Source organism: Amphiura filiformis, chromosome 19 (genome assembly GCF_039555335.1).
Source record: "Amphiura filiformis chromosome 19, Afil_fr2py, whole genome shotgun sequence".
NCBI lineage: Eukaryota > Metazoa > Echinodermata > Ophiuroidea > Amphilepidida > Amphiuridae > Amphiura > Amphiura filiformis.
This window is the reverse complement of record NC_092646.1, coordinates 55,879,901-56,024,079: the sequence shown is the minus strand read 5'-3', so window position 1 is coordinate 56,024,079 and position 144,179 is coordinate 55,879,901. Positions and strand designations below refer to the sequence as shown.

The 144,179-nt window shown below is 35.6% G+C and overlaps 2 protein-coding genes across 14 annotated transcripts; one reads left to right on the top strand and one right to left on the bottom strand.

Annotated features, from left to right (window-relative positions):
- Nucleotides 1–34,208: 34,208 nt before the first annotated feature.
- On the bottom strand, nt 34,209–43,076 carry LOC140141527 (L-arginine-binding protein-like). Of its 3 annotated transcripts, none has more exons than XM_072163430.1 (9): nt 43,049–43,076; nt 42,043–42,249; nt 41,479–41,551; nt 40,686–40,738; nt 40,155–40,283; nt 38,359–38,555; nt 37,182–37,259; nt 35,888–36,098; nt 34,209–35,347 (listed from the first exon to the last, which is right to left on the bottom strand). In XM_072163430.1, exons 2-9 carry the CDS (start codon nt 42,230–42,232, stop codon nt 35,298–35,300), a joined length of 981 nt encoding a protein of 326 aa, XP_072019531.1. In that variant the 5' UTR covers nt 42,233–42,249; nt 43,049–43,076; the 3' UTR covers nt 34,209–35,297. The 3 variants fall into 3 exon arrangements, with proteins under 3 accessions (XP_072019531.1, XP_072019532.1, XP_072019533.1); XM_072163431.1 differs by having other exon boundaries at nt 42,043–42,241; XM_072163432.1 differs by lacking the exon at nt 43,049–43,076 and having other exon boundaries at nt 42,043–42,600.
- Nucleotides 43,077–55,490: 12,414 nt separating this feature from the next.
- LOC140141524 (uncharacterized) lies at nt 55,491–142,627 on the top strand. 11 transcript variants are annotated; one of them, XM_072163425.1, is made up of 8 exons: nt 55,491–55,732; nt 56,086–56,155; nt 57,586–57,638; nt 57,943–58,071; nt 58,662–58,858; nt 59,316–59,393; nt 61,045–61,258; nt 141,331–142,627. In XM_072163425.1, the coding sequence occupies exons 1-8, from the start codon at nt 55,540–55,542 to the stop codon at nt 141,375–141,377; spliced, it is 981 nt and encodes a 326-aa protein (XP_072019526.1). In that variant the 5' UTR covers nt 55,491–55,539; the 3' UTR covers nt 141,378–142,627. The 11 variants fall into 11 exon arrangements, with proteins under 11 accessions (XP_072019526.1, XP_072019525.1, XP_072019523.1 ...); XM_072163424.1 differs by lacking the exons at nt 55,491–55,732; nt 56,086–56,155; nt 57,586–57,638; ... (2 more) ...; nt 59,316–59,393; nt 61,045–61,258 and adding exons at nt 67,666–68,092; nt 68,337–68,406; nt 99,965–100,017; ... (2 more) ...; nt 107,396–107,473; nt 108,481–108,694 and having other exon boundaries at nt 141,331–142,626; XM_072163422.1 differs by lacking the exons at nt 55,491–55,732; nt 56,086–56,155; nt 57,586–57,638; ... (3 more) ...; nt 61,045–61,258; nt 141,331–142,627 and adding exons at nt 67,690–68,092; nt 80,855–80,924; nt 81,471–81,523; ... (3 more) ...; nt 87,027–87,240; nt 92,022–94,022.
- The last annotated feature ends 1,552 nt before the right edge of the window (nt 142,628–144,179 follow it).

Sequence of the window (144,179 nt, the reverse complement as noted above, 5' to 3'; positions counted from 1 at the left end):
ACATGCTGTATTGATATACGTGTAATACTACTGCTCCTTTTCAAAATCGAGCACTCTTTTACAGCAGTTTGTGATAACTTTTTTCGTGTATTTATTTATTTATTTATTTATTTATTTATTTATTTATTTATTTATTTATTTATTTATTTATTTATTTATTTATTTATTTATTTATTTATTTATTTACACTTTGGCAGCAAAAACATTAACAGTTAGGGTTGCCAGTGTCCATCAAAAGTGATGGAAATCACTGACATGCTGAAAGAAAAAACAATTTAAATGTATTGGTCATTTTTTATAACAACATATTTATTTTTCAAAATGCAAAGGCAGTCTCATCAAATTAGATTTTCTTGTCATTTTGATGAAAATATCCAATTCATTTTGAAGAGAAATCTGTTCGCTTGTCAAATTTGGTAAGCTTCTATTAAAATGAATAGGTGTTTTAAACGTGTACTATAATCGTTACAACTTTTTCTCCTTGTCTCCTTTATTATTTGCGACGGCGAACCTGATGAAAATTAATGTTTATTTATATAATTCCCGTCGATCATGCTACTGTTTTTCCGTGTTATATTTCCTCACAGGGAGGATGGCAATTTATTTCTCGCATTTACGGCTCTAGCTACTATGGGCTATTTGCGGGGAGGAGATAAGTTTAAGTGACCGCTTATGGGTTCGAATTTCAACCAGCCTAATCATGAAGCTCCCGTGGCCAAGTGGTTAAGGCATAGTTCTCGTAAACATGAGGTCCTGGGTTCGATTCCCAGGCGGGATCACTTTTTCTCCTTGTCTCCTTTATTATTTGCGACGGCGAACCTGGTGAAAATTAATGTTTATTTATATAATTCCCGTCGATCATGCCACTGTTTTTCCGTGTTATAATCGTTACAATCTTGTGCAAGAAGTTGTTATTTTGTTTTGTCATACCGTTGTATATTCAATGAACAATGACTTTGCTGAAAGAACGCTTATGAATTGATGTGTACTGTTAAAAATGTTGTTGCCCGTAGCGGTATGTACTCTTTGCTACGCTACTGATATATCACCATTAATGTTTAAAATTACTTGGTTCAAAGTTATTAATAAATTTACATGTAGAATTATTGTTATACATGTACGTACCTAGTGTTGAGCTCAAAACACCATTTTCACCGTACACAAATTGGCCTTTACGCTCCACTAGAAGAATAAGTAAGAGTTCGAAAACAATGCAGGAGGTCTTCATTTTAAACACCATCGCTATACTGAAAATTGAGTGCGTAAGAAAGAAAATGGATTTTATACGAAATATAAATCTTTTTATACTACATGTAATATAGCATTAAATGAAACACAGACAGCGCTAGAAAATTGACATGAGTGAGAAGATAATTTAACATTCCTCAACCCAGACCAACCCATCAAACACACAAATAAAACATTAAACGTTATACACGTGTTTTGGTTGTGGTCAAAACGGTGCACTGAATAACATTAATTAGTTTTATTCATTTATTATTTTAAAATAAATACCAGAGAAAAGTCGAACCTGTCACAACTGGATCACACCATCAAAATAAAGGTGCTCAAGAAGTATTGTTACGTACACTTGAAAGAGTCGCCATGATTTAAAAACCTAAAGGGTATCGAGCAAATCAATGAAACATTGTAACAATCCATGCGTTTTAATTTAACAATCGAATCAACCGGGCACTTGGGATAGTCGACAGGGGCTGCTCCGGGCACCAAATATTATGCATGAATAGGCACTTTTGATAAAGCACCAAATTCCATATACTGGTACCAATCCTTGTCAATTTTTAGGTAGCAAATTCTGCGTCACATTTGAGCTAACAAGATGCTGCACAATGTGCTGCACAATGTGCAGTGTACATGACCGTGTCAATCAAATTGTTATCACTTGAGCAGGTTTAGATTTATGACAGGTTATGTAAGTGAGGAGTTTCTTTGTGTGTTTTCCTACCCTAAGGAAGTAGCAATTGGTCAAAAGGTTTGAAGAAAAGCTAAGGAAAAAAGTTTTGAGGAGTCTTTCGTGCAGAATTTTACCTTCATATCAACTGATTTTTTTCGGCATCTTGGTGCCGAGTTAGCTACACTTTTCGAGTAGCATCTGTACGATTACAGTGCTCTTTTATCCGATTTTTGCTGTTTTTGATACCCCAAACGAGTAGAAGAGACAGAATATGGAACCCCGTGAGACTAACGAGGCGGAGAAGGTTTGAAGATGTTTTTATACTTTCGAGGGTGCTGAATAAGAATGGTTGGGTCCAACCTCTGGGAAAGGTGGTGAACTTCCGCAAGAGGGCGATTTTCAAAATGGCCGCCAAAATACCATTAAATAGCATTTTAGAGACCTTGAATAGTATACTGATGAGATACATCGACTGCACTTTGTACTTTTGAGGATGCTGAATAACAAATTTTGGGTCCAACATCGGGGAAATGTGGGGCACTCTTGCTAGAGGGCGTTTTTCAAATGGCCGCCAAAATCATGTGGTGGTGGATGCGAATATCGCCATTTTTGACGTCGCCATTGGATTAACACATAATCATGAAATCTTCACAAGCAATTCTAAATTTGTTATGTGGTGTCATATCAAAATTATATCTTTCTCTAAAACCGTTGGGGTACGACAATGTGCCACACTGTAAGTATGTTTTTTGTTTCAATTTATAACTGCTAACCGAATACTTTGAATGGGGTAATTTAGAGCCATATAATAGTACTATTGATGGGATGTGTCGACTGAACTTTTGAGGATGCTGAATAATAAGAGTTGGGTCTAACCTTGGGAACATGTAGGGAACTCTCGCTAGAGGGCGTTTGTCAAATGACCACAAAAATCAGATGGTGGTGGATGCGAATATCGCCATTTTTGACGTCGCCATTGGATTAACACAAAATTATTGAAATCTTCACAAACAATTCTAAATTTGTTATGTGGTGTCAAATCAAAATTATATCTTACTCTAAAACCGTTGGGGTACGACAATGTACCACACTGTAAGTATGTTGTTTTTCAATTTATAACTGCTAACCGTATATTTTGAATGGTGCTGTACTTGTACTTTCGGCAGCCTCGAACGTCACGTGTCGCGTGACCTATACCGCATGGCCAAAATGCCATTAAATAAATGACATTCTAGAGCTCTAGAATAGTATACTGATGGAATACTGTATATCAACTAAACTTTGTATTTTTGAGGATGCTTTCAAATAATATTTGGGTCCAACCTCGGGGACATGTGGAAAAAATCACGCTAGAGGGCGTTTTTTTTTCTTCAAAATGATGGATGGATGGATATACTGACTAAACTTAAACTTTTCAGGATGCGGAATAATGAAATTTGGGTCCAGCCTCGGGGACATGTGGGGAACTCTCGCTAGAGGGCATTTTTTTTTTTAAATGGTTGTCAAAATACAATTAAATGGCATTTTAGAGCCCTATGCTAGTATACTGATGGGATATATCGACTGATTTTGTACTTTGGAGGGTGCTGATGCAGAATATTTATGGGATCGATCGACTGAACTTAGTATTCTCGAGGGTGCCGGATGACACTTTTCTTGTCCAAGCTCCCGTTAGAGAGCTGTTTTTGAAATGACCGCAAAGATGCCATTAAGTGGTATTCTATTGCGGCTTATTTATTTATTTATTAAAACCATATTTATACAGGGTTACCCTTCAGATAAATCTGCTATTACAGGGGCCCTGTGTAATATTCTGCTAATGGGATCATTTGAGTGAACTGTTATTTTCATAAACACTAATATTGCCTGTAACAGCATATCAAATTTCCTGTAAATACACAGTACTAATCAATTACTAGGGCCAGCATTAGACTATATTAATAACAGATCCAATGGCACCATTTTAAAACGATAAAATGGGGAAAATTGATGCTGCTTTGACAATTAAACACAAATGAGCCAGGTCATTATTCACAATAATTATTATGACATCAAATTTTCAAAATCAAGCTTCTATTGGCATTTTAAATAATTGAGAGCACCTCAGACCTATCGAATTGCATTCTGAATACGAAGCATGTCTTTCAGATATCAAATAATTTTAATTTTTTGAAAATCACAATATAATACTAATTTTATGACAAATTATAAAAATTTGATATTTTTCAAATTTTTGATATATAACAGTTCTCGAAGTAAATTATATAAATGTAATGACATATTCTTAAAGTGTATGTAGCAGGGAGGAAAAGCCGACGGTCAATTGAAAATTTTGACCTTTCATATTGAAGATATGGATTTTTTCCCAAAAAGACCTTTTTTTTTTTTTTTGGTGTTTTGGGAAAAAATCCATATCTTCAATACGAAAGGTCAACATTTTCAATTGATCGTCGGCTTTTCATCCCACCTACATACACTTTAAGTATAAGTCATCAGATTTATAAAGTTTACTTCAAGTACTGTTAAATATCAAAATATCAATTTTAATGATTTGCCATAAAATGTGTATTAAATTGCGAATTTCAAAAATCAAAATTATTTGATATCAGAATGACATTCTTCGTATTCAGAATGCAATTCGATATGTCTGATGTGCTCTTATGTCCCACAATAAATACTGTCCAAACGTTCATACCCCCGCCCTTAAGGGGAGTCCGTTGTTGGAACAAAGGTTCTAACGCTTTCTGCTCAGTGCAGTCACCTACCTGGACAACCGATTCTTTAGAAATGCTTAGTCGTGCTAAAAGTCGATCGATACATGTTAAAATCAGCACAATTCAGAGATACACCTTTTTGCTATGAAATTAATTTTCTCGGTCAAATATAAAGCAATATTTTTTTTCTTCAGTAATGTCAGTTAAAAAGTTGGTGCTTGGATATACATTTTTTTTTAATCCTGGTGTTAAAATTAAGCATCAAATTGTATCTTTTAGTGTGATATTTTTGATTTGTATAGGCCTTGAGTTCGCCTGCGAGCTTTTTACGGAATTGATTTTTAGCGTCTCAAACTAATATAGTTTGCTAAAGAAAGATATTTCCCACCTCTGTAAAGCACATCGTGTGGGTCTATATATTATAGTTTTGTCAGAATTTCCGTTTTTATTTTACCCTGTTTCCCTTCATGCTCTGAAAATGTCAAACTCGGTGCTTTTATCTCGTGCGCAACCAGCAGAAATAGTCGATATTTTCATTGTTGTCATCCAGGGCAATTTTCCATTGAAAAGCAAAGATCATGAAGATTGCCCGACTAGCGATTTGGTAGCCCAAATCCCCAATTGGTAAATGAGGTGAATTTTAAAAATTTGCTCCCGTGATAGCCTGCAATTTCAATTTATATGCATTCCATGATTATGAAAACCATTTTGTCTGTCTGTGTGTTTGTTTACCTAGGTTAGTCCGTATTAAGAGACGCACGCTTGAGGTTCATGAAAATCCACGGTCCAAACCTAGAAAAATTAGCGTGTTATTATAGGGGATTTTAATCTTCTGTCCCTCCTATCTCCATGTGAATTTTGTATGACCTACCCCCGCACCCCCCCATCGCGGGTTGCCATTTTCATTACACCCTTCAGACTTGTGTTCGGGTTTCTGTAGAGATTCATCAGTGTTCGGGTTTGTTTTTAATTTGACATATAGGCCTAACCATATTTGTCATAATTAAGCGCTATACCTAAATGTATAGCTATGCTATATATTATTATGTAATATCATGTACATGTAGGCCTATAGGGTGGGGTGGGTGCAGAGGTGTGTAAGGTGGGTAGTGGGGGGTGTATGTAGGGAAACTTTGGTGTGGTAATCAACACACTTTAACCATGACTTTCAATGCAAGGCTTATTGTTGCCACAAATGTGTTTTTTTTTTCTTACGGTTATTTAATAAGTTTTTATAAACTTCCATGTTTAACCTGGTATTGTTTTGGCTGCTTCATTAGGGCCTATGACTTTCGGTGGATTTCCAAAAGCAGTTTCAAACAAACACAAACAAAAGGCACCATACCCAGTCACCTTCATGACAATTGAAACACTACGTCAAGTATTAACATCCAAGTTATTCTGTTTTTAGGCAAGCAATTTTAAATAATTGCTTGAACAGGTTTTTGTTTAAAAACAAAAACCTGTTTAAGTTAACAATGAAAATGAATGGTTCTTATAAGGCACAATCTCTGATGAGGAACTCAAAGCGCGTAAAGCACGAAATTTACAAACAAACATAAAACAATCAATTTATAAAGATGTTTAAAAACAAAACCTGTTTAAGTTAACAATGATAATGAACGGTTCTTATAAGCCACAATCTCTGATGGTTCTTATAAGGACAATCTATTTCTGGCGTTTAAATAACGAAAGTCTGGGGTGTTACGCCGGGGCGTTACGAAGGTTATTTCTTTGGAAGTGTGTTCCAAACAGTTTGCTTGATCATAAAACATACAGCGTAATATAATGTTTTGTAAAAGAAAGTTTTGTTTAAAATATTGCCCAATTGCATGTAAGCCTTCGGGCAAAGTTGTTTTGAGGAGAAGCAAATTTCAACACATTGGTCCGAATCACTCACGTGATGATGAAATATCCTCATCGTGTTATAAACATGATCAGAATAGGAGCGCTATTAGGCCTGGGAATTTCGTTGCTATATTGAAGTTCTGGCAACACTGTATCATGCCGGTATTCCTATTAAACCCAGGGATATCGATCCACAATGCTAGTATTATTAGCCTTATATTTCACGCGTTGATTTTGAAAAAATTTCAGCCGGTGAAAAATGGTGAAATCAAAACGTAAATTCTGACAAAACTATGATATATCGCTCACGGTGATGTGCGTTAGAAAGTTGGGAAAAATCCTTCATTAGCGTACTATATTACTTTGAAAAGCTAAAAGGTTGATCCAAGAAAAGGCTCGCGGGCAGAGTTTAAGCCTATCAAAATCGAAAATCTTACACGAAATGACTGAATTTCACGCCTAAGTTTAACACTAGGATTTGAAAAAAAAATAAGTATCAAGCACTACAATTTGACCTGACATTTACTGAAAAATGAAAATGATTGCATTTCATTTGGCCGAGAAAATTAATTTTACATTGAAAAGGTGTAACTCAAAATTTAGCTCGTTTCAACACCAAATTCGATCGTTTGTATTGCCACATTAAATGACTGAGTGAGCCTTGCTAAACAAAAGAATCGGTTGTGCAGGCTGCTAACCAGTCACCTACCTGGACAACCGATTCTTTAGAAATGCTTAGTCGCGCTAAAAGTCGATCGATACATGTTAAAATCAGCACAATTCAGAGATACACCTTTTTGCTATGAAATTAATTTTCTCGGTCAAATATAAAGCAATATTTTTTTTTTCTTCAGTAATGTCAGTTAAAAAGTTGGTGCTTGGATATACATTTTTTTAAATCCTGGTGTTAAAATTAAGCATCAAATTGTATCTTTTAGTGTGATATTTTTGATTTGTATAGGCCTTGAGTTCGCCTGCGAGCTTTTTACGGAATTGATTTTTAGCGTCTCAAACTAATATAGTTTGCTAAAGAAAGATATTTCCCACCTCTGTAAAGCACATCGTGTGGGTCTATATATTATAGTTTTGTCAGAATTTCCGTTTTATTTTACCCTTTTTCCTTCATGCTCTGAAAATGTCAAACTCGGTGCTTTTATCTCGTGCGCAACCAGCAGAAATAGTCGATATTTTCATTGTTGTCATCCAGGGCAATTTTCCATTGAAAAGCAAAGATCATGAAGATTGCCCGACTAGCGATTTGGTAGCCCAAATCCCCAATTGGTAAATGAGGTGAATTTTAAAAATTTGCTCCCGTGATAGCCTGCAATTTCAATTTATATGCATTCCATGATTATGAAAACCATTTTGTCTGTCTGTGTGTTTGTTTACCTAGGTTAGTCCGTATTAAGAGACGCACGCTTGAGGTTCATGAAAATCCACGGTCCAAACCTAGAAAAATTAGCGTGTTATTATAGGGGATTTTAATCTTCTGTCCCTCCTATCTCCATGTGAATTTTGTATGACCTACCCCCCGCACCCCCCCCCCTTCGCGGGTTGCCATTTTCATTACACCCTTCAGACTTGTGTTCGGGTTTCTGTAGAGATTCATCAGTGTTCGGGTTTGTTTTTAATTTGACATATAGGCCTAACCATATTTGTCATAATTAAGCGCTATACCTAAATGTATAGCTATGCTATATATTATTATGTAATATCATGTACATGTAGGCCTATAGGGTGGGTGGGTGCAGAGGTGTGTAAGGTGGGTAGTGGGGGTGTATGTAGGGAAACTTTGGTGTGGTAATCAACACACTTTAACCATGACTTTCAATGCAAGGCTTATTGTTGCCACAAATGTGTTTTTTTTTCCTTACGGTTATTTAATAAGTTTTTATAAACTTCCATGTTTAACCTGGTATTGTTTTGGCTGCTTCATTAGGGCCTATGACTTTCGGTGGGTTTCCAAAAGCAGTTTCAAACAAACACAAACAAAAGGCACCATACCCAGTCACCTTCATGACAATTGAAACACTACGTCAAGTATTAACATCCAAGTTATTCTGTTTTTAGGCAAGCAATTTTAAATAATTGCTTGAACAGGTTTTTGTTTAAAACAAAAACCTGTTTAAGTTAACAATGAAAATGAATGGTTCTTATAAGGCACAATCTCTGATGAGGAACTCAAAGCGCGTAAAGCACGAAATTTACAAACAAACATAAAAACAATCAATTTATAAAGATGTTTAAAAACAAAAACCTGTTTAAGTTAACAATGATAATGAACGGTTCTTATAAGCCACAATCTCTGATGGTTCTTATAAGGACAATCTATTTCTGGCGTTTAAATAACGAAAGTCTGGGGCGTTACGCCGGGGCGTTACGAAGGTTATTTCTTTGGAAGTGTGTTCCAAACAGTTTGCTTGATCATAAAACATACAGCGTAATATAATGTTTTGTAAAAGAAAGTTTTGTTTAAAATATTGCCCAATTGCATGTAAGCCTTCGGGCAAAGTTGTTTTGAGGAGAAGCAAATTTCAACACATTGGTCCGAATCACTCACGTGATGATGAAATATCCTCATCGTGCTATAAACATGATCAGTATAGGAGCGCTATTAGGCCTGGGAATTTCGTTGCTATATTGAAGTTCTGGCAACACTGTATCATGCCGGTATTCCTATTAAACCCAGGGATATCGATCCACAATGCTAGTATTATTAGCCTTATATTTCACGCGTTGATTTTGAAAAAATTTCAGCCGGTGAAAAAATGGTGAAATCAAAACGTAAATTCTGACAAAACTATGATATATCGCTCACGGTGATGTGCGTTAGAAAGTTGGGAAAAATCCTTCATTAGCGTACTTTGAAAAGCTAAAAGGTTGATCCAAGAAAAGGCTCGCGGGCAGAGTTTAAGCCTATCAAAATCGAAAATCTTACACGAAATGACTGAATTTCACGCCTAAGTTTAACACTAGGATTTGAAAAAAATAAGTATCAAGCACTACAATTTGACCTGACATTTACTGAAAAAATGAAAATGATTGCATTTCATTTGGCCGAGAAAATTAATTTTACATTGAAAAGGTGTAACTCAAAATTTAGCTCGTTTCAACACCAAATTCGATCGTTTGTATTGCCACATTAAATGACTGAGTGAGCCTTGCTAAACAAAAGAATCGGTTGTGCAGGCTGCTAACTGAGTGTATGTCAGATATTGCCTTCATCTGCTGCCAATGAAGTGATATACTATATGCATATCAATTTGTAAGCGCTCTTTAGCAAAGTCATAGTTCATTGAATTTACAACCGTATAACAAAACAGTCGATACTATTCTAGGTGTCTAAAATGCTATTTAATGGTATTTTGGCGGCCATTTTGAAAAACGCCTTCTAGCGAGAGTTCCCCACATTCAGCATCCCCAAAAGTACAAAATTCAGTCGATATATCCAATCAGTATGCTATTCTATAGGCCTCTTGAATGCCATTTACTGATATTTTGGCGGCCATTTTGAAAATCGCCCTCTAGCTGGAGTTCTCAACCTTTCCCAGAGGTTGGACCCACAAAATTCTTATTCAGCACCCTCTAAAGTACAAAAAAAAATCTTTTCAAACCTTCTCCTCCTCGTTAGTCCCACGGGGATCCATATTATGCCTCTACTAGAGATACTGTCGCAACTGGCCGTGAAAAGATACGCAGGTGATACACGACTTGATATGGAAATGGCCCACACACTTCACACATACATGTTCTGACATTCATGGCGCAGTGCAGTCCATTCAATCAAATGTTGTCATCAACCTATAGAGGCCCTGCATGAAATTATCGATTGGCTCCAAACAAAGGATTTGAGCCAGTGCCTCATTTCAAATATATAGTTTTAGTTTTGGTTTTGGTTTTGGTCACGTGGTTTCCTATTGTCCTGCCTAACCACTTGAATCATAAGATATCGAACTCATTGTTTCTACCTTTTGTTTAAAACCGAACATTTGTGTCACTCAGTTTCGGTTTTGGTTTCAGTTTCTTATAAGTGGTGTGGATCGTAAAATTATTTGATTTGAAGTTACCTACTCTAAGTATACAAAAGAAATGTTTAAATTTCGCAGTGCAATATTCACGAGCAGAGAAGTCGAACAAAGCAGTCTACATTTGAAAGCATTGATTTAGTTTGAAAGCATTGACTTGAGACTACGAATTAGCCTACGCTGATTTCACTGTGAAAATATATAGACCATCGAAATATTTCCACAGACATTACAATAGGCACTTGACAGATTATGACTTCAGTGTTATAAACACTATTATACACAACTCTATTTATGTGCATGTCGCATGACGGAAGATCAATATCATAGAAAGCTGGTTTAAACTAACTTTTATTCAATTTATTTATTGGAGAATAGAGAGAGAGAGAGAGAGATAGAAGAGATCGCCAGGGAAAGAGGGTATGTGTGTGTGAGGGGGAGGGGGTAAGGGTAAGGGAGAAAGAGAAACAGAGGGGAGAGAGCATTGGAAGTGGGAAGGGAAGGAGGGGGAGAGGGGGGCTCAAGAGTGGATTGGAATAATAGGGAAGAGTCGATATCGAGTGTGGGGAGGGGGGGAGGGAGGAGGTTATATATAGGTGGCGGAGGGAACATAGGTAAGAGGTATGGGTTGTGCTTTCCGGGGAATAATCTAATTCATAATCAAATCATCTACATCATCATGCATCGTTTATATTTCAGACAAATAAACAAAACACCCCCACCCCCACCCCTCAATATATGCACATGATGTCTATGCATAACTTATCAAACGAATCTCGGAAATCGGGTGTAATTTTATGGTGTCATGGAAGTGTGCCACATACGGCAGAGAGCATCAAAAGTCGTCCGCGTTGATAGATATCGATAATGAAAATGTTAGCACAATAGGCTATTATATACGTATGGTTATAGGCCATTATACTTTTGATTATATATACTCTCTTGTGTCCTCCCAGCACAATAGTGTTATGATTGCATACCAGTTCATCTCCACATTTTAATCCCTTGATTTTTGGTTTCTGAACAATAGAGAAACCAAAACTATATATTTGAAATGAGGGAGTGTCCTTCACCGTAGTTATGGCGGAGTGCAGTCCATTCAATCAAATGTTGTCATCAACCTATTTGATCCGTAGTGCAGGGTTATGTGTGTGAGACGAACTGTCACTGTCGATTGCAATCATGCTTTTGTTGAATGCATTTGAGTAGTCCGCCATATTTACGGATGATACGTCACATACAAGGCCTCTATTTAATCGCAGTGCATTGTTATGTGTGTGAGACGAACTGTCGCGGTTGATTGCAATCAAACAAATATTTACGGATGATACGTCACATGCAAGGCCTCTATCAGGAATAATAGACAAAGGGATAGGCATCCTAGTCTGCTGCCCTCTTTCGAAATATGTATCCTAGGTCTCACAATAGGCGGATTAGCGGCCATTTTGTCTTCGACATCACGTGTCCTTATATTTTAGTACACAAATATATAAGTTAACAGGTTTACTATTTTAAAATTATATTTTGAGTATACAATATATTCTGTGAGTAAATAGATCAAATGACGATGATTGTTTAGGTATTATATGCTTGATAGAATTAAACTGTTTGACCAGCTAGTATTCTCCTCCGCCGTCAGTGTGATTCCAGTCACTCCACGTACCGTGTTGCGAAGGTGGAGGAGTCTAAAGCTGTATTGACGAACACGCATGCGTTAAAATATGTAGCCTAGGTCGAACAATAGCGTGACGTAGTTTCCGGCATTGTTCCTATGCACTTTCACCCTCCTGCCTCTATTTGATCGCAGTGCATTGTTATGTGTGTGAGACGAACTGTCGCGGTTGATTGCAATCAAACAAACGATGTCTTATGTATTACTTTATTCCGTGATGAAAATCGTGATGTTTTATTTCATCACTCACGAAAAATTGATTTTTTTTATGTATTACTTTGTTTCGTGATGAAAACCGTGATGTTTTATTTCATCATCACGCTCTAAAACAAACGATTTCTCATGCATTATATTTGTTTTGTGATGAAAATCGTGATGTTTTATTTCATCACGCTCTAAATAATAATTATAGTTGTTACATGCATTTTAAGAAAAAATTCTTATTAAAACAGTATGTTGTTTAGAACAAATGTAGAAAGTGATGATGATGATGATGATGATGATTTACCAATATTTTCGGTCAAATCTCCATTCAATTAACACGGGGAGTTGGCTAGCTATGCCTCGCCCTCACTCATATTTTACCAAAGTGCGAATATTTCTGAACATCTAACCTAGCTGTAATTTTAGGTCATGTTAGAGAAATATATTTGCTAGAAGTTTGGAGAATACTTTAAATATTGGCCGGTTATATTTCACACAGTGACGTTAACTACGCAATTGCCTATACTTTTAACATACACTATTTGTAAAGGTCACATCTCAATGGTGAGAGCACGGTGTATTGTGTATAGGAAAACGGACAGTAACTGCAGTATTGCCTATCTAATACCACGGAATAGGCCTGGAAGCGGCGCTAGAAATTAGCATGAAGCCGCATTCATATGTAAATAGCGTATTGTTATTTAAATTTGCGTCCAGACGTATTGAGGGCGACAGTCATGTTATCCAGACAGAGAATGTCTTGATGCGCCAGGCATGTCAAATTGCTGAGTGAATGTGTATAAATCCCCTTTCTGTATAGGTAATAAGCTAGTATATTTCGTGTTCCAGTTTGTTATAACCAAAAAATAAGTATTATATTAAATATATTAAGTGTATAAACTTTAAAATTGACGTGAATTTGAAATGCAGAGCTCCAAATCTAGCTAAATCGTGTAGTGTGAAATTATGCTGTGTGACCCCTCTGCGTGGTAGAATTATATTCATAAAACATTGAATTTAACATATAATATGGGCAGCCAACCACGATTTATCAGCATTTAAAAGATATATTAATTAATATTAATTAACAAAGATAAATAATCAATAGTACAAATGACAATTTAACTAGTAAACAAGTCTGAAATCTTAAAATGTTGCCACGTGATTTCCCGAACACGTGATATGTCTACATGTGACCATTATTCAGATTTACCGAAGTATTTAGAGTATGGTGCACGGCTTGCAGGCAACTGTGTATTTCTTTACCTCCGTATAAAATCAATAATTCATGCTGGGAGCCAAGTAACATTCTGTCTGCTTAGTGCAGTTTGGTATTTTATTTTACTTGAGAGCATATAGAAATACATAAAAACGAATAAGGCGCCATGATGGAAAGCTATGGAAGGTCAGGTCGGGTATCAAAGGTTATTTTAACTTCAAATACTACTTGTGTTTCACACCTTGCCTCTGTCACGTATTTCCTTCATATTATTGACCGCAAGTCCTAATTTTGACTTTGCTATTGCAAAATGTCATTTCATATCAAATTAGTAGACTTTCTTTGAAAAAAACATATCACTGGTGCCCGATGGGAATATCCGTCCGCCATTTCATTAAACTGGATCGTTTTCGCCTGGTTTGTGCCCAGATGTATTGGGGGCGCGCTATACTCTCATTGAACAGGCAAAGTTCGCAAAACTAACAACGTTGTTATTTGCCAATATCAATTAACATGATCCAAGGGGTCGAACATGAATTATTCATAACGGATCGATAACTGGCCTCACTTTCTAGATAGTAAACCAGCGGAATTTTTCATAGGTTTTGCGTTGCTAATAGAACAACCGTGAATTTAGTGTCACCCCCTTGCTAATACCGTAGAAATCCTCGGTTTGTAATTCTCACTTTTTACACGCTTTGTATGCGTATTTCTTGCACACTTCTTCGTTTGGGAAACAAACATATTAGCCTCGGTTCGAGGCTTCTGGGCTCTGGGATGGTGTTTTTTCTTCTTCTTCTTTTGTAGGGCCGCAAAAAAATAATTAGAAGGAGCCTACAATACACTGAGAACTTTACAGTGTTGTGAGTAAGACATGGTTCACTGGTTGGAATCAGCAATTTTCTCCCGTATAAATTATTTTCTCAGAACCATGACAACGAAGAAAGGTAGTAATCTGATATTATCATGTTCAGATCAGAGGTGGGTGGACTGGACAGGATATGAAAACACATGAATTAAAAAATAAATCGAGAAGCAAAAAAAATGAAAGAAAAAAAAATAGAAAAGAAGAAGAAAAAAAACACCATCCCAGAGCCCAGAAGCCTCGGAATGGATTTTATATTTGAGGATACTACTTGGTATACGAGTATTACAAACTTAATATTCTGTGTTGCCCCTTAACCACCCCCCCCACACACACACACACACACACACCACCCCCCACACCCCATTTGCAAATTAGGCCATTAAGATAAATATTGATAATTATTTTAATGGCCATTACTATTAGCCTTAGAGAATCTACTGCCTATACTATTTGAAGATATTAACCGTGGACGTCACCAGTTGCGCAAAATACAATTGCAATAAAAAGACCTTGAAAAACAAAAGAAGGGGTTGCGGGTATTAAAATATATGTGTTAATGGATGTTATCGTTTTATTACCCTATTACGGTATTATTAAAAAAATGTAATATTGCAGTTTGATCAGCTCGTAATTGGTGGGCCTTATACCATCGTTTTAATTATCCATTGTTTTTATTGTGTTTTGAGATTTCACCATAAGCATCAGAAGTTATTCATTTAAATTATAAACTTTGTCTCTTAACATCGGTCTACTATTCGGGGTAGTGGTAAAAGCCTAACAATTCCTGTCGATTACGAACTGACACACTTTGTGCGAATAATGGACATTTGCATGTGTTCAATTCTAGGTGTTATTTGCACAATAAGAGTCAATCAAATTTCGTGTAATGTAGAGCCCTCTTTTGGGAGTCAAAAAAGGAGAATGTTATTAAAGAATCAATCACTAGTGTGTCGAATATAGGTATGTGTCTAATGTCAAATGAGTCACCATTGATTTCTACAATATGCCAACCTATCCAGATACACGTACTGCGTCTAATTGATCATGTCACATGGTGAAGCGAGTGGAAAATAGAATGGAATGATGTTTAATGTAATAAAAATGAAATTTGTATCATGCGAGTGAACAAAAAGCTACATTCACTGCACATGATACACATTATATTGATGCAATAATGTTACATAATTGCCGGCATGATTGTGTGTGACCGAGAAAGCGTAAACGCTCACATTTTAATGCACTTAACAATAACGCTGACACTCGGATATATAATCTTTTATGGTTTGCACGACTTTTTTTGCTTCATCTTAAGCATCAGTCAACTTTGTGGTCAAACGGATCCCGATATACTAAAACTAAAATCAAGCAAAAAAATTACTTCGGCGCAATTGACCACTCTCAAGGTAGGGTTAGGGTTAGGATTAAGGGGGTACAACATGTACACCCCTGGTTAATTTTGTGTCTATTTTTGCATTTTTCTCAAAAATTATTGCGCATTGGTGACAGGGAATATATGTATATTATAGGGGTAAAGACTACAACTACTGAACTGAAAATTCAGCAACTCAAGGCAAGTAGTTATTGATATATTGATCAAATATTGGTTTTCCCTAATTTTTGACTGTAACTCCACAACTGTTGCCTGTGCTGAAATAAAATTTCCAGTGCAGTAGTTTACAGTCCTTGCCCCTATAATATACATATCGTACTTGTCACTAATGCGCTATAATTTTTGAGAAAACTGCAAAAATAGGCACAAAATTGGGCAGGGGTGTAGTACACCCTTAAGGTAAGAGATTAGGGTTTCGGGATATGATTAGAGTTTGGCTAGACTTAGTATTAGTAAATAAAGGGGAGTGATGGCTGCGTTTCTTTCGTTCTCACCTTTGTCTTCTTCTGCTTTCTTTAACTCTTCTCTTTTTTTTCTTTGTTTCGTTGTTTCTTTCTTTGTTTCGTTGTTTCTTCCCTTTTCTTTCTTTCTTTCTTTCTTTCTTTCTTTCTTTCTTTCTTGCTTTCTTTCTTTCTTTCTTTCTTTCTTTCTTTCTTTCTTTCTTTCTTTCTTTCTTTCTTTCTTTCTTTCTTTCTTTCTTTCTTTCTTTCTTTCTTTCTTTCTTTCTTTCTTTCTTTCTTTCTTTTTCTTGCTTGCTTGCTTGCTTGCTTTCTTTCTTTCTTTCTTTCTTGCTTTCTTTCTTTCTTTCTTTCTTTCTTTCTTTCTTTCTTTCTTTCTTTCTTTCTTTCTTGCTTGCTTGCTTGCTTTTTCTTTCTTTCTTTCTTTCTTTCTTTCTTTCTTTCTTTCTTTCTTTCTTTCTTTCTTTCTTTCTCCCTGATATGCCTTGGGACATCAAAAAACAACAATAACAACAACAACAACAACAACAACAAAAATAAAAAAAATTTTTATGAGAAGAATACATCGAAGGGTTTAACAAACACATTAATGTTAGTGAAATTTGCCAGATTTCGACTATATAGGCCACTTTTAAGGGTATTATTCATATTTTCGTCCTTATTTTAAGCATTGATGCATCTTGACGTGGATGTATGATGAACAGATTGTAAATAACCTTGCATACTTACAAAAATAGAAAACGTTGCTTATGTGTACAGTTATTTGATTTTAACTTTTGAACAAATTAATACGGCTTGAACCAACAAATGCTCACCCAATCGAAGTCAACAGCTCATGGAATAGGGTCAATGTGAAGGCTATTATAAATATAGTACAGTAGTTGATTTAAAACAACAGTCACAAGACTTACTATTTGCAGAGCTGTGGTAGATTATATATATGTATCAGCTTTGCTGTGCAGAAGACACGATAGCCAGTAAAAATATCTGGAAGCATTACATATTGATTAAATTATTTGAACAAAAATAATGTAATTCAATCATTTTCAAAAATAAATTTGTAATGATTTCTACATAGATGTGGGCAACTTTTAAATCAAAATTATCCTTTCTTTTATCAGGCCGATTTCGACGTACCAAATCTGCAATCACTTTAACCAACACATCTTTACAACTAAAAATCGAAATCACATTTTTGTTTTGAAGCCAAGATTTAAAAGTACAATAAATTTCAATTTTCTGGAACGTAAGATATATTTCAATAACTTATCAAAGACGATGAGCAGTTACTAGTATGTATTTAATGTAAACATATTTAAATTGCGGATTGTAGATAGAAATACTAATCAACACCAAAAACATTCCTTCACTTTACCAAATTGAATTCTATGATGAAATGGTATAGATGATAAGCAAATTATTTTTTTCTACTATTTACATATTATTTGAAAAATGATTAAAACATGTAGTTCTGCTGACAAGTTGTGTCAGAAACAATACAGTATTCTGTATACGTATGTATTTTTTCACCATAATGGCAGCCATAGTGTATTAAAAATCAATTCTTGACCACTATATCCACATAATAACTAATAATTATCTAAATGAAACCTATTTCAGCGTTTCATTGTATGTGCTCGTTAAAACGTGGAAAGTGACGAGGTAAAATTCCTTACCACCGATACTTTGGGAAAAGCCTGGTTATAGGGTTGAAAGTAATGAAAGAATTAGGGGTTCATTCATATATTTTCATGACTAAACGGTTATTTACCACCTAGGGCTTTAGCCCGAGGGCATAAACAACGTTTATTCATGAAAATATATGAATGAACCCAATTCATACGTACGTAGCATTCTGCGTGATATTATTTTCCTCCACAACTAAAAGTACCATCATTTTAGAGTAAAAACTACCAGTTCCTTATCCTTTATAAAAGTTTTTCCATCGCTAATTGTGAGAAAACATTTACTTGCTCAGTCCATGGTGTTTGGACGCGTGCGATCATTGCGTACATTACTCGCGCTTTGCGTAAATAGCTCGAGAAAACACGTGCTCATATCCTACTCGCGAGCGTCCATCGGTTCTATCGCGGCTTGTTTACGACCGGAAAGCCTATCGCCCAATCACGCATGCTGTTATATGGCGCGTATATATGAATAATGGTGTTATCAAGTTAAAGGCCCATTCAGTGATTGGCTCATCCGGATGATCCTAAAAATCATCATGTGCAAATGTAATAATATGCAAAATTTACACGTTTTCTATCATTATTGTACAGTTCCGATGAAATGTTCCCCAAATGCATCCACTGGACAACGAATTTACAACCCTGTACTTGCGCGTTCCTTCTAGGTCCGCCAGAAGAAGCGCTCATTATGGTTTTATTATTAGTGTTCATCGTATGTTGAAATGTTGGTCATTTGTAGCAAGGCTGTTCATTGGGGATTAATTTAAGATAATGTCTTTTTGGATAAGAGAGTTTCATGTATGAGAAAATAGTGCTTGAAACCTTTTTTATTATTTCTTTTTCATTTCAAATATGTGTAGCAGAGAATTGATGGTATTTAACCACAATGACTTAAAAATCAACTTAAGATGTTTGACATCTGCCTGTTTTCAGCCCATACTATTTTACAGCTTGAGCCCAGGGCAAAAATATTAAAATAATAAATAATAAACAAAAACCCACCTTTTGCACCATCAGTATCCGTAAAATTCATACAAGGCTATCCAGTTCAGCAACAGTTTACATTATGCAAAGCTAAATGTCACAGATACCTTTGGATGATTCTTCCGACAAGGTTTGTGCGAACTCACCATGCTTTTATACGTAAAATGTCAATTCATTTAGTTCAATTGATTTCGGCCAGAAAGATATAAAAACGTTCATAATAAACCTGCTGGTATAACGATGACAATAATAGGCTCTTATAAGCAAGATAATGCGGGTATTATATTTCTGTTATTACGATTATGACGTAAAGTAAGGCACGTGTGAGGGAATTCCAGTAGTTGAGAGTTTTTAATATTGAAATATTTTTATTTTTGTACGTTTCATATTTTTAATATCGTTAGTATTTTTAATATTTTTAATATTTTCAATAATTTAAACTATAAGGAATCGGATAGCAGCGTTTCCACAGTGTGTTTTTTAAGGACCTGAAAGCACATCAGACACACCAAATTGGATTCTGAATACGAGGAACGTCCTTTTGAGATCATTATGATTTTTTATTATAGAAGATTTTGCCCCAAAAGACCTATGATATTTAGGTATATTGGGGAAATATATATTATATATCTAAAAGTTTCAAATGATGGACGGCTTTTCCTCCTAGCTACATACACTTTTAGTAAGTTTACTTCGAGGACTGTTAAATGTCAAAATATCTGTTTTTCATAATTTGCCATTTGATATAAAACGGACATTCCTCGTATTCAAAATGCAATTAATGTACCTGATGTGCTCTCATGTCCCATAAAAATACTGTGCAAACGTTTTTAAAGTATTGTTAATTTTTTAGATATTTTTAATATTTTTAATATTTTTAATATTTTTAATATTTTTAATATTTTTAATATTTTTAATATTTTTAATATTTTTAATATTTTTAATATTTTTTAATATTTTTAATACCTTTAATATCTCTAATATCTTTAATATCTTTAATATTTTTAATATTTTTAATATTTTTAATATTTTTAATATTTTTAATATTTTTAATATTTTTAATATTTTTAATATTTTTAATATTTTTAATATTTTTAATATTTTTAATATGTGACCGTACACCACGAATGAGAAGGTCCGTAAATGTCCTCAATTGTATTCTGAGTTACAGTGTAAAATGGGCATGAAATCGTATTCATATGACCTCAATTTTGCACTGTAACTCATTTACAATTGAGATTTACGGCTCATTCGTGGTGACCTTCACATATTTTAATATTTTAATATTTTTAATATTTTTAATATTTTTGATATTTGATATTTTGTTTATATATTAAGATTTGAAATTGTTTGGTACTATTTAATAATTTGATTTATGTTATTGTAATTACGTTAAATGTCACCGCACACATACATGTATGTAGGTTACCTAACTATTCTACAACACACTATTTGAAAATGATAAACATTGGAAGTGATCAATTCGAAGCAGAATTTGCCATTGTCATTACGAGGTTAGCGGAGCTAATAATGCATATATGGGTCACCGAATATTGCAGAAGACCTTTTGAAAATATGAAATATAATGGTAATGAATTCGAGGTATTATTTCCACAATACATGTCAATTTAATGTAAGTGTAATTATAGAACGTTCTTTACAAGAGAGAAAGTGCAAAAGAACTAAAAGGATGCAATTAGTATTAGTGAGGGCACGGTGGCTCAGTGGTTACGGCCTTGGACTCATAATCCGAGAGCTTGCTCGACGTGCGTGGGTTCGATTCCCTGTCCCACCACCGTGTTGCGCCCTTGGGCAAGGCGCTTTGCCTCGCTTGCCTCACCCCACTCAGGTGCAATGGGAAGCTGTTAGGGGTAGTCACAGTCGTTGTACTGATGGACCCTGCGCCACTTGTAGGCTGCAGACGTGGTTCCGACATATTCTAATGACGGCGGAATAAATGTAAAGCGCTTTGAGGCTGTTTACGGCATAAAACGCTATATAAATATCTACATTTATTTTTTTTAAATTTAGTATGTCGAATATTATTTTATGTCTGATGTAAAAATAAATCACCACAATTTATTATTGCTTTCTACAATATTTCCATCAGGAACACATAATCGGTATTCTTCATGAGGTGACCGGAATTTAATGTGTCAATAATCATGATAATGCACTAAAAATACTTTTAGGCTAGAAATGCTTTTCATATGAGTGGACAATTAGTTTTTGCAGGGTACACAATTATCTTGAATGTTTTACGAACCATGCGTAATTGATGCAATTGCAATGTCATCATTGCTTGTGCGCTAGACAAGCACTGACGGTTTTAATACATTTAACTCAATATCATAATATCAAATTAGTTATTTTCCATCAAATATTGCATAATATTTTAAAAAATTTCACTGAAAACTTAAATTGATCATAGTTGGCCAGACGACACACCACTTTTCGCCAGACATACATTCTCCCAGCCATATTTCCCTAACATAATATGAAATTTAAAAAAGAAGGAAATTTAATTAGGCAGAGGCGGGGCTCGAACACACGCTGCACTGCGCCGCCATCACGTATACCATATGACCAGCGCCTTAGACCGCTCGACCACGAAGGACTTCATAGTGTCATTGTGAAAATTTAAAGATATAATATTAATAAATCGCAACTTCATTACTACATCATATTTTGGAATTTTATCTGCTTAAAACATTAATGTGTATTATAATAGTAAGCTACCATTATTTATATTGTTGAATTCTCAAGCGCCTACAGACAATTAATACGAGGGTCATATGAATAGGCCTACATACACAATACATAAAATCTCTTTTGATATCGGCCACGTGCTCTGCTGTGCATGTGGTTTCCCGCAGTGGCGGAAGTTGTATTACGAAGTGCATCCGAACTCCATTTTGAAGCAAATGCTTTTGATAAGGCATTGGATTGTTCGAGTTTGCATCCTAAATCCACATTAGGCCCCTAATTTTATTTACGAAATCAAAAGATTAGATTATCATAACAACAAAACGGCAATCTTTTGTCGGGTCTAATGTGAAAATTACATTAAAAAATTACAGTTTTTACAGAATTAATTTTCACTTAATTCCAAAAAAAAATGGCGTATATAAGATTGAAATAATTCTCTACCTTCTATACTAGATCAATTGTGACGCAAATTGTTATCAAAAATTGTTGTGATAGATGTACAGTTAATATTCATATAATTATTCCATTACCTATCTGATGGTGCAGTTTTTACACAGAAAATATTTATTTGAAAAATCTGCCACTCGGCTTTTTCCGGAAAGGTCACAGGGTCGCCGTGACCTGTGCAATAATTACAATTACATTTTTTCTTATTCTTAACAGCAAGCGTTTCTAAAATGCAGTATGGCGAAATGTGGTATACCAGACGACTGTAAAGTTCGTTTCAAGGGGTCAGTTTATATTGTGATTATTGTAACTGTAAGTGTCCATGTATGTACATGTATTACTACAACCACTGCTTGATACAACATCAGGAACAACAGGAACAACAAGGACAAAAAACGTGACAAACAAGGAAATCTGTTTATAGACGAACCCTTCGAGCCAAGTGGTGGTCAGAATTCAATCGGCCATTACTGGGTCCCATCTGCAACAAACTGGTGTTGTTACTACCCAATTGGGTGGATTAAATCCGCTTAAAAATCGATGTTGAATTGTATTGTGTTGTAAATTTCCATAATTATTTTGTCTACGTGTAACACGGGTGATGGAATGCAGTTTAATGGGATATACCTAAGGGGGGACCCAGCTATGGCTGCCATTGAGGTGTAGGATAACGTCAAATTGGATTCGTCTATAGAACCCCTTTATTGCCAAACATGTTTTTCCTTGTCATTCCTGATTGAGGATTTGTGATTTAATACCAATTATTTGAGGTAGCTAAAATGCATATTGGCTATGAAGAATAGGAAGAATCAATATGCCTTATATGAAACGGTTTCTTTCTGATTAATCGATCCTAAACTTACACAAAGGATGTAATCATAGTTCTGGCCATTCATGCTTCAACTTCCGTTGACCCAATTAACACTAATGCAATCCTCTTTAATAGCCTCTCATATCATGTAATCCTTTATGAGGAAGTGTCAGAAATTTTCCGAAATGGTGAATGTGTGTTCGGCACTAGCGTTTTTATGATTCTACTGAATCAGGATCCATCAAAGACAATGAAAAATGGAACTATATTATGACCTCCCAAGTAAATCAAGGAATAAAATCGGCACAATCAGGAATCTGGCTGTGCTAGTGAAAGAACCGACCCGACTTGCAGTAAGATTGGATTGATAACAAATATTGGGAGTATGAATGACAGGTTGTGTTATGGGCAAAGTCCCAGGGCAGAACACTGCTCAAAAGTGCACGATATATAATCAGAAGTGTTCAGGACGTGAGCCCTTATTATGTTTATGCCATGTTTAATCTTATATTAAGGGGGTACTACACCCATTGATTTTTTTTTTGCATTTTTTGTTTTTTGTGAAGAAATTACAAAAAAAATTGGACAAAGTGGTATGCAAAATGAAGGGGCCAATCTTCTCGTTTTATTGGTGGTATCGGTATCAATGTAGCTTACATGCTTTTACAGATAGAAGCCAAAAGGAGGTACATCACTGATGATTTAAATTCACTTCGTTTTGGAAAGCTTACTATCAACGGATTTCGTTAAAATTTGGGATATGTGTTGCTAACACATTAGGGAAATATGTAAAATGGGAATAAGTGGTTCCTGATTTCTTTTATGACTTCATGAACTTGGTGCTCCACAACTATCAAAAAAGGAACTGGTTAAAATGCTTCTATTTTCAATGTTGAGCTATATTTTGTATTTTTAACTTGCGACATTATTGCACTGAAACTTAATTAAGCCATAGGTAACAGGTTACCACAACCATACTACAGCAATGTTGAAAAAAATTGTATTTCTTGTCACCTATACCACCATATTGGGTAGTTTTCCGTAAGCTTACCTTTTGTGATTTTGGTAACTATTTTATATTTATTTGTGAAATCCGTCTCAACTAGGCATTCTAAATTGTACTCACCATTTACATCCCAAGGTATATTAGTATATCCACCATGCACTTCTCGATATATATCCAGTTAAAGACAGAATATCAAAATTATGCCTCATATGATATCACAGACTCTCACATGTGTATTCAAAATTGATGCTTAAATTTGACCTGAACCAATTGACCTATAACCTGACATACGGTGACCTAATAGCCTTTTCTTCTCCTAACAACTAATGACTATGCATCTATTGTATAAGTGTGTATTTAATTTATTCAGTGTTATATCATGGTAGGTATTTTGCATGCACCACTATAGATTTTCTATAGAGAGTATAACAAAGCATTTAATGTATTATATTCATGTACCCTACTTGAACATTTTGAAAAGAATAAATTATGGTTTGTTATGAAACACAGATCTGAGTTAATAGGTTACAGTAAACAAAAAATATATAGGGTTAAAATGACTTACTAAAATGGTTGAAAGTCACTTTATATGTAGATATATTTTATAAGTTAAGGACATGAGGTGATAAACATATATATGTACTTAATAAATTTGCAAGAAAAAAAAGAAGAGGGGTACTGATGAAAATCGGGGTATTATATCGCCTTAACCTTTTATATGACCATTTATTGAATACTTAACTTGTATCTGCACTGACCTTCTTCAACATATTTTCAATTTATCAAGAAACGACTATATGGCATAGTCTACATTTAACCACAAGTCCAGTAATATCAAAATTCATATCAGTGCAAATGTGCAATGCAGAAATTCCGTTAGAGAGTCAATAGTTTGTTCAGATTTAGTACTTATATTCAATATTGATTATATATTATTTTGGTGTTTCTTTACGCAGTTTTATAATCTGCAGAGTATAGTGATGTATACCTTTTATAATTCGCAGTGAAATCAGCCTGAAATGTTGTGGAGTCGAAGCATAAAGGATCGTTTATTAAAGTCACGATCCTTATTATCGATTCCGGCACATTTTCTAAATCAATCTATATAATTCTAATAAAAAAATAATTTTCCTCATTTATAGCTAAATAAAAGCTTAAAAAGCACCAATTAGACCAAATGGAGCCAACAAAGGTGAAGAAAGATAAACAATCCACATATTGACAAACAGGTAAGTTGCGAAAGCAGTGACCAGGGTGGATAAGGGGGATAAACTGCAAACACACACTACCGATTCAGAGCAAGGTTTTCAATGACATGTAAAACTGTGCCATTTTTAAAGTAAAATTTAACAATGATGCCGCTATTCCATCTTAAACCTTGTTTGCATCTTAACAAGGAGTAGACACTTGTATGATGATATTAGAACATCAAGAAAAGATTTACAAATGTGAAGGAAATTTCAAAAGGCTTTTGAACATGATTTGTAAAGAAATTCGTGTTATTTGGCTAATTAAAATCAAAATATATGTAAATAGCAGCCTCAATTTGCATACAGATGTCATTAGGAAACGAACTTGGAGAAAACCTTCTGTTAATAAAATACTATGCTGAGCCACCAGCCTGGGTGGCTCACGCTCCAGTAATTTCAGATGATTGAGCTCAGTAATACATCAAAGAATGTCCTCCAATTCATGAAAACAAATAGATAGAGGGAAGGTATTGCTGCTCAGCGAGTGTTTGTAATAGGTTTTCTCCAAATTCATTCTCTAATGTACACTTTAAAGAATAAAAAGTACCACAAAAATGAATAATTTGATAATAGATGCGAAAATCTATATTTTGTTTTTGGCTAAATATATGTGAATATTACATATAGTGTGATAGTTATTGGTATTGTCCAGGTCTATAATTAAACATTATATAATGGCTCTTTCAGCAAAGTAGCTCGGTGCCCTTCCAGAGATATGGGCCAGCGCTTCCGAAGGCCTACATGACCAAGGAACCATCAGTGTCTATAAACGTCTTGCAAAATCTGAATTTAGATTTTTTTTAAATATAATAATTTTTAACAAATATAAATATGAACGTGTGCTTATTAATTATTTAAAAACGCGAACGCCATTAAAATATACAGCTCTCCTCTGTGACCATTCCGATATGCCTTGTAATATTGAATATCATGAGGTTTTATCATGAACTATTATTTTTATACGCTATAGATAAATGATTTTTATTGTATTAGCCTTGCCATAGGGTTGGAAGTGATGCAGATAATTAATGTGTAATTCCCGTATAAAGTCTTCTTCTGATAGGAAATGGTGATGGAAAAGAGATAAAATCTTTTATGACTGTTGAAAGGGACAAAATAATATATTAAATGATGAGGGAGTATATAAAACGGGGACCCCGAAAACGGGGACCCCAAAAACGGGGACCCCTTAAAATCACCCCATAAAGCTACTGACAAATTTCTAGGGGGTCCCCGTTTTTCAACTTTAGGGTCCCCGTTTTACAGATTGACCCGGGGTGATCTGTAAAGCGGGGGGCCCAAAAACGGGGACCCCTATTTTTTCACTCTATTTTAGGACTGATGAGTCTCCAAATCTCGACAAAATATTCACCATGGATATACTAATATTACAAATGTAATTTATGAAAGTAGTCAGCACTTCTTATATAATTGTCCAATATACAAAATTTTGGGGTCCCCGTTTTTAGGGTCCCCGTTTTACAGATTGACGGGGACCCCAAAGTTGAAAAACGGGGACCCCCTAGAAATTTGTCAGTAGCTTTATGGGGTGATTTGGGGTCCCCGTTTTCGGGGTCCCCGTTTTATATACTCCCAAATGATGACATTATAGTACTTTATATCCTAAGAGTACGGACAAAAACAAAAACTTACCTTTTGCACCGTCATCATATGTAATTCCGTCTAAGCAAGGCCAGCTCAGCAACAGTTCACACAATGCAACGACACTGGTACCTTTGGATGATTCCTCCGACAAGTTCTCTGCAAACTCACTGTGCTTACGTAAAATTCCAATTCATTGAATTGATTTCGGCCAATTTGAATTGGAGTAAAAACGTCCCATGATTTGAGTCAAACCACAAGATACCGCCATGTTACATGTCCCATCATACACTTCTAATCGAGATATAATTTTGTAGAAAACGAAACACACCGTGCATTGTGTCCGTTTGCGTTTCCCTTGCCTTATTTAGAATACCTGTATTATGTCTTCAGATTTTATTCCACTGAAAAAGTGCATGCTGGGTAGGTGGAAGAGCGTAAACGAGTGCATACAATAAAGTGGACAATCGATAGTTGTAATCAAAAACTACATATAACCTTCTTTGTTTTAATTCAAAATTGAAACAAGTCCAAGGTACCAATTTTCCTAATGTAGCAAAACCACACCAAGCAGGTTGCTCTATGCGCAAAACTATGATTGAAATGCTTTCAATTTATTTACCAGCAGTAGAATTTCAAGGTGACATTAAAACTACGTTAGACTCCACCGCAAACATATGTCAGAAATATTTGTCATTGTTTAAGAAAATTGTTAAAATTTGGATTCAAGCGTGGTTTCAGCATAAGCGACAAAAACATTTACATCATCTGCTACATTTGAAGAAATTAAGAACAGTGCTCAAAAGGTAACACCCAAATAGATTGGTTCTGGTCGAAATATTTACTAATTATTGACTGTCGCCAGAAGTTAAATTAGGGTAAAACAATTTGTCTCTTTTCGTCAGCTATATTATTGGGTTATCTAGCAATGAATTGAAACCCACAAAGGAGATAAATGCTGACCTTTCAACGAAACCCTATTTTCTGACCATATTACAACTTCAAAGTTAAATTAATTGGAATGGTGTATAAATTTATTAACCTTAAGGCGAGTGGGATGGCTACAGCCATATTTTTCCACTGTTGGCCATTTAACTAAAACACTGCAGTATACTTCTGTAAAAATTTCTTTTAAGATTAGGCCAAGTAAAATAAAAAACATGTTTCACGTTCGGGGTTTTGAAAAAAAGGAGGAAGAGGGGGCTTTTTTATTTTTTATTTTTTATCGCAAAGTCGGTGTAAATATCCATAAAATAGAGCTGTTTTAGCGTATACAATAATACCTGGAAAAAGGAGGAGGCCTCTTTTTAATTGTTGTTCTAACTATAACAAAATCTTATAAAGTGTTTTTTTTTGCATATTAGCAAGGCTATAGAAAGCATCTCTACTTCCTAGACATATTTTTTTGAAAAGTTGTAACTGAATTTCAAAAAATAAAAATAAAATTGAATAAACCTCACAAATTGAAGCGGGAGGGGACGTCAAACATGTTAATTTTTTTTTATTTGGTCTTAATTAGGATTTTTAAAATATCTTAATTACTATTTCAATCGAGAGGTCTGGGTTCAAGTCCCCACACAGGCAGGTATTCTCGTTATACTCTTGTGTATCTGCGTGTGCATGTCATGTTTATATTTGTAAATTCCTGTATAGGCCTATATGTGCTAGTGTGCGATGCGCAATTCTTCTTTCCCCAGCTATACAGTAAGCCAAAAAATTAAGGTACCAGTTATGTTCACCCCTTGTATATCCTAATCAAATACAGATATGTCATAATTGGAACCAGCAGCCAATAGCTGCATCTTTTAGTTCGAATTTAAGACCTCATTTTGTTGCAATTGTTCAAGAAAAGCCCAAAGAAGATGCCAATTTAAAAGTTGCAGTTTGCTCCATTTACGTGCGCTATTGATTTGCACACAATGCGTTCACGAACAAGAGAACCACCGCCGTGCTTCCATTGATTAACACGTTAAAATTGGCGTCGTTCTTTCATTGATTAGAACACAAAAGAGCAACTTTTGATTTCGTTTCTTTATTAGATTTTAGACCACCGTATCTTTAATTCTCAACCAATGAGGTCTTAAATAAGAGCTAAAGAGTACAGGTATTAGCTGCTTGTTTTAATTTTGACACATGTTTCTTTATTTAGGATATACACCGGGGGGGGCACTCAACTTTGTAAGTGACGGGTATGTGCCTACCGGAGTCGCGAAGTATAGGGGCCTATCGGGTACAAAGCGTTGTTTTAAAAAGGGGTCATTGGGTACAAACAAAATAAAAAAGGGGTCATTGGGTACAATATTTTGAAAAAAGGGGGTCATCGAGTATAAGATTTTTAAAAAAGGGTCATCGGGTAGAAAATTTTGAAAAAATGGAGCAAAATTTTGAAAATTTCGGCATAAATTTGAAAACATTTGACAGTTTCGGCATTTTTTTGTTGCATTTTGATGATGCTATTCTAGAAAAAAGGGGGTCATTGGGTAGCCGCAACTAAAAAAAAGGGGGGTCACCGGGCATGGCTTTTAAAAAAAGGGGGTCATCGGGTATAGTCGACTTCAAAGAGGGGCCTATTGACAGGCACATGCCGTCACTTCCAAAGTTGAGTGCCCCCATTTCGGGGATATACAGGGTGAACACAACTGGTACCTTAATTTTTGGCTTACTGTATCTTGATATACATGTATTAAGATTAAGCATTATTCAGCATCGAAGTGGTTACGTAATTCTCTTGGTTACCGGATCACGCTATTTTGATATGCCTTCAAGTGCCATATACTTTGTGTGGTGATTGTTTCGATCGTGGTTCATAACTCAAGCGCGTGATCCCGTTGACATAGTAACATTACGTAACTTCGATACTGAATTGATTTGATCACGCGCGCTATAATGAAAGACAAAGATAAAGACACGAGCACGGTTTGTTTACAAGTGTCGTGATGATGACTTGCTGAACGCGGATTTATAACCGGGCGCCTTATTGTTGATTTTGCACCTTTCGACATGCAAACCATCTCAAAAGTTAGGGCTTTATAGTAAGAAACTTTCTTTGGTGAAGGCACCATGTCCACAATCCCTAGAAAAGCTGCTTTTTGCCTTGTAAAAGTACGAACTTTTTCGCCATTTGCTGATTTTCCTTTTCTCCGATCAGCACCAGATAGATCGGTCTTCCTTTTACGCGCTGATTAACCTATGTAAACCAATCAAGGATCGTAATTGACAGTGACATCAGACGCGATAAATTGCATTTATCTCTGTCTTTAATTATAGTTTATAATGTTTGGATGTTTCCATGTTCCAGTGTATGATCGGTAAGCTTCTTTCCTTGTTTATTAGGCTGGCGGGTAAGCATAGTTAATTGATATCGTACACCGGTATGTAATGTGCTGTTTGTTCTGTTTACCCTGACTGCTCATATCCATCAGTACCAGACTTTAATCCTGTTTATCAGGGACAGTCTGTGTACCTCAGTGGTTAGAGCGCTCGCCTGAAAATAATCCGGAGTAGTCCGGCTGCAAACACCATATTTTGGGGGTTAGATGGTTTTGCCAGTTAAAGTTTGTTTTTTTGCTGGTTATTGATCTTTGAGTGGTGTAGAAAAAGATTCCGTGGGATGTAAATTCGTCACCCTTGGGCAATCCGAGATATTCAAGATGGCCGCCACGTATCTCTGAAATAACATTCAAATGGTGTTTTAGTGACAAAAGGTATCATACCAAATAATTATAGTGTTTTGGGCAGTTAAAGTTTGTTTTTTGCTGATAAATGATCTTTGAGTGGTGTAGAATAAGATTCTAAGGGGTGTGAAATTATCACCCTTGGGCAATCCAAGATATTCAAGATGGCCGCCACGTATCTCTGAAACAGCATTCAAATGGTGTTTTATTGACAAAAGGTATCATACCAAATACTGTTCTGGGCAGTTAAAGTTTATTTTTCTGCTGATAAATGATCTTTAAGTGGTGTAGAATAAGATTCTAGGGGGTGTAAAATTGTCACCCTTGGGCAATCCGAGATATTCAAAATGGCTGATTCGTAACTCTAAAATAGCATTCAAATGGTGTTTTAGTGACAAATGGTATCATACCAAATACTTATAGTGTTTTGGGCAGTTAAAGTTAGTTTTTTTGCTGATAAATGATCTTTGAGTGGTGTAGGATAAGATTCTAAGGGGTGTGAAATTGTCACCCTTGGGCAATCCGAGATATTCAAAATGGCCGACACGTAACTCTTAAATAGCATTCAAATGATTTTTGTTGTAACAAAACAAATAATTATAGCGTATTTAGTGCGCATTAATGGTAGTGTGGGCTCAATATGTAATATATGCACGTAGATTATGAATTGACACGCTTCAGTGATCCCAAATTGCCATGATGGCGTCCCGGGAGTTGTGTAATGTATGCTCATAATAGGTAACTGTCTTTTCTTAACAATATTGAATGGTTTGCATAACATATCATACTCATACGTTACTTGTTATTTAATTTAGTATCATTCTTAACCATTTGCATAAAGTTTTACCTGTCTGTCTTTCAGACCATTTTAGCAATAGAATACACCAATTACATTGAATTAAAAATCATTACATGTGTATATATTGTCATCATGAAATATGTTCTTTAACACTACCTTGTAGCTATAATTGTATGACACTCTTTGAAAGTACACTGTGTGAAGATATAATGATTACTGTTCCAAGGGAGTAATTTGAGTAATAGCCCACATTTTTATGGACTAAGGTTGAGTTTTGAAAATGACAAACTGACCTATATTATACAGCGAGAAAACATTCCAACGTGCGCAGAAAAAAGACAGCATATTTTCTTCAGTCATTTAAAAAAAATTGAAACAGTATGAATTTGTTTCAATTTATCTTCACATACCGATACGGGAACGAATGTAATAATGCTCATCGTTGCTCTCGAACAATGGGCCATGAGTATGATTTGTATGTCAGCCTGAAAAATGATAAGTTTCTTAAGATTAACTATCATAAAAATTGTAAATACACACGCGAAACTAATATTGGCAATTATGTAGAAGATGGTTCTACCCAGTCTGCCAAACGACTACGTTGATCTCACCCCCCCCCCACTTTGACTTCCAGGAATACTAATGTGGGGAACTGTGTGAACTCCAAAAGATTCAAAGCATCCAGACAGATGGAAGCTTGCATATATGTACATATCTACACATGAACGTTATGCCAATATTTGAGTATCTGATAGCAAAATGCGCGATCGTGGTGATAGCTAGGCAAATGAAATCAGAGAACGTTTAGAAATCTCTGTGAGTGATCTTCATGCGATGGGAATTAGGCATCACAGAGATCCTGTGCCTCAAGGAAGAACAGATGATTGTGTTTTCAATTCAGTGAGTGTTCCAGGTTAAAGAAGAAATAAAACAAGCAAACAAACTGTATTATCTTACTGTTTTTAGTGACAAAAGCAATACACGATGTGATGTTGCAGCATCTGAAGAAGATGCAACTGATGAATTCATAAAACATGCTGTAGATGTCCTATCTGGTGATAAGAGTCGCATTTGGAATCCTGTTGAATTGTATCAGGAATGCTGCACACATTTGGAAATCACATTAACTCGTGCTGATCGTAGGTGACTTTATGAAGAACTCCAAACAAACTTTACCGGAGAGCTTCTAGTTCTTTCATCACAAAGTTATTCTAGTATTATCGTATTCCGTTGCAACTTTAACGCACGTGAAAGGTGAAGTTATAATGAAACTGTTATCATGGTTATAGGCAGTAGCATCCAAAGAGTAACCAAACAGGTAGAACGAGAGTGAAAGACATTCGCATTGTAAAGTCACACTACAATGTCCCTATCGACGAGGATTTGGCTGCATAATCAGTATCTGACATGCTGCAATTTCTTCGCCGAAGTAGAAGAAGTCCTTGTCAGCTTTACTGATAGGCAACAAAGTCCTGTGCAAAAGCAAGTAATGGATCTTAAAGTGGCATTGGGTGTCTTACTCAGAGATTCAAAGATGATTATAAACCATCTGTTCGACTACCGGGTTACATGTTGCTATAATGATCGGTCCTACACTTCAAGAATTTCGGCTGCAGTTGCAGGCGCTGTTGATATTAGTCGTCAAGGAATTGAAGGCGCTCAGCTCAGGAAGGATTGGTACAAGTTGGGCAGATAATTTCGATACAGATATCAGTTCAGATATCACCAAATGGAAAGCTGTTTACCCCGAGCTGTCACTCAATACACTCCCTGCAAAAAGTCTTCCAAAATGTGTTATATTTCTACCTTTCATTTCGGTGGTGGCCATCTTGGAATTTTTATGCGATTGTAAAGAAGTAAAATGTCAAACTGGATCTGCTTAATTCTAGGATGTACATTAATTATTGTAAGAAACAAAATCTGGCAAAAGTACTTTACCTTGAAACTACTGGTTTTTGCTTATGACATTTAACAGCGGCCATTTTGAATTGCGAGAGTATCATGTTTAAAACTGTATATAGTTTATATTTAAAGCATCCAAATGGAAAATAATTTACACAAAATACTTAAAGTTATCATTTATTATGGTACCGCTAGTGAATAACCTAGCTTAATTTTAGTATCCATAGCGGCCATCTTGAATATTTCTAATTGCCCAAGGGTTACCAGTTTACATCCTCCAAAATCTTATTTTGTACCACTGAAAGAGTAATAATCAGCAAAGAAAACTACTTTAACTGGCAAAACCATCTAACCTTGCTCTGCCACCGGATACTGTTCAAATGACAAATTGACATTTCCCCAAAATGAAACTGATCTAAATATCACAGTTGATAGCTATTTCATCGACAATCTATTTATTAAGTCTGTATTGCAACAGCTTTGGCATGACTTTAAGAATTCCATAAACATAGGCTGCATGAATTTGAAAAGATTGACAAATATACTACAAAATTGGATGTTTCAATATAATAGTTTAATTTTTATTTAAATTTCGATGTGACGGGCCAATACTGCTAGATCATGGCCCCTCCAACCTACCTTAAAATCTTAATTACACTATTCTAAATCGTAAAAAAATACTTAACACTGTGTACTATATAGTAAGCCAAAACATTAAGGTTACAGTTGTGTTCACCCCTGTATATCCTAATAAAGACAAATGTGTCAAAATTTAAAAAAACCAGCCGATGTCTGTACTCTTAAGCTCTGATTTAAGACCTTATTTGTTGAAATTGGTTGAGAATTAAAGAAACGGTGATCTAAAACCTGATGAAGATACGGAATAAAAAGTTGCACTTTTGTGTTATAATCAATGAAAGCATGGCGCTAGTTTTTCGTGCTAATCAATGAATACGGCGCTAGTTATTGTGTTCGCGAACGTTTTGTACAAATCAATAGGGGATGTAATGTGGCAAACTGCCAAAAGGAACAAACCAAAAGTACGATGCCTCTCTATCAACAAAAGTCTTTTAGTAAGGGAGAGGTAGTAAAGAAGTTCAATTACGTGAAAGAATAGTAGTCAAAACATCGGTCAAACCTGACCATGCCCAGCAAGCACAAAAACGTTTTTAATAAGTTATATTTTGGCTTTTGGTTTACATAAAAACGTTTTAATAACCTTAAAATGTCGGGTTATATAAAGGTCATGAAAACGTTTTAAAACGTTTTGTATGAAAACACGCTACAACAATATTTTTAAAATGTTTTCAAAAATGTTATTGTAAACTATTTTTGCAACATTTTTTGCCAAATATCTTGTCAACACTTAAATAACATTATGTTAAAATATTTGCATCCAGCAAACACAGAAATGTTCTTAAAATGTGATTTTTTTCTTTCAAAACGTTTTAATAACATTTAAATGTCGGGTTATATGAAGGTCATGAAAACATTTTCAAAACGTTATTGCAAATATTTTGGGCAAACATTTTTCGCCAAAATAACATTCTGTTTAGAATGTTTTGCATCAAGTTTTCAAAAATGTTTCTGGAATGTTATTAAAACGTTTTTATACCCTTTATATAACCCGACATTTAAACGTTTTCCGTAAAACATTTATGTTTGCTGAGCATAAGATTATCAAAATATGATTTTTAATGTTATGAAAACGTTTCATACCCTTAATATACCCTTTATATAACCCGACATTTAAAAGTTTTCTGACAACATTTTATAACATTTTGCGAATGATGTCGAAAACGTTTTGTGTTTGCTGGATGCTGACGTTTTGATCAGCTTCCTAACGAACGGGCTTTCGTTTATAAGACGTCATTTAACTTTTGATTTATTCCATAAGTCCATAGCTTGCCTACAGCTCTTACATTAAAGCATCAAGTCTAACTTGTGATGTCAGGTGTTTTAGGGGTTTTTTTTCGAGACGGGTTCTGAGGTAGCAAAACACTGACATTGCCGGAGCGGTGTCCTGTTGTTTCAACTCGATGTGGCCGATGTCATTTTACCGCGTTGTGCCGAAAAATGATAAAATCAAACATATGATTTGGTGGCATGTCGTTACTGTAGTCCAATGCACATGTCTTTTGGAGCTCGTCCTGGAAGGTGACCTGTAATTTCAGAAAAATGACCAATCAATTAAAATAAATCCTTTTTAGTTTTGTCATTATTCTTCAAGTATTTCACACTCCCTGTCAAATCACGCAAACTATTATTGCACAGATAGTATGCATAACATCAATATTATTTAATCAACAAAAGGAATAATTTACACTACTATACTAGTAACCTCTCTCCTCTTCGATAAATCAAAATCGGGTGATATAAATATCATAAAAGCATTGTTAAATCGTTTTAAATAAACAACACTACAACAACATTTCATTATGTTGGACTGTTTTGCAGCAGGTTTTCAAAAATATTTTCTGAAAGTTTCATACCCTTTGTATAACATAACATTTAAACGTTTTCTGTAAAACAGTTGGTGTTTGCAGGGTACACGTACACCACAGCAGTGTTGAGTTAGAAATAATGATTTTATCTTTCATTCATTGTTGACTGAGACTTGATTGATTGATGGTTTAATTGGTTACTTTTTAAATTGATTGCTTTAATTGATTGACTGATTGATTGTTGATATTTATCCATACCATGAACGTCGTTAATATCCTGGCAAATCTGTCGATATTCCGAGGTTTGCATAAGTCTTTCTAATGCTGGGTCCCACCAGTATGTGAGCTCATTATCCATACGCAACATAAGACCTGCTCCAGATCTATCCATGGAACAGTCAATGGTGACGTCATCTAGACAAGTCAAACCGTCTGGCAGGTTATGACAGACCGCTAAACCAGCATCAACCTAAATATATAAAATACAGACGCATTTTTTATTTAAATGTATTATGGTGCTTGTTTATTTATTGAATTATATAAGATGTAGAAGATCATCTTTTACCACATAACAATTGACACCTTATGCACACCGACATCGCCCGGTTAATAATTACATTATACAACAAGAGACACTGAAATGAATATACACGGGATCGATACACGTAAATGTGCTATGCACGATTGATATTCAGACGATAAATCTTTGGATACCTGTGTAGAAAATGATGAATATCTCCCGTAAATGATTCCGTATAAAGAAACCAGATCTGGTTCCTTGCACTTGAACATATATGTTCAACAGATATTATCGTCGTTAGTTTGCGTACTGAGAAACGCAAGCATGCGTCTTGATCTGAAAAAGTGACCAAAATTCAGATTTTAAATAGCGCAGCGTAGACCCTCGTGGAGGTAGTCTCGGGCCAGACTGTATGTGGCTATCACTAACATACAGGATCGACGAGTGTCAGACCGACTGACACAAACTGGCTGTGTAGGAGACTACCGTAGAGGCAGTCAAAGCAGATGACAATGGCGTATGTATGCTCGCTGACCGTACAGAGGTCAGTCACAGGCTAATGGCATTAGCCTTAGTCGGATGTCCTTCAGTCCATTACGCATTTAAAAACTATTAAACAGGTGGGAACACAATGGCCATACGTCGCTGTGGATTCAACCTACCATGGCATTTTCTGTCATGAAGATATCGGGGCGATGACACTGTGTAATGATTTCAATTTGTCGACAATATGGATGCGTGTTATAATTTCGTCAGTGTTGTGATATAAATCAAAACGATGATTAGTCTCAAGATGTGTGTGATCTTCTAACGGAGTAACGGATGAATTCAAGTTTTGATCTTGCTACCTTTAAATTACCAATATAATTATGCAAGCTTTTACAGGTAGAAAAGAAAACGACATTAAGACTGACGCAGCTGAACTAATTATTACCTAGCATTTGGACACACCTTAATACAATGAAGAGTCCCTCTATGCCATCTACAATTACTTAGAGAGTAATGGATATCGTTAAAATTAGAATTACATACCTCACCAGCAAGAATGCCTTGAAACAAGTCATCAGGTAGTTGGTAATGTGTTATCTGTGACGTTGACAACGTAGAACCCTGATATAGACATAAATGACATTAATGGTAATATTTATCAATATAATCATAATAATTGATAACTGTATCTGTTCCCACCACCCACGTGAAGTGAGCATATAAGTTTTTGTTATAACAATAATGTATAGATTCGTCGTGGGTGTGTTTTTTTCATAGTGTCGAGTCAGTTCTGAAGAAGACGTCACTTCTTTTGTCTAGAAGAAGTATTATCTATTCGTTATCTCCATGTTTGGAGTCATCTAATAGTAACTGAAATTGACAAAATCTGAATCATATTCGGGATTCACCAAAGATTTTCAGGAACCTAGAAGAAGGTTCATCCACGTGTAGATGGGCATTTAAGACAGAAACATCAACATATGCAAATTAGGGTCAAGGGTTAGGGGTTAGCGGTTAGGGTTAGGGGTTAGGGTCAGGGTTAGGGGTAGCTATGGGGTTGGGGTTAGGGTTAGGTTTAGAAGTCGTTTGTCTTAAATGCCACATTTACCCATCCACGGCGGACAGTATGAAACTAGCATCCCCAAGGCCGGAATTACCTTATGGGGGCCCGGGGACAGGCCAACATCAGGAGGCCCCAAACTTACCGTGAATAAGGCATGTGCACTCAAGTGGCCAAGTTTTGGTTCCCGTATAAGATCGACAGTGACGGCGGAAGCATTAACATTTAGATTCGATTCTAATAGGACAGTTGCACAATTCAAACTATTTTAGCTGAAAACTGAAAGTGAATTTTGCTGTTTGAAGGGTCAGTATGCGAGAAGCGCGCCAAAATGTACAATTGCACCTTTTTTTCCCAAAAATCATGCACTTAAAAGGAAGATCCACAGGACCAAATGGTAAATCCGGCCATGAGCATCACTGCATTGCATGTTGACCAAATCCCCATACAAGTGTCTACGCAGTCTGACGAAGAGCCAATTAACGTGTAACGTATCGTAATGTTTCTAATGTGTCGGTCGTCGTTGCGTCCAGAATAATGGACTCAGAATTTGTCAATCAAAACAGTATATTCAAATTATTGTTGCCACTGGCATTTGTCGTGGATTTTCCATTTTTTTTTTTTTTTTTTTTGCATTTTTTGCAAGAAGAGTCTACTTACCATGATAGATGTTTGACGAGCCAAGCAGAATTCATCATTGATAAACCCATCAACAAATCCCAATGTCTTGTTGGTTACATCATTTCTGTCGAATCCTTTTGGGTTCCCCGTCTTAATGATCAGATAGTAATTCACTGGTTTTGTCCAGCTTTTGCTAAATTCAAAAGTTCGAGCTCGGGTGTGGCTTTTGATCCATCCTACAAAAATTAACTTAACAATAATTATCTCAGTTTAGGATTTAAGCTAATAGGTGTCAAACTGTTTAGTGTAATGACCCACACCAATCGTTGCATGTGACAAATGAAATTTGTTTATAATATGACATTAGGGCTATACATGTATACACAAACATGATTTAAAAATACAAATGTATCATAACGTTACAAGTTCTTATCAATTACGTTCGACAGCTATATAGTTCCAAAAGGAGTTCTATATCTGTCCCAGATATGAGCAGTTCGTCGGCTGTATTCCATAGTGGCGTATAGTGATTTTTGGTTATTTTTTTTTTTAAATTGGCACATATGTTTTTAATGATGTTCTCTTTCATTTTTTTTAAGTCTCATCAGTCATAATTAGCTAATTAATTAGTAATTAATTAATTAAATGTGGCGTATAGTTATAAAGTGACATTTTTTGTATTCCATAGTGGCGTATGGACCATACGCCACTTTTTTATACTACATTTTATAATTATGAAATATCGGCAAAATGAAAAACATCGTATGTCATAGTGGCGTACACGTATCGGACCTATACGCCACTATGGATTACGCCATAGGGATTACACGGCGACCGAGGTGGCGTACGGTTAACGTTAGGTTAGGGTATTGCGTTTTGTTTGTTTTCCATAGTGACGTATAGTTTTATTTTCAGTTTGCCAGCAATAGTATGTATTTATTTCTTTTGAAAAATATATAACTATAAAATCTATAAAGTTGTGTTTCTTCTTTCATTAAACATTAAAAGAAACAAATTTACTCCATTTTCACTTTTCATTTTGGTGAAAATGGAGTAAATTTGTTTCTTTTAATGTTATGTAACAATAAAATCTATTTAGTTTACTACAGAAATTTCACATCATTTACAAAATATAATGAATGTCTGATTTACACAACTCGATCTTAAATTGGCATTTCATCAAACCCGATTTTCTCGAAAAGTTGTTTATTCGCGGCGCCCCACTATACGCCACTATGGAATACAGACGACGAGTTTACTAGTTTGTCATACAGTCAGGGACAGTATGTGACAATATCAGATGACATTGATACGTATAACTACTTTCGCCTATGACAAAATGTTTCATGCGAGAATAAAGACTTGTATGAATTCATTATATTTGAACATAGAAAAAACAATGGTTTATACTTGTTACTCCCATTTGGTACCAAATTCGTTCAATATTGACAACACCGCAGCAAACACAAAACGTTTACGACATTATTCGTAAAAGGTTAGGAAAAGAGTCCAGATGTTTTACAAAATTCCGAATGTTTATATAAAATCGGTAAAACATGTCCTTAACATTCAGAAACATTTTTTTGAAAACATACTGCAAAACATCTTATCTTAATGTTGACAAAGTATTTGGACAAAAATGTTTGCAATAATTATTTTACTATAACATTATGACAACATTTTTAAAATGTCGTTGCAATGTCTTTTCATACAAAGCATTTTAAAACGTTTTCATATATTTATACGTCGTGTATCATATAAACCTGTGTTTGGCTCCTATATTTAAAATAAATCAGGTTTGTTTCGATAACATTTATAAAATATAAAAAGTTTACCCGCACATGCGTCGTACCATCCACTCATTAGACCTACACCTCCTCTTGGTAATTGGCCCTTTTCTGAATCCCAACAGCGTTGCGAAATGTCATAAACTAATCGACAATTCTTGTTAGCTAATCGGCATACTAGAAAAAAATTTAAAAAAAGGAAATAAAAGGAAAGCATATTATATAGAAAAGGCATTACGTTTCACTATTCACTTCCTGAAGAGAATTGATCAAAAATGGAACCAGATCTCCAGGCTGTCATTCTAGCTAAAGGAACTATATGACACACATGGTATTTAGTTCCCAGGAAGTGAGTTTTGCCTAAGGCAATTTGTGGTTAAATATTGATCCCTCACTGTAAGAGTTATTACCATCGATTTGGTTGAAAAGGGAGGTGAGACATTGTCAATTCTGTTCAGGCATTGAAACCTATATGGGGAATTGTGATGACTTTTTACTTGAAGGAACAATGGAAATACCCTAGAGTGGACTAAAGATCAGCCAGGAGCAAGACTGCGTAACATAACGTCAGGTACTTACCTGCATTTATCATATCCACATGGAAACCTTTTAGCTGACCGGAAGGCCCATGTCTTGAAAGGAGTAAGTAAAATATAAATAAATAAATAAATAAATAAATAAATAAATAAATAAATAAATAAATAAATAAATAAATAAATAAATAAATAAATAAATAAATAAATAAATAAATAAATAAATAAATAAATAAATAAATAAATAAATAAATAAATAAATAAATAAATAAATAAATAAATAAATAAATAAATAAATAAATAAATAAATTAATAAATAAATAAATAAATAAATACACGGGAGAAATGTGATATGACGGACGTAGCGTAACTTTATTGTATTTACATTATCAAATTTCTCACAATAATAAATAAATAAATAAATAAATAAATAAATAAATAAATAAATAAATAAATAAATAAATAAATAAATAAATAAATAAATAAATAAACGAACAAAGAAAGAAAGAAAGAAGGAAAGAAAGAAAGAAAGAAAGAAAGAAAGAAAGAAAGAAAGAAAGAAAGAAAGAAAGAAAGAAAAGAAAGAAGCGAATAAATAAATAAATGAATACATAAATAGATTAATACATAAAGAAATAAGTGAATAAATAAATAAATTACATTTTAACAAACAAAAACAGTTACTAAATAATCCAACAATCAATTTAAAATAAACAAAGCATAACAAAGTAAATAAAGAGGTAATATTAGCATATTAGCGTTAATATTATTGTTGTTAAAAATGGTTGCTGCATTTCATGTTGATTTTAAGCGTAGATAATATTGTTCTTGTTTCTTACATATAAACAAGGCTGCTTGTATAATGCCCTATTGCAATGTTCCATATCCTTTCTTCGTCCGTAATCAATTGCTCTGCAAAAATGTGCATTAAATTACAAATAAATAAATAAAATAAATAAATCGAGAAACAAACTAATAAAACACCGTTGTATACAAGGTGTCTCAGTAAAAATAGGCCCTGTGGATTGGGATACATAACTTAAAATATGGAAAGTAAAATCAGAACACTCTAAAAGATTCAGAAATCATGAAGTGTTTTCTATAAAATAATATAAAAGTTATTCAAATCGGTTCACGCGTCATGGTGATAACCACCCCTCCCATACATATACTTATTGTACAGTCCTACTGTTGATTGCAGTGACATAATTATGTTTAATACATAGGGAAAATAACAAATTTGGTGTTATTCTACAGTGAAAAACTACTAACGCAAATGAAAACATGCAACGGTATGATTATCCTAATCACCAGGGCTACACGCATACGGGGTTCAAACATATTGGCATGGCTAACATAATGTACTAATTTGTTAAATAATTGGAATACTAGTATATACAAACCTTCTTTGCTCTGCCTGGCAACAGTAACATTGGTTCCACCTCCCCTCTGCTGCGTTAAGCTTATCAACGCAACTATCAGGGCAACTGTAGACAATAGTATGGCTATTATAACAAGCACTACCAGGAGTTTGCTTACGCTGGATTTCGATTCATCTGGCATAATTATTCCCCTTCTGTCCATTGAATCCATTTCCTATCTCTGCAGACCTCAAAAGAATAAAGGTACTGATTATTTTAACCCCATATAATCAAACAAACACCCAATAGCTGCGCGTATCTTTTAGCTCGATTTTAAGTTCTCTTTAAAAACTGCAAATGGTCCAGAAATAAAGACACGATGAACCAAAGTCCCAAGAAAGATGCAAAATTTAAAGTTGAAGTTTGCTCCATGGGATGCACTCATTGTTCTGCACACAATGAGCTACAATGCGATCTCGAACAAGAGAACTAAAGCACCGCGTACTTTTCCATTGATTATGACAATTAAAGTGTTCAGAAATACTTTTGTGGGGGACTGGAAAATATTTTTTTCATGTTGAAACATTTTCAGTTCACCCCCTTCTTCGTGAACTTTTGAACCACCTCTTAAAAAGTGAAATTGTACCCATGTTATTGATATGAAAGATGTGGAATTGTGGCAATGTTTTAATGTCTTGTAATGTAGCTCATATATTACTGAACATGTTTTTACAACCTAGTATTAAGGGATCGGAATGTTTCATTTTCCTTTCTGTATATCCGTAAAATAAAACATAAGATAATAAATAATAATGATGAAAGCGATATTTATATGTATGCATGCATGATGAACAAGGAAACGTAGTAGGCATAATAGCTCATTAAACATAGTTTGGAAGCTCGGGTTTGGAAGTGGTTGTATACGTAATATATTAAGGTGGTAGACCCCGGTAGACAGCTTATTATTAGCACTGCAGTTCCTACAAATTACATTACACAAACACATTACCTATATGTTAAAGAAAACTATTAAAGAAAACACACTTACCAATGAAAGACCTGGCTCTCTACTTGACCCCTTCACGATCACTGGCGGATTTAAAGGATTCTGCACCTGTCGACAAAACACGATCAGCCAAGTACTACTACTACTAAACACTTCGAAAAAAGAAAGTCCCCACATTTTGAGTTGCAATAACTTTGAGCACACTTAAAGCGTAAAATTAATTGGATAATAAATGGCATTGTTTTTAGCCGCTTTTGTACATCTATCGTCTTAGGGGTGGTGCAATAATTATGTGTACCCCTGGGGTGAATTCTCAAAATGGTCTGCCAAAAACGCTTTCCCCCCTTTGGCCATGCCAAAAATCTTTGCCCCCCTTCGACGTGCCAAAAACCTTTGCCCCCTTTTGACGTGCCAAAAGTTTTGCATATTTGAATGTGTTCCTAACGTTTTCCTATGCATTTTAGTACGTAATATAGAAACGGTACCCAAAATATCTGTGCCAAAAGTTGCTTGCCCCCCTTTCGACCTGCCAAAATCGCTTGACCCCCCTTCTGGTCTGACAAAAATCTTTGCCCCCCCTATAATTAACACCCCCGAAATACACATAATTATTGCACCACCCTTATATATAACACGGGCCACATCATTATTTTAAAGGCTATTTTAAGTACGCCATATTAATTCTCAAACATTTCAATTCAAATAAAAGTAGTAAGCATAAGTGTGTCGGATAATTTAATTTAATTAAAATCCGAGTCGGAATTTAATTAAATTAAATCCTACATTTTACAAGGGGTTAAAAATCGATCAGTCCAGTTGTTTCTATACGCTATCAATTGGTTCAAATAGCGCGTACGCGTTTCAACCGTTACGATTCAACCGTTACGTTACGTTACGTATGCCAGTTAGGTTTCAAACTGCAACTAACAAAATCTCCAAATATTCATTTCAATTACATTATTGTAGTTATGGCCACTCATAGTAGTGTGGACTTTCTTTTTTAATGTGTTTATAACAATAACTAACAGCGTGTACCGAGCAAAGTAGCTCAAAGTCAGGGGCAATTGGATTAACCAAATGTTAACCTGTGTGTATTAAACAGGTCGCTTGGATATGTAATATGGACCGGGCATGCGGAATGTGTGCCCGTAAGGTTTTATGGAAACTTTTGGGCCTCATAATTGCTAAATTGTTGGTCTAGACAGGGAAGTATATAAAAGTACTAGTATACATATTTAGAATGGCATTTTGGCCCAAATTTGACCTCCCAGATGAATTTATCAAGTCTTTGCCATTCTAAATATCTATACTTAAAAACCAACAATTAGCAATTATGAGGCCCGAAAGTTTTCATAATTCCAGGGTTATAAGACCAAACCAATATTACATTCTTCGTCGTGATAAAGTCTACATCGGATGCCCAATGCTGATACCGAACACACGTGATAATAAAATATGTCAATCCGCATTGCACACCCCCGCGTGAAAAACATTTTAAAGAAACTCAGTGTTGAGTCTCTTAGGGTTACTTTTTTTGCCTGGAGCGACCCGGGGGAGAACTGGAAGACAAATAATCCGGCAACCCTGAACAATTCAAGTTTTTCAAGTATTTACATGTATATCACGTGTTTTTATACAGATAGGGAGGTGCGTCCATTTGAATGGAGGTGAGATGTGTCAATGATATTGTTTTCTTTTTGGATCTGCTGTTTGGTTAAAGGTTCATCTTTGTGTTGTTTTTAAGAGATGCTATTTCATAACCGGGATAGCTCTTTTTCTTATGAAAATGCCATGCTATATTTTTAGTGGTGGCGCCGATTGAAATAACACTGAAATAATCGGGGTGAGCCGATTGAAATAATTGCTTTGGTTTATTCACGGTCCGGTCCGTAACCAGATCGTCAGCATCATCTCCCGAAGTATTTCTCATTGTTGATGAGTTTTTGGTATCATTTAATAAATCATATTTTTCCTTAGCAATTTGCAAAATTGCTAAGGTCTGTTTCTGTCAAGTTCTTTGTCTTCTTTACCTAGCCGGGACACCGGCTAGGTCTTGTGATGCTATCGGATCTTTCTTCCTTCTTTACCTAGCCGGGACACCGGCTAGGTCTTGTGATGCTATCGGATCTTTCTTCTTTCTTTCTTTCTGGCAACACGTGCGTGACTTGCCACGTTTCGCCCTAGCTCTGTTATGCTTTGACAGTTTTTGACCATACTTGGTCACAAACACCACTGACCATGTCCCCACATGTGACATGACATTGAACTCCATTTGACCTTTGACCTGCTCACAATGGCAAAATGTGATTTTTACTCTAAAATGCTTCTTCTTCCACAAATAACATGTGATGGTGACATGCTTAGGTCATGTGACTTGACTTTGGTCGGTGTCTATAATTTATTCACAGAATTTGGGTCAAAGGTCATTAAGGGGGTCATTTCCGGTCTGAGAGCTAAAAATATTCAAAAATCACTGGTTTTACAAATTACATAGCAGAGTGCTGTCATTAGCACACATGCATTGCTACTAACCAGGGTCTTTGGGGTGTCTACAGTTTTGGGGTCAAAGGTCATTAAGGGGTCGCTTCCGGTCAAAACCCAAAAATCATCAAATATGTTCATTTTTTTTTTTTTTTTTACGTAACCAGACCACAGTGACATAAACTTCATATATGCATTATTGTTACCCGATGTATGCACAGTATTTTTATTTTTTTGGTCAAAGGTCATTTAGACGTCATTTCCGGTTTTAAGCTAAATAATTTCAAGAATTTTTATCTCCATAACTAAACATAGTAGATTTTTTAAATTTAAACTGTAACAATGCATTTTCTCGATGTAAATGAGGTTTTTTTTATATTGGGGTCAAAGGTCATTAAGGAGGTCAAAACGTCAAATTTGCAAAAAAAAATGTTTAAAATTACGGAAAAGTATCTATATCTCAGCATATGGAAGACGGTTAAACCCCTACATGCTACAGTGATGCACCATTAATGGTGTGAGATGTCCATAATAGCCGGTCAAATGTCAAACTTTAAGTTAAGACTGGCATTTCCGGCCCCGGCTAGGTCCAGATCTGTAACCAGATCTAGTTCTTTCTTTCTTTCTGGCAACAAATTTCAAAATGCTTCTTCTCCTACATGTTACATCCTACAATGACGTCACTTGCACATATGCATCGGCTATATCCAGTGTCTATAGGATATTCACAAATTTGGGGTCAAAGGTCATTAAGGGTCATTTCCGGTATAAAACCAAATATCTTCAAAATGCTTCTTCTGCCACAGATAACATAGTACGATGATGTCACTTACACATATGCATCGGCTATATCCAGTGCCTATAAATTATTCACACAATTTGGGTCAAAGGTCATTAAGGGGGTCATTTCCGGTCTGAAAGCTAAAAATATTCAAAAAATCACTGTTTTTACAAATTACATAGCAGAGTGTTGTCATTAGCACACATGCATTGCTACTAACCAGGGTCTTTGGGGTGTCTACAGTTTTGGGGTCAAAGGTCATTAAGGGTCGCTTCCGGTCAAAAACCAAAATCCTCAAATATGTTCATTTTTAAAATCTCAAAACGTAACCAGACCAGAGTGACATAAACTTCATATATGCATTAGTGTTACCCGATGTATGCACGGTATTTTTATTTTTTTGTTCAAATGTCATTTAGACGTCATTTCCGGTTTTAAGGTAAATAACTTCAAGAATTTTTATCTCCATAACTAAGCATAGTAGATTTTTTAAATTTAAACTGTAACAATGCATTTTAGCGGTGTATATAAGGTTTTTTTTGTATTGGGGTCAAAGGTCATTAAGGAGGTCAAAACGTCAAATTTGCAAAAAAATGTTTGAAATTACGGAAAAGTAGCTGTATCTCAGCCTATGGAAGACGGATAAAGCCCCTACATGCTACAGTGATGCATCATTAATGGTGTGAGATGTCCATAATAGCCGGACAAAGGTCAAACTTTAAGTTAAGACTGGCATTTCCGGCCCCGGCTAGGTCCAGATCTGTAACCAGATCTAGTTCTTTCTTTCTTTCTTTCTTTCTTTCTGTCAATCTTATAATGAGCCACCATAGCCATATGCTTTGAGCCATGTTGACCAAAGTTGGTCATTAGGACCATTGGGTGGGGGGACAAATGAAACATGATCAACTTCAGGTCAAAGGTCATCCACTTCCGGTCAATGGCCAAAAACGAGAATTCACGAAAAATGCTACTCCTTCCACAAATTACACAGCACGATGATGGCACTTTGGTACATGCATCAGCTATACCCAGTGTCTAAAAGTTAATGTCCAGAATCGGGGTCAAAGGTCATTAAGGGATACTTCCGGTATATGACCAAATACCCTAAAATGCTGATGCTGTCGCAAATATATATAGTACAACAATGTTACTTGGTCATCAGGACCAATAGCTGGTGGCACAAATGTCACATGACCAACTCAAGGTCAAAGGTCATGGAAAGGTCATTATGGCCGAAAATGTTATTTCCTATTATTTTTACTAAAACTGCTACTCCTTACACGAATTACACAGCAAGATGACGTCACTTGACACATGCATTAGCCTTGAGGTCAAAGGTCATACGAAGGTCATTATGGCTGATGTGATTTTCTGTTCTGTTACTAAAAATTCTAAGTCATTCCACAAATTATAATATAGCATGACATTACTTGCATACATCCATTGGGGTCAAAGGTCATTGGGTCAAAGGTCATTGGGGTCAAAGGTCATGTAGGTATTACTTCCAGTATGTAGCAAAATACCTTAGGAAGTCGCACTATAATAGCGCATGACCAAAGTTGCACAGAAATATTTTATTACATGAATATTGAATAATTTTTGGTTAGGCCGAATAAAAAAATAATCATGTTTCGCGTCTTCTCCCGCTTCCTTTTTTGAGGTTTCTTCAATTTATATTTTTATTTTTTTGAAATTCAGTTATAACTTTAAAAAAATATGTCTAGGGAGTAAAGATGCTTTCTATAGCCTTGCTAATATACAAGAAACACTTTTGGAAGGTTTTGTGATAATTAGAGGAGGCCTATCTCGTTGAACAAGATATAAATAGAGGCCTCCTCCTTTTTCCGGGCATTATTGTGTGCGCTAAAACAGTTCAGTTCTAATTATGGGTATTTGCACCAATTTTACGATAAAAAATAAAAGCCCCTCTTCCTCCTTTTTGAAACATGTTTTTATTTTACTTGGCCTTATCAAAATGATTTCACATACTGTAATATTATGGAAAATAATCATGTAATATAATTTATGATTATAATAATAATACTACAAACATCTGTTCATACATGTATATGGTCATTTTCACGGTAAAGGGTGTAACTTTGGATTTTTAGGGTAAAAATTTCAAACCACTTAAATATGTTTCTGTTTATTGAAATCATGCATAGAAGCAACTTAAATTCCAGTAAAATAATGTTTCAAGGCTTAAACCTTTTGGTTTCTAATAAAAAATTTGACATTTCCATAACATTTTGGTTAAAATCTAAGAAAAAATGTATTTTACATATGCTCAGAAAATTATGACATGAAAGCTGGAATACATGTGAAATCCCATTCCAAAGTAAGTCAACAGATATAAGTTAAATTTTATACCATGTTGTGCTATGTTTGTAATTGCAGTTTTGAAAATTTTTAACATCAAGTGTCATTTACAATGGAAATTTCCCAACCTTAAACATATTTTTTAAGTTTTAATTGGGTTCCTAAAATAATTTGAATGTCTAACTTCATGTATAAATACTACTTGATGAAAGGAACCTACCAGCCAAGTTTCACAGAAATTGGAGATATTTTTAAGAATTGGCAATTCAAGCAATTTGTGTTTCGGAGGCTTCAGTTAACAACACAGGTGATCATAAAAGTAAAATATTTGGCTAACTACTACAAGTTGACATGAAAAAATAGATAAAAAATATCACAATTACCAATTTTCATGCTTTGCATCTAAGTATTGAATTTCAGTTGTGACAAAAATTAAATTATCACAGCAAGTCATTTTTTTTGTTTCGGAGGCTTCATGTTAACAATGGTTAAACATTGCAGAAGTAGTTTTTTTGAAAACAACACTGTTGGGACCACCTAAGCTGTTATTTTCTTGTGTGTATTGAATTAATGATTCTATGCAGCAGATATTGTAGATTAATCACACGTTAATTTTTTCACCCATTTGTTAAGTATGGTGTTAACTTGCATGTGAAGCCTCCGAAACAGGCTTTCTTGGGTATCAGTAAATTTTTCAAACATTAACCATAATATCAATTTTTTTTTAAATTTATGACATTCTGCACATATCAAGTAACAATTACAATGCAGATATCAATATCGAACACACCAATTTAGATGTGCAAAGATGATAATTAATCGTATTGTTGTTTCGGAGGCTTCATTTGTTTCGGAGGCTTCAAGTGTTAACGGAAAGTTTGTATTGGGTCCCATTTTCAAACGGTGATATATATCTCCACGATTTAAAAACAAGTGACTTGAGGATCTACTTTAATACATTTTGATAAATAGATTGTATGAGCTCTTTTATTTATATTTGCCCAAGCTAGCTGAACAGTTTGTTTCGGAGGCTTCAAAAAAGTTAACGGAAAAAGGGCTCTTTGAAGTCAACATTTTATAAAAATTTTAAAAGCTTGCAAATCGACTAATTTTAGTTACCCATTTCAAGTTGTTATGAATCAAGAAGAAGTGAATATATAACCAAGAATTATGAACCAAAGCTATACCCACAAAGTTTGTTAACAATTGTTAACGGAAAATGAAGCCTCCGAAACGACAAATATCGAAGTCCGGTTCTCAAAAATACAGGGCTGTTCACAATTAAATCTAATGTGGCAGTGTTTACTGAACATATGACCATACTTTCAGGATAAGAAAAATTATCCATGAACTAACTGAAGAAAACACAGGCTTTTACAAAAATGTTGCTGTTTTTTATAGTTTTTCAAAATGGCAATATTAAGTACATTTAAGCCTGCTAAAGATGATTATGCTACCCAAGGTAGCTGTTAACTAGATGACTTATGTGGCCAAAAATCATGGAATTCTGTGGCTTTATTAGAACACTACGGATCAAAATGTTAAAAATCCAAAGTTACACCCTTTACCGTGAAAATGACCATATTCCAATGAATTATACATATGCTGGACCTTTTGAACTTGCATATGCTATAGGTGAGCTAACAAATTAACCTTGGTCTCTAGCCAAATTCCAAAGTTATAGTGCATTTTAAAAAAAAAAGACCTCTCTCAGTAAAATCAGCAATATACTACTGCTTACATCTATCCATGCTATATAGTTGGGCTAATTAGCTATAGGCCTAGTTAATTAGCTATTGCTAAGGTCGCGTATATGTGTATGCGCAATTAGCTCTAGTTCTTATTACCATTGAAATTTAACGCTCGAATATATTTGATATTGCAGTATGTACGTTTGAAGACAATTCATATCCCAAACCAATAGTGTCCACCCTTTAAAGCTAACGATAAAATGTTTCTTTACATACCAAAATAAATTTGATCATCTTTTTAGAAATGGGAGAAAATGAGACTACATTGAGTGTTCCGTTTGTTTGTTTTTGAGAAATGGGAGAAAATGAGAGGGCAATGAGGGTTTTTGTTGATGTTTGGGGGGGTGGCACCCTGTACAAGCTTATTTTAAGAATTTCTTATGAGCTTCAAAAATCACCATACAAAATTATCAATCTGCGTACTTTCCTTATGCACAATCAATTTTGTACCTGTGATTAATATTTTGGGCAAAAACATGGCAGACCCTCCATCTTTTTGACAAAAGTGTGTCACCAGTTAATTACACCAAGTTATTATGTTTCCCTACTTATTTTCACACTTTGCTCATTGATATTAGTACAAAATACATTTCAATTTTTTTTCCAAACCACCGTGCTCGCAGAAATTCGAAATCAAGTTAATTAATCGGTAATTACAATTCATTTAAATTTCATTATATTTCACATTTGTGTCATTGATCACTTTGATTCATGTTAAAATAATAAGCTTTTTTATCAAGTTACATGGACTTTGGTGTTTATTTAAAATACTCATCTTTACGACATTCTTTGCATGTTTTGAAGAGTCTTGGCTCTGAATTTAAATAATTTTAGAATTATGCACTCTGGTCTTTTTATACACATTATATGTTTTAATTTTTACTTAGGAGTATATTTTTAAGCCCCATTATTATCTTATATAAAACAAAAATGTCATAAAAGGAATGGCAAAAGACGAAATAGCTTTCACAACTCAGGTGAGACGAATTTGAATGCTTGACGGATATAAATGACACAACCTTGGATGACATTTTTAATTAATATCAATAACCAAGTTTCTAAAACAAAAACAAAACAACAACAAAAAATCTATATTTATCATTAAATCATCATCATCATCATCGTCATCGTCGTCATCACCGCGTCATCATTATCATCATCACCATCATCAACGTAATGACCATCATTATCATTTTAGTAACATAGTCAAATCAGTTGACACCAGGTTTCCCCTTAGGCCTTACAATTTGATCTTTACATGGCACCTAATAACCCTATTGACTATTGTCGACGTCCAATTTATTAATGAAGAGCTTAATTGTTTCAAAACCCCTTACATCCACTTGCCCATTATGAGAACACATCAAAATATCATCAAAATAATCACTGATTATAAGGTGTTTTTCAACAAAAGCAGTTTTTGACAGGATGCTCATCCTACCCAAGCATTCCGCCAAAAGCTGCTTTTGTTGCAAACCCCCATTCATCAGTGATTTTTTTGATGATTTTTTGATGTGTTCTAAAAAATGGGCAAGTGGATGTAAGGGGTTTTGAAACAAAGCTCTTCGTTTATCTATTTATTTTGTCTTGAACCACTAAAATGTCCTTAAACTTGAAATTGTGGGTTGTTTTTCTGAACTCACGTTATCTACGGGTTAAAAACTCAAACTGACACTCACTGAAGTATTTGTCTGCTGATATGCTACACGCTAGACCCGCTACAAAAAGGCATTATTATACGCATAGAAATAAAAAATGCCATTATTTTGTGGGATGGAAGACACTTAAAGTTAGACACTATTTTAAACTGTTGCGATTTTGTTGTTCATAGCATCTTGCGAATGGTAGTGAGCTTTTGCAAAATTTGCATTGATAATTTCATAGCGAGTGTGTTGAAGAATTACTATATCACAGATATACTTTTATTGGTCCTCTGGTTCTTTCAAGTTATGTTGTAAAGAGGGTTGAAAGAATAACACTTTTGTAAAACGTACATAAAACAATGAATTCTTTCATTTTGGATGTAATTATATCCACGTTTTTTTAAAAACTTCAAAGACATTAACTTTGTGTGGCAAATATGATTTCAAATTTCCAAAATCATTATCCAAATAGATACAATGTTTTAGAAATGTTCCAAAAAGTACACTGTGTTATAACTCATTAACAGCACTAAACCAAGTAACTCATTAACAGCACTAAACCAAGTAACTCATTAACAGCACTAAACCAAGTAACTCATTAACAGCACTAAACCAAGTAACTCATTAACAGCACTAAACCAAGTAACTCATTAACAGCACTAAACCAAGTAACTCATTAACAGCACTAAACCAAGTAACTCATTAACAGCGGCTAAACCAAGTAACTCATTAACAGCGGCTAAACCAAGTAACTCATTAACAGCACTAAACCAAGTAACTCATTAACAGCACTAAACCAAGTAACTCATTAACAGCACTAAACCAAGTAACTCATTAACAGCACTAAACCAAGTAACTCATTAACAGCACTAAACCAAGTAACTCATTAACAGCACTAAACCAAGTAACTCATTAACAGCACTAAACCAAGTAACTCATTAACAGCACTAAACCAAGTAACTCATTAACAGCACTAAACCAAGTAACTCATTAACAGCACTAAACCAAGTAACTCATTAACAGCACTAAACCAAGTAACTCATTAACAGCACTAAACCAAGTAACTCATAACAGCACTAAACCAAGTAACTCATTAACAGCACTAAACCAAGTAACTCATTAACAGCACTAAACCAAGGAAGTTTTCAAAGTACATGTATATGATTTATAGAATGAACTTTTGCAAAACATCAAAGTGATATTTTTCAATAATATATTGATTTAGATTATGAATATCGATTTTTTGGCTGCTTCGACCAACAATACCGCGTCTACCCTTAATAGAAATGCAAAATGTAATTTTAAATTTTGAAACAGGACTATCTGTTGCTATCACATCCTCTAATTTAACACACACACAAAGAAGGGAAACAACATGATTAGTGAAATATCGTGGTTGTTAAACGCTTATGTAGCACTGGTTTCTGTGCTGTCGGTGCTCGCTCCGCTCGCTATTCGAGAGGCGTCGCGGTTTGTGGAACGGGGCTAGTTCTACGCTTATGCAGCTAAATGCCGATTGCTTACAAATCCCGAACAAGTGTGGCTAGTGGCTACAGTTTTGATCACAGAAAGTGTTTGGCATAATTGTGATATATTGTTAAGTGTGCAGCTAGTTTCATTATCATTGAGGTACATGGGACTTTTTATTTTTTCGGAGAAGAGCAGGTAGGGCCACTACTTGATTATATTTCTACATGTTCATACTAAATACTCTGACAATTTAAGAAAATTCGCACAGGTCCGTTTTTTTTAAATCACATTTTTGTTCCTAAAATGGGGGCTAGGGCTGTAAAGACCAGTTATAGACAAATGATCACAGAAAGTGTTTGGCCCTAAATCATTGCGCTTTTTTTCTTTTATTGTAATAGGTCTGAATTATGATCTATACAAACATCTCTATTTTTGAATGTAACGGTAACATTTTGAGAAAAAAAGGCTCGAAATCCAAGAATGTTCCTTTAAGTTCTATGTCATTTTATTACTTATGATGCATATGAAACGCACTCGTTTATTCAAATGAAAATGGATACTTTAGAGTCGGGTGATACTGGTAGAATTCTTGCACAGGAACGAGGTTCTCGTGAAAATAAGTTGCTTGGAATGCTGGTGGTAATTTCAATATTATTATCTTCTGTTGCTCTGGTTGTGGCGTTAGTAAGCTTGACGCGGAATGGGGGTGAATCCAGCGTTATTGTCACTGCACAAGAAGGTAGGTTTCTTTAAGGCAAGTGCACGGCGCAGGAGCTATATTTGCTAGATTAAGCCATTTAACGATAAAACTGCAGTGTACTTTTTAAATATTGATCTAATAAGAAATGGAATTTATATTTCTATAAGACTTGCGGCTCTTGAAATAATAAGGCCAATTATGTAAATAAAAACAAAAGTTTTGGTCCTTTCCACCATCCCAAGAAGAAGCATGCATAAGGCCATATAAAATTAATGTTTTGGTTCTCGGCCAGAAGATTTTCATGAATTGATGAGGGAGGTGTTTTTTTTTTTGTTTTTTTTTTCAATGTAAAATTAGCATTGTCAGTAGTTTTCGGTCTTCTCCAACAGTGCTCGAGGAAACGATGAGGCCCCTTTTTTTTTTTTCAAATGTGAGATTCTGAGGGATAAACCCCATAGAGTACCACAAAAGACTTGGAAGTGATGCTTGTTCTCTAATAAACTTGTTTATATGTATGAAGATTTCATAAATCATTCCAAAGTCTAAAAAAATTGAAAAATCTAAAAAATAAAAAAAAAATGACAAATCCCAGAAATTGAGGAGGGAGGGGACGAGAACCAAAATATTAATTTTACACGGCCTAATGGGTGAAAATTATACCCTAATGTCAAGCTTTCATGTTGGGATCGCTTAGTGCCATTACCATTCGAATTGTGTGTCAGCTTTATTTGTCTCAATATTGTAGTGCAAGCAGCGCTAAGTCGTTCTCCTTTCCGACCAGCCTTAACGTGTTCCTATTTCTTCTATAAACAGATAATTCGGAACATAACGTGGATCTTAGTCTGATAATGCAAGTTAACCATCAAAACTGCCACCCCTCCCAAAAAGTCAAATTGCACAAACCCTGTAAATGCATAAAGAATAATGCATTCTAACATGTTCTCATCATTCAGGGATAGTCCAAGGGGGATAGATGCCGGGCTTGACCTGAATATTTGAGATTTGCATGGCTTAAATTTGGTCGGGTTCGTTCTAACTGCCAGATCTTTACTCAGAGATTAGAAAAGGTAAGGTCAAGCTGCGATGGTACACTAACGTCTGTCATTACCTCCACTTTAATCACGAAGTTCAACTTCGATCAACATAACACATCCTCGCCTAAAATCATCGCTGTATAATAATACATAATTGTATCGAGTATTAACGAGGAGCAGAAATTGACATGGGATATTAAATTATTAAGTAATAATAGACTCTCTTGCGTAAAAAGCTTCTGCTAATTCAACGATCTCAACTTGTTTATCGGTATAGAAGTATATATTAAGAAGAAACGTTATAACGTGTTATTTCCATTTCTGCATACAACGTACATTACCTCTATCGACGCTATGAATATGGAAACTTTAGATGCGAGTGACACTGGTATGATTCTTGCACAGGGACGCGCTTCTGGTGCAAATAAGCTTCTAATGCTGATGGTGGTTATTGCAATACTATTATCTTCCGTTGCTTTGGTTGTGGCGTTAATAAGCTTAACACAGAATGGCGATACATCCACCGTTATTGTCACTGGACAAGACGGTGTGTATATTTATCTAAATATTTTTTTATTCTTTGTATAATATGTCTCATCACAGAACACAGTGGAAATAAGTTTTTCTTGTTTTTTATTTTCGTTTTTGATTTTTTTTTATCCTTGGTTTGAATCCTTAATAATTTTTTACACAAAATGAAATAAGCGGGCTCTTTATTTATTAACGCATTATTCGAAATGACATAAAACAATTTATGGTACGCTAACAATTCTGGAATTAATGTTAAAACTTTTCTGGCAAATTATTGAAAGCAATCGCATCAAACAAATTTTCCGCTTGATTTTGATTATTTCAATTGCATCATATAAATGGTAAAATGTTTTTGTCCTTGTTATGCAGGCTCCAATGCGGAGGATGGGAGGATATGGAATATTGCAATGGGACATTACCAATCTAATTACATTTACATGTAAGAATAAGTAAAACATTGTAACAACATAATTTGAGAGTTTTTGTCAAGGTACATTTTTGCCATATCTGGCCAATGTTGGGTTTGGGTTAGGTAAGAATTAAAATTGGAGTTAGATTTAGAGTTAGGGTGGATAAGAATTAGGGTTAGGGTTATACATGTACTTGTGCGCAGGGTATTCAAGATTTATTTCAAAATGCCATTGCTCGCTAGGCTCGCAATATAAGATCACACAATTTAAGGTTTTAAATGTGGGTTCCCCAAAGTCTTGCATGTTTAAGGGAAGAAGTGCACCAAAAATCATTTTTTTAAACTAAACATGCTAGGAACTTCAAACTTGGGGTAAATTACACTTGAGACCAAAAAATCAGAAAAATCCAAAACAATATCTCATTTACATATTTAATTGGCGGCCATCTTGGATTTTAGGTGTCGGGTTTCAAAATAGAACCGGAACGCAACCGTAGATGCTAGAGATGTAATTTTTGTTTTAAATGAAAGTTAAAAAGCAACAAAAAAAAAAGTATGAGAGCAGATTTTTATAAAATGCTTAATTTTTGGAAAAAAGTCCAAAACCTGATAACGCCAAAAAAGTGATTTTTTGACCTAAAAAATGTGACAGTGCGTCAAAACAAAAACAAAATTCAAAAATCTACTCTCATACTTTTTTTTACAAATAACAAAACACACATTCTGTGAAAATTTCATTCAAATCCATCGGTTCTATTTTGAAGGCTCAAAAAGGCAAAATTAGAAAAATCCTAGAAACATCTAGAAACACCTTTTAAATTTTTTATGCAAATTAGATGGCAATTTATTATATCCAACATGTAAAAGAAGCAGGTACTTGATTTATTACAATTTGCTGTGAAGATAACATGATAATAGCGTATTTGCTTTTTGAGATACAGAATTTTGACTATAGAAATGTTATATATCGCCACATGAAAAACAATAAAATACATAATAAATATCACTGCTTGAAAAACAATAAAATACATTAATAATACATTTGATCGCGGAAGATGCTTCACTTCAAATCCCAGTTTCTTGGGAACTGTAAGTGCGATTTTTGTGGAATAAAAAGTATGTGAAAGAAAAAATTCTGTTCTTTTACCTGGAAAGACAATGAAATATCACCATAAATGGGTGTTTTTGCTGCACTTCTTCCCTTCCAGGGGAGGCAATGATTTCTAGGCCGGTAAAAAAGGGTTGGCAACGGTTTCTTTCTTGGCACGTCTTGAGGGGGGGGGGGGGTGGTTAGGCCTAATTATTGTTTGGCACGGCCGGGGAAGTGATTTTTGGAAACTCACTACCCTTGGGGTACACATAATTATTGCACCACCCTCACCCCTATATAGAGTTGTAACTTTGACTTTAAACCTCATAGAACTTAGTTTTATCAAAATATAATGTTTTCTATTTTGCAGAGATCCGATATCTGGCCAGTTAAGGGGTTTTTTGGTAGACATGGTGAACGCGGGTACGTGTTTCGTCTTAGTTTTTAAAGCTAACTTCGTAAATAATATATCCAACTTTAGACACCACTGCAAATTTACTGGTAAAACTACATCGTCTTTGAGCAGCAAAAACCTCCTATGTCCCATTGTCCCCTTAACGTGTTTAAACTAAAACTTCCTATGAAATATATTGGCAGTTTTAAAGTATATATGAGGTTTTTCTTGTCCAACAACCACATGTACATTTTAATCAATTCAAAACAAAAATGCCTGTATTGTGCATTGTAATATGTTTCTTAACATGGTGTTGGTGATGTTCTTTAACAGTTTGTCGAATGGGAAATAAGAACTGTAACTTGGTGTATGACGTCTGGCAACACTGTTGGGATTCAGAAAAAGGCCAAGTACAACGAGGAGGTGTTGGTCTAATGAGTGGATGGTATGATGCTTGCGCAGGTAATTAATATTTAAAGTATGTATCACAAAATGCCCCAGCAAATACACAACGTTTTAATACAGAAAAGGTTTAAATGTCGGGTTGTATAAAGGGTATAAAACGTTTCAAAAACATTCATAAAATTGAAAACGTTCTATACAGAATGTTATGTAACTGCTGACAAATTATTTTGCAAAAATGTTTGCCTAAAATATTATACAATAACATTTTAAAAACATATTCGTGCTCTTTTTGTAACCCGATATTTTGGATAAACGTTTTAAGAAGATTTGTGTGTTTGTTGGGACATTGCATATTGCGTGCATTGTTGACGGTTTAAATTGTTGACGCCCTACCCCCTCCATTTTAAAATCCTGGATACGCTCCTAAAGGCAAATATCTTACATTTTAAAGTTACAGTTTGCTTGTATGTTTGTTTGTTTGTCTTTTATTTTGTTTTTTAATTTGGTAACACTTTGCGGGCTACGGCCCATAGGCTATCAGATTTGAGTTGAATTAAATTCCTGATATAATTGTTTGAGTTGAATTGATGGGAATTTAAAGTGAAGATTATGGTAACAAATTGTTATGTTGGCATGTTCGCTTACAGGTTGGATTAAAAGTCACAGCAGAGCTCGGACTTTTAAATTCAGTAAGACATGGTCCAAACCTGTAGATTATCATTTCATCATCAAGACTGGAAACCCACGTGGATTCAATCCTACGGATGTAACTAATATGACGTTTGGATTTATAGACGGGTTTATCAATGATGAATTCTGTTTGGCTCGTCAAACTTCTATAAAGGTATGTTCACAGAGCTCTGGTGTTTATAATAACGTGTTCTATATACGTTACAGTTTTAGGAAAAGAAAGAAACCCAGGCCTTGTAAGTTAGGCGGTTAACTTCTTATGTTAGCCGACCAGCAACCCAAGTTTCCCAAGGGTTGTAAAAGTGGAAGCCTTGTTTTTGTACTTGGAGTAGGTGGTTTCGGCCCCTGGCCACATTTGTGTACGTACTTATAACGTCGTAAACAAGTTATTGCTTTTGACAAATATCTTCTGTTAACAAATAAGAACCAATTTCTTTGTCCATGGTAAGGGTGGTTGAAGAAGGTTGAAGAAGGCCGTCGTTATAATTAGAGAGTAGTAAATGCAATATATGGCACTTACGCTACAACCGTGCTCCACTAAGTGGTCGTCCGTCACTTTTGTTGTTAATTTATAAGCCAGTTTCAAAAATATAATTTGATTTTTTTTTCAGGGATCTACACTTTCAGTTACACAAATACATCACTACCCTTTGCCTGATGACATGTTAAATGCTGTTCTTTCTGGTGAGGTAGGTTATACGTTTCCATTGTTGCTATTACTCCACTATAGTCCTTTATGCCATATCGACTATCAGAAAACACACATGCAGATGCAAACCAAGATGAGGACATATTTAATGTCTACATATCTTTCTTTGTCCATGTGCTGTCATGCCAGATCCTCAGAAAATCGGTAATATCAGACAAGTCAAATGTTTCATTTTCAGAGGACTTTACTAGGTTCTCGTATCCATATGTTGTGCAGTGAGAGTCCTTGGTAGAAGGCCAAATACTGCAAAACGCACCAACCTACCCCCATCACCCACACACCCACCCCATCCCATCCCATACACCAACCCCTACACACACCCGCTCCCGCACCTCACCATATCCATTACACATACCAAACACTACCAACATCCTTCCACACACAACCCCACACACACCCCCACCACATATACAACAACGACAATTAAAAAAAAATAGAGACCAATAAACGAACCAAAAATGACACTAATAGTCAAAATCATGCTCATATGTGTTCAACGCATCATGCAGTTATTGTTAACTACATGTATGCACACAACACAGGGGCGCTCACAATAGGCAATTGAACCCTACTGGTAGCGCTGTGTTGTAGATATAGGATATGAACTAGTTAGCGTCATATATGTGACGTGTCATGTCATGACAGGTTATCAATTTTGAGGTTTTTACATATCTTAAATATACAGATATTTTGCTCCACAACACCGTTTTCCCCAATGAAATCGGACATTCCTAAGCGAAGATATTGAGTTCGCAAGTTATGGTATTATAAAATTGGAAATTGAGATATCGGCCTTTAAAAATATTATTGACAATGTTGAGAGTAGGAATTACCTTGAAAAATGTCTCAAAAATGCAAGATGCCAGTTATATTCCGGTCTGAAACTATCAGGCAATATTTTAACATAAAAAGCATCACAAATTCGCAACAAACACAAACTGTGATTAAATCACCCCGGGCAGATTTTTGGCTATTTCTCCATTTACGATCCTGCCCAAAAGTGTCTTTTTTTGACATGACATATGAGAAAGTATAAAAGCTATGATTTTAGTACTTTCTCTACGTTTCAATTACTTATTCTTTTCAAAATATCTGAATTTTCGACCCGGTACAAGCTTTAATAACGGGGGACCATACATTTGTATAAGAAAGAAATATATCATCTATATCCAAACTCCCTGTTATTCCAATGCACATTTTGCTTCACCGTAGGGTGTCACGAAACCGTAATAGGTACAAATTGAGTACTTTCTGTCAATCAAGTATGGTTTATTCTCTACATGTCAATCTTTATATCATTAGCATAGTCCTTATAATAACGGTGGACCGTCTTGATGAGTAAATAACAGCAAACCAGTGAAAAATACCCCCAAAACGGAGTCAGTGTAGCTCCGCCCGTACCTGTCAATATCGTTATTATCGATTGGATTAGTCGACCGTAGCGATTGGATTAATATTATCACGTGGTAATAAATTTGCGTTGGACAATCGATTACTATAATGGTTTAGTACAGCATATCTCGGTTTAATCTTCACTAAGCGGGTTTATGGCTGGAAAGGTCACAGTGAATTTGCCGTGGACATACGTGCACTATGGTTCATTTAATGTTATTATTTTTATTTTGTATAAGGTGGATGCGTGTATTGCATATAGCCATATCGATCTAAAACCTGGCTTGCAGAGACTAGACGATCCTGTATTGGACTGCTCTATGGACGCATCAGGTGCCGCTATTATGATGCGTATGGATAATCCTCTAGTAGAATGGTGGGATCCTGCACTGGAACGACTTATACAAACATCGGAATATTGGGAGATATGCCAGGACGTTAAAGACGAACATGGTATGGTTTATTTAGTAGGACACCGTGATTATTGAAAACGCTTCGGCAACAATGCATTATTCTCAACAAACATAAGCATAAGAAAAAAAATATGCGCTTAGTAAAATTATATCCCAATGTACTCGTTTTCTGGATATTGATCTCTGTTTTCCTGTTTTGATATCCTGCTTGTGTAATATTTAATATAAATAATGTTGCTTTTATTATATTCATTGTTGGAACTAATGTTCATAATCCGCAAGCGCAAAAGAATTAAGGCACCAGTTATATTCATCCCTTTATATCTTAAACAAAGTCAGATGTGAATATATCTCCATTTTGCTTGACAAAACCAAGTGAATTTTTACTCACTATAATATTTCATCCTTCACATCGGAGGACTTCATCAGGTATGACTGATATGGTCATCTGATCCACTTACCCGGGAAACTGGTTTCCGCTACTTCTTTTCCAGAGGATCGTAGACGCGACTTAGGAAATATGTCCCCTTCTCTCTGTTCATGGTCTTGGACCCTGTTCTTCTGATTTCCATCGCTTCCTGCACTTCTCTAGATTTTTTTGTCATGTTACCGCCCAAGGAAATATTGCAGTGAGTACAAATTCATTAGGTTTTGTCAAGCAAAATGGAAATATTAAAAAAAACCCTAATGAATCTATTCAACAAAGACAGATATGCCATAATTGGAACCAGCAGTCAATAGCTCTACGTGTATCATTTAGCTCAAGACCTCGTTCGTTGAAGTCGCTCAAGAAATAAATACACGATGATATAAAAACCCAAGGAAGATAGGAATTCAAACGTTGCAGTTTGATCCATTGCATGCTCAATTGATTTGTATACAAAGCGTTCTAAAAAAAAGAGAACTATCACAAAGCTTTCCATCGATTAGCACTTTTAAAATAGCGTCGTGCTTTCATTAATTAGAATATAAAAGTGCAACTTTTGATTTAGGTTCTTTCATTGTTATATACTTCGCTTTGTGTGTCCAACAGTACCGCAAAAATAGCCCAATCCGCCTAAACGTTGGAAATAATAACGCAGATGTACATAATTCATCGCCATGGTCTTCTGTCTTGATATCTATTTAAATTGTATGAAAAAAATACAAACAATATCATGCTATAGAGTCATGTGCCACATTAAAGAATTGATTTCTCACGACTTGGGGTTTTTTGTTGCGACAAACCCTGCGTTTCTAGTGCTGATGATTAGCCATACTGCAGTTACTGTCCGTTTTCCTATACACAATACACAGTGCTCTTTCCCATTGACGCGTGACCTCTACAAATAGCCTACGTTAAAAGTATGGGGATATGCCTAGTTAACGTCGCTGTGTGAAAAATAACCGGCCAATATTAAAAGTACTCTTCTAAAGTTCTAGAAAATATAGTTTTGTAACATGTCCTAAATTCTTAGCTAATTTAGATGTTTGGAAATATGCGTACTTTGGTGTTTTAGTTAATGTTATAGGTAATAGTACATTGCCTAGTTAACGTCGCTGTGTGAAAAAATAACCGGCCAATATTAAAAGTACACCAAAAATATGAAGAAATTATTTCCAAACCGTGTTAAGTCAACAATCATTATGTTGCTCATTTTCAAGAATGCTGGTTTACAAAAAGCACGCCATTGTCTCATTTCGTGAACAAAGGTACACATACCATTGTTTCCTTTCGTTTCCTTTATAATCGGTTACCCAACTGAAGCTATAATACCAGCTTTATTGCGATATCGCACATGTAAAACAGACACTTGTGCACAACCAGCGAAGATCCGATTTAATCAGTTGAGCTGTTTCAATGAGTGTTATCTTGGTTTAATAGCTTTTAATGGGGTTTAAGTCCTGCAAAGGTCGAGATGAATTCTACTGTAGACATGACTGCATCATGCTTTGTTCTGAACTTCGTCCTTTCCTTGGTTTGGCGTTCGTCAAACCGTATGCAAATCGTCGATAAGACTTTAATGTTCTCATATTTGATGCGATCAAGCAAAATCAGTCGGAACTCGGAGACATTCTATTTTCAGTTTCTTTATTATAGTCCAGAGCATTTACAAAGCTGCATTTTGCAGAAAACCCCATTGAAATTTGAAATTGAACAACCAGTTCCAGAGATATATATGAGCAATTAAAGAGTTTCCAAAACAGCAGGAAACAAAAGCAAATATTTCCTTTGTTTGGCTATATCTCAAATCAATACTTCAGAGTACCGCCTGATTTTGCATGATCGCATCACATTGGGTTTTTTTTTTTTTTTTTTTACAGGCCATATGCCCGGAAAAGATCCGAAGGAATTATGCATTGGATATTAACATAGTTATTCTCTATATTGTGCCATACGGGATTTGTCATCGTCAACCTGTAATGTTGTTAAACGTTTTCATTGTTATCTGCTGCTGTGAAATATGATGCTTCAATGACTCGGCTATAGTTGAACTGTAACCTTGACTACGCTCAAGCGTATCTTTGCACATTGGAAAAGAGCCTATAAGTTTCAAGCTAAAACAATTATCAGACTACCTACTGCCCATAGCGCCACCTGTAAAGAAAGTAAACATACTTATGAGACTATTTTTGTCAGTGTAATTACTAGTCCTTATGTACATTATGGTCCAAAAATGGTCTCATAAGTATGTTTACTTTCTTTACAGGTGGCGCTAGATGCAGGCGCATAACCTTTTCATGATAAGATCCTCCACTTTCTTGAATTTCTTCACTGTGGCCGCACCATCCGAAAGTGATGGACGTCCACTTCTTGGCTCATCTGTGAGGGACATGTGGCCAGTTTGGAAATTCCTTTTACAAAAAGCAGCAGTGCCATATGATGAGCAATCATCACCGTAGCGGATAGCTTTCATTTCATCATAGATTTTCTGAGCATTGTAGGCCTAACCCTTCAAATGCAGGAACTTAATCACGCTGCGTGCCTCAATTTTCACCATTTTACAGGTTATGCGCCTACTACCCATCTAGCGCCACCTGTAAAAAAAGTAAACATACTTATGAGACCAATTTTGGACCATAATGTAGAGAAGGACCAGGAATCACACTGACAAAATTTCATCGATATAGCTCCTTCGCTTCTGGGTGATGTCAAAAACTTTTGGATACCCCCTTATAGAACAAATAATGTTTATAGACCTACAAAATAATATATTAAGAAAAGTGAAAAAGGAGGCCTACAATAAGAAAGCCAAATGTGAATTGACACATCAAACATTATGTAGGTCCAGTAATAAATGCTAACAAGATACATAGGCCTAATAAAGATACACTGGCATGTTAATCTTTAACATTTAAGCCAAGTGGTTGGGTTGTCTGAAGTTTAGAGATCCAGTCTTTCTCAAGTTTCTTTCGCATGAAAGTGTCAGTCTTTGGGGGTTTGTCAATACACATGACAGTAATGTGATTTGCAGAATGTCCTGGGAGGTTGAAATGTTTAGCTACTGGTGTATTTCTGTTAAGACGAGCATCAGCACAATGCTCAGTCAGTCTGGTTTCCAGGATACGACCAGTCTCTCCCACATACTGCACTTGGCAATTAGCAGATATGATAAGGTAGATCACATTCTCACTCTGAAAATTGAGGTGTTTGTGGATTACATGACTTTCACCTGGATGTACGATCTTTTTCAGAATATACCTTTATTTTTTTCAAAACCGATTTTTTGGCATATTTACAATACTTACACATGTTCCAACTTAAATCTATGAGCAAACTGTCAAATTCGCCCTATTTGTAGTATAACGGGATGATTTACTGTTGGTCCGACATATTATAATTTTTCAGATTGTGATAATATGTCCGAACGATCGCAAATCGTAGTCTCCTACGAAGCCAGTTTGGTTACGGTCCCTCGGCTGCGTAGGAGACTAACTCTGAGGCCGCACTCGCCGGCCTAATATAAAAAGTGCGAGATATTTCGAGAGATAGAGGTGAAGTTTATGTTGTTTCTTCGCAAATTTCCAATGTTTTTTGCGTCCAAATGTATTGGGATTTCACAATGATTGCATATTAACTATTGAAAAGAAAAAAAGAACAATCTAAAAATTTAAAAAGATCGTACATTAAGGGAAGGGGTATGAACGTTTGGACAGTATTTATTGTGGGACATTAGGGCACATCAGACATATCGAATTGCATTCTGAATACGAAGAATGTCCTTCTGATATCAAATTATTTAGATTTTTTGAAATTCGCATTTTACACATTTTATGGCAAATCATTAAAAATTGATATTTTTGATATTTAACAGTACTTGAAGTAAACTTTATAAATCTGATGATTTATACTTAAACTGTATGTAGGTGGGATGAAAAGCCGACGATCAATTGAAAATTTTGACCTTTCGTACTGAAGATATGGATTTTTTTTCCCAAAACACTAAAAACAAATAGGTCTTTTTGAGAAAAAATCCATATCTTCAATATAAAAGGTCAACATTTTCAATTGATCGTCGGCTTTTCCTCCCACTACATACACTTTAAGAATATATCATTAGATTTATAAAATTATTTCGAGGACTGTTATATATCAAAATTTGAAAAATATCAAATTTTAATAATTTGTCATAAAATTTGTATTATATCGTGAATTTCAAAAATGAAAATTATTTGATATCAGAAAGACATGCTTCGTATTCAGAATGCAATTCGATACGTCTGAGGTGCTCTCATGTCCCACAAAAAATACTGTCGAAACGCCATAAACGCTCATTCTAGATCCCTTAAGGCTTTAAGAATGAAGGTCAACATAGGATAGCTCCCGATACTAAATGGGTGGTCTGCGTGGAATTCTTCTCAGGGAACAAGTTTGATCAACAGATCGGATGCCTATAATCAGGAGCATCAGATGTCGGTGCATATCAGTTGTGAAAAAAAATACGGTGGCCACACAAGATACTGATTGAAGTAAAAGAATTAAAACAAAATGATGGACACAATAATTAATTAAAGAAAAGTTGTAAAAAGTACAGAGAAGATAAAGGTGAAACTGCTTTGATAAACGTTGACTGAAGAAAATCGGTTGTGTATCTGTGTTGCGCTGGTAAATCTGTTTCTAAGATAATAGGTCAGTTTTTCATTTTTCATTTAAGGCAAGATAAGGTGGTGTCATGGGGTAAAGCTGCTCTGACCCATTTTGTGACAAATTTGGAAGAACAACTGTAACAAACTATTTACATGTACCATGTTCTAGCTGAGGCTATGGTCTTCCTTATTAAATGATCTGAGTACGAATGCAATTCGATATGTCTGGTGTACTCTCAGCTCCCACCAAAACACTGTATGCATGTTAATATCCGATTCCTTAAGGGTTGTAAATTGGCTTCCACAAATTTGGTGCGGTGTGGTTTATTTGTGTATGTGGGGGGGGGCAAAGGTTTTTATTTGAGGCCAGGGAGTTTTGGATCGGTATTTTGTTTCCTTATTTTTAATATTTTTTGCTAAAGGAAATTATCATAAAATGTACATACCGTAGGTGATTGGTAATGCAAAAACTGCACTTTCAGGGAGTGTTCGGAAATACCTTGGTTTTGTGGGTTGTGACGAAATTACAGAGAGCCTAAAAATCAGGTCCAGGTAATTTTATATAAATTTTGCATGATTAGACACATTTCGACAACGTTTTATACACCCAAGAATGAAAATAAGAAAAATCTCTAGTTTTACCTGCAACAATTGCCTTTCGCCCTCTTTTTTGCCCTAGGGAGATAACAGTGCCCCCCCGCCCCCCAATCGGTTGCAAAATTTAGAAAATCCCATAGGAACATTGCCAAAAACACGGCTCGTGCCCCGCCCCCCAATCAGACCCGGTGCCTCCCATCCCAATCATGGTCGGTGCCCCCCCCCCCTTCGGATGACCCACGCTACGCTACTGGGAGATATAGTAAGGCTCTAAACCACATAAGCCTGAGGAAAGTACACCGCCATTAACGTTGGCTACTAGGTTAGCTTTTAGAAGTCCTGTATTTAAATTTAAAAGTCTAGTTTCCATTTTATAGACAAGTATTTATTCGCAAAATCCATTTTCAAACAAATGAATGCTATTATTACAATTGACTGATAATGACATATTAATATTTTGTTTCGAATTTGTCTCGTGTTTAGATCTAGTCGCCATTCGCTGAATAAAGTATAGAACTGTCGGCTTGTTAAGTTTCCTTTTAGTTCTATATGTATGTACTATTTTTATTTTAATATCTATTTATCAATTTACGCTCTCCCTTTTGGGATTGAGCACTTTATTCAAAAGATAGTCTAACTTGAGTAAAATGTTGTTATTTATCAATTTATGTATTTTAATGTATACTTGAACGAATCATCAATCCAAGCTTCTTCAAATTACTAAAGTACTCAATTTGTATAATATAATTTGGCACTACTACAAAACCACCAATTCATGCATGTATCAACAACTCAAGTGCTGCTAGGCATTCAGCTGAGGCCAGGACTTGATCCCCGAACTTGACCAGTCAATTACGATACCAGCCGTTTTAAATCCTTTTAAGCTATGATGAAGCTCACAACCATCTACGAATAACTATATCTCAGACATATTGCGTACAATAAAGGGCTTATTATTAAGCAAAGCCGTATACAGAAGCCTATATCATTTCTACAACTTGTATGTCTACCTATAAAACAAATATGGAAACTTTAGATTCGAGTGATACTAGTAAAATTCTCTCACAAGAGCGCGGTTCTGGTGTAACTAAGCTGCTTCTCATTTCGGTGGTTATTGCAATACTATTGTCTTTAGTTGCTTTGGTTGTGGCGTTAATAAGCTTTGCGCAGAATGGGGGTACAACAACGGTTGCCGTAACTGGACAAGAAGGTTTGTATGTTCTCCGTGGATTATTATTATAATTATATTAATTGTATAAACGCATGGTTCGGAACAACGTGGAGCAAAATGAATAGTACGCTGCTAATGCTTGTATTGGTGTGAAACATTTTGATGAAAAATTTATGTTGATGAAAATAATGACATTATAAAGTGGCATACCAAGCAGGACACATTTTGATTATTTCTTTGCATAATATTACAAAGAATAAAAGGGTTTCTTCTCATTCCGCAGGCTCCAATGCGAAGGATGATAGAATATGGAATATTGCAATGGGACATGGAACCCATAATACCATTTACATGTAAGAAATAGTACATAAATTAAAACAAACGCCGGCGGTTTTTTGCAAGTTGCAATTTCTAAGCGTGAAATAATTGTGCGACTTGAAGTGAACAAAAATGTACCATGAAACCACATTTGTTATCTGGGACCATATCTTCAAAACTGTTTTATCAAACGAGATCTGCTTTGTTGCCAATTATAGCAGACAAATATGGCTTTCACATATAAAAACTTTGAAAGTTTGTTGCAAAAACATATTTTAAATATCACCACATACATTTGGTCGCTTTACTGGGAAACTCTAAGGCTTGTCAGTTTTAAAAAAAAGGCGTAGATTCTCAAACAGGACAACATATATACAATAGACCGATGCAAGATTGGCAATAAGAATATTTGGCCAGCTCATTCTTGGTGCTAAATATCGGTCGATATAGGTAGAAGTCTACAGTGGCGTAGCCAGCACTTTTTCAGAGGGTGGACAAAGGGGGAAAGACAACTTATAAGCGGGAGGGCAAACATTGACATAAAATGGTCAAAAATAGGTTAAAAGGTACAAAAATGGCCTCAAAATCGTATATATTGGGCGGCCACCATCCCACAGGGAGGGGGCAAGGTGTGGGCAAGACACAGGGGGCAGCTGTCCCCCTTTGTCCCCCTGGATACGCCACTGCTTCTAAAACATGTTTTCGTTTTTCTAATTTGCAGAGATCAGTTATCTGGCCAGGTAAAGGGATTTAGGGTCGACTTAGTAAACGCAGGTACGTATTTAATCTTAATTGTTTTCGTTGCATTCGTATATGTGAAGTGAACATCGTGTACGCGTTCGACTAATATTTCCATCGTAATAATAAAACGACGGTTCCTGTGTTTTTAGTCAAAATCGCACATTTTGACAAAACTACAGTCTTGATTTTGACAGGGCGTGTTAGTTTAATAACGAATAATTATTATAATCGTGTAAAAAACAGAATTTGGAAAAATATTGAGGGCGTCCTCTTCAACAAATGTTATAATATGGCTTTAATGCAGGTTGTACACACATAATATTCCAAATTGAGATGAAATGCTCTGCATAGCATGGTATTTTTGGATTCACGACTACAGTACTAAATAATTCGACTTACGTGATTATTTGGAAAGTCTGACAAAAAAGAAAGACATTTAGCCCGATCATGGGCCCAAATAGTGTAAAATACATTGTAAAGCTAAAGCGATTTCCATCTTTTTTTTATCTTCATGTTTTTATTTGCAAAATTTTGGGCGAAAATAGTGTTAAATACCAAATTGTTGCGCGCCACGCGCGCACATCGTCCCAATAAAGCCTTTTTTGACGCTCGAAAACATACAGTCTCTATGGAGTGTATGATGCAACTGTAATTTTTTGTCTGTGCTCTCGAAATTTTATTTCCCCCCCCCCCTCCTCCCACACCCACACACAAAAAAAGGCAGGCTACGCCCCTGGATCAACATAATTGGAGTTTAAATGACAAACGCTTTTAAAGTTTAAAACACCTTCTTTAAAGACATTACACTTACACTATTCGGCTTGAGACCAACAATGTCTTAAACGATCTAAAAACAATCATAATAGATTACATTTTGATCAGCGCGATTCTCAAAACAAGAGCGTATTGTACATTCGTCCAACATACCTCTGTCCTGTGTGCACCAATTCAAATCGTTCTGATTTTTTTATCATAAAAGTAGAGTATTTTGCATTAAGTTTGTTATCATGATGTTGCGTGATGTTCTTTTACAGTTTGTCGATTGGCAAATAAGGATTGCCGTTTGGTGTATGACGTCTGGCAACACTGTTGGGAATCAGAAAAAGGCCAAGTACCACGTGGGGGTACAGGGCTAATGAGTGGGTGGTATGACGCATGCGCAGGTAAATAATCTTATATAAGATCTTGTTGAAAAAAATGCATATATAGATAAATGTGGATAAAGTGACCTTAAGGAAATGGTCTCCCTATTAAAGTAAAGATTTATGCTAATAGTGACAAATACTGTTTATGTTTTCTTTGTCTGTTTATTGTGGTTTTTGTTGTCGTTGCTCTGGACCTCTTATGTTGGAATGTATAACTTACAGGTTGGATCAAAGCTCACAGCAGGGCTCGGACTTTCAAATTCAGCAAGTCATGGAGCAAAACTAGAAAATTCAATTTTGCCATCAAGACTGGAAACCCACGTGGATTCAATCCTACGGATGTAACTGATATGAAGTTTGGTTTTGTTGATGGATTCGTCAATGATGAATTCTGCTTAGCTCGTCAAACTTCTATAGAGGTATATTTCACGTCCTAATAAATTACTTGTACGTGCCAAATGTCCCTTATTTGGTTAATTATTAAGGTTATAAAACGTTTTGTGTAAAAAACACTACAACAACATTTTAAGAATAATGTTGTCAAAAAGTTATTGTAAAATATTTCGTCAACAAGTAAGGGCCCAGGTAGTAACGTTTGGATAGTACTTTTGTGGGACATGAGAGCACATTATAAGTCTTTTGCAATAAGCTTTCACTATGTTCACAAACTGCATGTTTGAATGTTTTTAATATGTTTTATAACCCGACATATTAAATGAAAAATAAGTAAGTTTTTTATTATATGCCCTCTTTGATGTTATTGATCGAGTTGTCGGGTGTATGTGTCAAATATCTGGTACTAAAGTTAATTTTTTATTACTTCTGTGGTCCAAGCTGTGCGCCAAGCGTAGACGAGCGTACACACAGAAGAAATAAACAATCACGCTGATTGGCTGATCAACGCACTTGACAAAAAGCCGGTTGACCCATTGGTCGTCGCGTCGGCGCGGCGCGTAGTAGGCGACCTTGTCACTTCTACGCGATCGCAATTCACCAGCGCGTACCCGGAACACGGAAGTAATAAAAAATTAACTTTAATGTATCAATCTTGCAATTGAATATCATTTTCCTTTGTCTTACGCCCTACTACTTCAAATCATAATTGTCGCCGCTCCGTTTTATAAATGTGTTTGCCTCTTTGTTTTTTACTATGATTACGGTGCTCGGGTCACGGTGTCTGCTAAATTACGATTCCTGACTCCTTTTCAGGGATCTACACTGTCGGTGTCGCAAATGCAACACTATGATACGTATCCTGACTTGTTAAACGCTGTTCTTTCTGGTGAGGTAGGTTAACTCAATGCTATTCTGCCCCCCCCGTTTATATATGTTGTTTATCTTAAGAACTCTGATAGGGGCACACTTAATGCTCTGCATGCTAGCCATGCGCTTCAATGGAAAAAGTTCAAGTTTTGAAATATTTTCTCAAAATATCAAGAGCTATCTTAAGAACTACTGGATGTTTGTACTCATTTTAATGCATTTTTCATGCTGATTCCAAATATAGTCATGAAAATTTACATTTCTGAAATTTTTGAATTTTTTAAAAAAATTTGAAACTTGTCGTCTGCAGTCGACACCCGCGTGAAGAGAGTTAAAGTACAGGTAACTGAAGAGGGGAAGTTTCCCCAAATCACAGCGCCAGGTAATGACCGGGCTGCCGAGTGCGAATGTGTATTTATTTTGTATGATTCATGTTTGTTTTAAATGTTGGTGCTTCTTTTCCCAAAATTTGACATTTTTGGTGATATTTCAAGAAAGTGACATGCCAAAGACAAATCTGTTGTCACATACTTTATTCGTTAATACATATCTTTTCGTAACCATTTCTCTCGGTGATTTACTATTGAATATCTATATATTTTGTGAATGCATTTTGGCGTTTCAATGCGTTTGAAGCTTACCATGAAATTAACGCTGATATCTGGATATTTTAGAATTTCATTCTGATGGTCCGCTATTGCAAACCAGCAAACACAAAACCTTTTTAATACGTTTTAAACAGGGTTTTGGTTTAGGTAAAAACGTTTTAATAATATCAAATGTCAGGTTATATTAAGGCCATGAAAACGTTTTAAAATGTTTTGTATGAAAACACGCTACAAAATATTTCTTAAATGTTTTCAAAATGTTATTGTAAAATATTTTCCAAACATTTTTTTCTGCCAAATAGTTTGCAACACTTAACATTGTGTTAGAATATTTGCAGTAAGTTATCAAGAAATGTTTTGAATGTTATGAAAACGTTTTATATCCTTTATATACCCTTTATATAACCCGACATTTAACGTTTTACGGCAACCTTTTCTAAACTTTTGCGAATGATGTCGAAAACGTTTTCTGTTTGTTGGGAACCACAGAATGCAGATTGGCTCTGGATATCTCACACCCCAACACATACACTAATTAAAAATAATCGTGACAAACGAACCCAAAATGTCACCAATATTCAAAACTATTAAGATATGTTCAACGTTCATTTTAATTGTGTTAGGTGGATGCGTGCATTGCATATGACGGTACCAATCTACCACCTGGCCTAACTACACTAGAAGACCCGGTGTTGGACTGCTCTATGGACTCGTCAGGTGCCGGGCTTATGTCGCGTATGGATAATCCTATATCAGAATGGTTTGATCCTGCATTGGAACGACTTATACAAACATCGGAATATTGGAAGATTTGCCAGGATGTTAAAGACCAACATGGTATGGTTTATTTTTGAGGATATTGTGATACTTTATTATTGACAATGTTACAGTGATAATACCTTATTCAAAACACAGTGAAAGGAAAATTTATTTATTAATAATATACAGACTTGACATTTAATATGGAATATTTTTTGCAAAATTCCATGACTGGTCTGGACGGAGTCTGCATAAACCGCACGGGCTAAATATTAGTTGGGGTGTGTCGGGAGATGGTATAAAATATTTATTTGATAGAAAAATGTGTTTTCCATAAGTTAACATTATGGTGCTCATAATGTAGCGAATTTGCCTAAAATGGCGGATTTAGGGACGTTGAATTTGAGCTTTGTGGGGGACACAATTTCTGTTATTCTGTTATTATTAATTTTATAGGAGTTTGAGGTGATATTTCTTAAACTTCGTCATCAATTGGCATTCATCACAGCTGAAATACAATTGCGATGTACCAATTTTTTGAACATGGGAGGAGCGCAAAATAGGGCTCGTAAAAGTGGTACGTACTCAGAAAGTTTGAATGGCCCCCTGGGGTCAAATATTACAAACTTACGGTACAAAAACAACTGTGCGGATTCCTGGTTGTCCAAAGAGCTCCCGCTGTTTCTTTGTGTACAGTAAGCTTATAACATTTGGCCCCAGGGGACCATTCAAACTTTCGGAGTGCGTACCACTTTTAAGAGCCATATTTTTCAAAACTACTCCGATTTTCAAAACTGGTAGATTAAAAGTGCATTTTAATTCTGACGAACACTTATTAGTATTAGATTCAGTAAATATCGCCTCAAACCTCAATAAATTTTAATACATTAAATTCACTACATTATGAGCCCCATAAATGTAAACTAATGGAAAGCACATTTTCTATCAAACAATTTTTTACACCATCTCCCGTTACACCCCAATTATTATTTAGCCCTTGCGGTTTATGCAGACCCCTACCAGACCAGTCTTTGGATTTTGCGAAAATATATTCCATATTAAATGTCAAGTATTAACGCTAGAACTACTGAGCCTTATTTTGTAACACGAACTACGAAGAGGGGGGTGTTGCGACCGCCATGAAATTTCAATTATAAACGTCATATACCATTATATTTGGTATTCATGTATAGCTATGTGCCTTCTCTATCCAGTGATACCAAAGTAAGTACAAATATTCCCCATATAATGTCGCTATGACGTCATAATGTGAGGGCGCCCATGCAATTTTGTAAAATTCTTGCTATGTGCAAAAGTATAGGCCAAATTGATTTTCGGCTAAAAATTAAAACAAAAATGCGACTTTCACCGATTATTTTCCTAAATATAAAAGGAAACGACTACTTTTACCTAACAAGTGAAAATTCATTATAGTCAATAATAAGTGAAATAGAAATCACCAAAATGAGTGCAAATCCTGATGTATATTTTATTGTACTCTTTGCAATGCAAGTTGTATTTAGTAATCTATAATTGTACACTAGTTTTGGTTTATCATTATTTTCATATGTAATATTCATTATTTAGCTTCTCTAGTGTATTTCAAAGAATGTCGCAAAGGCCTTGTCGCCATAACGTGATAATGCTACTTTATTATAATCGCCGCGTTCTCGTTTCTTTCCTCTATTTAATTATTTGTTTACTACCTTCATACGACTTGCGTTTTCGGTTATGACAAACCAGTGGCGTAGCTGGATTTTTGTGAGGGGTTGTGAGGGGCGGGCCCCACTGGGTCTTCAATGCTAACAAAAAGTCACGCCTATTTTGCAATCACAATATCGCATGTTTTTTGACATTTCATTCGTAAAGACGTAATAGTTCCAAATAAACAGTTCTACAACTGCATGTGGATACGGCCGGGGCCGAAATGACGAATTATTGTAAGGGGCTGTCTCCTCACCAGCAGCTAGACGCTTCGGCAAACACTGCTTAATTAAATTATTAATGTTATCCGAGGTCAAAGGTCATCAATCAGAGGTCATCCGGGGTCAAATGTCATATGGTGTCAACGAGGTGAAACAAAAATCACTATCATACTACAAGCAGGAGTATACCATTTTGTGCCAGGGTTGCATTAGGCAGCCTATATATTACCCCTTGTAAATAAAGAAAGGTAGAAAGAGTAGTCAGTTACATTATTTTTATTTTGTCTACTAATAAAACGCAATGAGAATACATATACTAAACTAGAATTTGATTCCTGATTCTTCAAGTCTGTTTCCACAATGCATCCAATCTCCCCTCTGGACCAGACGTATCCCTTTTTAAAGGGATTTTTTATTTTCCTTGGATTAGTGGTTCAACAAAATGTTGCCGCTGTATTTTTCGCAACAGGCAATAACACTTCAACAACTTCAAAGTAGAGATCATGTTAGAAAATGGCAGTTGATTGACAGTTCGCATCGTATTTTATTCTCATTTTACAGGTCATATGCCCGGAAGAGATCCAGAAGATATATGTATTGGATATTAAATAATTAGATTCTGTACTTTGATATACGGAATTTGGCAAGCTATTATCATTGAACGTTTTCATCGTCTAAAGCTAACCAGCTGGTGTAATACCTGGTGCTTCCATTAATCCTGTGTATTGAATGGCAAAAGTAGATATTTTCAAGTGACTTATGCTAAATGATCTGAATGACGAATAAACACAACACTGGTATACATTGGCGTGCTCGGGATTTCGTGAAGGAGGTTCAGGGGGCAGATGCCACATCACTTTAATGATCTTAGAATTCCCCTTACTCATGCCACTAACGCCATTGTACCGATATACAGTAAGCCAAACAATTTAAAGTTGTGTTCACCCCTGTATATCCTAATTTAAGACAAATATGTCAAAAACAAGCCGATAATACCTGAACTCTTTAGCTCTGATTCAAGACCTTATTTGTTGAAATTGGTTGAGAATTAAAGAAACGGTGATCTAAAACCTACCGAAGAGACGAAATCAAAAAATCTGCACTTTTGTGTTCTAATCAATAAAAGCATGGCGCTAGTTTTAACGTGCTAATCAATGGAAGCACGGCGCTAGTTCCCTTGTTCGCGAACAGTTTGCGTACAAATCAATAGCGCATGCAATGGAGGAAACTGCAACTTTTAAATAGGCACCTTCCTTGGGGTTTTGGATCGATGTGTCTTTATTTTTTGAACAATTTCAACGAATGAGGTCTTGAAGGTCTTGCTAAAGGATGCAGCTATTGGCTGCTGGTTCCAATTATGACATGCCTGTCTTTGTTTAGGATATACAGGGGTAAACATAACTGGTACCTTAATGGTTTGGCTTACTGTAGTGCTGGATGTACTGGCAATACGCAATTACAAAAGTCATTGAGCAATAGAAATATAGTCAAAATGGTTGAAAGTTTTTGAATTTGAAGGTAATGGGAAAATAGGTAACATACTTTTATGTAGTTCGATTAAAACATCTACTGCAGGTAGTAGATAACCATCCAATAACAATAAAGTACCTCTTTTAAACAAAATTTATTTTTATGGCAAAAAATTGGCAAACAAATCCAAAATAATGTAATAAATAAAATTAATATACTAATCATATGTAATGTCTCGCTATAATAGTATACGCTTCTGACTCTTGGTCTGACTTTTTGGTACTTTACATGTCCTTATTCTATAATATTCTAGATCTTGTTACGGGTAAATTCATGTACGAGGATCGGTATGTAATGAAAGCTGATGATGGCATAAAGAATGTCTTTCAAACCACATAATGTGTAAATGATACCATATACTTAATTACGTAACAGCAGTAGCATAAAATCAATAGACTAGGGACACTGCCAAATTACGCGAAAAGGCGGGCCTTTTAAATTACACCAAATGCATGTGTATAAAACGTCAGAGAACAGCAACAATACATGATGTACATATAGCTAATTGTTAGCATGAATAAATACTTCGTCCTGTGTCTGCCTTTGGTTAAATCTGAGACCTGCTATTAAACTTTGGTGGAAATGGGATGTCTTTGAGCTTCAACAATATTAAGAGTTGGAGGGAAGCCACATTATTCTGCAAAAAAGGCGAAAATGAAAAAGTAGTTAATACAAATGACATCAACTATCTCCAATATGAAGCAGATTGAATATAATGTCTGCGGCTAGTACTCAGTATGATGATAACTGATGTAGATCAAACAATAATCTGTGCATGTGTACACTACGGGATTCTCATGAGAGTAGCAGCGCTGCTACTCTCGAGTACCCACGTCGGCCACCAGACCCTTGTGGCCCAGCAAGCCGGCTGCAACTCGCGAATACCTCGTGGCGTAGGTACTTTGAAGGTACTCGGAGTACCGACACTGGTACTCACCTGCCAGGTAATATGCAGCTGAGTACCGACGTGGGTACTCTGGCAAGAAAATGAGGCAAGCGGGTTGCCGTTTTTTATTTGTTTTTGTTGCCATATTGATTTATACTGATTAATATGTTCCTGATTTATGTTTCTTATTTGTTTTGGGGCATTTTTAAGCGGGTAAGTTAAGTAGGCCTAGGCCTATTAGTAAATGAGTAAATAAATAAGTAAATAAGTAAGTAAACAACTAACTAAAGGAGTAAGTAAATAAATAAGGCAATAGGTAAACAAATAAATAAGTTATTAAATAAATAATTACCCAACTTGAAGTAAATAAATAAATAAATAAGGAGATTGGTAAACAACTAATCATAAAGATAAGTAAATAATTAGGTAAATAATAATTAAATGAGTAAGTAAATAAACAAGGAAATAGGAAAATAACCAAGTAAGTAAATAAGCAACTAAATAAATAAATAAATATCTAAATGAGTAAGTAAATAAATAAGTGAAGATAATAAATAAGTATATAAACAACTAAATAAAAAATCAATAGTGAAATAAGTAAAGAAAAAGTAAATTTATAAGTAGGCCTACATAAATAAATAAGTAATAACTAAATAAATAAATAGGTAATAAATAAATGAGTAAATAATTAAAGCAAATAATGATTCAATGAATAAAAAACATATGAACATTTCAATAAAATACATGATTCAAATCTTTTCTAAACATTTCTAAAAAATAATAAACTTACTAAATAATTAATTAAATAAGATCAAAATTACAAATGAAAACAACCAAGCTGAGCAACCAGCCAAGCAAACGGCTAATTAACCAACCAACTAAGTAAACAATCAAACAAACATAAAACCGATACAAAAATCAAAGCACAAGAAAATAAATAACAATCTTCAGGTTTTGGAACAAGGCAATTTAAAACAGAAAAATCTTCACATAACATCGGTCTAAGTAACATGCTAAAACATTATTAACATAACAATGATGATGGTAATTTGGTATTAACAAATTAAAGTGTTATTTTCTTAACAGAACAAAACGGAAAACAAAAGAAAAACGACGGGATTATAATATAACACTGTCGCCGGCGTGCGGAAAAACTGCATTGTGCAACAAGCATTATTGCATCCATCATAACAAATTAATAATTCCACTTCAACGCGTTCGTGTGCAAACCTTGTTGAACGCGTAGTCGGCCGCGTAGTTGTATCATAGGCGCACGTGCCTTGAAGTCAATGAACTTTACGATCGAAGGATTTTGGCGACGGAGTACCTCGCGGGTGAGTATCTTCACGGCTACTTCACTGCTGACACATGGGTACACCATGTATGCGGTTACTGTGCAGGTACTTCCGCTGAAGGGCCATTGAAGTACCCCCGACTATGGTGTGCCTATAAGTCACCTACTCGGTACATCGCAGTTGACTCTTTTTGTAGTGTAGGTGTGATGACTGATACAATATGGTGGAAATTTATTTAAAAAATTGCACACTCATGTAAATATGGTTTAAAATAGTACAAAATACTATCCAAATAGAAATTTAATAATTCACGTGATTTACTATTGATGCTCTCAACCCCAAATGAACAGAAAGTTAGAAAAAAAATCTCATGCAACCGATGACCTCTCTCTATGTACCACTTCTTTTCGTATTAATGTAACAATTGCAGAATAACAGTTGCATTTTAATCACGGCTTCTAGGGTGACTCCCATTTATTGTTTGAAGATTATGCAACAGAACTCGTGAGAACTGGCAGAAACAAATTTCCACGTTTGCTATTGTTGGCAATATTGGTTTATAGGATGAAAAACGTTTTTTTTTAAATCAAAATAACACATACGTACTTGAACACACATTATAAATAAACTTTTAACACGGATGCCGTCTTGTCGAATAGTCCCCAGCTAGAAACTCAGTATCTTCCGAGTTGGAAACCGTACATAGATGCGTTTATAAGATAATCATTTTGTAGCCAAACCGTTCATTATGACACAAAGGTACAGTGTCTATCATAGAGAAATACCATGAATATCCATATACGGGGTTATAAGTCAAATATCATTACATACTGTACGACCCTCGTACCTTAATATTACATAGTTGCGGTTTGATTGTTGGACTTTATTGAGGCTAAAGGAAGATAGTAGGTAAAAAAGATTAAAGGGATCCTCCCTAAGTCTAACCTCCCTAGCTTGTTTTGTGTTTAAACTTGTTTTGGTGTTAAAAACATAATTGTATAGTTTAATAGTGCAACATTGTTTGAAAAATGTGACGATAATGTACTTTATGCAGTCTGTGATATTTAAAAGAGAAAAACATGTTGTAATCTTAAGGGTAAATATTCTTATACGGTATACTGGTTTGATTTGATTTTGATTATTTTTAGCTAGGCGATATAAGTATGTATCACATGAAATAAAAAAAATGAAAAACAATCGTGAAAGTGTTCTTTTTTGCATATTTTTCTTGAAGTTGACTGGTTGTTAAGGAAATGTGTGCTCAATCTTTAGTTATATATATATTTTTATATTTATGATAAAAATTGTTGCGTGTTCCGCGCACTTTCTTTACACTTACAATCAAAATTTTTGTACGCTGCTTTACGAACAAATTCATTTCAAGATATTCATAGAGAAGCAATAACCTTGCCAATCTAATAACATTGGACCACTAGAATAGTTATAAAAATGGTTGTCTTTAAAAATAACTCCACGTCTGAAGGGGGAAATGATAAATATACAAAACAAATATTATTTGGTTCCAAAAGGAGCTAAATCCAATGAGAGCAAATTTTACACTTTGCATTGGAGCATTTTAGGGACAAAATGATGTTGAAAATAGTTAGAAAACAAGCTAGAGTCACAATAATATCCATTCAAATCGCTAAATGTCACTTACACTTTAAAATGTTAAAATATAGCAGAAGAATTTGGCACAAGGCAGCTATTGGACTTAGCGCCCTTCGGAAACAAAATCTTCACTCGATTGCAGCTACCACATTCACCCGCGACTTGACCGGTCAATTACGATACCAGTAGAGGCATAATTATAAACTCCTCGAATAACTATATCTCAGACATAATGCCTGCAATATAGGTATATCATTATGCAGTACAACAAGTCTATCCAAAAAGTGAATATGGAAACTTTAGATTCGAGTGATACAGGTAGAATTTTTGCACAGGAGCGAGGTTCTGGTGTAAATAAGCTACTTTTAATGCTGGGGGTTGTTGCAGTATTATTGTCCTCAGTTGCTCTGGTTGTGGCGTTATTAAGCTTAACGCAGAATGGGGGTACAACAACTTTTGCCGTAACTGGACAACAAGGTTTGTATGATCTCCACGGACTATTATTGTATGAATAATTTGTATAAATGCATAATTCGGAACAACATGGAACAAACATGAATCTTACGCTGACAATGCTTGTATTAGTATGAAACACTTTTATGACAAACTAATGATAATAAAAATAGTGACATTAGATTTTGTGATACCAAACAGGACACATTTTCGATTATTTCACTGCGTAATGTTATGAATGAATATTGTTTTCTTCTCATTTTGCAGGTTCCAATGCGAAGAATGATCGAATATGGAATATTGCAACAGGACACGCACAAGTCAATTCCCTTTACATGTAAGAAATAGAGCATAAATTGAAACAAATGCGTTTCTTTCTTTCTATCTTTCTTTCTTTCTTTCTTTCTTTCTTTCTTTCCTTTTTTTTCTTTCTTTCATTCTTTCTTTTTCTTTCTTTCTTTCTTTCTTTATTTTAATTATTTATTTTTGGTTTTTTTGTTGTTTTGGTTTGCTTATGTTTTGCTTATGTCAAATCGTTTTCCAAAACTGGAGTTTATTTGGTTAACTACAACATGTAGTTAACACTAGATCTCGAAATAAAAATGGGCGCAGCATCACGTTTGCAATTTTCTTATGGGTACATACTTCAGGTGCTTATCTCGTCGATTTTTCTATCCGTGATAAAATATTGCAACGTTTTTGAGAACTTGAATTTGAAATGAACAACAATTGCAAAAAATATATCATTAAACTATATCTTTATCTGGGATCATATCTTCAAAACCGTTTTATCAAATGAGCGATGCGTTGTTGTCAATTTAGCTGACAAATATAACTTTCACATAATTATGTAAACTTCTAAAACATGTTTTCTAATTTGCAGCGATCAGAAATCTGGCCAGTTAAGGGGATTTACGGTCGACTTGATAAACGCGGGTACGTGTATTATCTTAGTTTTTTCTCGTTGAATTCGTAAGAATATTTCTCTCCACCTAACTGTTTGATTCCAAATATTTGAATTTACAAATTGTAAATGGTGTAGATATCGTAGCGAGCATGACATTTTGCACATTGATCGTTTTTTGCAATGTTTTCCTACGCCTAACGTATTATTTAAAAGATGATTTCTACATTCGTGTCAAAACTCCCTGCCCCCCCCCCTCCTTTGAAGTTAGACCCCCCCCTCCCTTCTTTGGCTATTGGGATAAGTACACTAATACATTATAGACATAATACCTAGCTTTAATATTGAAATGGTTCCAAGTCGACGACCTCAAAATCAATGGATATTTGCCATGTTAGACTATAATTATGGTCGGATGTGTACGACGTTCTTTTTATATAATTCATAGGCCTCATAGTCAACGGCACGTACCAGACAGTTAACTTGGAACCCTACTTATTACTAAACCCCGTCAATGCAGCTTTAATTCGCACAGCTTGAATATTTCAAATTGAGACGAAATGCTCTTCATAGGCTAAGCAGCATTATCGGTATTCTGTATTCTCGTCTACATCTTTTCAAAGTAGATAATTCGACAAAATTCGTGATCATTCGACAACATTAATTTTTGTATTCATTTGCAAACTCTTGTTACACCGCACAGCATGCGAACAAAATGATGTTAGCTATTATTGGAGTTTAAACAACAATTGCTTAAAAGACCTTCTTTAAAGACATTTTAATGCACTTACACTACACGGTTTGAGACAAACAATCGTATTTTTGCCCCGGGGGGCACTCAACTTTGGAAGTGACGGTATGTGCCTGTCAATAGGCCCCCTCTTTTGAAGTCGACTATACCCGATGACTCCCTTTTTTTAAAAGCCATACCCGATGACCCCCTTTTTTTAGTTGCGGCTACCCAATGACCCCCTTTTTTTGGTTGAGGCTACCCAATGACCCCCTTTTTTCTAGAATAGCATCATCAAAATGGAACAAAAAAATGCCGAAACTGTCAAATTTTGCTCAATCTTTTCAAAATTATGCCGAAATTTTCAAAATTTTGCTCCATTTTTTCAAAATTTTCTACCCGATGACCCTTTTTTAAAATCATATACTCGATGACCCCTTTTTTTCAAAATATTGTACCCAATGACCCCTTTTTTATTTTGTTTGTACCCAATGACCCCTTTTTTAAAAATAACGCTTTGTACCCGATAGGCCCCTAATTCGCGACTCCGGTAGGCACATACCCGTCACCTCCAAAGTTGAGTGCCCCCCACCCCCGGGATTTTTGCTCTAGGACAATCATTAATCCTTCGCGATCCTCAAAATTAGAGCGTAATGTACAGCATACCTGTGTTTATCAATTCAAATCGTTATGATTTTTGATCATCAATGTTGTTGGCATCCTTAAATATGAAAGGATAACACTTAAATTGGTTCCATTTTTTGTGGTTCCCATAAGGGGTCGAAGGTCACAGTGGGGACCAAAGCTAAAAGATAATCATTGTGTAATGTGTTTTAATGTGTCTCAAGTTGTTTCTCTTATTCTCTTATCACAAGTCAATTGTCTTATTTTTCTACGTTGATAAGTTCAGGAATGGAATTCTAAAAATGTTATACACAGATATTAAAATTTCATCGATACTGGTTACAAATTACCCCTCTTAAGGTTAGCAACTCTTTAAACTTTTTGGTAGTTCACAGCATCTTGCGAGTGGTAGTGCATTGTACAATTCGTAGCGAGTGTGTAGAAGAATTCAAATATCACAGATATACTTTTGTAGGTCCTGTGGTTCTTGAGTTATGTTGTAAGAGGGTTGAAACATTTCCTCAAGGCCTCATAGTCAACGGCACGTACCAGACAGTTAACTTGGAATTCTATTTATTACTAAACCCAGTCAATGCAAGTTTAATACACATAGCTTGAATATTCCAAATTGAGACGAAAAGCTCTTCATAGGCTAAGCAGCATTATCGGTATTCTGTATTCACGTCCACATCTGTTCAATTTAAGTAGATAATTCGACCAAATTCGTGATCACTCGACAAAATTTGTATTCATTTGTAATCTCATTGATAAGAGAAACTCCTCTTAAGGTTAGCAACTACTTTAAACTCTTGCGATTTCAAATATCACAGATATACTTCTGTAGATCCTGTGGTTCTTGAGTTATGTTGTAAAGAGGGTTGAAACAAAAACACTTTTGTAAAACGTACATAACTCATTAACAACAATAAATCAATCAAATTTTCAAAGTATATGAATTGTCGAATGAACTTTTGCAAAACTTCAAAGTGTTACTTTTCATAATAAAGAAATTTGATTTTTTGGCTGATTCGACCAACAATACCTCGTCTTCCCTTAACATTAATAAGAAATCTCAAACATATATTTAATTCACAATTTCGGTGCAATTTGTATTGTCATGCCCCCTTCAGATTGGAATGCAGCCAAAATCCAATAGAAATATGTATATGCACAACCTTTAACCCATAAACATGTCTCAATTATTATCACACATTATTTTTCTATTTCGTTTGTCGAGATGAGTAATTTGAATCGGCGCAGTTGCCTACACTAAGCATCATAGTGCAATATGACAATTGAATTTTATATTCCTAGCAATGAGAGGAACAATGTGAGATATAATATATCATGATAGAACACATTTTGCATTTTGGCCCCCATTGTGAACTTTGATACCTCGTGGGAAGCACAGGGGCAAAGAAAAAAAATGGAACCAATTCTAGTTTTTTCATTTGAGGTGTATGGCTGTCTAAAATCATTAATTAGTATTGGTTACGCTAATGAAGCAAATCAAAATTCTACAAAAACATTCCCCTCCTCCAGCACCCACCCACAGGAACGGGCAATTACTCTAGTGTTGGCTCCAACATTGATTTGGGGAGGAGGGTAATACAGGGCGCTTTGGGTTTGGGATTTTCTTTTGCGACAGTAGTGAAACCAATGTTTTTTTGACATTCTTAAACCTGAAAGAGGAACAATTTGAGATTACAACAAGATTTTAACTTTTAGCCCCCATTATGACATGACATTCGTGGGAAGCATAGGGGCAAAGAAAAAATGGAACCAATTCTAGTTTTATCATTTCAGGTGTAATGATGCCAAAAAATCATTGGTTCCACTAAATGTAGCAAGACAAGATGTCAACTCAAATATCACCCTATATGTGGCCCCTGTACTATCGTTTGCATTATGTTTGCCATCATGATGTTGCGTTATGTTCTTTTACAGTTTGTCGATTGGCAAATAAGGATTGCCGTTTGGTGTATGACGTCTGGCAACACTGTTGGGAATCAGAAAAAGGCCAAGTACCACGTGGGGGTATAGGGCTAATGAGTGGGTGGTATGACGCATGCGCAGGTAATTAATCTTTAAAATAATTATTATATAAATGTATTACATTAACTTTGCTTTCATTGTATGCTACATATCCATTGTGCATGTGACCTTGTTGAAAAAAATCTGCATATATAAAATGCCGATAAATTGACCTTAAAGAAATGGTATCCCTTCTGCTATTAAAGTAAAGATTTATGGTAATAGTGACAAATAATGTTTACGTTTTGTTCGTCTGTTTATTGTGGTTTTTGTTGTCGTTGCTCTGGTCCTTCTTATGTTGGAACGCATAACTTACAGGTTGGATCAAAGCTCACACCAGAGCTCGGACTTTCAAATTCAGCAAGTCATGGAATAAACCTATAGACTTCTATTTTGCCATCAAGACTGGAAACCCACGTGGATTCAATCCTACGGATGTAACTGACATGAAGTTTGGTTTTGTTGATGGATTCATCAATGATGAATTCTGCTTAGCTCGTCAAACTTCTATAAAGGTATATATGTTTCACGGCCTAATGAATTATGTAGCAATTACTCGTACGTAACACATTTCCCTTATTACTTCCAAACGTATATCATGACCCAACAAAACGTTTTAAACTGGTTTATTTGGGGTTTGGTAAAAACGTTTTTAACATTATATGTCGGGTTAAGTATCACAACAACTTTTTTTTTTAATGTCAAAACGTTATTGTAAAATATTTCGTTATTAATAATTAAGGGCTCTAGTAGCAATATTTATAGTTCACGAATTTAAAAAAATGGTTTGATTTCAGAAGGGCATTCCTCGTATTCAGAATGCAATTCGATATGTCTGGTGTACTCTCAGCTCCCATAAAAAAATACTGTGCAAATGTTGATATCAGATTCCTTAAATAACATGATATATGTTAGATTCTTTTGCAATAAGCTTTCACCATGTTCACAAACTAATATGTTTGAATGTTTTTAAAACGTTTTATAACCCGACATAAATAAAACGCTAGTTTTAGGATAGGCCCTCTATGGTGTTATTGATCGAGTTGCCGGGCGTCTGTGTCAAATATTCGTACTAATGCAGCAATCTTGCAATTTAATATCGCTTTGCTTTGTCTTACGCCCTACTTCTTCAAATTATAATTGTCGCCGCTCTGTTGTGTAAATACGTATGTTTCTTTTTTTTACTATGATTACGGTGACGGGTCACGGTGGTTGCTAAATTACGATTCCGGGCTCCTTTTCAGGGATCTACACTGTCGGTGTCGCAAATGCAACACTATGATACGTATGATGACATGTTAAACGCTGTTCTTTCTGGTGAGGTAGGTTATCTCAATGCTGTTCTGATCCCTCTCGTTTATGTTGTTTATCTTAAGAACTCTGATAGGTGCACACTTGAAGTACAGGTAACTGAAGAGGGGAAGTTACCCCCAAATCACAGCGCCAGATAATGACCGGGCTGCCGAATGCGAATGTGTATTTATTTTGGAAGATTCATGTTTGTTTCAAATGTTGGTGTTTTTTTCTCCAAAATTTGACATTTCTTGGTGATATTTCAAGAAAGTGACTTGCCAAAGAAAAATCTTTTGGCACATACTTTGTTATTGTTCATATACCTCTTTTCTTTTCCACATACCTACGTTACTATTCAGTTTGGTGATTTACTAATATTTATATATTTTTGTGACTACATTTTGGCGCTTCAATGCGTTTTAAGCTTACCATGAAATTAACGCAAATATTTGGACATGCTCCTCTTAGAATCTCTGTCTCATTGACGGCTATTGCAAACAACAGAATGCAGATTGGCTCGGGGTAACTGTCGTAAATCAATCACTAAATACACACACCCCTGTGTGTGTTTGTCGCAAACCGAGGACATTGTGTTTTGTATCTAACCGAGGACGTGTGTATGATGTTTTCATCGCCTAACCGTGGACTTTTTTTGTGTATAATACGAAACGGAATTTTAGCCATCACCTGCGGACGGTAGTTTTTACACGTGTTACGCCCCACACACCCCACATCTACACACCCCAACCCCAACACGTACACTAATTACAAATAATCGGGACAAACGAACATCAAAATGTCACCAATTTTCACAACTATTAAGATATGTTCAACGTTAATTTTAATTGTGCTAGGTCGATGCGTGTATTTCGTATGGCACTACTGCTCTTCCAACTGGCTTAATTAAAATAGAAGACCCGGTGTTGGACTGCTCTATGGACTCATCAGGTCGTGGGCTTATGATGCGTATGGATAATCCTATATCAGAATGGTTTGATCCTGCATTGGAACGACTTATGCAAACATCGGAATATTGGGAGATATGCCAGGACGTTAAAGACCAACATGGTATAGTTTATTTTGTAGGATATTGTGATATTGTAAATACTCTTACTTTATTATTGACAATGTTACGGTGACAATACCTTATTCAAAACACAATAAAAGGACAATTACTTTATTAATAATAATTATAATTAACCCTAGAACTACTGGGTCATATTTTGTAACACGAATTATGAAGGGGGTGTTGCGACCGCCCTTAAATTTCATATATAAACGTCATTATGCCATTATATTTGATTCTGATGTATATATGGGTCTCCTCTATCGAGTGATACCAAAATAAGTACAAAAATTCTTTACATAATATTAGGGCGCTCATGCAATTGTAGGAAAGTCTTGCTATGTACAAAAGTACTATAGGCAAATATGCGGTTTTCACCGAATTTTCCGAAATATAAAAGGAAATAACTAAAAAAAAAAAAGTCAGTAGGTCAATAATAAGTGACAAGAAAATCATGACAGCCTCACCAGTCCCCCCCCTCTATGGTCATCTTTGATGGCCGGTCCTAAACCCGGGTAAGGTGCTGGGGTAGAAATTTTACCACCAAAACAAGCGCAAAGGATGTTACAACGATTAGCTAGCTTAGCTCGTTTGGTCGTAAACCTGTGCTTTTTTATGGCGGATCAAAAATTGGGGGGGGGTTGGTACATGTAGTAGTTCTAGGGTTATAATATATTCTACTGTATGCATCTTCTGTTTTGCTTGTATATTATAATAATGTTTTTACTTAAAATCCAGATGTATATTTTATTGTACACCTTGCAATGCAAGTTGTATTTAGTAATCTATGATTATACACTAGTTTTGGTTTAGGTCATATCATTGTTTTCCTATGTACTATTCATTTTTAAGTTACCCTAGTGTCTTTCCAAGAATGTCACAAAGGCCTTTGTCGCCTTTGTTTACCACCTTCATACGAGCTGGATTTTTGTCAGGGGTGGAATCCATATTGAGGGGCGGGGCCCACTGGGTCCTCAAAGCTGACAAGAAAAAAGGTCACGCCTATTTTATATCACAATATCGCATGTTCTTTTATATTTCATTCGTAAAACGTAATAGTTCCAAATAAACAGTTCTACAACTGCATATGGATATGGCCGGGCCCGAAATGACCAATCATTGTAAGGGGCGGTCTCCCCACCAGCAGCTAGACCGCTACGGCAAACACTGTTTTCGCGTCTGGTCCCACGGAACCGGACGCATATGGTCGAATCCAACGAAAAGTGTACACGGCATGTTCAGGGCCATAACTTAAAAGTATTAATCAATTGGCATTCGTTTTTGTATTGTGTTTATTCGCCTTGATCATACGCTTCGCGCCATATATAATAAGACCCCTTCTGTGAAAAACTTAGACACAGAGACCCCAAAACATGCTATTTTTACCCATTTTTCAAAATATTTCTTAAAGTATTTTTAAAAACATCTAAATCAGTTATGAAAAGAAGTCATTGGATTGAATCTAAATTGATTTTCTGAAAGGTGTGTATTCAAAGATTGCCTGTTCAATTTTTCACTTTTTTGTACATAATTATGAATTTTTGTGATAATTTTTTGAGTGGTATTTTTTTACATTACCTACGAATACAATTTTTCATAGCACTAGATATATCTTTAAAAAATGGAAATCACTAATAAATGCGCAATCGATACAAGCTTTGATATGTCCAATACTGAAATGCATTGCATTCGGACATCTTTATTATTGTGTTTAGCTGCCAGAAATTCTAAATGGCACAAAGGTAGGTTTGGTAAAAAATATGCATTACCTCCGAATACATGTTAAAAGCTGTGTCATTTCCACAAAGTGAGAGAATAGTAAACAATAGTTAAGCAATAGGTGCAGGGTAATACACTCTTTATTTCTACCAAGTTTCAATAGCCTGCGTTTAAATATTTCTGAGATGTCAACAATAAAAGCAAGTATTCGTAGGTAAATTTCGGTAACCGAATGTTACTTACGAATACAATTTGACATCATGACAGTATTGTGAAACACCGCCATTCATGCCAATGCCCATATTGGTACATAACGAAGGCCTGTGTGTTTGCTATCAAATCATATGTCAATGAAAGTTGCGAATTCACATACATGCCCACCACGCAAAAGTGAATACGGCTTAATTGTTGAAAAATATGTACTGAAATAGACGACGGTCTGCTCATTTGAAAGAAAAATCAGATTCAAAGAAGATTAGAAGGGATAAATACTTGGATTTGTCAACTGTCATGTGTGCTTCATTTTAAATGTTTACCGACCTTCTGGTTTCTGAGTAATTTGTGTCCAAATTGATTTATTCGAAGGTAACTTTTGACTTTTTCGCTAAAGTTACCTACGAATACCATGGAAAAAACGACTGTTCTCATTGTTTCATGATCTAGACAACACAGTGATGGACCCTGGTATAAAGCTAATTGTAGTTGCCCTCAAACGAAAGGCCACAAGACGTAACTGACTCCAAGATGGACTTCACAAGTCTGCAATAACGGTTTTAAGCGATTTGTGTGCAATTAAGCAAATTAAAGTCACTTTAGTGCCTTTGTTTCTTACTTCAATCCTCTTTCAACCGCTGTGAACCGACATTATTAATACATGATAGGGTCTAAAGTATCAATAAACGCACATAAAGAAAATAATACATTCAAAGTGCTTTATAAAATGAAGTTTTGATTGCGATATCCACCAAAAGTCTAATTCTTACCTACAAATACTGAAATGTTACTTACGAATACAGCATAATACATGACATGTGTAATGAAGTGTCCCTACCAATGGAAATTAATTGTCACAAACTTTAAGCGGTACCCCAGGACACTATTATTACCCATATACGGATTCATTCAACAATTATTTATTATGTAAAATTGCTGATTAACTACTTGTATATCAAAATGAAGTGGTCAAAATCTTGCTAAAAGCATCAGAATTTTTTTGATCTAAGGTAATAGCATTTATTCATTTGGACGTACCATCTGAAAGAGGTCTAAAAACTACCATTTTATCAATTCATTACCATAATAGCAAAATTTAAACCTCTAAACTCAATATAGATATTGTTAAATCGCTCATGTTACCTACGAATACCCGGGTTTCTTCACCTTTTCATTGTATAAAGCGTTAGGTGTATGCGTATAATTCCTAATATTCTTGAAAACATATATCCTACTCGTTCTTATACAATGTGTAAATTGATTCATACTCATTTGATAAATAAAATACAGAAACTGACCTAAACTTCGTTTTCAAAAATAAACTAGCATAAATTGACTAAGATCATATTGATCGCATTATAAAAATAAAAACAAATATTTTCTGGCTGAGCTAGCATTTTCCTGACACCCTGTGGTCTACATTACACGAAAAAAGCGTTAATGGGAATATTCCATTTATTTTAGGTTGATTAGTATTGCGATAGTGAAAGCATCCTAGTGGTATTCGTAGGTAACATTGGGTTTTAATATCACATTTACTATCACACGTCCTGGATTTATTTTTCAAGATTAGTAATGGCACTTTTGGTTCCTATAAGGCCAATATGTCATCAATCAATGGGCAAAAGGAAAAATTGTGGAGACATTTTTATTTCGGACTTTTATTTTTGGCCCGTGGACATTTTTGGTTGGATTCGACCATATAATAGTGTTGGAATTGAAACTGCCAAGGGAAACATTTCTAGAAGTTATATGTTATTACTCATTTGAAGATATACATACGGCTTAAAACTTACATGCATATAGCCGTGTTTGTGTGACAGGGGATTGCTTAAATATATTAACCCTTAATAAATGAAGAAAGAAGGAGTTTTCAGTTAAATAAATACCATAAATTAGTAAGTTAATAAATTACTTCATTAATTCATTAATTAAATTATTTATTTTATCCGAGGTCAAAGGTCATCAATCAGAGGTTATCCGGGGTCAAAGGTCATATGCGGTCAACGAGGTGAAACAGTAACAGTATGTTATCCAAAGTCAAACGTCGTAAACAAAGGTCATCCTGGGTTGGGTCATACGGGGTCAACGGGATGAAATAGTGTCCCTATCATGCTGCTGCCCCTTTGGGCTTTAATAATCTTGGTAAAATTAATAATATTATAAGAATACCAAATGTTCTGTGTTCCAGAAAGGGGAGTGCTATAAACTATATTTGATTCAAATCGTTAAATGAGGGAAACATCTCACCTCGTGGTCAGAGGACATCAAACCGAGGTCACCCTGGGTTTAAGGTCATGTGGATCAATGGGGTCAAACAGTATCTATCAAATTAGAGAAAACACCTGTCGCAACTTTCCAATAAATTGAGCTACTGTTAAAACAGAATGCATTAAGTATAAACAAATAAAATCTGCACATTTCACTAAAGTCTTTTTCATAATTGTTCAAACATATTTCATCTTGTATCTCTAATACCATCAACAATCAAAACTAATAATTGTCAAGATATCAAAACTTTCATATCATTTTTATATTTAATTACAACTAATTACATTTATTTTTATTTTGTCTACTAATAAAACGCAATACATACACTAAACTAGTATTTGATTCCTGATTCTTCAAGTCTGTTTCCATGTACACAATGCATCCAATCTCCCCTCTGGACCAGACATATCCCTTTTTAAAGGATTTTTTTTTCTTTTCCTTGAATTAGCGGTTCAACAAAATGTTGCCGCTGTATTTTTCGCAACAGACAATAACACTTCAACAACTTCAAAGTAGAGATCATGTTAGAGAAATGGAAGTTGATTAACAGTTCGCATCGTATTTTATTCCCATTTTACAGGTCATATGCCCGGAAGAGATCCAGAAGATATATGCATTGGATATTAAATAATTGGATTATGTACTTTGATATACGGAATTTGACAAGCTATGTTTCATTGAACATTTTCATCGTCTAAAGCTTACCAGCTGGTGTAATACCTGGTGCTTAAATCAATCATGTGTTGAATTGTAAAAGTAGTTCTTTTCAAGTGACTTATGCGAAAGGAATGACGAATAAACACAACACTGATATACATTGGCGTGCTCGGGATTTCGTCTAGGCGGTGGAGGGGGCAGATGCCACATCACTTTAATGATCTTAGAATTCCCCTTACTCACGCCACTAACGCCATTGTACCGATATACAGTAAGCCAAAAAATTAAGGTACCAGTTGTGTTCACCCCTGTATATCCCAATTTAGGACAAATATGACAAAAACAAGCAGATAATACCTGAACTCTGATTCAAGACCTTATTTGTTGAAATTGGTTGAGAATTAAAGAAACGGTGATCTAAACCCATGAAAGCATGGCGCTAGTTTGACCGTGCTAATCAATGGAAGCACGGCGCTAGTTCCCTTGTTCGCGAACGGTTTGCGTACAAATCAATAGCGCATGCAATGGCGGAAACTGCAACTTTTAAATTGGCACCTTCCTTGGGGTTTTAGATCGATATTTTTTTGAACAATTTCAACGAATGAGGTCTTAAATTCGAGCTAAGGATGCAGCTATTGCCCGATAGAAATCCAGAGGAAATATGTATTGGATTTTAAATAATATTATATTCTGTACTTTGTTACGGAATTTGGCAAGCTATGTTTCATTAAACGTTTTCATCGTGTAAAGCTAACCAGCTGGTGTAATCATTAGAGAATGAATTTGGAGAAAACCTTCTGATAATTACAAACACTACCTGAGCAGCAAGACCTTCCCTCTAAGCTTTTAATCCGATAAGCTGATTATCTATTTGTTTTCATGAATTGGAAGACATTCTTTGATGTATTACTGAGCTCAATCATCTGAAATTACTGGAGCGTAAGCCACTCAGGCTGGTGGCTCAGCATAGTATTTTATTAACAGAAGGTTTTCTCCAAATTCATTTCCTAATGATACCGGGTGCTTCAATCAATCATGTGTATTGAATTGTAAAAGTAGTTTTTTTCAAGTGACTTATGCGAAAAAATGACCAATAAACACAATACTGATACATTGGCGTGCTCAGCATTTCGTGAAGGATGTAGAGGCGGGGGCAGATGCCGCATCATTTTAATGATCTTAGCATTCCCCTTACTCACGACACTGTACCGATAGAGTGCTGGATGCAGCAAGCATTTTCTGGCAATAAGCAATTGCAAAAGTTATTGTGCAATAGAAATATAGTCAAAATGGTTGAAATTTAACCCACCGCATATAGGTAATGGGGAAAAAAACGTAAAAAAAACCCGTAAAATAATTTCATGAGGCTCGATTCAACATCTACAGCAGGTTGATACAGCCATTTAATAACATTAAAATGCCTGTTCTAAAACAAGATTGATTTTTGTGGCAACAAAATGGCAAAAAGATTTGAAATGATGCAGTTAATAAAAAATAATTATACCAATCGAATGTATATAATATATCACTATAGTATAGTTGTTATTTGCTTCTGGCTATTTGTTCAAACTTGTCTTTCAGTTTTCCTCTTGATTCCGACTGCATAAAATAAGTCAGGCCAGATCTAACTTAAGACATGGTCTATACTATGGAGATTAATTCTATGGATGAGGAACTTTTTGTTATTTACTCATCCTTATTCTGTATTAGATAACAGTTTAATTTTTGGACTTTACTAGGAGTAAAGAAGGAAAAGAAAGATTAAAAGGATTACTCCATAGGTCTAACCTCCCTAGCAAGTTAGACCAGTCCTAAAGATAGACCTGGTCTTACTTGGTTTGTGAGGACTATGGTGTTTAAGGTAGACGAGGTATTGTTGGTCGAAGCAACCTAAAAATCGATTTTCATTATCTATATCAATATACATTGTATTATTGAAAATTAACGCCTTGATGTTTTGCAAAAGTTCATTCTACAAATCATATACTTTGCAAACTTGCTTAATTTATTGTTGTTAATGAGTTATGTACGTTTTACAAAAGTGTTGTTGTTTCAGCCCTCCTTACAACGTAACTCAAGAACCGCAGCACCTATAAAAGTGTATCTGTGATATTTTAATTCTTCTACGCGCTCGCTATGAATTGAGCAATGCAGGTTTTTGCCAAAGGTCACTACCATTCGTAAGATGCTGTGAACTACCAAATCACAACAGTTTAAAATAATTAATAACCTTAAAATATATAGTTTGTGTACAAGTTTAGTAGTGAACAATTGTTTGAAGGATAGACGATAAAGTACCATTCAGTCAGTGATATTTAAAACCGAAATAAAAATCGTCGGGTGCATTAACATAGTGACGAATGTTGATTTTTGTCATTTTATAAAAATGGCCAATGTATTTTAAATAGTGAGTAGTTTAATATTACCAAGATTTGAAGCTCAAGTTTGCCCGACGTACTCGACGTTTTACAAAGTGACGCATCTAAGATCCGTCACTATGTAAAACACCATTTACTCGCGGATAAACAACTAAATTATTTGGCGTATCCCCAGCTTCCGTCACTATGTAAAACAATATTTTTCAATCTTAACGAACACAATTCAATACTGTCCATTGAAAACTACGGGATGGCGGATGCTGATCACTCGGTATAAAACAAAAACGTTTACGAAGAGGAGATATTTCAATGGATCATTATTTTAAAGTTATAATAACATAATAATGCAAAGAAACAAAATATACACAGTCAAATGTTGAAAAGGTGATATTTTAGTGAACTCTTGAACTGATTGAGAGACATGGAATTCCTGACATAAACTGGGAGTTGATTCCACAGTCCGGGTGCTGAATGAATAAATGATCTCTGGCCGTAAGTAACAGCATTGACAGTCTTCCGTTGCAAGTTGATAGTAATGTTTGATCTGAAAGCACGAGTTGGTTTCTTGATCGTGATGATGTCACATAAGCAGTCAGGTACCAGGTTGTTGAGACATTTGAATGTAAGAAGCAAATATAAAAATTATGATGCGCTTCTCTACAAGCAGCCAATGAAGGGAATGACGAATATGTATTATGTGTTCGCGCTTCTCAGTCAATGTAACAAACGTGGCGGCAGCATTTTCAACGCGTTGCAGTTTGCTGATCCGAACATGTGGAAGCCTATAGAGAATGCTATTGTTTGACCCAATGTTTCAATGCCAACTATCGAAACAGGAATGGCATACCAACATTGGCCCAATGTTTCAATGCTAACTATCAAAACAGGAATGACATTCCAGCATTGGCCCAATGTTGCAATGACATTTATTTATTTATTTATTTATTACATCTTCTTTAGCCTGGGGTTCCTTGGGTGCCCAGGGGTCAAACAAAATACATCAAAAGGTTAAAACATTATATATGAAATATACAAATTCTTAAAAGTACATGTATAGAGAAATAAAGCAAAATATAACAATACATTATTAATATACAAGTGTAAAAAAACAAACGTTAAGAAATAATCTGTTTGAAAATTGAAACACTTGCAGGAAGAGGTTGTTTGGCCATAACAGGCAGATTATTAAAAGTTACCATCCCCCTAGAGTTAAATTTTCTTTCATCTGATTTTTTTCTACATAAAATATAGAAATTTGAACCAGATTTCCTTGAGAGCCAGCTCTCGCACTATAAATATGACTGTCAGAAACTGAGTTGAAAATATTGCACAAATTGGAAGGAAGTTTTTGAGCAAGGCTTTTGTATACCAAACTATTGAGATGTGTTGAACGCCGATCAGAAAGTTTTTTCCAGTCTAGCATCTGTAATAATCATCAGTGGGAAATCTACGTGGAAGGCCGAGTATGACCTTCCCAGCAGTATGTTGCAGTTTATCAAGCCTGGAAAGATGAGAAGTACAAGCGTTTCCCCGAACAACATCACAATAATCAAAATGAGATAGAATTAAAGACTTAAATAAAAGATTTAAGGTAGCCTTTGGCAAGATATTACGTACTCTTCTAAGAAGACCGATGCGTTGATTAATTTTGGACACAAGTTTGTCAATGTTGAAACTCCATGAAAGCGATGGATCAAGTCAAATACTAATATTAAGCTGGCTTTGAGTACGACTGAGTCTTTGTTGGGTGCCAATTAACATAGATTTTAATTGGATTGTAACCACTGGGAAACATGAGCAAGTTCAGTGTTCAGAGTTATATTGATTACATCGATAGATTTCCCAAAAATAGCAGTATCATCTGCGTAAAGATACACTCTAGAGCTACTATTCCTTATGTTACCAGGAAGATCATTAATGTAAAGAGTAAAGAGTAGGGGGCCCAGGATTGAGACCGGAGGAACCCCAAAGTTAACTGGGGCTTTATTAGAATGATGATCATTGACCTTTGTATTTAAACTTGATATCGCTCAGTTAGGTGCAATAAAAACCAATCAAACTCCCGACCCTGCACTCCAATGCTAATAAGCTTCTTACTGAGCACTTCGTGATGGACGGTAACGAAGGCTTTTTTTAAGTCAAGAAAAACTGCCCCAGTAATAATCGCACACTTCAACAAGACAGGTTTGCGTGGAGTGCATTGGTCGAAAGCCAGATTGGTTTGGAGATAACATTTGGTACTTTTGAATGAAATATTATAACTATCGAAACTATGTTCACTTTGAATGGCATATCAATGATGGCCCAATGTTGCAATGCCAACTGTTGATACAAGATTTACATTTCAACATTGGGCCAATAATGGAATTCCAAGGCTGCTGAAAAGCCTTGGGCCAATGTTGGAATGCCAACTTTCAACCAATATGGGGCCAATGTTGGCCTGCCAACCGCGATGATTCCAACGTTTTCCAACCTTGGGCCAATGTTGTATTGTTATTTGGGATATTCCTCAGTTAACGGCCTTTTATAATTTCCGTGGATACAACAGGGCGAGTAATATTAACAGTACATATGATTGTATAGTGGTCAGAGGAAAGAATACGCTTTTATTATGACATCGTCAACAAAAGTGTCTTCCTCATGTGTCATTAAAAATACCAGCGTATGACCACATAGGCTATATGAGTTCAAAATCATATTATTGTCTGATGTGCTCTCATGTCCCACAAAAATATACTATCAAAACGTTGCTACCAGAGCCCTTAAATGGTCAAGATAATTTTATATAAAATACACGTGAATAGCGAGCAGGTAATTTTTGCATCATTAGAAAAATTCCCAAAACACCCAAGAATGAAAATATGACAAATCTCTTGCTTACCTGAAATTTTACCTACAAAAATTGTCTTTCGCCCTCTTTTTGCTCAAGGAGAGATAACTATATAGATTTTTGATTTGATTTGTTCGGGTTTTGACAACCCTGGATAACCCAAGAAAGCCTCTATTGAAGCTTATTTCCATTGGGGTCCATTTGAACACCGGGACGGGTTGGGAACAGTCAGGGGTTAACACCCTACTCTTTACGAAACTGGCTGCGAGATACATGTACAGGTATGGCTCTCTGTACACGGGACCGACGGCTTAACGTCCCCTCCGAAGGACGGAGTACTTTCATGATTCATTTACCCAATTCTAAATGAACCATGGGAGAGCGGAAGTCTGAATTTAATCTACAGAAGTTGCCAATTAATTTCAGACTTTTTTTTCCAAGTCAATATCCCAGCAAATCGCCACCGCCGGGAATCGAACCCGGGACCTCATGCACTGAAGGCAAGTACCCTAACCATTGCGCCACGCTCTCCCCTTGAAGTAACGCTCTAAACCACATCAACCTGAGTAAAGTATACCGCCATTAACGTTGACTACTAGGTTAGCTTTTAGAAGTCCTGTATTTAAATTTAAAAGTCTAGTTTCCATTTTATAGACAAGTTTTTATTAGCAAAATCCATTTTGAAACAAACGAATGCTATTTTTGCATTAAATTAAAATACATTAAATTTGTCTTATGTTTAGATCGAGTCCCCATTCGCTGTATTAAGTATAGATCTGTCAGCTTGTTAAGTCTCTTTTTAAGTTCTATATTTATGTACTATTTTTTATTTTAATATTTATTTACCAATTTATGTATTTTAATTTATAATTGAACGAATCAGAAACGAAAAACAAACATTACTTCAAATGACTTGATTGTTTACATTTTTTTTTCAATCCAGGCTTCTTCAACTTATTAAAGTACTCAATTTGTATAATATAATTTAGCACTTCTGCAAAACCACCAATTCATATTCACCAAGTATATGTATCAACAACGCGATTACGCATTCAGCTGAGGGCAGGACTTGATCCCCGGACTTGACCAGTTCATGAGTTAATTACGATACCAGCAGTTTTAAATCCTTTTCAACTATGATGAAGCTCACACCCGTCCACGAACAACTATGGTATATCTCGGACATGATTGCGTACAATATAGGCATTAAAGCAATCCCGTATTCAGAAGCCTATATTATTTCTACAACTTGTCTTTCTACAACACAAATATGGAAACTTTAGATTCGAGTGATAGTAGTAAAATTCTCTCACAAGAGCGCGGTTCTGGTGTAAATAAGCTGCTTCTAATTTCGGTGGTTATTGCAATACTATTGTCTTTAGTTGCTTTGGTTGTGGCGTTAATAAGCTTAACTCAGAATGGAGGTACAGCAACGGTTGCCGTAACTGGACAACAAGGTTTGTATGTTCTCCGTGGATTATTATTAGAATTATATTTGTAAACGCATAGTTCGGAGCAACGTGGAGCAAACGTGAATCGAATGCTTGTATTAGTGTGAAATAATAATGAAAATACGACATTATAAATTGACATACCAAGCAGGGCAAATTTGGATTATCTCATTGCATAATATTACGAAGAATACAACTGGTTTCTTCTCATTCCGCAGGCTCCAATTCGAAGGATGGTAGAATATGGAATATTGCAATGGGACATGGAACCTCTAATGCCATTTACATGTAAGAAATAGTACATAACTTCAAACAAACGCGTTTTTTTTTTACAAATTGCAATTTCTAAGCGTGAAGCTTTTGTATATATTCCTCAAAAATACATTATCAAACATAATTGTGCGACTTGAAGTGAACAAAAATGTACCATGAAACCACATTTTGTTATCCGGGATCATATCTTCAAAACTGTTTTATCAAAAATGAGATCTGTTTTGTTGCCAAATATAGCAGATAAAAATGGCTTTCACATAATGTAAACATTGAAAGTTTGTTGAAAAAACATATTTCAAAATATCACCACATACATTTGGTCGCTTTTCTGGGAAACTCTAAGGCTTTTCAGTTTTGAAAGAAAGACGCAGATTCTCAAACAGGACAAAATACAATAGACCGATGCAAAATTGGCAATAAAAATAGTTGGCCAGCTCATTATGTGACCATCCAGCACAACTGAGCCCGGATGTCGCCAGTGCCACTATTGAGATATGCTCCATTTAACTTAACAAAACACAATAGGAAACAAAGGATTTATTGACTGTTTGATTGATTTTTCACTACTTAAATGTCAAGTACTATAGACATGATTATTATACATCATTTTAAAGCTAATTTCAGAATATCTCAAAAATGATGATTGGCGACTTCAGGGCTCAGTTGTGCTGGATGGTCACATATGAGTCAATATAGGTAGACTTCTAAACAGTGACGTAGCCACATTACAGAGTGTGGGCAAAGGGGGAAAGACAATTTATAATGGGGGCAAATATTGACCAAAATGGTCAAAATGGTCTCAAAGGTAGAAAAATTGGGCGGCCAACATCCCAGGGGGGAGGGTAAGATGGGTGAAGACACAGAGGGCAGCTAGCTGTCCCTCTTTGCCCCTTCTAATTACTTCTAAAACATATATTCGTTTTCTAACTTGCAGCGATCAGTTATCTGGCCAGGTAAAGGGATTTAGGGTTGACATAGTAAACGCGGGTACGTATTTAATCGGCCGTATCACATACTGACGTATTTGCAAAATACGCATTTCGAGAAAATCGAACTTGAAAATCTAGCTATTTTCATTCGCTGCATAATCTTGATTAAACATTATTATCGCTTAAAACCTGGTTAAAAGTAATGTAAATATGCCATATTTTCAATATAATTCACATCACTCTCAGAACATAATTTATTCTGCAAAAAAATCAATATTAAATAAAATACATCACTGTGTGAAAAGGACTAATGACAATTTAGCCGTTCAAAAAACAAATACGTCGTGCAAATACGTCAGTATGTGAAACAGTTACGCAAATACATCACTATGTGAAAAGGACATCAGCAATTTTACCAAACAAAGTCGCACAAATGCGTAGCGCAAATACCACAGTTATTTTTTCTCGCAATTTTTTGGTTTTGGTTTAAAAAATCATATTTTCCAAAAATGATGCTTTCCAAAAAGTACTTTCAACATTCCTTATTGAAAGAAGTTCAATAAATGTGCAGACTTTCAAGCAAAGATTCAAGTCTTAAAAAATTATTGAGCATGTACTTGTTAATGATGTATTTCTACTTTACTTTGAAAATTGTATATATTTCTGTATTTTAATTTTGTATCTAATAGTTGTATATTTTATATAAATTGCATGTTGTAAATTGTTGCCTTTTAATGTTATGTAAATGTATTGCAGGGCCCCGTGTAAGACCAGCTATCGGCTGAATTGGGCTACCCTGGATAAATATGAATAAAATAAATAAATATTCACCAATGCATGCATCATTAGCGCAAAATAATGATTCGTTGAAACTGATTTGAACATAAATGAGGTTTTCTTAATCAGCAGTTGTTTCACAATATTAAATCCCTAGGAAGAAGAAACGAGTTACTCATACTCATGTGTGCCCAAAAGGGTGAACATTTACATGTAATCTGAAGTGTTGGCTTTCTTGGATTAAGGCGTAATTGAAAGAATTTGAGAAAAATAACTTTGGAAGAGTAGCAAAAAAGTCAAAAGTTAAGTTATGGAAAGAATTTTGGGTGGCGCAGGTATTTTTAAACCTGTATTTTATGCGAGCGTAGCGAACAGGAAATTTTGCATATTTTAAAGTTTCTGTAATGTTTTTTCCAAGCATTTTATAACGTGTTATCTAAAAGGTAACCAATAAGTTCGTTAAATCTCTGTACCCCTCATCATCCGACCTGCCAGCCCCCTCTTTGGCTTTGAGGATAAGTGCGCTAATAAATTATTAATAGTTCAAAGTCAGCGATTAATACCGGGTAGACAAGAGGATCAAGCCACGACAACTTTGAATGGACTGGAACAAATTCTGAGACGGGAATGGGCAGCAATAAACCAGGGACGCATCAGACATCTTGTAAACAGAATGAGGCGGAGGTGCTTGGCAGTTATTCAGGCAGAAGGAAACCACACCCGATATTAACTGATATGAAAGTGAACATTACAACAACGGTTACAATTACAGTTACATTAAATCACATGAGTTAAACTGACAATATGTGTAATGATATCTGAGTGTTTTTGTATTGTTGTAAGTGCAACTTTCAAATCTGGACCTCATTCCATTAAATTGACCGGTGTTTTATTCTTTTCTGAGCTATCGTATCAAATGAGGTGTCAAAATGCGCAGAAATAAATTATCCTTCCAACATATTTTACAGATTTTTAAATACAATAATCCGTTTTTGAATAATGACCATTATTTAAGGGGGGTTAGTTACTTTTTAAGATGATTACATGCATCCAACATACCTCTATCATTTGCGTATCAATTCAAATCGTTCTTCTTTTTTTATCAAAAATAAAGTATTTTGCATTACGTTGTTGATGTTCTTTTACAGTTTGTCGATTGGCAAATAAGGATTGCCGTTTGGTGTATGACGTCTGGCAACACTGTTGGGAATCAGAAAAAGGTCAAGTACCACGTGGGGGTATAGGGCTAATGAGTGGGTGGTATGACGCATGCGCAGGTAATTAATCTTTAAAATAATTATCATATAAATGTATTACATTAACTTTGCTTGCATTGTATCCTACATTGTTTGAAGTTCAATGGAGCATATCTCAATAGTGGCACTGGCGACATCTGGGCTCAGTTGTGCTGGATGGTCACATACCGTAAAACCCCGTCTACAAGCATATAGTGTGCTTCTGATGAAAGCTACATTAATCCAGTCGCCATTATGGAGTTTGAGCAAATAAATTATGGATCCAAGCATATACAAACAAGTATCATTTTAAGATCGATCTATTGTATTGGTATATTAACGCTTGCTTCGAATTAATTAAGCTTTTATAAAAAACACTATATATGCTTGTAGACGGGGTTTTACGGTATAAGTAAATGTGGATAAAGTGACCCTAATGAAATGATCTCCCTTCTCCCGTAGTCTGCTATTAAGGCCAGAGTGATGGGAGAGAACATGGACCTTTTCGAGCATTAATATTTCTGAATTGTATGTCCAAAGTATATAAAACTATACATTTTTGTAAAGGAAATGAGTCAAGGAATCCCATGGTGACGTCAGATTTGTTCAAAAATTTCGAATTAAAAAAGCTAAAAATTGAACATAATGGTGTATATTTTGGGTTAAAACAAATATTTTGAAAAAATGAGAAAACCTTCCCAAGACTTTGATGTACTCTAAACGATAGTGCAAAAAGGTTACCTTTTGCTTGCATATTTTTTTAGTTATCTTGTCACCAAAAATCGTGCAATCTTACTATAAATAGGGGAATGTTGTATGTATCTATCTATCTATCTATCTATCTATGTATGTATCTATCTATCTATGTATGCCTAAAAGGCTCCGTCAGTTTCGATCCAAATGTCGCCAAATTCATACGGGAGATCGATGTATATGGTCAATTCCAGCCAAACCGGGACAAAATTCTCTCTGGGGGCCATTTTGAAAATGTTTTCCTTTTCAATTCTAGACTTATCAAATGAGACGATCATATCTAGTGAATCATCAGGTGGAAGTGCCATCGGATTGAAAAATAACTTTTCTTGCTAGACCAAATAAAGTGTTAAATGCGCATATGCATGTTACCCACGAATTCAAGCCTTTTTCACCTGTTGTACGCCATAAAATTTCACTTTCTTTAATATCTTTCAATATTTTATGTGTGACTCATATACACTAGAAATCGGTGAAGACTTTGAACGTAAAATAGAATTTTATTACATATATATACAAAGAAATATTTTGGTTATTACAAATTTTAAGAAAGAACCATGTGTACAGTTAAGATTGTGTCAATTCTTCGAACTCTTTCCAAAGTGGCTGTCATTTAACATTACTGTATTATTTCGAAAGATTAGAATACATGCTTCATATAAATATAAAGTTAGATTTTGTATCTCGTCGCAGGATGAGGATCTTGGATGGATTCGTGGGTAACAGCGTCTGGAAAATAGCAATTCCTATTATTTTTTTTTAATAAAAATAAAAAATACTTTTCCGTATGTCAATAATTCAGGCTGCAATGGCACTAAGATGAATTTTAATCAAAATACAAACTACATGGAATATTTAGAATTGATCATTATGGCATTTTGGGTATAAAAATTTTGAGAATAATGAAGTTGCCAAATTCAAATAGACAGAGCAAACAGTTTTATGTTATTATTTTAGTAAAATAATTCCATATTTTCATGCAGCAATATTATATTAACTCGTGTTTGACAGTTCCTATGAACTAAAACACTATCAATACATTGTTAACTATAATTTAAGTAGGGATTCGTGGGTAACCAAAATGTTCGTGGGTAACACATATTTGAAGGTATGTAGTGGTAAGCGGCAAAATAGAAAATATTACAGAAGGTTGGAAACCATCATGCGGTTATTCCTCCATTGTGTTTCAATGATTCCCGTTTCTCTAACCAATTGCATTTACCCAAAAAATGGTAATTTAGGATAATCAATCAAAACTTCATGATACAGCTTCAGTATACCTTCAAGAGGACGCTATTAAACAGGACTATTTTGGAACCTATTTCGCATGTTTTCAAAATGTTAAGATGCATAAGAAACATATAATTTACGAGTAAATCCTTGGATTCGTGGGTAACGCCGAATTCGTGGGTAAAGCTATTAAGTACTATAGTACCGTTTGGGGTTTGCGTTTCTTAGGTGCATAAACTGTAAGTACTGTAAAAATTATAGCATACCCATGGCTTGAATATGTGCTGATTTAAACTTAAAATAAACAATCTCCTTGTTTTTCAAGGTTAGCATCTATTCGGGATTCGTGGGTAACAAAAGTTTAAACCGTCGTAGATTCTTTTTTAAAGCGGTGAACTTATTTTTACGATTTGCAATATTAAGCGCTTGTTAAACTAAATTCAGTGTCCAAAGTCATTAATGTTAATTTAAGTTATGGCAATTATATTCGCTGGACTCGTGGGTAACAGTTGATACGTGGGTAACGTCAAATTTGATTTTATGGAATTTTATGGGTAAAACGTATTTGCATAAAATAATCACTTGGACCTCAGAATTATAGAACGAAACTTCGTTTCATGATATAGTCATTTATGGCATATTCACTTAACATTTTCAGAACGATCATTTTATTTTTGATACGCGGGTAACAAAATTATTAGCCAAATTGACTTAATGGCCTCTAGAGTCCACACACTTTGGTGGAATTCAATCGTTTTACATATGATGAGAGATCATGCAAACGTCTTTCTAACGGTAATAATTTCATTTTGATTGAAGGACATTCAATGACATATATGGTGCTTTATCTTTGAATTCGTGGGTAACGCCAATTCATTTAAGCCATCATAACTTGTCCCCTGGTATGACTTGCTAGTAAAGGCCTATATGTACAAAGAGAGCACATTGGACGTGACATGATATGCTCCATCAATAACGTGATTTCCTTTATTAATGGCATTTCGCTGGAATTGACCATATACGGGAACGTGTTTAAACTTTATTTGGTTGAAAACGTCAAGAATTGGCCTCAAAATCAGTGAAAATGTGGTACGTTGCTATGCTGGGTAAACAAAAAAGGGAGTCAGTTGTCAAGCTAGCCCGTGCGCGGCGTACGGGCGTATCTAATGCCAAGCCGCTCGCGTAGCGCAGCGATAGCGCGCGGGTAACGCAGCACTACGCCATGTCGCGCGTAAACGACGCAGAGTCGCGCAATAAATGATAATACGGGTGAACGACCGACCGTAGGCGTAATAAATACGGGGTAAAGATGTGTGTTAAAAAGTACAAACAATACAACATGAAGAGGTAGGCCTACTGTAATTAAAAAAGAAAACAAAATGCGGACAAACAGGTAGGCCTACGAGTATGTGGGTTAGCCTATAGTTAGTCACAGTAAGAAAATGAAAACGGGAATAAAATAGGCTAAAGAAGGAAAGAATAATAAAATCTAATAAAATTAGATGATTTAAATAAAAAAAAGCTATTAAACTGAGGACAGAACTAAATAAATAACATGAAAACGGGAAATCACAAACTAAGCAAATGAAAAATAAAGTCAACAGGCAAATGTAAGAAAGGACAGATTTAGAAAATAATGGGAACGGGATTGAGTAAATAAAAAACATGGTAACGGAAATTTGCAAGCTTAGCAGCAAAATGTTTTTAAAAAATGGAACAAAATTGGCCCATGTAGAAGAAACTAAAAAGAAAGAAAGAAGCTAAAATGGAAACTTAGGCTTAACGAGGGTCAGACTCAGATAAATGAAATTTACCTTTTCAATGATTCTACCTGTTCAGTAATTCCTCCTGTTTTAGTGAACGCTCCCATTTACTCACCTAGCGGGGACCCGCGCGTAGCGCGGGTGTCCCGCTAGTATTGTTAAAAGTGAACTCTGAGAAATCGACGTTTTAGTAAAAAATGTCAGAATTATGCACAAAACGTCCTTATATTTTAAAACGGTAAGGCTTTCACGCTTGTTGTATCTGGTGCATGGATGGTCTAAATATGCATCCGTTTGCACCAATGAATCTATACTGTCTGCAAAAATTCAAAATAATTAAAAATTCTAAGTGGCATTTTGACTGCAAATTTTAGTTTTGTTTACACCACATTTTGCTGGCGTTAACAACATACCGAATGCGCCTTCATTGCGTTGGACATACGCGCAGAGTTGCGCCGCGTCACGCAACGCAAAATGCGCGCGTAATCACAATATTTCGCATTCTCGCATTTCTGACTCATTATTTCCTGCCAATTTACTAAGCTGTCTTGGGCCATGTGACTTTTTAGAGTTGAAAAGAGTGAAATAAATCAAGCAAAAATACGAGTAAATATTAGGAAGTTGTATTTTATCAGTATGAGGTGAAAGAATACATCTTAGATAAATATCAAGAAATCCCAAATTCGAGCGTGGACGAACGTGTCTTCCATTACTCTGGTCTTAAAGTAACGAATTATGGTAACAGTGACAAATACTGTATACGTTTTGTTCGTCTGTTTATTGTAGTTTTTGTTGTCGTTGCTCTGGACCTACTTATATTGGAACGTAACTATAACTTACAGGTTGGATCAAAGCTCACAGCAGGGCTCGGACTTTCAAATTCAGCAAGTCATGGAATAAACCTACAGACTTCTATTTTGCCATCAAGACTGGAAACCCACGTGGATTCAATCCTAAAGATGTAACTAATATGAAGTTTGGCTTTGTTGATGGATGGGTCAATGATGAATTCTGCTTGGCTCGTCAAACTTCTATAAAGGTATGTTTCACGGCCTAATAAATTACGTAGCAATTACTTGTACGTTCCAAATGTCCCTTATTTCTTGCAAACGTGAATGCGCTCTATATAGTAAACGTATTATTTTGGGTTTTGGTAAACATGTTTTTAACATTAAATGTCGGGGTAATTATTAAAACAAAAAAATTATTAAAACGTTTTGTGTAAAAACACTACAACAACATTTTAAAAATAATGTTGTCAAAGCGTTATTGTAAAATATTTCGTCAACAAGTCATGGCTCTGGTAGCGACGTTTGGATAGTATTTTTATGGGACATGAGAGCACATTATAAGTTAGACTCTTTTGCAATAAGCTTTCACAATTTTCTCAAACTGTATGTTTGAATGTTTTTAAAACGTTTTATACCCCGAAATAAATGAAAATATCTCTAGGTTTTAGGATAGGCTATCTATGATGTTATTGATCGAGTTGCCGGGCATCTGTGTCAAATATCCGGTACTAATTTAACAAAATTGCAATTGAATATTTTTTCCTTTGTCTTCGTTCCAATCATATTGTCGCCACTCCGCTTTATAAATGTGTTTGCCTCTTTTTTACTATGATCACGGTGCCCGGGTCACGGTGTTTGCAAAATTACGATTCCGGACTTCATTTCAGGGATTCACACTGTCGGTCTCGCAAATGCAACACTATGATACGAAAGATGACATGTTAAACGCTGTTCTTTCCGGTGAGGTAGGTTATCTCAATGCTATTCTGACCCCTCTCGTTTATATAATTTTATGCTGTTTGTCTTAAGGGCTGGGGTATGAACGTTTGGACAGTATTTATTTTGGGACATTAGAGCACATCAGACATATCGAATTGCATTCTGAATACGAAGAATGTCATTCTGATATCAATATCAAATAATTCGATATGTCTGAGGTGCTCTCATGTCCCACAAAAAATACTGTCGAAACGCAATAAACGCTCATTTTAGATCCCTTAAGAATTCTGATAGGGGCACACTTAAAGTACAGGTAACTTGAGAGGGGAAGTGTTTTTTGACTGGGCTGCCGAGTGCGAATGTGTATTTATTTTGTTGTCACATACTTTGTTATTGTTAATACATCTCTTTTCGTTTCCCCACGTTACAATTCGTTTCGGTGATTTATTATTAAATATTTATATATTGCATTTTAAGCTTACCACGAAATTAACGCTGATATCTGGAAATGCTCCTTTTAGAATTTCAGTTTGATGGTCCACTATTGCAACCCAGCAAACACAAAACCTTTTTAAAACGTTTTAAACAGGGTTTTGGTTTAAGTAAAAACGTTTTAATAACATGTCGGGTTAAATTAAGGTCATGAAAACGTTTTAAAATGCTTTGTATGAAAACACGCTGAAAATATTTCTTAAATGTTTTCAAAATGTTATTGTAAAATATTTGTTCAAACATTTTTTCTGCCAAATATTTTGTTAACAGTGTATGGTTGCAGTAAGTTATCAAGAAATGTTTCGCATGTTATGAAAACGTTTTATATCCTTTATATACCCTTTATATAACCCGTTTTATAGCAACCTTTTCTAACCTTTTGCGAATAATGTCAAAAACGTGTGTGTTGGGAAACAACAGAATTGGCTCCGGGTAACTCACAGCCCAACAAATTACAAATAATCGTGACAAACGAACATCAAAATGTCACCAATATTCACAACTATTAAGATATGTTCAACGTTAATTTTAATTATGTTAGGTGGATGCGTGTATTTCATATGGCGGGACCGATCTACTACCTGGCTTAACTATACTAGAAGACCCGGTGATGGACTGCTCTATGGACTCATCAGGTGCCGGGCTTATGTCGCGTATGGATAATCCTATATCAGAATGGTTTGATCCTGCATTGGAACGACTTATACAAACATCGGAATATTGGGAGATATGTCAGGACGTTAAAGACGAACATGGTATGGTTTTTTTTGAGGATTTATTATTAATAACTACTGAGCCATATTTTGTAACACGAACTACGAAGAGGGGGTTGTTTGGAACGCCCTTAAATTTCAATTATAAACGTCATATACCATTATACATGGTACTAATGTATAGCTATGGGTCTTCTCTATTCAGTGACACGAAAATAGGTACAAACATTCCCCACATAATGTCTCCGCCAGGTAGCTCTATCTATTGCCTTGCTGAACCAATTTACTGTTCCCCAGTACTGATCTATTTCGTCTCTCCATCTCTTGCACTGTCTTCCCCGGTTTCTGTTTCCCACCATCGGTCTCCATACAGTAATTGCTGTAGTCCATCTGTTGTCTGTTCTTCTGCTGATATGCCCTGCCCAATTCCATTTCCTGTGTTTGGCTGTTTCCAAGATGTCTTGAGTCTTTGTTTGATCTCTAACCCATTTGTTTGTCTTTCTGTCTTTGTAGGTGATCCCAAACATGTTCCGTTCCATGTTGTGCTGTGCCGCTTGTAGCTTCTTTTCCATTTTTGCAGTAAGCGTCCATGTCTCAGCCCCATATGTAATAGTTGGAATTATACATTGGTTGAACACTTTCCTTTTCAGGCATATTGGTATCTCTCCTCTCATGATATTGCTAAGCTTTCCGTATTGCCTCCATCCAAGCTTGATTCTTCTCTTTATTTCCTGTTCTTGTCCTTTTTCCTTCAAGCTGAACTGCTGTCCCAGGTATATATATTCATTGACTTCTTATATGTTGCAACCATTTACAGTGACTATTCTTTGCTGAACGAGGGGTCCTGTTATTATTTTTGTTTTCTGCATGTTCATCTTCAGGCCACATTCCTTGCTAGCTTCAGCGAGCTCCATGAGCATGGTTTCAATTTCTTCCAGGCTTTCTGTTATGATGATTATATCATCTGCAAATCTGAGACGGTTGAACTTCTCTCCGTTGATATTAACACCTTTTTCATCCCACTGAAGTGATTGGAATATGCTTTCAGACATGCTGTAAATACCTTTGGCGAGATTGTATCTCCCTGTCTCACTCCTTTTTTGATGTTGATCTTTGCACTTTCTTTGTGAAGAGTTACTGTGGTTGTGCAGTTTGTGTATATATCTCTCAGAAGGTTTATGTATTTACTTTCTACTCCTTGTTCATGTAATGCATCCAACACTGACTGGGTTTCCACGGAATCAAATGCCTTTTCATAGTCTATAAAGGCCATGCAGAGAGGTTGATTATACTCATGACATTTTTCCTTCAGTTGATTGATGGTATGTATATGGTCCATGGTGGAATAGCCACTTCTGAACCCTCCTTGCTCTTTGGGTTGGTTACTATCTAGAGTGTTTTCCAATCTGTTGGTTAGGATTCTTGTGAAAAGCTTGTACACATTTGAGAGCAGGCTGATGGGTCTGTAGTTTTTGAGGTCTCGTTTGTCTCCTTTCTTGAAGAGAATGACCATATTTGCCTCTTTCCATTGTTGTGGTACCTTTTCCTGTCTGATGCAAGCTGTGAAAAGCTTGGCGAGCTCTCCTGTGATGGAGTCTCCTCCTTCCACGATTGTATCAATATCACATTGTCTGTTCCTGGCGCCTTTCCTCTTTCCATACTATTAAGTGCATGATTCACTTCCCAACTTGTGACATCAGGCATCTCTTCATTTGTTTCAACTCCTCAGCCTTCTTGTCACTCTGGTAGAGCTGTTCATAGAACTCTCCTATCCGTTGTAGTATTAAGTCTTGATCCCTTATTTCCTGCCCGTTTTTGTCTAACAGGGTTATTATCTTCTGCTTGCCATCAGATAACTTCTTGTTGGTTTTCTTTAGACTCCTGTTATTTTCTATTGTTTCCTTTATCTTCCGAGTGTTAAACTTCCGAATGTCTTCCCTCATCTTCTTTCGGATTGTTTTACATGTCTCTGTGTATTCTATATTTTGGATTCCTATTCCATCTCTCTTCATGTTCCTTCTTTTCTCCAAGAGCTGTTTGGTGCTGTCTGATATTTTTGATTCTTTTTCTTTCTTTCTTGGATGATATCAACAAGCTGGTCATTCCAACTGTCCAAGTCTGTGTCCTCTTGCTCCTGAAGTGCCTGAAACCGGTTTTTAAGCTCTAATTGGAATTCCACCTTCTTAGTTTTCAGGTTTTCAAGGTCTGCTTTCCTGTGTTTTTGGTCTCTGGTATCTATCTTCATTTTGCATAGAAGCATTCTGTGGTCACTCCCTGTGTTCACTCAATAATAAGGTCAATAATAGTTAAATAGAAATCGCCCAAATGAGCGCAAAGGATGCATCTACGATTGTCTTAGGTCGTTTGGGCGTAAACGTGTGCGATTTTTCTGACGGATAAAAATGCTTGTGGGTAGTTGTAGTGTTAAAATATATTTTAATGTACGAATCTTCTGGATTTTGTTCTGTTTTCTTGTTTTACTTGGGTATTATTATTTTTTCCCTAAATACTGATGTATATTTTATTGAACTCCTTTCAATGCAAGTTGTATTTAGTAATCTATAATTGTACACTAGTTTTGGTTTATCATTATTTTCTTATGTACTATTCGTTATTTAGCTTCTGTAGTGTCTTTCAAAAATGTCGCAAAGGCCTTGTCGCCATAACGTGATAATGCTACTTTATTATAATCGCCGCGTTCTCTTTTCTTTCCTCTATTTAATTAGTTGTTTACCAGTCAGCAACCTGGAAAACCGATTCTTTTGTTCTGCTTAGTCGCGCTAAAAGTCGATCGATACATGTTAAAATCAGCACAATTCAGACCTTTTTGCTATAAAATTAATTTTCTCGGTCAAATATAAAGCAATTTTTTTTTCTTCAGTAATGTCAGTTAAAAACTTGGTGCTTGGATATACATTTTTTCAAAATATCCTGGTGTTAAAATTAAGCATCAAATTGTGTCTTTTAGTGTGATATTTTTGATTTTTATAGGCCTTTAGTTCGCCCGCGAGCTTTTTACGGAATTCATTTTTTAGCGTCTCAAACTAATATACAGGGTGTCTCAATAAAAATAGGCCCTGTAGTTTGGGGGACATAACTTAAAATGTCGGCAGTAAAATCAAAACTTTTTTACAGATTAAAAAACCATGACGTTTCTTCTTTAAAATGGTGCATAAAACATCAAAAACCGTTCACGAGTCACAGAGATAATTGGGATTTTACAAGTAGACCCATTTTTGGACCGTTCCAATGGGGCAATGCACATTAAACACTAATGTGCTGCATTGTAATGGACAACAAGGGATGAAGTTGCTGGGTACGAATTGAAAATAAATTGACCAATCAATTAATCTCTCAAAGAATGTTTTCGCACCTTTCTGTTTGAGTTAACAATGTTGTTCAAACATTTCTCAATAAACAATATAGGTCCAAGCGGTCACTTAAGTTTCATAGTCTACACATATATGACCAGAAAAACACGAAAACGGGTTCTTTCCTAAGAATGAATCTAAGTGGCCCAAAAACGCTAGTTGATGCGTGTCTAGTGATTTTCAAAACATAGCCTAAACAGGATTTACCCTTTTGAGCAACAAATAAGCATGATTTTTATCTGAAAGGCAGCACCAATACAGGATTTTTTAAAAAGAATACACACTTTATATGATTTCTTTATCATTTTCCAATATAATGTTTGAGAGTAATGGTCCTGGTGCAAATCATTTGAGGAAGCATGCTTCGCGAATTATCGGGATCAATAAATGAATCCTAAACCATGTAAAGCTATGTAAACGCATCAACTATAGCGGATTGCAATTTTCCCGATTCATTATCTGAAAAAAGATTTTTTTTCCTGGTCAAGCATGTGTACATTATGAAACTTAACTGATCCCATGACCCTTTTGTTGCTTGAGAAATGTATGTATATTTTTACATATTTTTAACCCAAAGAGAAAGGTGTGAAAAACATTCTTTAGGAGATTGATTGATTGGTTGGTTGGTTGGTTGATGTTTTTAACTCGTACCCGGCAAGACTGAGAGTTTACTTCATTTCTTTTTTCCATTCTAAACTACAATGCAGCACATTATGCGTATTGCCCCATTGGAACGGTCCAAAAATGGGTCTCTTTGTACAATCCCAATTATCTCAGTGACGCATGAACAGATTTTGCTGATTTGTGGACCATCTTAAAGACGAAACGTCATGATTCTTGAATCTACAAAAAAAGTTTTGATTTTACTGCAGAAATTTTAAGTTACGTCCCCTAATCCACGTGGCCTATTTTTTATTGAGACACCCTGTAGTTTGCTAAAGAAAGATATTTCCCACCTCTGTAAGACACATCGTGTGGGTCTATATATATTATAGTTTTGTCAGAATTTCCGTTTTTATTTTACCCTTTTTCTCTTCATGCTCCGAAAATGTCAAACTCAGTACTTTTATTTCGAGAGCAACCAGCAGAAATAGTCGATATTTCCATTGTTGTCATCCAGGTCAATTTTCCATTGAAAAGCAAAGATTGCCCGACCAGCGATTTGGTAGCCCAAATCCCCAATTGGGTGTTCTGGTAAATGAGGTGAATTTTAAAAACTTTGCTCCCGTGATAGCCTGCAATTTTAATTTATATGGATTCCATGATTATGAAAACCATTTTGTCTGTCTGTTTACCTAGGTTAGTCCGTATTAAGAGACGCACGCTTGAGGTGCATGGGAAAATCCACGGTCCAAACCTAGAAAAATTAGCGTGTTATTATAGGGGATTTTAATCTTCTGTCCCTCCTATCTCCAGGTGAATTTTGTATGACCTACCCGTCCTCATCGCGGGTTGCCATTTTCATTACACGCTTCAGACTGACATGTAGGCCTATAGGCTTAACCATATTTGTCATAATTAAGCGCTATGCCTAGCTATGCTATATATTATTATGTACTAGTATATGTAATATCATGTACATGTAGGCCTATGGGGTGGGGTGGGTGCAGAGGTGGATAGTGGGGGTGTATGTAGGGAAACTTTGGGGTGGTACTCAACACACTTTAACCATGTCTTTCAATGCAAGGCTTATTGGCTGCTTCATTAGGGCCTATGACTTTCGGTGGGTTTCCAAAAGCAGTTTCAAACAAACACAAACAAAAGGCACCATACCCAGTCACCTTCATGACAATTGAAACACTACGTCAAGTATTAACATCCAAGTTATTATGTTTTTAGGCAAGCAATTTCAAATAATTGCTTGAACAGGTTTTTGTTTAAAAGTTAACAATGATAATGAATGGCTCTTATAAGGCACAACCTCTTCTGATGAGGAACTCAAAGCGCGTAAAGCACGAAATTTACAAACAAACATAAAAACAATCAATTTACAAAGATTGGTTTTAAGCTAGCGTTTAAATACCGAAAGTCTGGGGGCGTTACGAAGGTTATTTGGAAGTGTGTTCCAAACATTTTGCTTGATCATAAAACATACAGCGTAATATTTATGTTTTGTAAATGAAAGTTTTGTTTAAAATATTGCCCAATTGCATGTAAGATTGTTGGGCAAAGTTGTTTTGAGGAGAAGCAAATTTCAACACATTGGTCCGATGATCACGGTGATGATGAAATCAAATAATTAATCACTCACAGTGTCATAGGAGCGCTAGGCCTGGGAATTTCGTTGCTATATTGAAGTTATGGCAACTGTAGCCAGGCCGGTCTTCATAATGGCACCCAGGGATATCGATTTACAATGCCTCGGATTTCACGTGTTGATTTTGAAAAATTTTCAGCCGGCAGTAAAAAATGGTGAAATCAAAACGGAAATTCTGACAAAACTATGATATATCGCTCACGGTGATGTGCGTTAGAAAGTTGGGAAAATCCTTCATTAGCGAATCATATTACTTTGAAAAGCTAAAAGGTTGATAAAAAAAAAGGCTCGCGGGCAGAGTTTAAGCCTATCAAAATCGAAAATCTTACACGAAATGACTGAATAATTAAATTATTAATGTTACCCGAGGTCAAAGGTCATCAATCAGAGGTCATCCGGGGTCAAATGTCATATGGGGTCAACGAGGTGAAACAGAATCACTATCATACTACAAGCAGGAGTATACCATTTTATACCAGGGTTGCATTAGGTGGCCTTTACATTACCCCTTGTAAATAAAGCAAGACAGAAAGAGTAGTCAGTTACATTTATTTCTATTTTGTCTACTAATAAAACGCAATTAGAATACTAGTACATACACTAAACTAGTATTTGATTCCCGATTCTTCAAGTCAAGTCCTTGGATTAGCTGTTCAACAAAATGTTGCCGCTGTATTTTTCGAAACAGACAATAACACTTCAACAACTTCAAAGTAGAGATCATGTTAGAAAATGACAGTTGATTAACAGTTCGCATCGCATTTTATTCTCATTTTACAGGTCATATGCCCGGAAGAGATCCAGAGGATATATGCATTGGATATTAAATAATTACATCATGTACTTTGATATACGGAATTGGCAGGCTATGTTTCATTGAACATTTTCATCGTCTAAAGCTTACCAGCTTCAATCATGTGTTGAATTGTAAAAGTAGTTTAGACTTATGCGAAAGGAATGACGAATAAACACAACACTGATATACATTGGCGTGCTCGGGATTTCGTGAAGGAGGTTGAGGGAGTTACTCACGCCATTGTACCGATATACAGTAAGCCAAAAAATTAAGGTACCAGTTGTGTTCAACCCTGTATATCATAAAGACAAATATGTCAAAATTATAACAAGCAGATAATACCTGAACTCTTTAGCTCTGATTCAAGACTTTATTTGTTGAAATTGGTTGAGAATTAAAGAAACGGTGATCTAAACCCTATCGGAGAGACGAAATCAAAAATGTGCACATTTGTGTTCTAATCAATGAAAGCATGGCGCTAGTTTTAACGTGCTAATCAATGGAAGCACGGCGCTAGTTCCCTTGTTCGCGAACGGTTTGTGTACAAATCAATAGCGCATGCAATGGAGGAAGCTGCAACTTTTAAATTGGCACCTTCCTTGGGGTTTTGGATCGATGTGTCTTTATTTTTTGAACAATTTCAACGAATGAGGTCTTAAATTCGAGCTAAAGAATGCAGCTATTGGCTGCTGGTTCCAATTATGACACGTCTGTCTTTGTTTAGGATATACAGGGGTAAACATAACTGGTACCTTAATTGTTTGGCTTACTGTAGTGCTGGATGTACTGGCAATACGCAATTACAAAAGTCATTGAGCAATAGAAATATAGTTAAAATGGTTGAAATTTGAAGGTAATGGGAAAATAGGTAACAAACTTTTATGTAGTTCGATTAAAACATCTACTGCAGGTAGTAGATAGCCATCCAATAACATTAAAGTACCTCTTTTAAACAAAATGTATTTTTATGCTAAAAAATTGGCAAACAAATCCAAAATAATGTAATAAATAAAATTAATTATACTAATCATATCGTTATGAATTCGGCAGACGGCCGAATCCGCATTCGGCTTTTTGTAAATTCATTTTACGCATGCATTACATTTGAACTGGAGAACAAGGGATTAATGCTGTTCAAAATAGACGACAGCATATCAATTTTTTAACGGAGATCAGATGATAACAGCATAATAAGTAATCAAAAGAGGGCGGCATACAGGGTTAGCTAACGGTGCATCGCAGTGCGGTCAACGACGATAACCGTTAAAAAATCGATATGCTGCCCTCTGTCCTTGTTCTCTAATTCAAAAATAATGCATGCGTAAAATGAATTTACCAAAAGCCGAAACTGGATTCGGCCGTCTGCCGAATTCAATTATGTAATGTATCACTATAATAGTATACGCTTCTGACTCTTGGTCTGACTTTTTGGTACTTTACATGTCCTTATCCTATAATATTCTAGATATTGTTACCGGCAAATTCATGTACGTAATGAAAGCTGATGATGGCATAAAGACTGTCTTTCAAACCACATATGTGTAAATGATACCATATACTTAATTACGTAACAGCAGTAGCGTAAAACCAATAGACTAGGGACACTGCCAAATTACGCGAAAAGGCGGGCCTTTTATATTACAGCAAATACATGCACGTATAAAACGTCAGTGAACAGCAACAGTACATGATGTATATGACTAATTTTTAAATTCTTGGTCCTGTGTCTGCCTTTGGTAAAATCTGAGACTTGCTATTAAATGTGGGTGGAAATGGGATGGCATCAACTATCTCCAAAATTAAACAGATTGAATATAATGTCTGCGGCTAGTACTCAGTATGATGATAACTGATGTAGATCAAACAAAAATATGTGCATGTGTAGGCGTGCAAGTGATGACTGATACAATATGGTGGAAATGTATAAAAATTGCACACTCATGTAAATAGGGTTTAATATAGTACAAAATATTATGCAAATAGAAATTTAATAATTCACGTGATTTTCTATTGATGCTCTCAACCTCAAATGAACAGAAACGTTTAAAAATAGATTTCTTACGCAAACGATGACCTCTCTCTATGTACCACTACTTTTCGTATAAACAATAGTAGAATAACAGTTGCATTTTAATCACGGCTTCAAATATTTTCTAGGGAGACTCCCATTTTATGGTTTGTGGATTAGTCAACAGAACTGGCAGAAACAAGTAAATTTCCACGTTTGCTATTGTTGGCAATATCAAAATGTTTTTCAAATGAAAAAACGTTGATTTTGGTCAAAAATACTTTTAAACACGCATTTTGTCCACTAGTCCACTAGTCCCCAGCTAGAAACTCACACAGCTCTTACGATCCTATGCACTCAACCGTGTAGTGTAAACACCGACTGTGTAGAGACATGGTATTTGTAGGCTAACTTTGCTTGGAAAAAATGTGTACTCATGCGTATCGAGTTGGAAACCGTGCGTAGATGCGTTTATAAGATAATCATTTTGTAGCCAAACCTTTCATTATGAGACAAAGGTACATTGTATGTGATCATAGAGAAATGCCATGAAAATTCATATACGGGGTTACAAGTTAACTTTCATTACATACTGTACGACCCTCGTACCTTAATATTAGATAGTTGCCGTTTGATTGTTGGATTTTATTGAGGCTAAAGGAAGATAGAAAGTAGGTAAAAGAAAAGATTAAGTTGTTGTAATCTTAAAGGTAAATATTCTTATATAGTGGTTTGATTGGTCTAGCTAGGCGATATAAGTATGGATCATATGAAATATTAAAAAAGTAATGAAAAACAATCATGAAAGTGTTCTTTTTGCCTATTTTTCTTGAAGTTGACTGGTTGTTAAGGACGTTTATTTTTCAGCGATGTTCGTAGTTCCTTCACAACTGGTTTCTGTCGTTCCTAACACTCGTAGATAACCACATACAGTATTAGAGTCGCAACCAGTCCTATATACGACGTGACTATGTATATTTACTGACACGCGTCAATTTGTAATCAATAGGAAAACACATTTCGGACTTTGAAAACTAATTCTTCAAAATTTGGTATTTGAAATTGGGACCCACCTTGTTTTTATACCTAATCAAAGACTCTATTGGAACAAAATTAAGGAGCGAATGCCTTTTACTGTACAAAAAAGCAGAATTAATGTCAAACTTCCGCCGAATGCGAGGCCCTCGTGCTGGTGCAGAATTCGCAGCTTTGGAGGTACTATGGGCAAACGACGGTATGTAGAATAGAACATTCGACGTCAACTTGACCAAATATTGAAGAAAAGGTGAAATAAGTGCGCAAAACATTTCCTATTCAAGTACGTGTGATACAAAACAAGACTCTTGGCTACCTTAAAAGTTCACCGTTCTGTGTACATTGATTATATTGACGTCATGCGTATAATATAATACTACTATAATGTAACCCCGTATATGGCCATAAGGGGTTGTGCAATAATTACGAACCCCAGCCTCGTGGATTTTCGAATTGCTCACCAGTAATCGCTCGCCTCCCCCTTCCCCTCTCGACCCGCCAAAAAATCTTTACCCCCCTTTGCACATTTGTGGGTTCTCAATTTACAAACTTTAAATGGTTTAGATATATGATGCGAGCATAGCGATCAGGACATGTTTTAACGTTTCTGTAATGTTTCCCTAAGCACTTTAGAGCATGTTTAATATTTAAAAGGTATTCCGTAAATGTGTGCCAAAAATTGCTCCCCCCCCCCCGACCTGCCAAAAATTGATTGCGCCCCTCGCGGCTTGCCAATAAATCTTTGCAACACCCCCTCCCTCCCCCACCCCCAATTTTACAAAAACCGGTCTTATTATTTGTTGTTATGTTATTTTTTTCACGATAATATCCATTCAAATCGTTAAATGTCATTTAAACTTTAAAATGTTAAAATATAGCAGAAGTATTTGACACAAGGCAGCTATTGGATTTAGCGCCCTTCGGAAACAATCTCTGCAAATACAAGCATTAACAACATGATTGCTGCTACCACATTCAGATGAGCTCTGGATTTGATCCCCGGGACTTGACTGGTCAATTACAATACCAGTAGGGGCATAATTATAAAATCCGTGAATAACTATATCTCAGACATAATGCCTCCAATATAGGTATATCATTCTGAAGTACAACAAGTCTATCCACAAAGTGAATATGGAAACTTTAGATTCGAGTGATACTGGTAGAATTTTTGCACATAAGCGCGGTTCTGGTGTAAATAAGCTACTTCTAATGCTGGGGGTTGTTGCAGTATTATTGTCCTCGGTTGCTTTGGTTGTGGCGTTAATAAGTTTGACGCAGAATGAAGGTACAACTATGTTTGCCGTAACTGGACAACAAGGTTTGTGTGTTCTCCATAGACTATTATTATATGAATAATTGTTTATAAATGCATAATTCGGAAAAACATGGAACAAACATGAATCTTACGTTGACAATGCTTGTATTAGTAATAATAATAATAAATACTGAACTAATAACGCGCACAAATTTCCAAGGGATGCGAGGCGCGAGAAGAAGACAGAAGGAAGGGAAACATCATATTTGGGGGAAGAGATGAGTTTTAAGGAGACTTTTAAAAGTCCCAGTGCTATGGGCCATTCTGATGACTATTGGCAGCTTATTCCAAAGACTGGGGCCAGCCACAGAAAAGGCAGTATCCCCAGCCAGTTTGAAGGTTCTGGGGATAACAAGCGAGTTACCAGCCGATCGGAGATAGTATGAGGACTGGCGGATATGGAGCAATGAAGACATTTTTATGACAAAATAATGATAAACATTTTTATGACAAAATAATGATAATAAAAATAATGACATTATAATTTGTGATACCAAACAGGACACATTTTGGATTATTTCATTGCGAAATATTATGAAGAATAAATATTATTTTCTTCTCATTTTGCAGGTTCCAATGCGAAGAATGACAGAATATGGACTATTGCAACAGGACATGCACAATCTAATGGCCTGTACATGTAAGAAATAGTACATTATATTGAAGCAAACGCTTCTTTGGTTTGTATTACTATTATTTTTATTTTTATTATTATTATTATTATTATTATTATTATTATTATTATTATTATTATTATTATTATTATTATTATTAGTGTTATTATTATTATTATTATTATTATTATTATTATTATTATTATTATTATTATTATCATTATTATTATTATTATTATTATTATTATTATTATTTTAGTAGTAGTAGTAGTAGTAGTAGTAGTAGTAGTAGAAGTAGTAGTAGTAGTAGTAGTAGTAGTAGTAGTAGTAGTAGTGGTAGTAGTGGTAGTGGTAGTAGTAGTAGTAGTAAATTTTCTCCTTAAACTCACAAAATATGCCATTGAATGATATATTGTCCGTGTGTAATCAACCATGACTGAAGTGGACCGACTTGAAGTGAACAACAATTTCAAAAATATATCATTAAACCATATTTTCATCCGGGATCATATCATCAAACAGTTTCATCAAATACGCTCTGCTCTGTTGTCAAATACAGCTGACAAATATAGCGTTCACATTATGTAAAACATGCTTTTCTAATTTGCAGCGATCAGACATCTGGCCAGTTAAGGGGATTTACGGTCGACATGATAAACGCGGGTACGTGTTTCATCTTATTTTTGTTTGTTTTTTGTTTTTTCGTTGAATTCATAATAATATTTCGACCCACCTTTTACATTTCTATCCAAATTTAGATGTCTCAAATTTCAATGCAAATTATTGGTAACACAATAATAATTCTGCTCTGTGCGTCTCCACAACTACTTCTTTTGCCGTCACAAAATTTTCAACTAACGGCAACACACGATGAGTGATGATAAATTCAAAAATGCAATTCGCAACTTAACTTCGCTTGCCGTTCACACCTATTCGTCATAGTGTGACCGGGCCTTTATATAATTCATATGCCTCATAGTCAACGGCACGTACCAGACAGTTAACTTGTAACCCTACTTATTACTAAGCCCCGTCAATGCAGGTTTAATACTGTTACGAGTCGTACTTGACTCAAGGCCAAAATCACCTTTTACCCGAACTCACACGAATGCACAACACAAATACACTGTTTGATTAAGCTAACATAATCTAAGTCTTTAATTGAAAACAAAGTATGCTTGGTACATATAACAACAATATACACTAAAATCACACAATCAGTTTTACTCTATCGGTACTTAACCAGCGGTCTTCTTGTTGGTGATTCTAGAGTTCTTGCAATGTTCTGGACGACTGATGTAATATATCCTTATTCACTTGTCCTGCGAAAATCAGCGAAGTCCATAGTACATTTGCATTTATAAATCCTTGCGTATAAAATCCTCATACGAAAATGATGATGCTTCCTCCAATCTCCTTTGCGCTGCTATCTCCACAAATATATCTCCTTGCGCTGCTTTCTCCACAAATATATCTCCTTGCGCTGCTTTCCCCAAAAATGGTATTTCTTTCACCAATCACTCTTTTCCCAGGGAACAGGTTTCTTTAACACAGCTCCGCTGTTTTTTGACAGATGCGTGGCCTTCACAAACCCAGCAAACTCCAGCAATTTGACAGAAGAACTTTTAATCCTTTGATGAGGAAGAGCACTTTTGTGTGCTCGCTGTCTTCTTCGTTGTTGTATTAAAATTAGCTCAATTATTGGCTATATAAACTGGTTAAAATGCACTTCTTTTTTGAAGCACGAAGACCATCACATGTGGAGTTTCTCAATCTCCCACGGCATTCTGTAAAGTCCCAACAAAAGCCTCCAGCTTTTTATATCAGTACTCATGCAAAAACCCATCATCTATTAATAAACCATTACTTCAATCACATTTTCACAACATTGCTGTAATCTTGGGATTTCCCAATATTAATTATACACATTCACCTTTCACATTACATCACTTCCTGGGGGGTTTTCTGACTATGGTGCGATATACTGAACTGGGGATTTCCAAGTTCCAAACATAGATCTGACTTTGTTTACAATAATTTGGGGGAATACCAAAATGACTTTCCACACCATTGTCTTGCACGTACAAGGGGGTTTCCCATCTCATGAAATACTTTCAGCTTGTAAACAAAGTTAAATAATTAAATTAAATCAAATTACTCAGGGCACATCACAATACGCACAGCTTGAATATTCCAAATTGAGACGAAATGCTCTTCATAGGCAAAGCAGCATCATCGGTATTCTGGATTCACGTCTACATCTTTTCAATTTAAGTAGATAATTCGACCAAATTCGTGATTATTCGACAAAATCTGTATTCATTTGCAAACTCTTGTTACACGCACAGCATGCGAACAAAATGATGTTAGCTATTATTGAAGTTTACACAACAATTGATTAAAAGTTTAAACGACCTTCTTTAAAGACATTTTAATGCACTTACACTACACGGTTTGAGATAAACAATCGTATTTTTGCTCTAGACAATCATAATCCTTCACGATCCTCAAAATTAGAGCGTACTGTACAGCATACCTCTGTCCTGTATGTATAAATTCAAATTGTTATGATTTTTGATCATCAATGTTTTTCGCATCCTTAAATCTGAAAGGATAACACTTTAATTGGTTCCATTTTTTGTGGTTCCCATAAAGGGGTCGAAGGTCACAGTGGGGACCAAAGCTAAATAATAATCATTGTGTAATGTGTTTTAATGTATCTCCAATTGCTTCTCTTATCATCATTCATTCATTCATTTCATTCGGCTGCGAAGCAGGCGACTACAAAGTTTCTCCATGTACTACGATCTGAAGCCAAAGTGGCAATGGCATCTGGCAGTAGAAAGTTGTCGAAATCCCCCAACAGTTTTTGCACATAAGACAAGTAGGATGTTCTTTGCCTTCCAGGTCTTCTTTTACCATGTAATGGGGTGTAGAGAGCATATCTTCTGCATGGTTCATCTTCCTGCATCCTCAGGATATGTCCCAGGAATCGTAGTTGTCGTGATCTGACAGAGTTGATAAGAGGCACAGTGTTGGTGATGGCATAGACCCTTTCATTACTAACATGGTCAGTGCGCTTGATGTTCAGCATTATCCTGTAACATGATGTACCAAAAGCATTGATCTTATTTTCCATATCAGTAGATATCACCCAGGACTCACAGCCATAGAGCAATACTGTAACACAAGTGGTGTTAAACAGCTTGACTTTTGTTGCAACAGTGATTGTTGGACTTCTCCACAGATGCTCCAGTTTCCAAAATGCATACCAAGCAAGCGCCTTCCGTCGGGAGGTCACTGGTGCTAGAGCCCATCATGGAACCAAGATATTTAAAATCAGTGACATACTTGATGGGTTCTCCGTATACTTGGAGTGGTGGCTGAGGATTGCAGTTGATGGTCATGTACTCAGTTTTGGGAACACTGATGATGAGACCCAGGCTTTCTGCTGCAGCTGCTGTTCTGGTCAGCTGTGCCTGTGCCCGCGGGATGGAAGATTCAAGCAAGGTAATATCATCAGCGAAATCCAAGTCGTTCAAAACCTTGGCAGGATAACGCCTGGAGCGACGCGGGTGTGTTTCAACACCGCTGTTATTCCCCTCGGTAGCCATCGTCATCAAATAATCGATGAGAACAATGAATAGGAATGGGGCCAGAACATCCCCCTGTAATACTCCAGTAGTCACTAGGAAGGGATCCGAGATGTTGCCATCTACCAATACGGCACTTTGCGAATTAGTATACAGTACACGTATTGCCTTTACGATGCTCTCAGGGATACCATAGTGCCGCAAAACAGAAACAGAAACATCATCTTCCTGTTGATTGAATCAAAGGCTTTCTTGAAGTCAATGAATGTTATAGTTAGTGGAAGTTGGTAACTATGGAAAGCCTCCATGATTCTACGGAGGATATGCGTTTGCTGTGCACAGCTTCTGCCTGGTCTAAATCCGGCCTGGTTACTTCTTATTATAGGATCAACATGGTCCCTGATTCTATTCAGTAGGATCCTATTGTACACCTTAGCTGCAACTGACATCAGTGTGATTCCTCTATAGTTGTTCATGAGGCTGAGGTCTCCTTTCTTTGGAAGGGGAACAATAACATTGGTTCTCTTATCACATGGAACAAAAAATTCAATTGTCATATTTTTTTACGTTGATAAGTTCAGGAATGGAATTCTAAACATTTTATACACAGAGATCAAAATTTTAAAATGGTCCGATTTCATCGATACTGGTTTCAAATTACTCCTCTTAAGGTTAGCAACTATTTTAATCTCTTGCGATTTGGTAGTTCACAGCATCTTGCGAGTGGTAGTGAGCTTTGACAAAATTGCATTGTTCAATTCATAGCATGTGTGTAGAAGAATTCAAATATCACAGATATACTTGATCATGTGGTTCTTGAGTTATGTTGTAAAGAGGGTTGAAACAACAACACTTTTGTAAAACATACAGAACTCATTAACAACAATAAATCATCAAGTTTTCTTCAAGTATATGATTTGTCGAATGAAATGTTGCAAAACTTCAAAGTATTATTTTTCAATAATGATAGTGAAATTCGAATTTTTGGCTGCTTCGACCAACAACATTAACATAAAAAATCTCAATCATATACTTAATTCACAATTTCGGTGCAATTTGTATTGTCATGCCCCCTTCAGAGTTAATGCAGCCAGAATCCAATAGAAATATATATATGCACAACATTTAACCCATAAACATGTCTCAATTATTATCACACATTATTTTTCTATTTCGTTTGTCGATAAGAGTAATTTGATTCGGCAGTGCAATATGATAATTGAATTTTATATTCCTAACAATGAGAGGAACAATTTGAGATTTTGCATTGTGGGCCCCCATTGTGAACTTCGATACCTCGTGGGAAGCACAGGGGCATAGAAAAAAGGTGCAAGGATGCCTAAAATCATTAATTAGTATTGGTTCCGCTAATGAAGCAAGACAAAATGCTACAAAGACATCCCCCTCCTCCAGCACCCGTACCCAGTCAATGTTGGTTAGATACTGAAACATGAACGGGCAATTACTCTTTGGCTCCAACATTAATTTGGGGAGAAGGGTAATACAGGGCGCTATGGCTTTGGGATTTTATTTTGAGACATTAGTGAAGCCAATGTTTGTTTGTTTTTTGGCATTCTTAAACCTGCAAGGGGAACAATTTGAGATATATTACAACAAGATTTTATATTTTGGCCCTCATTATGACATGAAATTTAACCCCTCATGGGAAGTATATGGGCATAGAAAAAATGGAACCATTTCTGGTTTTATTATTTCAGGTGTAATGATGTCAGAAAATCATTGGTCCCACTAAATGTAGCAAGACAAAATGTCAACTCAGATACTACCCTATAGCGTCCTGTACTATCGTTTGAATTAAGTTTGTTATCATGATGTTGCGTTATGTTCTTTTACAGTTTGTCGATTGGCAAATAAGGATTGCCGTTTGGTGTATGACGTCTGGCAACACTGTTGGGAATCAGAAAAAGGCCAAGTACCACGTGGGGGTGTAGGGCTAATGAGTGGGTGGTATGACGCATGCGCAGGTAATTAATCTTTAAAATAATTATTATATGTTTTACGTTAACTTTGCTTTCATTGTATGCTACATATCCATTGTGCATGTGACCTTGTTGAAAAAAATCTGCATATATAAAATGCCGATAAATTGACCTTAAAGAAATGGTATCCCTTCTGCTATTAAATTAAAGATTTATGGTAATAGTGACAAATGATGTTTACGTTATGTTTGTATGTTTATTGTGGTTTTTGTTGTCGTTTCTCTGAACCTTCTATTGTTGCAACGTATAACTTACAGGTTGGATCAAAGCTCACACCAGAGCTAGGACATTCAAATTCAGCAAGTCATGGAATAAACCTATAGACTTCTATTTTGCCATCAAGACTGGAAACCCACGTGGATTCAATCCTACGGATGTAACTGATATGAAGTTTGGTTTTGTTGATGGATTTGTCAATGATGAATTCTGCTTAGCTCGTCAAACTTCTATAAAGGTATGTTTCACGGCCTAATAAATTATGTTGCAATTACTTGTACGTACATATATCCCTTATTTCTTGCAAACGTATATACTGTCCCAACAAACATAAAACGTTCTTAAAACGTTTTAAACTGGTTTATTTGGGGTTTGGTAAAAATGTTTTTAACATTTAATGTCGGGTTAAGTACGTATTACAACAACATTAAAAACATTGTTAAAATATTTCGTTATTAATAATTAAGGGCTCTGGTAGCAATATTCGCGAATTTTAATTTTAAAAATTCGCGAATTAAAAAAAAAATCCAAACTGTTTGATATCAGACGGACATTCCTCGTATTCAGAATGCAATTCGATATGTGTTTTTACTATAATTATGGTGCTTTGGTTCACGGTGGGTCACGGTGTTTGCTAAATTACGATTCCGGGCTTCTTTTCAGGGATCTACACTGCCGGTCTCGCAAATGCAACACTATGATACGTATGATGACATGTTAAACGCTGTTATTTCTGGTGAGGTAGGTTATCTCAATGCTGTTCTGATCCCTCTCGTTTATGTTGTTTATCTTTTAAACCCTAACAGGACGGTATACTACAAAATACTACTTGATATATGCGCTGTTCGTGCATGCATCCCACGTGGTGTGATGACGCAATCGCCCTAAGTGATGTATAGGCACGGTTTCGCTGGCCAGCGAAGCCCAAGACCCGTGGCAAAGTGTCGCCGACCCAGTGCCTGGCATGCGAGGGGTCTCGGGTTCGAATCCCACACAGAGCAAACAACTTCTTTCCTTCTTTTCTCTCTTTATTCCTTCCTTCTTTCCCTCGTTTAGGGTTAGGTTACCACTATCGAAACTCAATATAGGCTTCCTTAACCCTAACAGGACGGTATACTACAAAATACTACTTGATATATGCCCTGTTCGTGCATGCATCCCACGTGGTGTGATGACGCAATCGCCCTAAGTGATGTATAGGCACGGTTTCGCTGGCCAGCGGAGCCCAAGACCCGTGGCAAAGTGTCGCCGACCCAGTGCCTGACATGCGAGGGGTCTCGGGTTCGAATCCCACCCAGAGCAAACAACTTCTTTCCTTCTTTTCTCTCTTTATTCCTTCCTTCTTTCCCTTCCCGTCGCCAAAAAGCTCTTAGGTGGTTAGGGTTAGGAACTCTGATAGGTGCCCACTTAAACTGTAGAGGGAAGTTACCCAAATCACAGCGCCAGGTAATGACCGGGCTGCCGAGTGCGAATGTGTATTTATTTTAGAAGATTCATGTTTGTTTTAAATTTGTGGGTGTTTTTTTTTGGTTTTTTTTTTTTAAAATTAGAAATTTTTTCAAGAAAGTGACATGCCAAAGAAAAATCTTTTGGCACATACTTTGTTATTGTTCATATACCTACTATTCGTTTTGGTGATTTACTAATATTTATATATTTTGGTGACTACATTTTGGCGTTTCAATGCGTTTTAAGCTTACCATGAAATTACCGCTGATATCTGGACATGCTCCTTTTAGAATTTCTGTCTCTCTCATGGTCGGCTATTGCAAACAACAGGATGCAGATTGGCTCGGGGTAACTGTCGTAAATCAATCACTAAATAAACACACCCCACATCCACACACCCCACCCCAACACGTACACTAATTACAAATAATCGGGACAAACGAACATCAAAATGTCACCAATGTTCACAACTATTCTTATGTTCAACGTTAATTTTTAATTGTGCTAGGTCGATGTGTGTATTTCGTATGGCTCTACTGCTCTTCCACCTGGCTTAACTAAAATAGAAGACCCGGTGTTGGACTGCTCTATGGACTCATCAGGTTTTGGGCTAATGATGCGTATGGATAATCCTCTAGTAGAATGGTGGGATCCTGCATTGGAACGACTTATGCAAACCTCGGAATATTGGGAGATATGCCAGGACGTTAAAGACCAACATGGTATTGTTTATTTTTTAGGATACTGTGATATTGCAAAAACTCTTACTTTATTATTGACAATGTTACGGCGTCAATACCTTATTCAAAACACGATAAAAGGACAATTACTTTATTATTAATAATTATAATTAACCCTAGAACTACTGGGCCATATTTTGTAACACGAATTTTTACGAAAAGTTTGTGGGTAGTTGTAGTGTTAAAATATATTTTAACGTACACATGCTGTGGATTTTGTTTTGTTTTCTTGTTTTGCTTGTGCATTATAATAAACTTAAATGCTGATATATGTTTTATTGAACTCCTTTCAATGCAAGTTGTATTTAGTAATCTATAATTGTACACTAGTTTTGGTTTATCATTATTTTCTTATGTACTATTCGTTATTTAGCTTCTGTAGTGTCTTTCAAAAATGTCGCAAAGGCCTTGTCGCCATAACGTGATAATGCTACTTTATTATAATCGCCGCGTTCTATTTTCATTCCTCTATTTAATTAGTTGTTTACTACCTTCATACGACTTACGTTTTCGGTTATGACAAACCAGTGGCGTAGCTGCATTTTTGTGAGGGGTTGAGGGGCGGGCCCACTGGGTCTTCAATGCTGACAAGAAGAAAAAGCGTCACGCCTATTTTGCAATCACAATATCGCATGTTTTTTTTTATATTCCATTCGTAAAGACGTAATAGTTCCAAATAAACAGTTCTACAACTGCATGTGGATACGGCCGGGGCCGAAATGAAGAATTATTGTAAGGGGCGATCTCATCACCAGCAGCTAGACGCTTCGGCAGACACTGTTTAATTAAATTATTAATGTTATCCGAGATCAAAGGTCATCAATCAGAGGTCATCCGGGGTCAAATGTCATATGGGGTCAACGAGGTGAAACAGAATCACTATCATACTACAAGCAGGAGTATACCATTTTATGCCAGGGTTGCATTAGGTGGCCTTTATATTACCCCTTGTAAATAAAGCAAGACAGAAAGAGTGGTCAGTTACATTTATTTCTATTTTGTCTACTAATAAAACTCAATTAGAATACATACACTAAACTATTATTTGATTCCTGATTCTTCAAGTCTGTTTCCATGCCCACAACGCATCCAATCTCCCCTCTGGACCAGACATATCTCTTTTTAAAGGGATTTTTTTTCCTTGGATTAGCGGTTCAACAAAATGTTGCCGCTGTATTTTTCGCAACAGACAATAACACTTCAACAACTTCAATATAGAGATGTTAGAACATGGCAGTTGTTTTTAAACAGTTCGCATCGTATTTTATTCTCATTTTACAGGTCATATGCCCGGAAGAGATCCAGAGGAAATATGCATTGGATATTAAGATTCTGTACTTTGATGTACGGAATTTGGCAAGCTATATTTCATTGAACGTTTTCATCGTCTAAAGCTTACCAGCTGGTGTAATACCTGGTGCTTCAATCAATCCTGTGTATTGAATTGTAAAAGTAGTTCTTTCAAGTGACTTATGCGAAAAGAATGACGAATAAACACAACTGCAGTGATATACATTGGCGTGCTCAGGATTTCGTGAAGGAGGTGGAGGGGGCAGATGCCGCATCACATTAATGATCTTAGAATTCCTCTTACTCACGCCATTTCAAATTCTTAAAAGTACGTGTATAGAGAAATAAAGCAAAATATAACAATACATTATTAATATGCAAGTGTAAAAAAACAAACGTTAAGAAATAATATGTTTAAAAATTGAAACACTATAGCAGGAAGAGGTTGTTTGGCCATAACAGGCAGATTATTAAAAGTTACCATCCCCCTAGAGATAAATTTTCTTTCATCTGATTTGTTTCTACGTAAAATATAGAAATTTGAACCAGAACGCCGATCAGAAAGTTTTTTCCAGTCTAGCATTTGTAATAATCATCAGTGGGAAATCTACGTGGAAGGCCGAGTATGACCTTCCCAGCAGTATTTTGCAGTATCAAGCCTGGAAAGATGAGTGGTACAAGCGTTTCCCCAAACAACATCACAATAATCAAAATGAGGTAGAATTAAAGCCTTTGGCAAGATATTACGTACTCTTCTAAGAAGACCGATGCGTTGATGAATTTTGGACACAAGTTTGTCAATGTTGAAACTCCATGAAAGCGATGGATCCATCCAAATACCAAGGTACTTAAAATGGTTCACCCCTGATACTAATATTAAGCTGGCTTTGAGTACGACTGAGTCTTTGTTGGGTACCAATTAACATAGATTTGGGTTTTTTTACATTAAGAGTGAGATAATTGGATTATAACCACTGGGAAGCATGAGCAAGTTCAGTGTTCAGAGTTGTATTGATTACATCGATAGATTTCCCTTTAACAAAAATAGCAGTATCATCTGCATAAAGATACACTCTAGAGCTAATATTCCTTATGTTACCAGGAAGATCATTAATGTAAAGAGTAAAGAGTAGGAGGCCCAGAATTGAGTCCCGAGGAACCCCAAACTTAACTGCGGCTTTATTAGAATGGTGATCATTGACTTTTGTATTTAAACTTGATATCGCTCAGTTAGGTGCGATAAAAACAAATCAAACTCCCGACCATGCACTCCAATGCTAATAAGCTTTTTACTGAGCACTTCGTAATGGAGTATCGAAGGCTTTTTTAAGTCAAGAAAAACTGCCCCAGTAAGAAAGCCCTTGCTTATGTTGTCGAGCAAATAATCGCACACTTCAACAAGACAGGTTTGCGTGGAGTGCATTGGTCGAAAGCCTGATTGGTTGGGAGATAAAATTTGGTACTTTTGAATGAAATCATATAACTATCGAAACTATGTTGACTTTAAATGGTATATCAACGATGGCCCAATGTTGCAATGCCAACTGTTAATACAAGATTTACATTTCAACATTGGGCCAATAATGGAATTCCAAGGCTGCTGAAAAGACGGCAACAAAAAAATCTTGGGCCAATGTTGGAATGCCAACTTTCAACCAATGTGGGGCCAATGTTGGCTTGACAACAGCGATGGTTCCAACGTTTTCCAACGTTGGGCAATGCTGTTATTTGGGATATTCCTCAGTTAACGGCCTTTTATAATTTCCGTGGATGCAACAGGGCGAGTAATATTAACAGTACATATGGTTGTATAGTGGTCAGAGGAAAGAATACGCTTTATAATGACATCGTCAACAAAAGTGTCTTCCTCATGTGTTATTAAAAATACCAGCGTATGACCACATAGGCGATATGAGTTCAAAATCATATTATTATATGTCTGATGTGCTCTCATGTCCCACAAAAATATACTATCAAAACGTTGCTATCAGAGCCCTTAAATTGTCAAGATAATTTTATATAACATGCAAATGTAGTGAGCAGGCAATTTTGCATGATTAGAAAAACTTCCGACAACGTTTTATACACCCAAGAATGAAAATATGAAAAATCTCTTGCTTATCCGAAATTTTACATGCAAACATTGCCTTTCGCCCTCTATTTGCCCTAGGGGAGATAACTATAGTAAGGCTCTAAAACACATAAGCCTGAGGAAAGTATACCGCCATTAACGTTGGCTACTAGGTTAGCTTTTAGATGTCCTGTATTTAAATTTAAAAGTCTAGTTTCCATTTTATAGACAAGTTTTTATACGCAAAATCCATTTTGATACAAATGAATGCTATTATTACAATTAAATGATAATGACATGATAATTTTGTTTCGAATGTGTCTTATGTTTAGATGGAGTCGCCATTCGCTGAATTAAGTATAGAACTATCAGCTTGTTAAGTCTCTTTTATTATAGTTCTATATGTAATATTTTTATTCTAATATTTATTTATCAATTTATGTATTTTAATTTATAGTTGAACGAATCATAAACCAAAAACAAACTTTATTTCAAATTACTTGATTTTTTACATTATTTTCATCAATCCAAGCTTCTTTAAATTATTAGAGTACTCAATTTGTGTAATATAATTTGGCACTACTTCGAAACCACCAATTCATGCAACATTCAACAATTCGATTACGTATTCAGTTGAGGGCAGGACTTGATCCCCGGATTTGACACCTCAATTACGATACCAGCCGTTTTAAAATCCAGCTATGATGAAACTCCCAACCTTCCATGAATAACTATATCTCAGACATAATGCGTACAATATAAGCATATTATTAAGCAAAACCGTATTCAGAAGCAGTATATTATTTCTACAACTTGTCATTCTACAACACAAATATGGAAACTTTAGATTCGAGTGATACTAGTAAAATTATCTCACAAGAGCGCGGTTCTGGTGTAAATAAGCTGCTTCTAATTTCGGTGGTTATTGCAATACTATTGTCTTTAGTTGCTTTGGTTGTGGCGTTAATAAGCTTTGCGCAGAATGGAGGTACAACAATGGTTGCCGTAACTGGACAAGAAGGTTTGTATTTTCTCCGTGGATTATTATTAGAATTATTATTTATAAACGCATAGTTCGGAACAATGTGGAACAAACATGAATATTACGCTGCTAATGCTTGTATTGGTGTGAAACATTTTTATGACAAATTAATGTTAATGAAAATAACGACATTATAAAGTGGCATACCAAGCAGGACAAATTTGGATTATTTCATTGCATAATATTACGAAGAATACAACTGGTTTCTTCTCATTCCGCAGGCTCCAATTCGAAGGATGATAGAATATGGAATATTGCAATGGGACATGGAACTTCCAATTACATCTACATGTAAGAAATAGTATACATAACTTGAAACAAACGCGGTTTTTTATTTACAAATTGCAATTTCTCAGCGTGAAGCTTTTGTGTCCATGAATAGTGTATTCGTCAATAATTATATCATCAACCATAATTGTGTAACTTGAAGTGAACAAAAACGTACCATGAAACTATATTTTTATCCGAGACCATATCTTCAAAACTGGTTTATTAAATGAGACCCGCTTTGTTGCCGAATATAGCAGAAGAAAATGCCTTTCACATAATGTAAACATTGAAAGTTTGTTGGAAAAAAACATATTCAAAATATCACCACATTCATTTGGTCGCTTTCCTGGAGCACCATACGGCTTGTCAATTTTAAATGAGAGATTTAGATCCTCAAACAGCACAATAATACAATAGACTGATGCAAGATTGACAATAAAAATTTTGGCCAGCTCATTCTTGGTGCTAAATATCAGTCGATATAGGCAGACTTCTAAACTTCAGCACTTTTTCAGAGGTTGCGCAAAGGGGAAAAACAAATTATAATGGGGGACATTAACGAAAATGGTCAAAAATGGGCTAAAAGGTACATAAAGGGCCTAAAATGTTATATATGGGGCGGCCACCAATCCCACAGGAGGGCAAGAGCGGGCAAGACTTTTCACATAGGGGGCAGCTGTTTCCCTTTGCCCCTTGCTACGCCATTACTTCTAAAACATGGGTTCGTTTTCTAATTTGCAGCGATCAGATATCTGGCGAGTTAAAGGGATTTAGCGTTGACATAGTAAACGCGGGTACGTATTTATTTTCTTATTTTATTTCGTGATAATATTTCTATCCACCTTTTACATATATATCCAAATTTAGGTGTCGCAAACTATATACATTCAGCACTGTGTGTCTTCACCTTTAACAGTTCAATTCTTATGCGTCACTGTAAAATATTGGTAAAAACTACGCTCTTACCTTGCCTATAATTGTTAGTTCCCAATATGAATTTGTAAATTGTAAATGATCTGGATATATACAGTGTTAAAAGAAATACCCCTAAAGATAAAAAACGTTTCTTTTCATGATTTCGTTGATTTGAAAAAAGTTTAAAAACTGTGAATATAGGAATCTTTTTGCTACCATACCACAGCTGTTTTATTTCTCAAAATCGTTTTGATTATTTATCATAAAAGTAACATCAAATGTCTTTTCCACTAAGTTTGTTATCATGATGGCTGTTGTTCTTTTACAGTTTGTCGATTGGCAAATAAGGATTGCCGTTTGGTGTATGACGTCTGGCAACACTGTTGGGAATCAGAAAAAGGCCAAGTACCACGTGGAGGTATAGGGCTAATGAGTGGGTGGTATGACGCATGCTCAGGTAATTAATCTTTAAAATAATTATCATAAATGTATTACATTAACTTTGTTTGCATTGTATGCTACATATATTGTGCATGTGATGGAAAAAAACATATGCAGGGTGTCCCAGAAAAAATTACCGAGAGAATACAATTGAACGTAAGTCGAGAAATAGACATTAGAATCAAATAATTTAAATTGAACCGCATAGCCTATTGATTGTGCACCACATACGAACATTTTATTTGATTCAGTTGAAAGTTTGCGGAGAAATTAACGATTACATATTGCGTGGATCAATGCAGTTCATACCTAGTTTGATCAACAACAGGGTTTTTTTTACATACTTGCTCGCCGCTTCCTAAAGAATGTGTATCACATTAAATTTAGACCACATTATCTATTTTATAATCCGACGGTGTTATATGTTTTTAATGCTTTCACTGAAGATAAATAACAGTTTGTCCGAGAAAACTTTGATTTCCGTATTTGGAAGCTTCCAACTTTATGTTATATTTTAACTTTCCAAAGAGTATTTGAGCCAAGAATGACAATAATCAAGTGCTTACAGCTTTACGTGTGATTTTTTGATACCATGCAACATTAATGTTGCCATTAAATGTTAAACTTTTTTAAGCAAGCTGGAATTCTCTATGCAAGAACTCTTTATGCAACATTTATATCAACATTAACGAAAAAAGATATTTACAAGTACCGAGCATCATCTTGCATGCAAGCTTTCATTCTCAATATCGTGTATGTTTTCAAAATTGAACAAAATCTAATTAAATGTTTTGAAAGAAACAGATTGTTAAAAAAAACGAAAATGATTGCACCGAACAAAATATGAAGTCCATTGACAGTGTTAACCACTAGTGCGCATTGTATTGAATGATCTTTCTTTCAAACTTGGAATGAAGTGAATTGACGCATGTGTTATGTAATCGCTCATTTCTGCGCAATCAGTCGAACGATTCCAGTAAAATTAGCGTATAAGATGCAGAATAAGATGGGCTACACGCTGATTTTTAGATTTTTGGATTCTGGTATCTATTTCTCGACTTCAGTCCAAATTCATTCGCTCGATAACTTTTTTGCGGGGCACCCTGTATAAATAAATGTGGATAAAGTGATCTTAAAGAAATGGTCTCCCTTCTTCGGCAGTCTGCTATTAAAGTAAAGATTTATGGTAATAGTGACAAATAATGTTTACGTTTTTTGTCTGTTTATTGTGGTTTTTGTTGTCGTTACTCTGGCCCTACTTACCTTGGAACGCATAACTTACAGGTTGGATCAAAGCTCACACCAGAGCTCGGACTTTCAAATTCAGCAAGTCATGGAATAAACCTACAGACTTCTATTTTGCCATCAAGACTGGAAACCCACGTGGATTCAATCCTACAGATGTAACTAATATGAAGTTTGGCTTTATTGATGGATTTGTCAATGATGAATTCTGCTTAGCTCGTCAAACTTCTATAACGGTTTGTTTCATGGCCTAATGAATTATGTAGCAATTACGTGTATATACATACCAAATTTCCCTTTTTTTATTTCTTGCAAAGTATAGTCCTGACCCAGCAAACATAAAACTTTTTAAACTGGTTTATTTTGGGTTTTGGTAAAAATGTTTTTAACAATTAATGTCGGGTTACTTATTAAAATCATAGAACATTTTTGTAAAAAAAACACTACAACAACATTTTAAAAATTATGTTGTCGAAACATTATTGTAAAATATTTCTTTAACAATTATTATGGGCTCTCGAATTTCAAAATATTATTTGATATGAAGAAGGACATTTCTGGTACAGAATGCAATTCGATATGTCTGGTGTACTCTCAGCTGCCATGAAAATATTTTGTACAAACGTTTAAATACGATTCCTTAAATAACATTATGTCGAAAGGAGACACTTTGGGCAGGATCGCAAATGGAGAAAGAGCAAAAAATGTACCGGGGTGATTCTTTTACAATTGTGGTTTATTGCAAATTTGTGATGTTAATAATGTTTAAAATATTGTCTGATAGTTTCAGACCGGAACACAACTGGCATCTTGTATTTTTTAGACATTTTTCAAAGTCATTTAACATTGTCATTGGGGAAACGATGTTGTGGATCAAAATATCTCTATATTTAAGATACTTAACACACAAAATTGATAACCTGCCCCAAAGTATCTCTTTTTGATATGACACGTCACATATCTTAGACTCTTTTCCAATAAGCTTTCAAATACTTCATTTGTGAATGTTTTTAAAACGTTGTATAACCCAACATATATGAAAAATAACTCTATGGTGTTATTGATTGAGTTGCCGAGCGTCTGTGTAAAATGTCCGGTGCTAATGTAATCTTGCAATTGAATACATGAATACAAAAGCCACCCAAGTCCATGGGAAGTGATTTTGAGAGAAAAACCTGTGTATCATTTTAATTCCTTAAGTTAGATTTACCTGGTCAATATGGTAAGTTTTACGTGCAAATGAGTGGATAAAACTGTATAAAGTATGACGATTAGCATTTCAGGGACTTTGTAGGGTTCATTTTAAATTTTGGACTTCGGTGTTTTTTTTAATCATATACAAAGACAACAACGTTGGAATGGGATTACCACTAGTAAGATAATACAAAATAAAGCACACAGGTATGTATAATGTTGATAAGCATTCTGCCATGTAATATAAACCACACACGTTCCTTTATTAAACGCATTTTTTTTCAAAAGTCACTCTCCAGCAATGAATGTGTTACAAGTGGATTTTTATACATACTGGATTTCAATCAATGTTTTACAAGACTCAAGTCACAGAATAGGGTGGTTCTTTCATACATGCTATTTCTCACATGCTCAATAGACACAGCTGATGAATTTGAGTTGTTCTTTCAAACATATGACAGGCCTATGTATAGCAACAATTTCCCATGCTTAACTCAATTTGGCCAACTTATGGACTTGGGTGGTTTTTGTATTCATATATTCAATTGAATATCACTGTGCTTGGTCTTACGCCCTATTACTTTAATCATAATTGTCGCCGGTGCTCCGTTTTATAAATGTGTTTGCCTTTTTCTTACTATGATTACGGTGCCCGGGTTACTGTTATAACGGTGTTTGCTGAATTACGATTCTGGACTTCTTTTCAGGGCTCTACATTGTCGACTTCGCAAATACATTACTATGATACGATTCCCGACATGTTAAACGGTGTTCTTTCTGGTGAGGTAGGTTATCTCAAGACTGGACTGACTACTATCGTTTATATTTGTAGTTTAAGCACTCTGATAGGGCAAACTTTAAAGGAGCATATAAAAACAACAAATGTGGAAATAGGAGTATAAACTGAACAGTAGATACCAGTTTTAGTCCTACTGTATATGGCATATTGGATGGGCTACGGGAAAGTTAGCCCATATTTGCAAGATTATTCTTGCCTTCAAGGTGAAACAAACCCACTCGTGTTACCATCTGGCCATGGGCTAGCCTGGTGTCAGATCTTACCCAGGGAAAGATGACATTCCAATATGCGCCTTTAAGTACAGGTAACTGGAGAGGGGAAGAAACCCCAAATCATAGCGCCAGGTAATAACCGGGCCGCCGAGTGCGAATGTGTATTTGATGACTTGAGCGCAAGAAGACTGTAAGTCCACTTTTGACAAAATTGAATTACATGTGATTTTGAAGTTATTGGATGAAGACAAAAACTTTGAAAAATTTTTTGACAGTTGGACGCCTCCCCATAGGGATACTTCTGCCGACGATTACAAAAATATATAATTTATCATACATTTTGAGCTCGGTTAATGAGTTAGAGGGTTTAATTTTTGGGGCATACTTTGTTATTGTTAATACATCTCTTTTCTTTTCCACATTATCCACGTTACCATTCGTTTTGGTGATTTACTAATACTTATATATTTTGTGATTGCATTTTGGCGTTTTATATATAGTATTATTGTCTATGTTCCTTTTAGAATGTCTGTCTGATGGTCAGCTATTGAAAACAACAGAATGCAGATTAGCTCAGGATAACTGTCATATTAATATTATAATTACTTTGAATTCATTGTAAAAACATCAAAATTTACCTCTGGCTGCATTCGGAAAAGCTGTAGTTTTAGGTGTCGTATTAATATCTGAAAAGGGGGCACGACTAGTGACTATATTTTATATTTCCCGCATATTCAATGAAATAAACTTATTTTGAACAAAACCAAATATTTTACTCACTGTTGATGGTTTCGCTTATCATGGTCGATAGGCATCATCATTCTGATGTCGATCCTTACTTCTGATAAGACGTATCACGTGATATAAGTGGCAGATATGTCAAAGAGTCCATATGGATCATGAGGCGAGGTTCCAACGTTATGAACAGAGACAAAGAGGCCCACTATCGGAGTGACGTGATTGTATGATCCTCCCTGACTGTAAATAACCCTCTACAGTCGGGATACATCCTACCGGAAGTAAGGATCAACCAACATTAATGATGCTAAACCGACAATAATGAGTAGTGGCGCGCTTATACTGCGTATGGAAAATATGAGATCCTCTAGTAGAAACCTGTCTTTTTTTTTTCATTTCCGAACGACTTTTAATATGTTTCGAGGACTCGTGTCCTCGTGCATGAAGTCCTCGTTGTGTCGATGTGTTATTCAGTTGCAGTTATCGTAAGTAATTAAAGCTGACAAACGTATGGATTTGTAAGCGTTCTTTAGCAAAGTCATAGTTCATTGAATTTACAACCGTGTGACAAAATAGGCGAAAATAGTAGCACAAGATTTGCAATTTAAATATAATTGGCCATTGCTCATTGAAATTAAGCCAGTATAAGGACAATATAAGTGTGCACTTTCATTTAATGACATAAAATTTCAAAAAATATTGTAAGGATTACTTGAGGTTTTGACTTTCAAAACCTACATCTTGTTCAAAATTGTGCTTGAATAGGTCGTTTTCAACAGATTTTTCATATTCGCGTTGCTATAAACATTAAATTGCGTCATCTGAATGAAATAAAAATGTTTTAGTGGGAAGTGTTAGCTTTCGCTTGATATAAAACTTTTCTGATTGGACGAAGGGAACATTCAGGGTTTTGACAAAAACCAATCACAGATTTTCCACTAGTCACCAGCTATATCCGACACAGCTCTTATGATGCTATGTACCCGACCGTGTCGTGTAAACACAGATTGTGTAGATGCTACAATCGCTGTGCTTAAAAAATCTGTGTACTCGAATGTACCAACACACAACCATCCCACCACCAAACACTCATCTAAAAACCCACACCCTCTACCACCTACAATTTTTTTTTTTTTTTTTTTATTTATAACATTCGACCGAAGCCAGGCTAATCCCAATAGTGCTCAGAGGCTACTAAATTTAAGGGACGCCATCCGGATATGACGGGACAGGGATATGGGAAGAGGTCCGAGTTTAGATGCAGGAGGAAAACCGGTGCACCCGGAGAAAAACCTGCGAGGACGAGCATGGATCGGCAACCAAACTCACATGTGGCGCCGCGGGGAATTGAACCCGGGCCACAGTGGTGAGAAGCGAGTGAGAAGACCACTACACTAACCCGCCCTCAACACACCATCCACACACACTTACAACCCCGACCCACCAACCCAACCCAAACACCACCTCTACACACAAACACCAACACGGCACTAATTTTGAAAAACAAAATCGCGACGAATGAACCCAACAATTAATGTCACCAATAATCAAATTATTAAGATATGTTCAACGTTCATTTTAATTGTGTTAGGTGGATGCATGTATTTCGTATGGCCATACCGCTCTTCCATCTGGCTTAACTAAACTAGAAGATCCGGTGCTGGACTGCTCTATGGACGCATCAGGTAGCGGGATTATGTTGCGTATGGACAATCCGATATCAGAATGGTTTGATCCTGCATTGGAACGACTTATACAAACATCGGAATATTGGAAGATATGCCAGGACGTTAAAGACCAACATGGTATGGTTTATTTAGTAGGATATTGTGATATTGCAAATATCCTCCTTTATTATTGACAACGTTTCGGTGACAACACCTTATTCAAAACGAACACAATAAAATGAAAACTAATTTCTTGATTATATACTGAAATTTATTCTAATATAGGCACATTTTGGATTTTGGTATGTTTTTCTGTTTTGCTTGTGTATTATAAAATTACGTGTTGTTTTTTTGTTTTTGTTTTTGTTTTTTTAATTTAAAAGCGAATGTATATTATATTATACTCCTTGCAATGCAAGTTGTAGGCCTATTTAGTATTCCATGATTGTACACTAGTTTTTGTTTATCATTATTTTACTCAGTATTATTCATTATTTAGCTTCCCCATGCCTAGTGTCTTTCCAAAAATTTCGCAAAGGCCTTTGTCGCCGTAATGTGACAGGACTACTTTATTATAATCGCCGTGCTCTCTTTTCTTTCGTCTATTTAGATTGATTTGCTCATCTGGACAATCGTAAAAAATCATCAAAATTCAGATTTTGGTACCTTTGTCATTGTCATAGATATGCTAACATAGCATGCTAGTAGTTCAGCCAAAAGCTGTGTATGAACGACAAAATAAGACATTTTACATGAATCTGTAATTTATATACTGACAGTATATAAATTAGCTACATGTATTTCAACGGGGCTTCAACTTTGTCAATAATGCTGTTTTCTTGTTTTTGTGCCCACATTTTTCATTTTAGAAATACTGATGACAATTTTAACGACTTATACACGATGTTTTTTTATACTTTCGCTGGGATCACTGAATGGGACTTTAATTAGTTGACTACTTTCTTCATACAAACTATGACAAACCAGTGCGTAGCTGGAATTTTGTGGGGAAACCAGTGCATAGCTGGAATTTTGTGGGGAGGGCGGAATCCATATTGAGGGGCAGCCCCTACTGTGTCCTCAAAGCTGACAAAAAAAGGGTCACGCCCATTTTATATCATAATATCGCATGATATTTTGTTCTACAATTTCTATTAAATCGTTTAACACTTAAATCTGCATATGGATGTGGCCGAAATGACCAATTCTGCTAGACCGCTACGGCTTACTATGTTCTTTCCTGGATTAGCGGTTGAACAAAATGTTCCCGCTGCATTTTATGCAACTGTAAAGCTTTGACACAGACAATAACACTTCAACAATGTCAAAGTAGATATCATGTTATAAAAATGGCAGTTGTTTAATAATTCGCACCGTATTTTCTTCTCATTTTGCAGGTCATATGCCTGGAAGAGATCCAAAGGAAATGTGCATTGGATATTAAATCATTAGATTCTGTACTTCGATTTACGGAATTTGGCATGCTATATTCCATTGAACGTTTTCATCGTGTTAAAGCTTACTAGCTGGTGTAAGGCCTGGTGCTTCAACCAATCCTGTGAATGGAATTGTAATAGTATATCATTTCATGTGACTTATGCGAAAGGAATGACGAATACAACCCATGAAATATAACATAAAATTTGAAAAATATTGTAAGGAACACTTGAGGTTTTGACATTTAAAACCTACATTTTGGTCAATAATCGTGTTTGGATAGGTCGTTTTCAACAGATTTACCACGTTCGCCTTTAATTGCTATAAACATTTAATTGCGTCATATGTTGACCTAATGACAAAAAGTGTTTTAGGGGGAAGTGTTAGCTTTCGTTCGATATTAAAAAAAAATCTGATTGGATGAAGGGAACACTTGAGGTTCTGAGAAAACACAATCACAGAGCCATATTTTCCAGCTAGAAGCTACACAGCTCATATGATACTATGCACTCAACCGTATAGTGTAATGAAAGACTGCGTAGAGACAAATCACTGCTAGTTTGGACGAAATTGTGTGCTTAGGTATATCGACGTGGAGACTGTGCATAGATGGTTTATAAGAGAATTGTTTTTGTTGCCAAACCTATCCATATGTTTGTTTTAATGTAACAATAGTAGAATAACAGTTGTATTTTAATCATGTCTTCAAATATTTTCTTGGGAGACTTACATTTTATAATGTATGGGGATTAGTCAACAGCACTGAGAGAAACAAATAAATACCCACGTTTATAAAATGGAAAACATTGTTTTTGTCAACACTAACACATACTTGACCACACATTATAAATGAACTTTTATCACGGATGCCGTATTTTCCACTAGTCACCAGCTAGAAGCTCATCCTGCTCCTACGATGCTATGCACTTTTAAGTTAAAACTATGTAGTGTAGCGACAATGCATTGCTAGGCTAACTTTGTTTGGACAAATTTGTTTACTCATGTGTATCGAGGTGGAAACATAGCGAGACAAAGGTACAGTGTTTATGTGATCATAGAGAAATTCCATGAAAATAATACATATATGGTTGACTTTCATTACATACTGACTGACCCTCGTACCTTAAGGTTACACAAAGAAACGTATAAAAGGTGTAAAAAACGTATAAAAGACGTATAAAGTTGTTCTCTAAAACCAAGTTTTCTCAGCAATTAAATATCACAGTGCGAGAAATGTTGGTGCGTTGGATGTAGATTTACATTATTTGTGTGTGTTTATACATTTTTTTAGAATCCGTTTGCAAATTCTTCATTTATATCTTTTTTACGCACCATACAAATGAGACCAAAAACGCGTTCCATGCTATTTTTTCTTTCAAATGTATAGATTCAATGTACCTCTCATTGGACAATATCCTCTCATTGACCTTGCCAAAACAATTGTTTGAATGTTTTAAGTGTTCGTGTACTACTTTCACTAATACCCCAGTGGTTTTCAGTTTCACTATTTCAGCACTGAGTTGGAGAAGATTATAATATTCAATACTATTGATGTCTTTCTCTGGCTGCCCTGCATCTGTGTCCACATTAGTCTACTGTGTAGACCCTTTTTAATTTAATAATCACTGTTATTTGACCTTCCCCCTCTGACCATGGAAGTGCCATCTATGCTGTTCTGAGCCAACAGCTAAATCTTCAAGTTGAGGGCTCACTCCGAAAACCTGTCCCCGCCGAGAACCGCGCATCCCGGTCGGCTGGCAGCTTTCGGAATGAGCCACCAACGTTAAAGATTAATAGCTATTCTGTTGGATCAGAATAGGAAAGATGGCGTTTCCCATGCATAAACAGAGAGGGGACGACAGACAACAGTGATGCTAAATGAAAAGAGTCTACTACAGCAGACTATGTCCACATAGGACTTGCCTATGGGGTGGCTTATTATAGGAGCCATAATCACATTTACTTTTCGCCATTAATATACACTGTATCAATACAAGAATAGCACGCTGCAATATTATTCACAAAATGGCCGAAAACACGCAGCAAAATTCTTCGCGCCACAACAAAATTTGGCGGGAAATCAATAGAAGCGTGAATTGCAATTAAAACTAGCAAAAATACCACATACACTATATACAATCAATCCAACATTGCTATAAATAATACCAAAATAAACTTACCTGGGTGGTTGGTTTTACCACCGCAGGGTAGCCGACAGTCAGTCAAAGATTGGTACTGGAAAAGATCGGATTCTGCCACCACTTGATATGAAGCTAAACTGATATGAAATCCACTCCATAATCGGATAACAAAATATAACTTCACAATAATCTTTAATTCCGCATCATCAAATCAACAAAGTGTCACAACATAATATAGATTACGGATGCTTGCGGTCCTTCTCCTTCCGTGAATGGCCATCAACTACATAGGATAATAGCAGGGGGATGACACTCTTATTCACATATTTATTTACAACGCAAACCTATATCGAATCCCGGTGGTTTGCGAATAATGAAATGTCTGCATCCCAGGATCAATTAAACCATGGTATGAATTATTTATTAGCTTTCGCGATCCGTTTTGCAATAACATAAAAGCACTTCAAATAACAGCCCGTTGAGTTCAATGAACTACGCCCTGAAACCGATGGAGTTGTGCCTTATAAAGAAGCTCTCCCATTGACCTCTATTCAGGTCAGTGAGCTCTCCATACACAAATGAACAAGTACAATAGGACAAGGCCAGCACCTCATACTGCAGTTAAGCAGTATACAGACTTTTTATTGTACATACAATATGGTATGTAC

What these genes read in the sequence shown, in the direction of transcription:
- LOC140141524 (XM_072163419.1), top strand. Translation starts at nt 80,392, where the DNA reads ATGCAGTACAACAAGTCTATCCAAAAAGTGAATATGGAAACTTTAGAT. An exon ending in CTCGTCAAACTTCTATAAAG is followed by an intron (nt 126,099 to 126,523) that starts GTATGTTTCACG and finishes GCTTCTTTTCAG; the next exon opens with GGATCTACACTGCCGGTCTC. An exon ending in GGACGTTAAAGACCAACATG is followed by an intron (nt 128,032 to 141,330) that starts GTATTGTTTATT and finishes CTCATTTTGCAG; the next exon opens with GTCATATGCCTGGAAGAGAT.
- LOC140141527 (XM_072163430.1), bottom strand. Translation starts at nt 42,232, where the DNA reads ATGGATTCAATGGACAGAAGGGGAATAATTATGCCAGATGAATCGAAA. An exon ending in TGCCAGGCAGAGCAAAGAAG is followed by an intron (nt 41,552 to 42,042) that starts GTTTGTATATAC and finishes ACATTTTTGCAG; the next exon opens with AGCAATTGATTACGGACGAA. An exon ending in GGATATTAACGACGTTCATG is followed by an intron (nt 35,348 to 35,887) that starts GTATGGATAAAT and finishes CTGAAATTACAG; the next exon opens with GTCACCTTCCAGGACGAGCT.